At 44.2% G+C, this 144,179-nt stretch overlaps 1 protein-coding gene across 1 annotated transcript; it reads left to right on the top strand.

Moving 5' to 3' along the window:
* The first annotated feature begins 77,259 nt into the window (after nt 1-77,259).
* LOC106801398 (uncharacterized) lies at nt 77,260-141,712 on the top strand. The gene is made up of 5 exons (XM_087434079.1): nt 77,260-77,316; nt 79,309-79,504; nt 119,695-119,771; nt 128,963-129,042; nt 140,952-141,712. Exons 1-4 carry the CDS (start codon nt 77,260-77,262, stop codon nt 129,023-129,025), a joined length of 393 nt encoding a protein of 130 aa, XP_087290205.1. The 3' UTR covers nt 129,026-129,042; nt 140,952-141,712.
* Nucleotides 141,713-144,179: the final 2,467 nt, after the last annotated feature.

Here is a 144,179-nt window from a genome sequence, read left to right as displayed (position 1 = left end):
AAAAATATTGTTTCCTATGCTTCTTCTGAAATTCTGCTCCATACCAGGGATTTTGAGACAGGTGGTCAGACAACACAATTTGCAAAGTGCTGCACTTTACTATACTTTCTGAATGTGCTTTTGGGACGAGAACTACTCTGTATTTCCAAAGCACTTCAAAATGAGGGTTTGACTGACAGTAATAAAGATTTTTCCCACCTAGATGGACCCAGATCCCCTGGAAGCCTGGAACCCACCCCAAGCTTTGGGAGAGAGTGTGGAGGAGTCCCACTATAGCTGAACAGATGTACAAAAGCCGGGTACCAGCAGAATACCAGACAGACATGGAGGCCAGGTAAGGGAAAGATCTCAGATCTATTTAAGAACAAAACCAAAAGCTTGCTATTTTTCACCATCTACAAAACTGAATGCAGGCAGGGATGTTGGCTACCTTTTAAAATTTTTATTATGATTTCATGTATAATTTAGATCACTGGATGGCTGTAACTCCTGCTAATAAATTGTGTACACCCTGAGCACAATAAAAATCAGCCAGCACAGCAGAATCAGTCTGTTCATTGCTGAACGCCTTGGGGCATGGCAGAGTTAAAGAATGATGGACCATAACTAGCCACAAAGGTGCGGAAACTCTCAAATTTTCTTTCAATAGGATACATTTTTGAACACACTTTTTTTTGACATAACCCTCCTATTCTAAAAAGCTCAGAGTGTAACACACACACACACACACACTCCCTTCATTTGTTGATGGCCACAAGTGAACACAGGGTCGACATATGAACAGACGGAGAATGAAGGGGAAAGAAGTGGAAAGAATAAGTAGTAGTAAATTACTTTGTAAGACTCATCATTTTGAACCCATTCATTCAATATTCTATTTAACAGTCTGTACTGTACATTTATTAAAATCTGAGCCATTTGGTAGCTACTTGAGTCTATCACGGCCTCTATCCTCAAGGTACCATGGTCTCCTGGAGGAGTGGGGTGGGGGTAGGAGGAAAAAGACAGACATACACAATTTTAACATATTAACTTAATGAAGGAAATGCCTCCCCGGAATATATCTCCCTGGAATTTATCTGTTATCAATAAAGAAGAAATCCAGGCCTTGGAAAATGGGATAAAATTCTCCCTGTTTTGGGAATGCCCACTGAATCAGTGTCAGACACACCTCACCGCAAGTGCAACCTCTGAATAGTTATCCCAGACTCACAGGCAGGGAAGGGAAGCCCTGGGAGGCTACAAACGTTCCCAAGGTTACAGTGAGGGAGGTGGCCCAATCAGGACCTATGTTTGTCAGACCCTAGAGCAGTGGTCTTACCACCTTGCCACCTTATTTTCATGGTTGAGAAGGTAATAAAGAGAGGAAAGGAAAACTCATACATGAAGAAAATTTGACATAGAAAGTAACACCTGTAATGATTACTGCTGGGTTTTTAGAAATTCAGTTCTGTAGTGTTGGATAGAGTTTGGTAATTTCCTAGATGAATAGATGGCCTGGGAAAGGCCAGATGGGTGATTTCCTCTTATCAGGCCTGGAAGAGACCCATGTCATGAGATTCCACCACAGCCTTTTCATCTAATAATGCTTAGTTTATCAAAAGGGGACTCTGGTATTATGTAAGATGCTGGACTCTGGGATGAGATTTTGTTAAGGTCCTTAAATCCGGAAAGACAGGTGAAATCAAGGGACTTAGACATTACACACCACTGCCCAGGTGCCAAATGGTCATAGAATACATGAGTGTGTTGCTTTTCCCTGGCTGATGGGTCTAGCCTCCCTCTCTCAACATCACAGTGTGTTGGAGCTGGAGTCAAATCTGGCGGTGTGTCTGTCTGTCTAAAGTTTATGTAAGTGGTAGGAATCCAAGGATGTGTGAATCAGTTACACTACAGCAACTAAAAAGGCTCTCAAATCTCAATGTTTATGATAACAAAGGTTTATTTCTCACTCCTATGCCCGACATGGGTCAGCTGGCACTCTGATCCATATCTCCATGCTGAAACCAGGCTGATTTAGTAGCTTCTCCCTGGAACATTTCCTGTCATGGAGACAGAGGGAAAAGCAAGATGGCAAACCATGTTCTTAGTGTCGCTTCTGCCCACTTTGCATTGGCCAAGTGAGCCAGTACCTCCTCCAGAGTTCAACAGGGCAGGCTCTTATAATCCTCTCACAGGGAGGAGAATCAGAATATTTGGTGATCAGTAAATCCAGTCTACTACAATGAGTAAAGAGTTCTGAGCATCAAATTTGGGATCTAAATTCAGGAGTCAAGTGCAATGGATAAGAGTAAGGCCAGAATTGGAAGAGAAGACCAGTGAGGCTAGAATCCACCAGAACTGGAGGAGCACAGTGTTTTGGAGTAAGGGTGGGGTCAAGGGTGATTGCCATGGACACCCTGGGTGGTTTGTGTCCACTGACCGGTGACTGGCTGGGACACGGATGAGCTGGCTGGTTTAAAGGTTCACAAATCTGCAGCCTTGGGGAACAGAAAACATTCGAGTCCATCAGAGAAGTGTGAGCTATCCATTTTGTATCTGCTAGGATCTGTGCTGTCCTCTCATTGTCTTGTCTTCAGCTTTCCAGACACTGATCACTCTGGGGAAACTGAGGCAGCATGTTACACCAGTGAAGTGTTCTAGAACCCATGTCTACAGCCTTAGAGGATCTTTTTTAGAGCCCTGAATGCTTTTTTCTTAAAATAGGTGACTTATATTGGACAAAAGCCTTCCAACTCGCTTTAAAGGATTTTTGATAAAAAGATGGTACAATTAGGAGAGGCTTGCAGATAATTACTTGTCTGGAATAAATAATGATTTACAATAAGCAATAGTCAAGATTGTTAAATTAGCTTTGTTTGTTTTTCCATTACCTGGACCAGTATCAAGCTAAACTCTGCTACAAAGAAGAAAAGGCAAATGATTGGCCCAAAGAGGAAGTCAGATCAGGAAAAAGAACACAGGATCCATTTCTACCCCTTTTAGACCTTGAGAAAAAGTATGAAGTGAGTTTAGTTCAGCACTCTCTTCAGTGTGTATCTCACTAGTTTGGGATTTTACCTCCTAGGAGGCACCCAGGGCCCTCTTGCATCCCACTGTAGCACTCTACCCAGGTTTGCCTCTCAAGGCGGGGTCTCAGTCTCCAAAATTCTCTCTTTTCCCCACTGTCAAAATTACCCCTCAATTCCCTTGGTTGGGGCCCTTGGTTGGGGACTTTGTTTAAGAGCAGTACCTGAGGAATCTGTGGATAGACTAATTCAGACTAAAGTGTAAGAGACTGGTAACCAGTCACTATGTTAACCTTTCCTAGGAATATTTGCATTTCAAAGCTTCCCAGGGACAATGCTTCGACTAAGCAAATACTGCCATAATAGTGGAAGATGAGGCAATGTGGTTTGGGGGGTGGGGTGGGAGGAACTCTTTTGTTAAGGGGCCTTTTCTGGATTATTCCCAGTCCTTTCCAAACAACTTGTAGTTATTACACCCTCCAGTATTTGTTAGTACCCAGCTTGACACACAATTTAAGCAGCCCAGAAGCTGATGGCTTGTGGGCTATTTTCAGCAAGATAGTGTCAATTTCAAGTGCCTGTGCCTACATGGCCAAGAAAAAACTAGTAATTATAACACCATAAATGTCAGGCTTCATGATGATAAATCATAAACTCCTAGGCACTTTCACATGGATTAACATGGTTAATACTCAAAAAGTCTATGATGGAGGCAGGGCAGGTAAGTTATCCCCCATGTTCTGGATGTGGAAACTGAGATTTGGAGACATTACTTGACTCATCTACAGTCACACGGCTAGTTCATCTTCCCATAGCTATTCCAGCACTTTTCCTTTGTGTTGTGCTGCTCCTTCAGCCTCCAGCACTGCCTGGACTGCGAGTGCTTGGAGTTTGGATCAGGCAGGACAAAAGTGCAAGATGGTGGGGGCGACATCGTCAGTCAAAGTCCCGATGTTTGGCCCCACCTAGGACACGGCCACTGTTCTGCTGGAGGGCATCACCTCAGAGTGGGGGGTGGGGGCGGGGGTGTTTCTATATTGGTATTCTGCATCTGTGTGGGTATTGATTTCTTTCTCAAAGGGTTTCATCTGCCTTCTATCTAATTATGTTACTTATCTTCATCCCAGTCCTTTGAGGATTTTTATCCCTGTTCTATAGAGGTGTAGGTTTCCAGGGTTACCAGAAATCCATAGATTGAACCCTGTCTCAGGCTTTCTTACGAAGGTCCTTATCAGCGGAAATCTTACTTTTCATCATCTTTATTTTCTGGATGCTCTATCTCACACAACTTTTTTAGTTCTGCTTGCAGTTAATCTGTTAAGAATAATCCCTGAGAAGCTGCTCTGTGCAGAAGAGGATGCAAAATAAATTATAGATACCGTGTCCTCAATGACAGTTAAAAAAACCCAAACCCTACAACAAGGCCAATGTTATGGGGTGGAAACTGCTCTGCTCTTGGAATCAGCAGATCTGGGGTGGGTCTTGGTTTATCAATAACTAACGGTGTGGTCCTGACCTAGTCATGTAATTGCTCCCGTCTGAGTCTCAGTTGCATCATCCGTGAGATGGGGAAATAATAACTGCCACATTGGTTTGTAAGGATTTGATGAGGTGATTCTGACAGACAGGGCCTCTCAGACTTTAACCCAGACCCAGTTGCATAGGAATCACCTGTGGGAAATGCAGGTTAAAAATGCAGATTCCAATTCACTAAGTGTGAGTTGGGGCCTGATATGCTGATTTCTACCAAACTCTCAAATGATGGAACCAAGGTTGAGAGCCACTGTCGAAAGAAATGTTGGAGCAGCACGTGGTGACAGCCACCAAAGAGTGCCTGGACGTGGAGGGGAGGGGAAATCAGAGCAGCATTTATAAAACTTCCCCAATTCATTTTGATATTTGAGACCTACCACAAAGTGTTTAAAAGCAACATTTATTTGTTTATTTCTCTTATCACAGAAGTAATGAGTGGTATTTGTGGACACAAGGTTAATTCACATCTCAACACTTTTCTTCTCTGACATTCAGACTGATTTATAGTCAGGGGCTAAAGGTTTGAAAATATCCCAGCATCCTACCACACAGGCAGCTAAATTAAACTCAATACCCAGGACCTGCGTGATTAGAATAATGAACTATTCCAATCTACCTCGAAGACCCGTCAGTGGGGGAGTATTGTAGGAGCAGGAGGAAGCCAAATTTGGGAATCAGAAACTGTATTGCAAAAATAAGGAGTCCCAACAACTGTTTTTTTTTTTTTTTAAAGATTTTTTTTTATTTATTTATTTTCCCCCAAAGCCCCAGCAGATAGTTGTCTGTCATAGCTGCACATCCTTCTAGTTGCCGTATGTGGGACGCGGCCCCAGCATGGCCAGAGGAGCGGTGCGTCGGTGCGCACCCGGGATCCGAACCCGGGCCGCCGGCAGCACAGTGCGCGCACTTAACCCCCAAGCCACGGGGCCGGCCCCCACCAACTGTTTACATATCAGATAAATTGTTGCTTGGGATGGTGAGAAATTTTCTGTTTCAATTTGCCTTCAAGTTTGATGGACTTTTGACCCAGTGAAAAACTTTCTCTTTTCTCATTTGGAGAAAGTGGGCAAAGTCTTGCTATAGTCAACATGATGTTTCTCTGTATTCCCATGTCCAAACTCTCCATCCCACCCCCAGGTACGGGACAATCTCCAGAAGGGTTGAAGATCAACCATACTGCTAACCCAAGACTTTGTCATTTTCAGAATGATGAGCTAAAACTGTGCACTGCTTTATGGTTTAAAAAGCACTTTCACATACATTATCTTATTTGATGCTTATGATTATCCTTTAAGCTAAATAATGTTATCTCCATTTTCAATTCTGGAGAATTTGTGTGATGGATTCGAGGTCATACTGAAAGTGGCCGAGCTGGAAGGCGAAACGACCTTTTGACCACTTATTTATTGCTCTTTCCAAAATAATATATCTGTCTTTGTTCTAGAACAGTATCTTTTCTTTTTTTTTTTTTTTTTAAAGATTTTATTTATTTATTTTTTTCCCCCCAAAGCCCCAGTAGATAGTTGTGTGTCATAGCTGCACATCCTTCTAGTTGCTGTATGTGGGACGCGGCCTCAGCATGGCCAGAGAAGCAGCGCGTCGGTGCGAGCCCGGGATCCGAACCCGGGTTGCCAGCAGTGGAGCGCGCTCACTTAACCACCAAGCCACGGGGCCGGCCTAGAACAGTATCTTTTCAATCCTGGATTCACATTAGAATCTTTTAAAAAATACTGATGCTCAGATCCTATCCCAGATCAATTAAACCAGAATCTTTGGGATGGAGCCAACATCCATCTGCATTTAAAAAAAAAATTCTGAGAATGATTCTATTGTGCATCCAGAGGTGAGAAACCACTGCTCTGAAGGAAGGTTTTTGGACTGCTAGGAAATTTTTTTTTTTTTTTTTTGTCAAAGGGGAGGTATCTGTCTATGCAGGACTAGATATTGTCACAGTACTTGGTTCTTTGTATGTGTAATTTCTAACACCTAGTTCAACCCAGGCAGAGTAGGGAAAAGGAAGAGTAGAGAAGAGGAACCGAAGTTCCTGAGCCCCTACTAGAGGTCAGGTGCCCTGCTGGTCATTTAACTGCCCTACGCCTCAGTGACTTTGGTATCACTACCTAATTTTATAGATGAAGGCTACAACATACCAAAGTCAAGTAACTCATTCAAAATCACACTGCTTGTAAGTATCAAGGCTGGCATTTGAACCTACATTTGCCAGGGCCAAAGCCCAGGGTATTCCACCATGCCAGTGGTTCTAAGCCCTGGTTGAGAGTCTGATTACCAGGACTGGAGTAAGGGCACGACATTGGTATGTTTCAGAAGTCTCCTAGGTGATCCTCATGTGTAGTCAAGGTTGAGAGTCACCATCCCACACTATTCTGCTTTTTGAAAGTGCTTAGAATACATTTGTTGAACTTGAGAGGTACTGGGAAGGACTTCCTTAGGCATGTAGACATATGCATCCACGCACACACATCAACCTACACATATCTCTCGCCACCCTACCATCCAAAATGATAAGGGACAAAGACTTTCATTCCACAGGCAACACTTAGACAGGAAATCCAGTCACTTTAAGTTCACAAGTTAAGTCTTTCCTGAGAATCTGTGTCTGAGGGCCTGGGTATTTAAAGGGTGGCTGGGCAGAGGGAGGTGGCACAGAGGGGGTAGGAGAAGGTGTAGAAAGATGAGTTAGGGGGTCACAAAGACAAACTTGGATATCTTTGCAGTTTTACCTGGTGTCAGTCTGCACTAGGAAGCAGCCAACTCTTGGCAAGCAGATGTGATCACTTAGACCAGACTGTATAGAAAATGGCCTTGTGACTGGGAGATCATTAAGAGGTGTAGAAAACACCTTATTAACTCCCTGGATCCTGGCATGATCTTTGGGAGAATGGATTCATATTTTGAAGGATATATAACAGATTTTTCCCCCTTGGATTGTGTCCTGGCTCCACAAATCTTCAGTAGGTCCCATGTGCACACGCCACACTGTCTGGGTTTCATGCAAGACAGAGATGCATTTTTCTCTTAGATAAAAGTGATTCTTAGGCACCACCAATGCTTCCAAAAGCCATATCCAAGTCATCATTGTTGTTCAAGATTCCAATTAAGTGCTTCAGAATTACTCCTTAGAGAGAGAGAGAGACAGGGAGAGACTTGCATCTCCCCATTAGTATTCCTACCATGTTAGAAGAAAACGCAATATAACTTTTACATCAATGTTTGAAATTTGTCCAAATGAAGAATTCTTAGTCAATTCCATTCAGTTCGTTGCTCTCAACCTTAGTTGAACCTGAGACTTCAGCCTCTAATATCAGACTATTATCTGAGGCTAACAGCTCAGTGACATCAACCTTAAGAACTGAAACCTTAAGATCCAGATTAGATTGGGTCCAAATTAATTTGTTTTTGGCCAAAAATTATATGCTGCCTCAACGGAAGGAAAATCATTGCTTTAGTTAAACATTTTGGGTCTCCTAAGCCAACATTTTAGAAAGGCCCCCTAACCTCTGTTAATAACCTTTGAATTTAATTCAAGAAGTATTAATTGAAAGAATACTTAATTGGAAGATTCAAAATGGAGTAAAGTAAAGCCCTGTTCACTTGTTCATCAAACATTAATCAAGCTGTTATTATGTGCCAGGTATTGGCCTAAGCATGGGGATATGAAGATAAGTAAGCTCCTGCCTCCATCCTCGCGGCTTCTAATCCAGTGGGGAGATGGACAGTACTTCCTCAGCATCCCCCTGCAAAGTAGGAGCGGTATTTTCACATCTGCTGTACACATCAGGAGAAAGAGAAGGAAGGCGGTTGGCATGGGCTGTCTCCTTTGTCGGCTCTCCACTGCTCCTCCCTCATGCAGACCTGAGCCACATGAGGAATCAGACCTTAATAAACCCAGCATGTTGGTGCCTCCTGGACATTTAGAGGGTTTAGCTGCAGTACTTTTTGGAGCTCTTGAAGGTAGTGATAATACTTGCCAGCTTCCTCTATGCCAGCTTCCTCTATGGGATTAGTTCTTTTTTTTTTTTTTTTTCAAGCAGCAGTTTGGTTTTTTTTGTTTTTTTTGTTTTTGTGAGGAAGATCAGCCCTGAGCTAACATCCGTGCTAATCCTCCTCTTTTGCTGAGGAAGACCAGCTCTGAGCTAACATCTATTGCCAATCCTCCTCCTTTTTTTTTGCCCCCAAAGCCCCAGTAGCTAGTTGTATGTCATAGTTGCACATCCTTCTAGTTGCTGTATGTGGGACGCGGCCTCAGCATGGCCGGAGAAGCGGTGCGTCGGTGCGCGCCGGGGATCCGAACCCCGGCCGCCAGTAGCGGAGCGCGTGCACTTAACCGCTAAGCCACGGGGCCGGCCCACGATTAGTTCATTTTTTAACTAGGAAGAGGAAGATGCTCACTCTGATTTAGTGACCCCTTGGTTGGTCTCTTAAAGCCAGAGACCTCTTTCTGGATCCTAAACCGTACAGGGACTGGATGGGTAATTTCACCTAGAAAAGGAAAACACATCATAGCAAGAAGAAATCTACCATTTCTCCATTTTCCCATTATTATAGTGTAACTCACTTAATTGGGGCAAGAATGTTGGATGTTGACCTTCCACCTAACAAGATGTAGAGTAGGACTCCATCAGGCCAAGGGGAGGGTAAAGTAGGAAGTATCTGGAGTCTGGGCATTAGCCAGATCACTAGGTAGGGGCGAGCCAAAAACCCATGATAGTGGGAAATCAGTGGACAGGAACAGTCAGAAGTCAGGTGTCTCAAAAGTTGAGGCAGGGGCCAGGGAGTGAGTGGGTAATTCTAGTCAGAAATAGGCTATAAGTGAGAAGCTGGGGAACTGCAAAGGGTCAAGCGGCTACTAGCTGCCAGGGTCAGAGTCAGGCTAGTTCTCAGAGGTGAGGAATCTTTGCAACTGTCTTGGCAGGAGTAACATCAGCATTTGAGTGCGAGTTTGCCCATAGATGGGAGCTGAGAGATGAGAAGGGAATGCAGCTGGTTAGGGCAGAAGAAAATAGAGGCTGTAGATTGTTAAGAAGCTGTTTCTACTCATCAAAGCAGAGTAAATTCCTCCAAATATACTCTTCAGCTTATTGTTGCATTTATTTTAGTATACTGTTTTTTTCTTTTCATTTGTTACCTCCCCAGCAGACTTTGAGGTTTCCAGGGAAAGGACTGCGAGCTTGCTCACGCAGATTTGGCACACGGTAGATGTTGCTCACTTTACCTGACTCCTAATCAAGGATTCTTTACTGTCTCCTTGAGGTTTCCACATGGATGCTCAAACACATAGAAATGACATCTCTAAAAATTATCAAGGTTCTTTTTGCCACCATTGTCTCTGACACAAGGGTCACACTGGCTTGCAAATCAGTGGCATAATGTGAGAGACCTGGCTTATGTGTTCTGCCAAAATATCCTAATGAAATAATATTCAGTGAGAATGGCTGCAGGATTGGCCCTATGCCTACGGTGCTAACCTCAGTGAAAGTACTTGAGTATCTGTCACCGTCAATCCAGCTGATTAAGTAAAACCATCCCCAAAGATGCAGTGCTTCTCATCTCAGTGTTATGAGCTGCTCTCTGGTAGCTCCTGGTATTCTGCTTTCAAGTCTCTTATTTGGATTTTTTTTCTGGGCTGACAGTCTTCTAATGAGGTATGGCATTTATTTTTTTCTAATTCCCCAAACACTGTGATACAGTTAAGGCAATGTTATTTGCTGCTCTGTCTTATAGTTTTTGTAAAGAAGGAAAAAAAAGGGAGGGAGAGTAGAAAAAAGGAAAAGATCAGGGGGTGCATCGAGGGAGAAAAGAAAAGAAAGAAAAAAATAGAAAGAAGGGTGAGGGAAAATAAGGAAGAAAAATAATACGAATCTTCTTGACAGTTTGAGTTTTGCCTTATTCAGAAAGCTGTTTAAATCCTTCAGAGTTTCTCTTTCAAGCCAGTCCCCTGTCAGAACTTGAAACAACGTCTTTTCTGTCTGGGATACAAGTGGTGGGAAACTTAAAAGATACAAAGATGCCTATCTAGATACTGTTCCTGTTTAGGTTCTGTCTGTTTATGTGATGTGATATGTGTGTGTGTGTGTGTGTGGGTGTGTCCCTTAGTAGGGCTATGGTAACCACTTTTGAGTTTGAAAACCAAAGATGAATTTTCTGTTTTTTCCCCAGAACACAGGCTCTGCTTGTAGTTTGTTTTTTCACTGTGTGATGGCTTATTGGGATGGCTGAGAGGACAGTAATTCAGTTATTTATTTTCAGTCCATCGATGAGCCAGGGGGAAAGGGGAGGGAGATGATTCACTTTCTTATTTCTATGATTGCTTTGTAGATTTTGAAGAGAGAAAAAATTGCCTTTCCTCCTTCTGTCCTGCTGAACTTCCTGGGTCCTGGTTCTCCTCCTCTTTCCTGTGTCAGCCTATTGCTGGCCAACCTTTGTTTCCAATTCTATGCCCTGTTCCGCTCTGGATTATGTCTGCCCCCACCCCATGAGCAGCCCCATGTGGGGCGGCATTCTTTTTCGTCCATTCTGCAGGCACCCACCAGGGAGGTCCTTCTAGTCTCCTTTCCACTCCTTTAGTGATGTTCCTGATAAAAGACGAAATAAAAAGCCAAGGCACAAAGTCCTAGGAAGAAAGAGAAGCAAAATGCTCAACGGGCGAATCTGTAGTTGTCAGGGCTTTAGCGTGTGTGTGTGTGTGTGTGTTGGGGGAGGATATGATGGGAGAGAACGAGGAGCAGGCAGTGCTTGGACATTCCTGATGGTTATTTTTCCTGTTTTAATTCTGCCTCCCCACCCCCACCCAGAGTGGCCCTCGAACCTTCCTCCCTACCTACCCTTCCAACATTCCCTTCCCTGGCTCCAGAATAAAGGTGAGGTAAGGAGAGGAGTCAAATACCATGTCACACGGGAAACTCTTCAGTGAATGTGTAGGTGACAGAAGGGGATCATCGAAGTGAGCAACACGGAGAGGAAGAGAAAGGAGTATTGTGATGGACTCGGAGTGTAAGCATTAGACACACCTGGACTTGAATCCCAGTGTTAGCACATGGTAGCCTTGTAATCACTTACCTTCTCTTGTTTCAGCTTTCACATCTATAAATGGGAATAAATTAGACATGTGTTAAGAGCATTCAGAGTGCTGTATATTTAGTAAAAGCTCAATAAATGTAGGTATTATTAGCATGGAATACCTGGAGGGCAAGAGCTTTGAAAGAGTAGTTTTTATTTGAAGCTGCCTGAGCAATGACTTGGAAGCAGAATGAAGAACACTAGCCCCAGATGCCCCCCTACTCTTGTGCCGATTCTGTGGACAAACATGGGGAATGGCGAACGGGTTGCCTCCATTTGAGAGGACTTCAAGGAGGTCGAGGAGAGGGGCAGGTGAACACTTGTCAAGGATTCTATTTTTAAAAAATCATGCCCTACGTCTCAGCTTCAACTAGATGACCCTCAGGGTCCTTTAAAAACAAATTTTAAACAACGCACACGATACAAAATCCAAAATGTAAAGAGGATTTAAGTACAGTGAAAGTAAGTCCTCTTCCCACCACATCCCAGTCTCCCAGTTTCTCTCCCCAGATGCAACCACTACAACCAGTTTCTTATATATTTACATATATTTTAAATGTTCTAGTCTATGAAACCCCTTTTCAGAATATCCCATTCTCCTTTAAGTCTGCACTAAAAACTAACTTTACATATTCCCTTGTATACTATTTAAGAACTTCCACAGCTGTCACAGTTGGTCCGGTTATGACTCTGCCAGCTGCTCACAAATATGGTGCACTGTGCTTGGGGAACATCCAACAGGAGAACATGGAGTAGACAGGAATGTACGGGACGGGAAGGTGGGGCCCGGCAGCTGCGCAGAGAGCCCTGCTCACGCCTTGCCAGCCCTGCCCACCTGCTCTCCCACCAGCGACATTTACTTTCTGCTCTTGGATCCCCTCCGTCCCTGTGGCCCAGACCAGAGTGAAGCAAGATAATGCTAAATTACACTAATACGGTTTGATTAGGAGAGGGGCATACATGCTCAGGGGTCGGTGGACAGAGGAATGGAAGGGATGTTTCCTTCTGTTTAAGAGCTTGGACTAAAGGTCTGTAGGGCCAGGAGGAAAAGCTTAGCCAGAAAGAAAAGGAAAGGCAGGGGACAGAGCGTCACCCACTTTGGTTACTGAGAAACTGTAAATGTAAATGATTTTTCCTCTCCTGTTGCTTCAAAACTACCTAATCTTATCTACTTGCCAAAGGCGGCTTCCTCCCTTCTGCCGTTCCACGTGACGCTCTCCCGTCCAGCATCACAGCATTTGTTGATTGATTCTGCTGAGAAGCTCTCACAGGGCTGCTCAGCCCCAGTTTTTACAACATGGTCTGGTTTCACTAATTTTATAAGGTCAACTCATTAGAAGCAAGTTGGGAGGCCCCAGAACAGACAAATAAATAGTCTGCTAAGCCATCCATTTAAAATGACAGTAGTAAAAATGTTAATAAACATCAATATTTGCACCATGGTTTATGATCGCTTTTAACAAGCAATTCTGCTGTGATCTTTGAATGATTTTCTTTAATAGATGACTCCCCTGTTGTCAGATTTGATCTTGACTCAATGCGATTATGCTACCCCACCGCACGTGTGCTTGAGTTAAAAAGCCTCTTGGTCGAATTCTGCAACTGAACTCAAGAGTTAGACTTCTAACAGGTTTTTATGGTCGTCACCTCTCTGCATGTTTTGGGGTGGAGGTGTTGCTGATCTAAATCATAGAATTAAAACCCACTTAGATGAATAACTGATTCGGGCCCTCCAAAATCCATTTCAGGGCAGAATTATCTGGGTTGGGTCTCTGGGCAACTACTGAGTAATTACCTAATTTACTTTCAACTTTCTTTTTTGCTCTGTGGACATTGATTTTTAGGTCTCCAAAAGTTCTTAAAAACAGATTGGATTGGGTAATCAAAAGGTTTTATTCCCTCTTTGAGACTCAGTTTCCTCATCTGTAAAATGGAGGTGATAATAATTCCTACTTCCCAAAGTTATATACAAATAGACATATATGTTTATGTATGTGTATATATGTATGTATATGTATGTGTATATGTATATGTATGTGTATAAGTGTCTTATTTAAATAAGATACTGTATGCTAAGTGCCTAGCATAGTGGTGCCTGGTGTGTTAGCTATCATTATAATTGCTATGCAGTGGCTCCTTCTAAGATTTTCCCAAAGTTCCTCACTCAGATGCATAAAAACTGTAAGCTTAGTTTGGTGTTTCCCTATTTTGACATATCTTTTGGTTAGTTTTACAGGTACCTGCAGATCCCATAGGCAGCAATTAATCAGATTGTGTCTACCACCAAATGATATTACACCATGAGGTTCTTTTTTTTTTTTTTCCAGTTCTTTTTTACTCATCTAGTGTCATTGACATGAATCTTTTATAGTAAGGGCTTAGATGGGGGAAGGGAGTGTTCTGTTTATTAATAGGTTAACTTAAAATTAACTGTGAAGCCTCTTTTGTCCAGATCTTGTTGAAAATCTTTCCAAATGAACAAGTCCATTCTTCTGCCCTCAGACGGTTCCTTGAACATAGAAGTTCATCTTTCTGTGGTTGGTGGAAGCTCTTGGGGTATCTGAACAGTGGCTTTTATCAGACAGGCCTGAAAATATAAAAGCTGAAGGGAAGGTGTTGGCAACCTTTGACTTGCCACAGTTGGCACCAAGACTAAATTTTCATTGGGTTTACTAGAACTGTCTCTTATACAGTTTTGTATTGTAGGCACTCAATAAACGTTTGTTAAATAAATGGTAATTGTATCTTTGCTCCCCAACATCCTCAGCCCCTTCTACCACTTCAAGTCTCTTCCATCTTTTCCCAAAAATACTTCAAATAGCTTACGAGGACTCCTAAAGCACAAAGAATGTAGGAGACATTACTTAAGGATAAATTAGTCTCAACCACTCCTTCCCTTTCCCCCTGCTGTGAGGCCAAGTTTGTGCTGTGAAGGGCCTGGTTCTGCAGCCACTGCTGATTGGACAAGGACCCGGGGAGTAGAGTCGGCAAAGTATTGGCTGGACAGTTAATCAGATTCTCTCTTCCTGGAGAGAGACAGTTCTCAGTGTTAGTGTGATGATATTTCTTTCCAGAAACTCCTCTTTTTGGTTTAGTTAGTTAGAGGGCATTCCATTCTTTTTTTTGCTGAGAAAGATTCACCCTGAGCTAAATTCTATTGCCAATCTTCCTCTTTTTTTTTCTTGCTCCCCAAAGGCCCAGTACATAGTTGTATATTCTAGTTGTAGGTCCTTCTAGTTCTTCTATGTGAGCCCCGACCACCAGATGAGTGGTGTGGTTCCACGCCTAGGAACCAAACATGGGCCACCAAAGTGGAGCGTGCTGAACTTTAACCACTAGGCCATCAGGGCTGGTTCTAGTTCTGTTTTTCCAACAAAACAATTCCTGACTAAAGCTGGGCCACAGATTTGGCTCTAAGCTTTCCACAGGGTGTTCACAGTCTGGAAATGCCGAGTAAGCTTATTTTTATACATTATGTCCATTATATATTCAAATAATATGCTTAACCTCCAGACATCTTTGCAAGTGAAATACCTCTAAATTTTAAACAGAGTCCAACTGTTAATCTGAAAAAAGTATGATAAATATACAAGAGAGTGGCCAAAAAAAAGTTTCTAAACAGTGGGATTAATAATCTGATATTCTGTGGTGCATTTATTTTGCACACAGATCCATGTTAGTCAGCATATTTTCTGAAAAAGTAACTAATGTATTGTTTAAAAATAAGTTTATCCTACGTTTCCAGACTTTTCAGATGCCCTGTGGTAGCCAGTGCAAACAAGAAAACTTCATCATTGTGTAGTTGAGAGTCTCATAAGGTAAAACAGAATATAACCACTCAAGTAGTTATATTCTACTGTAAGACAGAAACTTATTCTAAATATCCTCATAAAATCTCACTGTTTAACATAGTGAACAGCATCCTCAACTACATCATTAAAATAGCACTAACAAATTTTATAGTACTATTTCTTGTAATATCTTCCAATACAGGCAGATGATGTTATCCTCAAGCGCAATTCAGAAAAATGCATTTTGAGGGCAAGGGGGACAGTGGGCACCAATCACCCTTTGTTGGCCTTGCTTCAGTCCAACTTGCCATCCTTTAGTCTCAAGAAATGTTTATTGAGCACCTACTATGCATGCTGTGCTAATTGCTAGGAAAGCATATGTGAAAGAGATAGTGTCCCGGCCTCATGGAGTTTATAGTCTGGCAGGGATTAGAGACACTAACCAAGAGATTACAAATGACAAATGAAAAGCACCTAGTAGGTGCCAGGCCTTCTCTTGGACACTTTACGGCCATTCTCCCTAAGTAGATCTTATCATGCCCATTTTAGGGTACTGGTACTCAGAGAAGTTAGGTCATACAGATTTTGGATCTGAATTCAAATTTGCCTGATTCGATAGTCTAGAATCCTATGCTATCCAATATGGCAGCCACTAGCCATGTGTGGTTATTTATATTTAAATTTAAAGTAATACGTATTAGATAAAATTTAACAATTTAGTTCCTCAGTCATGCTAGCCACATTTCAAGTGCTCAGTAGCCATATGTGGCTGGTGACTATTCTTGGACAGTGCAGATATAGGACATTTCCATCATCACAGAAAGTTCTACTGGTCAACACTAGTTAGACTCTCAAAAAGGGAGATTGACTCAAACTCAACTTCAATATCCTATGCCCAGAATAGATTTCCAAAACCCACAAGTCACCCTAATCAGCATTATTTCTTTGCTCTGAGCCATCAGGAGAGAAGCTTCTGAATAGGGACCTACCTTGGCACACTCTTCAAACGTTGCTCACCATGGATGTAGACCTTTGGAGGCAGACCAGAGGTTTTGTTTGTATGGAAAATGCAGACAGTTAAATGAGATGATGAATCACAGCGCTCAGTGTAAAGCCTAGCACAGAGCAGAACCTCAAAAATGCTAACATAATATTAAAGAGTGTGGAACGTGGGGTTACAAGGGCTGGATTTGAGGCCCAGTTTGCTACTTTCTAACCACATGGCCTGTACAAATCAATTTCGCTGAACCCCAGTTTCCTTAATTATAACGTGGAGATAATACCTGACCTTCCTATCTCGGAGGATTGTGGTGAAGACCATGAGCTAATAGATTTGAAAGCACTCTGTTAAGTAAAGTCTTTGTAAAGCAAGGTATTATTTCTGCCCTCCTTTGTGCCTTGGAAAAAAATGATTAAAATAGTAAATTCCCAGTCTTATCTTGTTTGCCTGTGATTTGCCTCTTTATCCTGAAAATGGAGGACAGAAAAGATATGGTCTATCGAGGACCAGATTACTCAGGTTTTACTGCAGTACAAAGAGGAAAGAAAGAATTAGAGAACAGTGTGAGCCAGAATAAATCTTTGCAAATTCCCTAATGGTCAGGGCCAGGGCTGCGGAGATTGCGGAGGTGGGTGTGGAGCAGATGCTCTCCTGGGTCTTGCGTCAGTGAGTCCAGATAGACCGCAGGGCAGGGCTCCAAGTGGACGCCAATACCCCTGTGACTGCCCAAGGGTCTGCACACAAGTCCTAGAGAGCAATGAGCCTCTTTCGGTCTCCATCTTCTCCTACATAGAGTTGTCTCCTGAGAACCCCAGGAGACAGCAGACTGCCAGGCATGCAGGAGAAACAATCCACCTTAAATCTAGCTGTTTCCATTTAGGATGAAAATCAACAGTCATACCAAAGAGGCTCAGGTTAATCATCACTTTAAGAGGAAGTTTTAGCCCACTTTTGAAAAGGCTTGTTAGGGCAATTCCTTTTCCCCCACATCTGCAACTCACATTTGTAACCCCAAAGTCAAGCTCCTCCCCTGAAAGCCACTTCCCTCCAGTCATGCCCCTAAGTCACCCAGGTCATCATTTCTGTGTTGTCCATACTTCCTCACGGCTTCCCAGCTCTGGTGTGGGTCACCTCTCACTCTGCTCTCTACCTGGGCCCCTGGGGTACAATCCTCCTGATAGGGTGCTGCCTCTCATCAGGGGAGGGGTGCGAGTGGACAATTTACACACTCCCTCTACTGTCCAAACCCTTTCCTTTCCACGACATCATCACCCAAGAGTCAATATGTGGGTGTATCAGACTTTACCAAAGAGCTGGTATAACTAAAGGGAATTATAATAAATGGGGGGTGAGGGGAAAGGGTCTTAAAGAAAAACCTTCAAATGATGGACATCGAAGTCAATGGAAAAGCAAGAACAAAGCCCACTCCTTCACAGAGTCACCCTCAGGAGCACACCCCAATTCCTAGCCAGGATCTCCATCCTCAAGTAGAGCACATCCTCTTAGAGAACACATTCTTCTTCAAAGCTCTGAAGTGCCCAAAACCATGACCCTTTAGGGAAACCCTGCTCCCTACCCTTAGAAGTTTTTCTGGCCCTAAGATCTGTTTCCCCGCTCCCAGAGCAAGCCAGGAACACAGAAATACCATCAATACATGTCGCAAAGTCAGAGTTGTACAGTTTGGTCTCAAATTCAACAGAATCATTCAGGATGGGCTTTAATTGCCTCCCTTCAATGTCTCCTAGCTGAGATGAGGCGCACACGGACTCCTCAGCCTTCAGGGTGATCCTATGTATAACTATTAGTGCACTTGTACACACTCCCACACTAACAACACACACACTCACACGTACACAATACAATCTAAGGCCATATTGAGGAAATGAAACATATTTCTAGTTGCAACATGTCCACGATGGAGGTAGAACCTAATATTATTATGAAGAATTTTGTCAAAGTTCCTTTGCCTGTGCCTTCTTGGAATAGAAAAACCAGACCATTATGGCCATCTACCTTGTAAAGGCCACGACTGGGCTACTCAGAATACCCTGCCAAAACTTGAAAATTAAAGTTATTTGTTCAATTTCTACTTTGGGGGGTGTGTTAGTTTGCTAGGACTGCAATAACAAAGCACTGTAGGCTGAGTGGCTTAAACAACAGAAATTTGTTTTCTCACAATTCTGGAGGCTGGAAGTCTGAGATCAAGGCATCAGCAGAGTTGGTTTCTTCTGAGGCCTCTCTCCTTGGCTTCTAGACATCTGTCACCTCCCTCTGTCTGCATGTCATTTTCCCTCTGTGTATATCTGTGTCCTAATCTTTTCTTATAAGGACACCAGCCCTATTGAATCAGGGCCCATGTTGACCTCATTTTAACTTACCTACCTCTTTAAAGACCCTATCTCCAAATACGGTCACATTCTGAGGCACTGGTGGTTAGGACTTCAACATATGAATTCTGGGGGTGGGGGGTACAAGTCAGCTCATAAGAGGGGACTAGATTAAATTCTTGGGCTGGGTAGTTTTCAGCGTGTTCTTCTGAAATCTTTGTACCCTGAAGAGAGGCAGCAGGAGACCCTGTTGTCCTCGTCTTAGTGACCCCCAGGGGCACAGAAGGATTGGAAAGGGGGCAGAATTGGAAAGGAGGTGTCTACACAAACAACTACTTCATTCTCCACAATGCTGAAGCACTAACTCTGTTCTCACCAGCAACAGATCGCTGAATGCTCATTCTCCAAGAATGTCAGAAGATTCCCCCTGACCTCTAACATCAATTTAAATTTGGGTAATGAGTTTTTCCTCACTCCCCTTTTTTTGCTGAAACAATGCTCTGCGTACTATGACTCCTTAAAAATGTCTTGAATAGAAGGTATTGTGATAAGGCTTTGGAATGAAACGGACCTGAATTGGGGCAGAAGCTCCACCCCCTCACTAACTGTATGACTGTGTGCCATTCACTCTGAGTCTTCCACAAGCGTTTACTAAGCACAAACTGTATGTATGCCTGGCGTTGTGCTAAACTTGAGAGACCCAAAGAGGAATGAGATCCAATTCCTCCCTCCAGGAGTCTAGTAGAGGCTGACACAAAAGTAAACAAATAATTACCACACAGCATATAATAGGCTATAACAGCGTTAACCGGCAGGCTGATGGGAGAGTTCAGAGGCCCAGGGGAGGGGAGGTCAGGGAAACATTCTTGGAGGGGTGGTAATGACTGAGCGAGTGAATCCCACAGGATAAAGAGAAGGTAACCTGAGGGAGGGAGCTAGGGCTGGTTAGGGAGGAGAGTGTTCCAGGTGGAGGTGAAGTAACCACCCCTAACATGGGGCTTAGGAACACCTAACTCACAGGGCTGTTGTGAGAATTAATGGTGAAAGGGTTTATGTTTGAAGTGTCTAGCCCAGCCCATAATAGGTGCTGACCAAATGTAGTTCAGGAGGCCCATCCCGCCCTCTCAACCCTGGTATTCTCTCCCCAGGTTTCCTCTTTGGAGGAATACTGAGCTCTGGACTTTGCAAGCCCCCGCATGGTCAGTGTGAGTTTAGGGTCTGGCAAAGATCATACTTTCTCCACTATGTCAAAACCACTTATATTTTGTGCATCTTGATTCCAGAGGTTGCAAGGGGATTCGGCTACCTTCTCAAATTTTCCCCATAGTGCGTGGAATATCGGGGAGTCCAGGAATGCAAATAGAAGCACAATGGAAAGGTTTGAGTGTGCTGGTGCGTGCACTGAATTATTCTCTGCATGATAATTTCTATCACTGTAATTAGACTCTGTAATTAAAAATCACTAATGTTTCATGACAGCCTGCAATTGGATTAGGGGCACAAAGGAAAAGGTTGGAGTGTGCTGGTATGGGTGGTGACGCCACACACAGAAATGTCTGTGCTGGGAAATGGTGTCATCCTTCAGGGCCGTTCACTAATCAAAAGTCTTCTCATTTATATACAGAAATAATGAGGCAAAGGAACAGCTTTAGAAAAATAAAAAAGACAGAGAAGATAAGCAAAAAACGACAGATCACTTAGAAAGCCATAGTAATGTACCTGCCGGCTGTCCTTTTCTAGGAAGATTTTTATCTCAGTCTGCATTGTCATAAATTACTTAGCAAAGCTGGAGTCAAAATTGGTTGTCAGTTTCTTCCACCTCCATTTGACCCCTGGGTAAACAAGCAGCCTCACTGGGTTTCCTCATACTTTTAGCTGTGTAACAGCACCCAAGGAACCAGGATTTCTGTTTCCAATTGACCATGACTGGGGGCTCACAGATCAGTGATGGCAGGGAATCAAAAGTAGGTTCTTGGCCCTGCCATGAGGGATTCTCCACGCTTCCAGCGGCGGGGCCACCTGCTGGGTTAAGCCAACCCTGTCCTTGGTATCCCAGACACGTGCCAAGCTACCAGAAGGAGGGGAACCTTGGAGAAATCTAGTTCCATTCTCACCCTCATAAGGAAGGGATTTTTCCTCTAGCCTCTGAGAAGATCTGCGTCCTGTGAAAGTAAATTAGGTAGAAAATTACTTTTTGACAAACTTGGCTGAAGCTGTGAAAGTCGTTCTGCTTAAGTTTGAAAAGTGATTGGAATTGAAGGTTTTTTTTTAAAAAAATGATTCTGTCTCTCTTCTTTCCTTTTTGAAAAACAGATTGCCCCAGGGGAAAGAATAGGAATTCAAGTAGACTGTACTTTTCTAGTTTGTCTGATTCTGAGGGGGAGTTCTTATCTTCATTTGCATGTCAATACCTAGGGCTTTCTTGGATTTTCTAGCCATTCTGGATTAGTATGTAGAATTTTCTATTATTTCTCATTGCAAATGTATCATGTTTAGGGATTAAACAGGATTTCCTGCTAGTCCTGGGGGAATACAACCATCATATTTAAGTGGTTGCCTCTATGATTGTTTTTGTTATCTATTGCTGGGTAACAAAGCACCCCAAAACTAATTGTCTTAAAACAACAATGATTGATTATTTTGCTCAGTTCTGTGGGTTTACTGGGCAATTGCCCAGCCCCACTTGGTGCTGTCTGGGGTCACTCATGCAGCTGCATTCAGCTGGCAGATAGACTGGGCTAGAAGGTCCGTGGAGGCCCCTCTCACATGTCTGGGGTCTGGGCGCTGACTGTCAGCTAGGGAACGTCTGTTCTCGTCCATGTCTCTCCACATGGGTCTCATCCTGCAGGGCCTCTGCACCTCTAGCAGGATAGCTGGGACTTCTTTACAGCATGGCTGCTGGGTTCCAAGAGCGTGAACTCAGAGTGGCAAACCTCTGTAGGGGAGCAGAATTTGCTACTCCAAAATGTGTCTCTTTCACTTGATTGTTTTTAGAAATAAAAGACTCAGGAAGATACTTTGACCTCCCCCCTAACTGCCTAAAAGAATTTAAGATAGAAGGCCTGTTCCAGGAAGGAGCTAATGCTACAGATAATCATAGTATAACATGAACTAGGTGTGGTAGACAGGGAGGAAGTCGCAAGACCCGTTTGATCAAAGTCTTCTCCATGTCTCACTGTCTCTGCAAGGCATGGCAAACATTTATTTACCAAACATTTGTTTTTCCATCTCCATGTGAATTGCCTTCCTCCCCTTTGAAGTCCCAAACCACTTCCCCCAACATCCTCCTTTGTCTTTAGCTGAAGACGGTATTTAAGGTGGTGGCTTTGGCCATTTTGGTGAGTTACTCATTTTTCCTGGTTTTTTCCCATGTGTACATGTTATTAAACTTGTTTGATTTTCTCCTTTTATTATGTCTCAGGTCAATTTAACTCTTAGACCAGCCAGAAGAACCTAGAAGGAATATTTCTTCCTCCCCTACACCTCTTACATACTTAAGGGATAGACCCAGAAGTATCATTTCCACCATGTTCTGTTGGTCAAAGCAAGTGACAAAGGCAGCCCAGATTCAAGGGAAAGGAAAATGACCCCACTTCTTGGTGGGAGAAGCAGCATGTATAATCAGGGTGGGAGGAATTATGTGTAGCCATCTTTGGGGACATCTACAATGTCCCACAATGGTAAAATGAAGCCCAAACTGATGCTGAAAAACTTATTCCAGGAAATGGAGGACTGTCAGTATTGCTGATGAGCCTTGGATAAACTAATGATAATTAATAATGATAAAAAGTATAGCTGCTATTCATTAAGCACCTCCTTAATGTGTGCTGAGAATGGTGTTAAGTGCATTATCTCTATCTTCTAGAAAACAACTCTGAAAGGGTAGTATGGTTATATCCATCTTATATTTTAGGAAACTGAGGCTTAGAGACTCTGGAACATAGGGGTTCCCCGCAGCAAGCTGTGAAAGATGCTGAATGGGGCTCGCTGCTTCTCTTTGCCACCTCTGCTTCCCCCAAGCACCCCAGCTCTCCAGAGTGCCCCACCTTGGCACTTTGTCAGCCTGGGCCACACCAGTCAGACCCCCTGCTTCCTTTCCCCATCTAAAGGTCTCTTATGTTTAGACTCTTCCTAAACCTGTTTTCTGTTCAGTGACAAAAGGTGCTACAGGGTTTTTAGTTTAACTTATTCCATCAAATATGTTATTCCTTTAAGTTGTCAGCCTTGACTCACTGAATTAAAATTTTGTCTTAAGAAGGCACTTAGCCCAGAAAAGTCAAGAGGATTTTGAAGAATTTAGAAGGGAACCTGCTAGATAGCTATTAAGGCTTATTATAAAGCTATATTAATTTTAAAATGTGGTATCAATGCCAAAGAAGACAAGTGAGACAGAACAAAGAGCTCAAGATCAGCTCCACCCATATAGATGAACAATTATACCAACAGGGTAGAGGATGACTCAATGGAGAAGGAATGCATTCTTCAAAGAATGGATCTGGACAACCAGCCATTCATATGGAAAAGTAGAAAATTAGATCCCTACTTCACACCACACACAAAAATAAATTCCAGGTGGATTAAAGGCCTACATGTAAACAGGAGAAGAAAATCTGTGACTATTTTTAGGGCCTGAGTATAGGGAAGGATTTCTTAAATAAGACACTAAAGTTCAAACCATATTGCAGAAAATGGTTAATTCAAAACTGACAAACTGACAACTTCTGTGCAGTTGAAGATGCATGTACCCTATAACCCAGCCATTTGGTTATGGTTTGATCTGAGGACTCTCTCATACATAAGCAAGAGGAGGAATGCACAAGGTTGTTCACTGAAGCATTGGTTATAATACAAAAAATTAGGAACAGCGTAATTGTTCCTCAGTAGGGGAGTAGAAAAATAAACTGGCTTATTCATATAATGTAATAATATTTAGCAGTTAAAATGAATAAACTAGATTTATATGTAGCAAACTGAATAAATCTCAAAATCATGGTGAATGAAAAAAGCAAGTGCAGAAGATATGTACAGAATGAGGCCTCTTATGAAATGTGTTAAATCTGGGTAGGGGTAGCATGTGCTTTTATTAAATTACTTATATATTTTTTCCTTATGTTTTAGAGCGTTAATGCTTTTAGAACTCCTAAAGAATGATAGCAAGGCTGTAAGGTCCAGGTCAATATGAAATACACAATTTGAAGGATGTAGATTACCTTTGAAGTTGCAGCTTGTGAAGTGCCTAGTGGCCTGTCAGTCTTCCATCCCAGTACCATTTCCTTCAGCCCTCGTCCAGCCGAGGCTCCAGCCTCTCTCCTGCTTTCCCCTGACCTGCTTTCCCAAGCTGCCCTTGGGGACACCTTCTGCAAGCAGAAAACGTGTTGAGCCCTGCTTGTCTCTTACCACAGATCCCAGCTACCCAAGATCATTCCTATTTTTCTTTTCATCTTTAAACATTTGAAAACCAGAGATGAATGGTGATGATGATGTAGAAGGAGAAGAGGTCCAGAAGGCTTTGCTCCTTGAAAAAGCTTTTTGTTTTTCAAGACTATGTCATCTACCTTATTTCAGTGGCTTTTCACATCAAACTCGTAGACAGAGCAGACGTTTTTATTCTCATGTTACTGATAAAGAAACTGAGTTATTGAAGAGCTAAGGCAGCAAAATAATTAGTGAGATGGCTGAAACTAGAGCCTGGTCTGAAGTCCCAGCTTAACGCTCTTTCCAATAGGATAAACTGAACATGATGTGAGGTAATATAATACTATGGGTCCCTGTGATATTGTGATTTATAATAAGAAATATATATTTGGTCTTCACTCTCGTTTCTGGCACAGAGCTCCTAAAACTCTTGGAATTTCCTAAGTGATAAGAGCACTGGGAGCACGTTTTGTTCTAATATTTGATCTTTGACCCTGGTTCCTGACACAGGGCTCCTGAAATCCTGTAATTTCCTGGATGATAGAAGTGTCTTTTGTTCTGGATGGGCTCCTGGATGTCTCCTGGATGGGGACCGGTTGCCAGAAAGACCAAGCCATGATTAGAAGCTTGGAATTTTCAGCCCTGCCCCCCATTCTCTTGTGATGGGAGAGGGGTTCAAAATGGAGTTAATGATTGATCATGTCCACGTGATGAAGCCTCCATAAAAATCTCAAAATGATGGGGTCCGGAGAGCTTCCAGGAGGAGAACACATCCACACGGGGAGCGTGATGTACTCCAACTCCATGGGGACAGAGGCTCCTGCACTTGGGACCCTCTCAGACCTCGCCCTAAGTATCTCTTTATCTGGTTGTTCACCTGTATCCTTTATCATATTCTTTAATAAACTGGTAAATGTAAGTGTTTTCCTGAGTTCTGTGAGCCACTCTAGTAAATTAATCAAACCCAAGGAGGGGGTTGTTGCAACCTCTGATTTATAGCCTGTTGGTCAGAAGCACAGGAGATAACCTGGGCTTGAGACTGGTGTCTGAAGTGTGTGTGTGTGGGAGTCTTGTGGGACTGAGCCTTTACTCTCCACGTAGATAGTGTCAGAATTGAGTTAAACTGTAGGACACATAGCTAATGTCATGGAAAATTGTTTGGTGTGGGGAAAACCACCCCTACATTTGGTAACCAGGGGGTCAGAAGTGAAGTGTTCTGCGTAAAAGTAAAGGAGAGATACACAGGAGGAAGAACTGTGTCGGTTCTTCCAATACAGTCCCCAAGGGAACAATCGGAGGGGTCCATCACTGCAGTGGGGTGAATAGTGTCCCCCAAAAAGATATGTTCAGGTCCTAACTCCCAGTATGTGTGAATGTGACCTTATTTGGAAATAGGGTCTTTGCAGATATAATCAAATTAAGTTGATGTCATGCTGGATTAGGGCGGGCCCTCAATCCAATGGCTGGTGTCCTTATAAAAAGAGAAGAGAGACAGGCACACACACAGGAAAGAAGGGCATGTGAAGACAGAGGCAGAGATTGGAGTGATACATCTATAGCCAAGGAACACCAAACATTGCTGGGAGCTGCCAGAAGCTGGGAGAGAGGCATGGTCGGGGGAGTGGAAAGGGCAGTGTTCTTCAGAGGCTCTTGAAGAATCAATCGACTCTACTAATACCTTGATTTTGGACTTCTGGCCTCTTGAACTGTGAGAGAATAAATTTATGTTGTTTTGAGCCACTCAATTGGTGGTCATTTGTTTTGGTTGCCTTAGGAAACTAACACAATCACCAGGCTTGGCGTGATCCCAGTGGAGGTCCCAATGCCTCAGCTGAGAACTGAAGGGCTGATAGAGGGATGGTGTTGGGAATGTGTTCAGCCACAAATAACAGAAAACCCATCCAAAGTGGCTTAAACAAATAGAGTTTGTTTGTTTTCATATAACAAGAGGTTCAGAGATAAGCAGTCCGGGGGTTGTATAGTTGCTTAATGCCATAGGGGACTCAGACTCTGCCCGTATTTCCACTCTGCCATCTCTAGCTTCTTGGCACCTTTTGACCTCACTCTTGTTGCTTCATAATTGCAAGATGGCTACTGAGCCACTCAGCCACATATCTGCATTTCACACAGAAAGAAGAGGGAGGAAAAAGGGAGAGTCTTTTCCAAAAATCACCAGCAGACTTCTACTTATATTTCAATGGCCAGAACTGGCTTACATTTCATATGGCCATCCCAGCTGCAACGAAGGGAAGTAGGTATTTGTACTTTAGCTTTCCAGCCTCTATAATAGAAGGACACAAATAAGAGGAAGTTGATAATTAGTGTTGAACAAGCTGTTCTACAATACCTTTAATACATTATTGTTTTAGACCAAGTTTTAAGTCTAGCAGCATATAATAAGAAAACCAAAATAAGAGTAGTTTAAACACATAAGAGTCTGGATGTAGCGCTGATATGGAGGGTCTGCAATCATCAAGGGAGCAGATTCCTTCTACTTTTCTTTTCCTTCATCCTCAGTGTTAACTTCCATTCTCACCGTGGACTCATAATCCAAAAAGGCTACTGAAGTTCTAGACATCACAGTTTTATTCCAGAAAGCAGGGAGGATAAAAGGGGAAGGCAATATAGCATACTCCATTGAAGGACAAGAAGCATTGTTCTTCTTTTGAGGAATCTTGCAATCAATATCTTTCATTAGGGCCAGCCCCGTGGCTTAGCGGTTAAGTGCACGCGCTCTGCTACTGGCGGCCCGGTTTCGGATCCTGGGCGCGCACGAACGCACTGCTTCTCTGGCCATGCTGAGGCCGTGTCCCACATACAGCAACTAGAAGGACGTGCAGCTATGACATACAACTATCTACTGGGGCTTTGGGGGAAAAGAAAATAAATAAATAAAATTATAAAAAAAAAATCTTTCATTATATCTCGTTGACCAGTATTAGAGAGAAGAGAAGGTGAAAGAATGTTGCTTTTATTGAATAAAAACAGAACTGTCTCAGTAAGGGAGAAGATAGATAGATACTGGGTAGGCAATAAACAGCTTCTGCCTCATAGGGCAAATAAGTTTCATCTCAAGTGGTAATTTTGACTTATTTGTAGTGATTTCCAAGAACACTGTGTTAAAAAAGATTCTGAGTCAGTGACCTGGGCTCAGTGGGTAGAGGGCAATGGTTGATTATGGTTCTTAATCATGGTCATGAGAATTGGGGGGAAATGATATGTATACGTATGCCTGGAATTTGCTATTCCTGGGTATATGGGACTTAAGAAAAATAAAGAACACGTCCCCTTACATCCCTTCCCTTCCCTTTGTAGTTCCTGTGCCTAAGCTCAATTCCTGATGTCTTGCTGGTTACGTGTGTAACAACTGGTTGTTGAATCTGTTCCTATTACCTTGGGAAGAGTGGGAGAAGCTCATTTGCTGGTGACAGGGGTGACTACGGGAAGATGTATTTGTTTGCTAGAGCTGCCATAACAAAGTACCATAGACTGGGTAACATAATAGAAGAAATCTATTTTCTCGTGATTCTGTAGGCTGGAAGTCCAAGATCAAGCTGTCAGCAGGCTTGGTTGCTGCTGAGGGCTGTGAGGGAAGGATCTGTTCCAGACTCCTCTCCTTGCCTTGTCCATGGCCATCTTTTCCCTGTGTCCTCACATGGCCTTCCCTCTGTCTGGGCCTGTGTGTCCAAATCTTCCTCTTCTTACAAGGACACCAGTCATGTTGGATTAGGGCCCATTCTAGTGACCTCATTTTAACTTATTTAGCTCTTTAAAAGCCCTATCTCCAAATTCTGAGGTATTGGGGATTAGGACTTCAACATATGAATTCTGGGGTCAGGGAGGAGGTGGGGAGGAGCTGTCCCAGATGTTTTTTCCCCTCTGACTGAACCCTGTTCTATCTGATATCAGAGACCATGCTGTTTGCATTGCAAAATAGGGATGCCTGGAGTGGCCACTCTGTGTGTTCGGGGAATGCAATAGGTACCAGTCGGGGGAGGGTGGTACTCACCTCACAATAATTTCCTTAGTGGCTGAAGCTGTGGCTGTAGCTTTGCTATCCTCCCTCATTCTCACTATTTTTTAATTTGCTTTTTAAATAAACAGACCTTGCCATACTAATTGTGGGAATATCATAAGTACATGACTCAGGCTAGGTCACTTATAACATACTATTCCCTTGTCCTCAGAGATTGATCCATGTATAGTCATGTAGCTCAAGCTAAGCCAACCAAAACCCTTCCCTGGAATTTTTCAACTACATCTGGGAGAGAGAAGTTCTCCTTTCTTTAGGATCATTAAGCCAGAAGGCTATAAGCCCAGAGCAGTTTGTGCCATGTTCCTTGCATGTGGAGAAATTCCACTTGCAATAAAATGAATGAAGCCAAAATGCAGAAAGGAGCAGAGACAGATTGTAGAGACAGAGTCCCCAGAGCATTTGAGTCCTTGAATGAAGCCATCCCTAAGACCAGCCCCATCCTTACTCCTTCCATGACTATATAAGCCAATACATCCCCTAGCTTAGGAGGTAGAGTTGAGCATCTGTCACTGACAATCAAAGAATCCAGATAATTCTGCAATAGATGCAATATAAACACTTTCAGCAAACTTTCTATCTAATCAATGGGATAACTAATCACAGACCAAAAACCTTTCATTTCTAGATTTGTTTCTTGAGGACCCTTTTCAATTTATGGTTCCCCAATTTTTAGCAGGCTTGTTTAGAGCAGTAGCTAGCCTATAGCTATGAGCTGGCGGTTCTCAGAGGAAAATATCACACCTTTCATTTGAGAAGATGTTTTATGGAAAATGGGATAGTATTAATATTAATTCACACAGGAAAAATTATTATGTAAGTGCCACTTAAATATTTTTCTTTAAAGTAACTTCATAGCTTTGAACCTTTTTTCTATACAGATGTGGAGTTCCTTTGATGGGCTTCTAACGGTGTCCAACTCACGACTTCCCTTTTTGCTTCCAACTAATGATATTTAAGACACTTGAAAAGTATTTGTTAGAGATGATGGCCAAATTATATTTTAGATGAAGCAGTCCATCTAACTTAACACACTCATCTCTCTGCTCCCAACAATATTTATAAGAAAACTTCACATTGTGACAAAATATGCAAATTCCATTCTGGCGAGGAGGTGACATTGCTAATACCAGAGAACAGTGGCCTGACAAGTCTGTTTTCTCACAGGAGATGTGTAGAAGCACTTGCCATTGAGGTTTTGTTTGCCCTTTAAAGTTAATGAATTGCATGATCTAATAATAACTAATTATACCTTCCTTCTGTCATAAAGCTCTTAAAGCATTTCACAATCAATTAGCAGCTCAGGGACACCATTGTTATTGGACATTTTGCAATATGCATGTATTCAGAGTTAATACAGAGTAGACTTTACTCTTAAGCAGCTCAGGGTGGGGCTAGGGTGTGAGCTGAACAAGGGGGATTTGAAGTTTATAAGGAAAGCTTTCAATGTCTCACCAGCTTCCTGGCAAGGTCTCTTGGTCTCTCACTTTTATTTTTCATGTATTGCTTTTCTCATTACTTATGCATTGTCCATTAAATCCAGCGCTGGAGCTGAGGTCTGGTGTTTCTACTTTTCCAAGTTGCATTGCTGCATTGCTGCTCTTGATTAGATAAGCTAAATGTGTGTACCCAACCGAAGCAAAGTCCAATACCGCATAATTATCCAGTAGATTTGGTTGGCACAAGCCAGGAAGCTGGGTGATTTAGGTCAGAATGGATTTTAGGTTAAGGTCATGCTAGAAACCATTCAAGACTTATGGGCCAAATCTAAACATTCGGATGCCACCAACCTCTGACCCAGACCCCTGAAAGGCTGTTGAAGCCCTGTACAATAAACTACTTGCTCATAACAATTGGTGATCCGCAAGATGGTGAAATGATATGGTACAGTTTCCCCAGAACCTTTAGATATAGACACTGCCTGTGACTTTTTTAGTTTACATGGTATGTTTGTTTAAATCAAACACAGGCCAAATGTAAATAGCTCTTTATGGATCCTCCTAAGGAGAGTCTTAAGGTAGCTTGAAAAACCTTCAATAATTTACTTCTATTATCTAGAGGCTCTCAACCTGACTGGAAACTGAGTGATCTGTCTTATTGGGTAGTTTAAATCAGGAAGGGCTCTAGGAGCCTGGGATGCCCTATGAGGTGTCCCAAGCTGGGATGCACTACTTGGCTCTCTTCTCTTAGCCAACTCTTGCCTTCCGGTGACAAAAAAGTCATGTTTTAGCAATCAGTAACAGTGTGGTAGGCTGAGTAATTGCCCCCCTAAAAGATGTTCTTATCTTAATCCACGGAGCCTATGAATATTACCTTATATGGAAAAAAAAAGAATCTTTGCAGATGGGATTAAATTAAGGATCTCGAAACAGGGAGATTACGTTGGATTATTTGGGTGGGCACTAAGTGCAATCATTTGTATCCTTGTAAGAGGGAGGCAGAGGGACACTTGACACAGATAAGAAGGCAAGGTGGCCACAGAGCCAGAGATTACAGTGATGCAGCTGCAAGCCAAGGAATGCCAGCTGCCACCAGAAGCCGGAGAGGCAAGGAATGGGTCCTCGCTGAGAGCCTCTGGAGGGAGCACGGCCCTGCCAACACCTTGATTTTGGAATTCTAGCCTTCAGGACTGTGAGAAAATGAATGTCTACTGTTTTAAGCCACCAATTTGTGGTAATTTGTTATAGCAGCCCTAGGAAATGAATACAAACAATGAAGTGAAGTGATAGAAGGGGACAGAGAAGAGGATCCCCAGCCACACCAGGATCTGCTTCACAACAGAAAGTCTAAGGAATGCAACTGTGGTCCAAAACCGCTCCAAAAGACAGTCTGAGACTGATTGTTTGGATCCAATAATTAATTGCTAAAGAAGTTAAACTGAGTTTGAGACTGGTGGTAGAAGTTTTGGGACTTCCAAAACTTGGATTACCCCCGCCCCACTCCCGCGGCAGACCGTACAGTCTCTCAGATCTGCCGTCTTGTGTGTGAGAGAATGTTAGATGCTAATGCTCTGTGAAGGGGTGTATTTATTTGGCTTTCTTTTATCCCAGCTTTGTCTTTATTTAATGGAACTTCATTTTTAAAGTTATTTTCTGTTTCGCTTACCTCTGTTTTTGGCAGGACACTTTTTATAGGATGGATCCTCAAATTGTACAACTGAATTATGAAAATCTTTGTAAACCCAGCATTTTGCTGGTCTTTTCAGGCAGAAAGGGAAGTCTGGCATCCTGGGGACTACGCCTGGTGGGAGTGGACATACTTGCCCCATCAGCCTGGGGTGTCCGTGTTACGGGGTAGCTGGAAGAGTGAGCCTGGAGCTCCGTGGAGAAGGACTCCTTCGCTTTCCCCGGGCTACGTGAGTTTGGATATGAAATAACGCATCCGTTGTGCAGGGGCTCTAACTTCTGACAAGAAGCCCCTGGGGTAGTACTGGGTGTGCTGCTCACTATTAAGGGCTGGAGGAAATTTGGCCAAACGGAACAAAGTGATTCTGAGGACAAAATGGCTCAATCAAGTGAAAAGGGATTTCAGAGCTGACATCAGCCTGACATTAACACGGGGTTCTTATTATTCTCTGCTTTTGAACCTCAGTAGGAGAACTTGCCTACCTTTGATACCATAAGCACGATGCTTCATGTTTAAAGATTAAAGCAGCTTTCTAGCTTGTTAGAAAGAAATCACATGGGAATGGGTTTCACAGCCAGAAGCTGAGCTTTCTCCAAAGGATGTCACTCTGCAGCAAGATTCTCTCTCCCTTACTTGAATATCAAAAAAGCTTGTGATTAATTCTTTCCATTAGGAGCCCCATCTCCCGCTACTGTTATGTTTAGGATTGAAACAATATAGTCTGATTACCATTGTGTCCTGTGCAGTTTAGATTCTAAGTGCAAAATGTGAAATGTAAGAATTTTTTTTTTAACGTCTTGTCACTCCAGATGAGGATATACTTTGACAGTGGGATTAGAAACAACACAACAGTAATTAAAGACTGACGTCTTCCCTGGGACTAAAACACAGCCCACCATGCGAAGACTTTGATTGGCAGTATGTAATTAAAAGTTGCTTTAATTGGTTACTACACATAACCGGCTACAAAAAGGGTGACAGAGAGGAACAATTTCAATATAGGAATTTTTAAAAAGTTAGACACATTTAGAATATGTGTAAAATACCCTATTAAACATTTAAAATTAAATCCGTAGGGTGTACGGAAAGGGTGATACTCCACAGTTTTTGCTTTTTTGTCTACATAAAGCAATAACTTAGTGTACAATGTATTTACAAAAAATTACCAGTTAATGTGTATAAATTTTTAGGGAAAAGGGGAAGTTTTGAGACTACTAGATGATGATATTTGAGAAGATAAATCCCAATATGCCTGGATTTATCCCTTTTGCTAATGTATTTATTTAACATAATTAAAATAATTTAAAATTTTTACTTGGTTTTACTGTATATAAATTATACTTCAATTAAAAATTTTAATTGTTGGTCAACTTGAGTACAATATTTTGGTGGAAGGGGAGGAAGCGTCTAGGAGAGGGGAAAGGTGACAGCACAAAATACTTCTTTCTGCTCCCTCAGCAACATTTAGGGGAAGGCCCATTTATTTGTAAAACCATCTCAGTTGCAAGGTCACTAGGAAGTTACCAAAACGAAGAGAAAAGCTTGTTTTAAAGGTTGAAAAAAATTAAGTGATTGTAATATATGTATTTATGAGTTTAGAATAGTTCCACATAATTTGTTAGTGTGCCTTTTACTGATTTTTGCTGGAAACCCTACCCTTGAGGGTCAAGGCCAAGTCTCTGTGGTTGTCCCTATCCGGCCCACAAGCTGGGAAACAGCAGTGAGGAATCGGAGAGCTAGCATCCACGTCCGGCAGGCCTTCCAGGTCCCAGGAGGCGACCAGTGGTTTCCTTCCAACTGCACTTTCAGTCCAGCTGACCCCATTAGTTATTCACGTAACCAGTCCTGAACTTTCTTCTTTGCTACATTTGGAACTTAAGGAAGAGATAGAATTTACCTGACAGCAAGTAAACAGGCATAGAAACTCCTGATTGGCATTATTAATCTTCCCTAAAGAGAAGCACAGCAGGGCTGTTTAAAATGTCAGGTTGAGAGCATTGGACAAATCTGAACAGCCCAGCAAAAAGAGAAAAATGCTGCTAAATGAGTTCACAGCCAGCCCTCCACATCCCTACCTTCTATTATAAATCACTTTGCCACAAGGAGAGAAGCGAAGACCTTTATTCCCATTGGAGCGACAGGGGCTCTTTGTCGGGGCTTGGATCCAACCGGACTCTCAGATCAGCTGCGGACAATTCAGATTACTGTCCGCAAGGGACTGGGTATCTTTTTCAGCACTAGCAGTAAACTCTATTGTCTCATCCAGCAGCCCAGTAACCCATGGAAAAGGCTGGTACTGCTGGTTGGTGTTGTGGGGGACAAAAGACGTGTAAGCCATAATCCCTACCTCAGAGAGCACTGAATCTGCTTGGGAAGACTACAGTTACATGCAGTGCTTAATTGCCAGGAGAGAAAGAAGGAAGGAAGGAACGAAGGAAGGAAGGAAGCAAGGAAGGAGGGAAGGAAGGAGGGAAGGAGGGAGGGAGGGAGGGAGGGAGGAGAAAGAAAAGAAGAAAGGAATGAAAACGAGGTAATTTTGAAATAAACCCCACTGCTCTCCATGTGATCCCTGTTCATTATTTTTAAATTGAATTAAGATTAATTTGTTAGAGGTTCAATGCTTAATTTTTTTAGACTAATGAATCATTAGCATTTTAATAAACAACATTTAATACTTAGTAACGAGGGTTCAGAACATTACACTATCAATATCTTAATACCTAGTTTGCTTATAATAAAACAAGGAAAAGTATTTTCCTCAAAAAGCAATGCTTTTAACCATATTCTCATCCTTATTGTTTGTAATGGCAGTGAAGGAACAGTCTTGTATCCACAAATCCTTGAGTTTCTGAGGAGAGAAATGAAATAGAGGCTTTCACACTTCTCCACCAACCCTGGAGGAGGGGGCAATAACCCAGTAGAGACTGCATTTAGTTACACAGTATCGCAAGTGAAGACTCACTAAATTCAGTTTCCCCTTAGTATTTCTCTAACTTTGTTGAATGTGAAAGAGGCTGAGCTCCCAGCAGAAAAGGAGGGTAGCCACAGATTGATTTAAAACCATTTTATTAAAATATAATTCCTTAATACATTTTGTTGAAATAAATTCAAATTTACAGAAAAGTGGCAAGAATAGTACAAAGAGCTCCCATATAGCTTTCACTGCATTCCCTAATTCCCTAATGTGGTATTAACATTTTACCACATTTGCTCTGTCATTCTCCCTCTTTCCACATGTATTTATACATATAGGGTTTTTTCTGAACCTTTGAGAATAAGTTGCAGATATGATGGCTCATTACTCCCTAATACTTCAATGTATATGTCATAAAAACAAGGACATTCTCTTACCTAACCACAGTACAGTCATCAAAATCAGGACATGAACACTGACACAATACTACTATCTAGTCCTCAGAGCCCCTTCAAACTTCTCTGACAGTCCCAATAATGTCCTTTATAGTTCCAGGATCCCACCCAGTCTCACATGTTGCATTTAGTTATCATGTATCCTTTAATTGGGAACAGTTCCAGTGGTGTGCTGCTAAACTGGCTCACAGGGAGAAAAAAAAGATCCCTGATTTGTAATGGTTGCCAATTTTTATGGTGTAAATATTCCCATTCTGGCCAATTTCAAGTTACCAACTCGATATCACTATCATTGAACTGCAGAGTTAGGAAGAAATCAATTGATTTTCTTGAGTGGGTCTGAACCAATACCAGCCGGCTCCAATACACCATTGACTTCCTCTGTCTTTCCTTGAATTTCATGACTATTCATGACTATGATATGATTTTTTTTAAGAGTACAGGGCAGTTACTCCGTCCTTCATTTTGGGTTCATCTGATACTTCCTCATGTTTAGATCAGTTTATGTACTTTGGGGTAGGAATGCCATGGAAGCGATGCTGTGTTCTTCTCAGTGCATCAGATCAGGAGGTACATGATGTTGATGTGTCCCATTGCTAGAGATGATAAAAGAGATGTCCCAATCTTTTATCACGTTGTAAGATAATGTCTAACCAGCTTTCTCCACTGTAAAGATAAATAGTAAGCATTTTATAAATTATTTAATAAGTAATTAATAAGCATTTTATGGGGAGACACTTTGAGACTACTTAAATACCCAGTTCCTCCTTAAACTTTTAGCTGCTAGTTTTATGATCCATTGATTATTCTTGCCTGAATCAATTATTCCTATTATGATTGCCAAATGGTGATTGTTTAATTCCATCAATCCCTTACAATTATTAGTTGTCATTCTACTATCAGGTAGATCCTTCCCTTTCCTCTAATTTCTTTATTTATATTAGCGTGGACTCATGGATCCCTATTTTATTCAATGGGTTATAATTTGTTACCGTCATTATTTATTTTGATGCTGAAATATTGCAGATTTGGCCAAGTTGAGCCTCTGCAAGATGGTGCCTATGTTCTTTTGACAGGCTCTCATCATTCTTGGATCAATTCCTTACTTTATGGAACAAAATAAGGTTCTAGGTGCATATTGTACTTTCCCTGCATCAGCTCTGAAATTAGCCACTTTCTGGGGAGCCTTGGTTCCTTGAGCAAAGAATGGTATTTAGCGACCAAGATCTGGGCACTAGATATGTTCATTCTATTGGAGTTTCATTGCTTCCAGGCCTTCTCAGAGCTAGGAAACATATGTATGTACACACACACACACACACGTTGTAGTAGACATGAAAATGTACCACTCAGGTCCCCCTTCAAGGAAAGACTTTGCAGAGAACTGTCCTGCCCAATATCACACCTTTCCTGTGGCAGCCAACCCACATCCAGTGACTGCTCAAGGAAAGGGTATAAAGGCTGGTCATTTTGGTGCAGTGAGGAACAACTCTGGCTCCTCACATGTGCTCCAGAGTGGAGATGGCCAAAGCTCTCTTGGGCCTGCCTTGCAGTTCAACTTGCTTTGCAAGTCTCCTTCTGCCCAATCTGTTTCCTTCCACATGTTTTGATTCCTAATAAATATCCTACACTCCAAACTTCATCTCAGTGTTTGCTTACAGAGAATCCAATCTACAACACACACACACACACACACACACACGCACATCTATTTCTACATTTATAAATATATGAGTTCACACCAATACTTCCAATTACAACCAATCACCATGGGTTTATTCTAGTCTTCCCCTCTCCCATCATCATCAATATATTTACTTATTTTCTCCATCCTTCCATATGTAAGCAATCTCCTGACCGTGCAGTATGTCTCCTCATCCCCAGCCCCACTAGCCCGACCATGCTGGCCTGATCCTTGGCCTTGATCCTGCTGACTTCACTGACTGTGTTAACTGAAACCTCCTCACTGAACAAGGGGAAGGGAAGTCCAACTCATTTTATAAGATAGGGGGTTATAAAACATCATATAAATAATACATTTTATTTGGTTTGAATATACATTTCAACACTATATGATGCTTGTTTCCTTTTTACTGGTGACTAAGGTCTATTAAAAATGAAATTCTGTATTATAGTTTCATCTTCTGTCAAATGGAGGAAGAGTTTTCAGAATCAGCCTCCTGGCTCATGTGATAGAAAAGAAATGTCAAGAGAAGGCCCTAATTACTTTAGGAAGTTGCTCAGTAAAAACAGCAATCATTTCCGGCTGAAATAGAAAAGTCTTTGCAGAGGATATGGGCTTTGCACTGGCTTCTCTAGGATGTATTAGATGTGAATAAATGGATCAGAAGTAGATCAGGCAAAGAGAAAGATAAGACATGGAGTCAAGAAATAGATAGAGTGGGTAAGAACAAGGAATATCAAGGGGAAGTGAGTAGATTAATTTGGCAGAAGAGAAAGATTCATGTAGGGAGAATGAGGAACGTAAACCTGGAGTGTTAGCTTGTGGAGGATCCTGACCATGCTTTGGATTTTATTTTGTAGGCAATGGAGAGCTACTCTTCATCTTTTGAGTATAGTGATAAAGATGATTCTAGCATCAATGGTCAAGATGCACTGGTGGGAGAGAGAGCAGTCAGGCTGTTATTGCAGTGGTTTGAGTTTTGATGATAAAGGCACTGGTGGGGCTGGTGGATCTGTTAGGGTTCAACCAGGAAAGCAGATCCACTATGAGTACCACAGAATAGGAATTTATTGTAGGAATAGACCTTACGCTATTGTGAGAGAAGCTGTGGAAGTAAGGATTTGAAAGAGGGAATTAGAAGGTCTGCGAAAATCACTAACTAGTCCTCCTGAAGCACTGGCATGGGTGGAAAAGTTGGAGCTTCTAGGGGAATCTGGAGGATAGGTATGTCTAGCTTCCAAGATGGGACCGCAAAGGAGAGGTGGTAGAAAAGTCTATGGAAAATTGTCACCTCTATGTAACTACTCTTTCCTTAGGTCTGCAGCAAAGCATCTGCTACTGATCCTGGGTTACTGTTAGGCATCAGGGCCAGCAGTTGGGAAGGAGAGCTAACTGTCGAATAGGGGAGGGCAAGGCCAGGCTGGAACCTACCTGTGCCTCTGCATCTGTCTGTCACCATTTCTAATCACGATGATCTTCAGAGAGTAATTCACTGCTAATTCACTTCACCTTCCAAAACATGCACAAATTCTGTGTGTTACTATAGGCCCTCTGGGAAGCAGAAGCTAAAATGGGATTAGCTATGCAAAAGACTTTTTAAGGGAAATGTCTATGAAGGAAAATGGAGAGAAAGCCAGGGTACGAGGGAGGCTGAAAGAGCCATCAGACCACGGTGCAGGTCTGATCCTGGGTGAAGGAGAGAGGAAGAAAGGAAGGTTGGGTGGATCAGTGCAGCTCTAAGAGAGTTTGCCAAGGCCATCAGGGAGTCCTCAAGCCAAATCAGAGGAATGTCCCATCTCCTAGGTACGAGCCTACCTTAATAACCCTGCCACACTCAGTCATTGGCTAAAAGTGACCCACGGGAAGTGTGGCCTGGGTGCTCATGTGGTGATGGATTTCAGAGTGCAGCAGCTGGGGCCAGTCAACTGTACTCTCTGCATTTGGAAATCTGAATATAACAGGTATTTGGAAATCATTCTCACAGCCATCACATTCTTCTCTTGGTCAAGTCTTACCTGGAACCATATAGGGAAGTGGATTAAATTACAGGTTAACCAAATTGGCACAGTACTAACTGCCATAGTTGGTAACAGTGGGGACGAGCAGAGGTCTTGGAAAATGCCTCATGAAGGTAGAAAATGAGAGGAATTGGTGACTGGATGGATCAAGGGGAAAAATAGATGAATGGGATAAAAATATGTCTTGTCTAGGCTGTTAGGTATCTTCTAGAGAAAGAGAGAAGGAAGTTGGAAGTGAGAGCTGTTCTGGAGGAATGCTGACAAATCCAATTTCAGATGTGTTAAATCTGAGGTCCTGGAAGGATATGCAAGTGGAGCTTTTTAACAAGCAGCTGGAAATATTAGACTAGCTCTTGGGTGAAAGCTCAGGGAGAAAGAAGTGATGGCCGCGCAGGCAGAAGGATTTGTGAAAGGCATGAGAATAGGTGGATTCTGAGAGACTGCAGAAAGAGAAGAGGATTTAATTCAGGTTTATATCCACATCTAGGGGAACTTAAAGAAGAAAGGAATAGATGGGTCATTCAGAGATAGAAAGAGCTCTGAGAACCATGATCACAGAGTGCCACCAAGGCCAGAGGAGGAAGTAGGGTCTCAAGGAGGAAAACATCAGCAATATCAATGCTCCAGAGAGGCCAAGAGATTGAGGACACACCACAGCTGACATTAGATTTGGGATTTGAAGGTCGTTTGTGTTTTTGCATGGTGTAATTTCCAATGAGAGGTAGATGTGAAAGCAGATGTCTGGGCATTAAGAAATGAGTGGCAGGTTAAACAAAGTGAAGAGTGCACGTGTAGGCTAGTGGAGCTGTTTGACCAGCATCCACAAGTGAAAGGTTTTCAAGCGGAGGCAGATTTGAGCAGAATTATACTCTGCTCTGTGAGGAGGAGGAACTAGCGGAAAAAGGAGAGACTGACAATATTAAAAGAACAAAATTCTAGAAGAGCCTGGAAGAATCAAGAGCTCAGGGGAAGGAGTGGTTAGTGTCAGAAAGAAGAAACATGTATTCTTTTCACAAATACACATCCCCATGCCCTGCCCCCAGCAGAGGAAATTCTTCTATAGAGGGCCTGCACATTATCCTCACACTGATTAGCACCATGCATTTTTACTACTAACAATACCTCATCAGCCAATCATATATTCACAAACTAAAAATATAAGTCACTTGGCTCTTTACACAGCGTTTCCTTATTAAAACTAACTGCATGGAGCAATTAATAAAGAGAAATATCTTGCAACTCACTAGAGAAAGATCATCCGTAGATGTCAGAGTTCTGGTATTTTATTCCTACATTAAATTTAAGGACATGAGGGTTTATTAAACTGGCTTTTTATTTGGAGATTTGTGGAGTTAGCATATTCTGAATGTCTTCAGCAAGATAATTTAGGTAAGAAAGTTTGTGCATATCTTTCTGCGCAGGAGACAATATTCCAATGAAGTATTTTACAGAGTGCAGAAGACAGTCATTAATAACACAACATCCTCAACAGTCATGCACATTTCTTTTTTATAACAAGCATCTTGTTTGGTAATGGCAGGACAGCAGAGTGAATATCCTGCCACATTGAAATTCATGAAGTACAATCCATTTTATGAAATGCACATATAAAGACTTTCTGCTCTACTCTTTCTAAATTGCCGTCTCTATCCTTATGACTTAGGGATTTGGGAAATACTCTCCTGGTAATAATACTTCAAAATGCATCTCCTCTGCAGTATACCCATTATGTCGATTGAACTACATAAGAAATTCTTAAAATATAGCCTGCCTTCTCTATATAAGGATAATTATCTGTGGAGGCTGCCATGCTTACAAGGAGTAGGGGGAAAGGACTAATGGCTCCAGTGGAGGATTATCCTGGGACTCAGCATCTTTGTAAGAGCAGCTAGGAGTACATGCTGTCAAAATACATCAGGCAAATCAAAAGATTAGAATCCCTCTCCTTTGGTAAGATGAAAGGGAAAAATGAATAAAGAGCATACTCTGCCTTGCTATGGTTCAATTCCTTTCTCTAGGCTGTTCTGCCAAGCCTTACTTATTGAGACTAACCGGGGAGAAGAAATGTTTGACTTATGGAATGTTTTCAAAGAAATGCAATTTTAATACTCCTAAATACAAATGGTAACTCAAACCAGGTACAAATTTTGCCAGGTGGGTGTTCTGGGAGGGCCGGTTTCATGACGAGAGCTTTTGAAATTTTGCAATTGGCGTAGTGACTATGTGTGCAGTAAGTTGATACTTCTAAAGTGCTGTCTTTAAGCACATTTTTTACTTTTCAATCTTCAATATTCTTCTTGCAACTTTGTTTACCCTAGCAAGTAACCTTTCAGAAATAAACTTCAGTCATGTCTCTGTTTCACAAATTCAAATTTAGTGGAACCTCGATTAAGGAGGATTTATTTGTGTATGTGTATGTTTGTATGTGTGTTTTAAGCTGTTTTATTATTTATTTATTTATTTATTCTTTTGAGGAAGATCAGCACTGAGCTAACACCCCTGCCAATCCTCCTCTTTTTGCTGAGGAAGACCGGCCCTGTGCTAACATCTATTGCCAATCCTCCTCCTTTTTTTTCCCTTTTTCTCCCCAAAGCCCCAGTAGATAGTTGTATGTCATAGTTGCACATCCTTCTAGTTGCTGTATGTGGGATGCCACCTCAGCATGGCCGGACAAGTGGTGTTTTTGGTGCCCGCCTGGGATCCGAACCCGTGCCGCCAGTAGCAGAGCTTGTGCACTTAACCGCTGAGCCACGGGGCCGGCCCCTTAAGCTGTTTTATTTTTAACCCAGGAAGGAGAAAAAGATATAAGTTATAAGCCACAATGTGATATAGGTTCCGAGGATGGGGATAAAGGTGTAGTCTCAAGGGAAGTGAATTGATATTTTTTGAATATATACCACGTTCCAGACACTGAATTAGGTGATTTTGTATTAGAAGCTAGGATTTCTAAATCCCAGTCCAGGAGTTCTTGTAATCTAATCTTCTAATCATCTAATTCTTGTGATACCAAAATATGCTCCCTTGAAAGACACAAAGAGGCATGGGACTAGCCCTTAGGATAGAAGAGTAATCAGAGGCCACTTAGGTAGCAGCCTCAACTAGCTGAAAGAAAGTGGATGACCTAGAACGAAGCCAAAAATAATCAGCCCCCCTCGAAACAAAAACAGCCAAAAACTCGGAAGCAATATCAAACACTGAGCAGATAAAACAGATGGCCTCAATTCAGCAAACTTAAACTCATGCACTTTTCTTATAATAGAGCTTCATGACTCTTCACTCAGAATTGATTTCCTCTTATATTGGACACAGCTTTAACTAGCTTGAATGACTGGATTCTTAGCCAGCTGGAGATCGAAAGCAGCCTGTTCCATTAGGGTGCTGGTAGTGGCAGCTGTCAGAGCTAACAGAAGGAGGAGACATAGTCTGCTACTACAGACTAGCAGACGTCCAAACTCCATGCCTGCCAGTCCAGAGTCTCTGATGTAGAGGATAAAGTGCTTCAATAATCCTCAATTATATTTCTATACCATAGCACAGAGAAATATGACTCTGAGAAGACAAGCAAAGATTAATTTATGTCCAATGGACTTGTGTTAAGGTGGGAGAAATATCTAAAATATCAAAATATTTTGGAGTAGAGTTTCCACTGTATTTAAGTTTTATCGACAAGGCATATTTTGTTTGTGGCAGAGCCAGAAAAACACTGTTTTCTTTTCCTTTCATTTCATTCATTCTTCTCCTCAATCATTTGCTTGTTCGTTATTTTTATCCATCCAACAAAATTTGATGTGGCTGAGGTGTTACTCTATTAAGACAGTGAGGAAATACTATAGTTTCAGATGGCCTGATTTCCAATTGATCTTAAATCATTTATACAGATCTAGCAATTCTCAGGATCCAAATGAAATCTGGGGAAATTTTTTTCTGATGGAATGGAAATGAAGAACTTTGGAGTGTCCTTGAGAGTTGAACCACAACCCAAGGCAGTTCCTTTGAGGAAAGTATGTGAGTGAGTGAATGCTCCTTGTCATTAATATAGGTCTTGTGCATATAAATAGAGAAAATCCATTGAGGCAATGTTATATTATTCAAAAGAATAAATATCTGAATATATTATTATATATTCAAAAGAATAAAAGGAACAGGGAAGAAACAAAGAAGAAAGAAAAGGAAGAAAGATTAAAACAGGAGGTTGAGGCCCCCACTCAGAGCAATGCAAGTATTTATCAATCTACTTCTCAACTCAGGATAAAATAAACTCTTCAAATGCATCCAAATAATGCATCAACCCAAGAGGTGCGGAAGACCAGCCTGAATTATGTCCTAGGGCAGAAGTTTACTTTTGCTTGAAACCTCTCTCTGCAAGTTCGGTTCCATATACACATTCAGTTCTGTTCAGCTAATTTATCGGACATTTACTGTCTTACAATATGGCAGGCCTACTCAATCTATGCAATCTATTAAAACTTCTCCTTACTAATTAGTCCCGAAAATCTTTGGAGATAAGCATACACACACGCACACTTGCCCACATATTCATTACTTTTAAATAACATTAATTCAGTGTACCATTTCCTTCTGATCCTTCTTTTCCTAAACAATTGGAAACCAGAAAAATCAAGTGTTACACAAACAGCCAAGAGCAATCATAGCAAAACTAGTTCAACAAAATTGTGAAATTGGCTAATCTGACCTTTGCCATCATGAGGTGCCCTTTCTGTAACATCATTTAGTCTCCACATTTACTGAGCGCTTACTATCATTCAGACACTAGAAAACCTGTTCTCAGACAGTATTTTGGTATTATTTATTTATTTCTTCATGAGTGAATATATATATTCTTTTACATGCCAGGCTAGGTGCTGGTGTTTCTTCAATAAACCAGACAGATATATTTACAGTCCCATGTGTGTAAGTCAATGTGCTGCCTTCCCCAGGATACCTGCTTTTAAATTTTCTCAGATTGCAGAATAAAAGGCTTTGAACTATAGGGGAGAAAAAAAATCTATTCCTTTACCCTCTTCTATTATGTAACTGGGGCCTGCAGATTAAACTGACAAAAGATGGATTAATAGGAGGAAAGGCATACACATTTTGTTTGATGTACATATTTTAATTTTTACATGGACGGAGAACTCCACAAAAAAGAAATGAATACATAAGACGTGTCAAAGACCTGGGGGCTTATGTACCATTTAACAAAAGGTAATACATTTGAAGAGAAGTGACAAGACAAAGGAAAAGGAGTTTGGTCTTCTGGGGGCAGTAAATTGAGGGAAGGTAAATATATGGGGAAACTACTGGAAGATAGGGATTACCTTAGTAAGGTTTGTACAGACCCATTTTGGTGCTGACTTTCTGTCTCCAGTGTTAAGCGTGGTTCTCCTCCTGGTACAGGAGAGAATAGTGGGAACCCCTTCACAAAGGGAAATTTCTTATCTGGTTTGAGGCAGGTGGGGGAGGGCAAAGAGCTCTTCCTGTGTTAGCTGCTTCTTAACTGCCGTCAGCTCAAAATAATCTTTATGCCAATGTGGCATATTCTGGGAGGGCATATTCTGATCTCCTTCAGTACTTTATTAAAGAATTCTTGGACAGCAGGGACTATAGCTAGGGGTGGAGGTATTAGGGGCGTGGATACTGTAGTGATGGGCCTACTTCCCCGTCTGGATGAAGGAGTCAGGAAGATGGAGGTTTTAGGGGGCTTTGTTCCTGGAAGAAGGCCATCTGCAGAGCACACCCTCCAGGTGAGCCTTTTGTCATGATTGCATCTAGGCCAGCGAGCTTGCCTTCTTCTTTTAATCAGGCTTCAATGTGGCCTTCCCTTCATTGAACTCCCTGGTTCCAGGCCAATGCTACGCTCTTCCCTGTTCCCACCTTCCTTTCCATCTCACACCCTGTCTTGACATGAGTACAGCCATGTTTGGCCGCTCCATTGACCTACAGCCACCAGCACAAACAGAAATACCAAGCTGCTTTCTGTGTGGTGGGAACTGGCCCTTCCCCCACAGAGAGAGTTGCAAGTTGTAACATTTCAAGGCTCTTGGAGCGCCGTAGCACGGGATAGACTGGCCATCTGTGCCGGGCTAGGACGATAACCAAAGAGAACAATGCACGTACACAACTACTGGGCTGGGACGTTAGCCAGGGGGCTCAGTGCACATACGCCACTGATAACCATTTTGTGCATGGAAACACTAAATGCTTGCTCTGCAAACTCTGTAATTGCTTACTCTGAAAATCACTGATGGTATAAAAACTGCTAGAAACTGAGACCGGGTGAGAGTTCCACCTGTGGAAGGGACACCTTGCCCAGGACGTGTGATCCTTGCCCAGCCGCGTCGATTGACAGGGCTCTCCCGGCAGTGGGGCGTGGATGTTGTGAGTAACTGATTTGATGTGAAGTAATTGATTTGATATGAAGTAATTGATTTGATGTGTTCTCTTTTCGGTCAACCTGGTGTTTCTCTTTCCGGTTGATTTGTGTCATTTCTCTTCAGCTGATGTGGGTGTTTTCCCTTTCCAGTCGGGCTGATGTTTTTTTTCCCTCTTAATATTTGACCTATTTGGATCTGTTTGCAGACTGTTGCCTTTACTATCCTCTATATAATAAAATATACCTTCGGTCCATTTGTTTGGAGTGGAAAGTGTCTTTTACGTCTCCGATCGAATCCCCGAACCTCTCTTAACACACCCCCACCCCCTGACCTGGTGGAGCTGATTTCTCTGGACTGTGAGCTTTCCTGATTACTGGTGTAGGTGAAGTGAGGGCCTCGGAGACGTCGAATCTGCACCCCTTAGTCTATAACTCAGTGATCTTGGGCAAGTTACCTAATTTTCTAAACCTCAGTTTCTTCAGCTATAAAACGGGGCTAGTAACATCTGCTCCAAATGTCTCTGCGAGAATTATATGTGTGTGAAACTTTCAAATAATAACAACGAATGTTTTTTGAGCACTTGTGGGATGCCAGGCACATTTCTAAATACCTGACATATATTTAGCTCAGTAAATCATTAAAAACAACTGTACAGAGTAGAAACTATTATTATCATTCTCCTTTTATAGAGGAGGCAAGCCGGGGGAGGAGGGGAGGCAGAGACACCTGAGGTCAATGGTTTTTTAGGTGCTAGAGCTGAGTTTGCGATCTAGTCTCTGGAGCTCTGGTTTCTAACCACCATATTACTGGCAGCCGGCACAGGTTAATTTTCTCTCTGTTCTCTGAGCATTCTCTAATGCTTGCCAACTGGCTGCGGCCTCCCTCACAGTCAGCAGTTTTCTCTAACGACCCCTGCTGGACACCAACGTGAAAGCACCAGTAGTTCCTCAGGCCAGCTGAGGGCTTGCTTTAATTAAAGCTCGTGGCTCTGGCAGAGGCAACCTGGCAGGAATCAGCTCCTCAGGGATCCCCCTCTCTCTGCCCCAGTGAACCACCACAACAATGGCCAGTCCTGCTCACAGGTCTAACCATCTGCAGAAAGGCCCTGAGTCTCTGGAAAGCAAAAACTGAAGTGCACCATGGCACTCAGACCCTTCTCTTCCAATTTGACCCAATCTGCAGATTAGTCACTTAACACACTCCCAGTCTCACAAACCTGGTGAGACTGGTTTGATGAGTGATTTCCAGGCTCTGGGTGTGTTATGTCTCCTGATAACTGTTCCCAGGTATTTGAAGGCCTGTGGAGTGGTAGAGCGAGAAAAAACTTGCTCTTTATAGCCCAACGAGAAGAAACTACTGGAGGCAAATTTCATCTCAATATAAAGAAGACTTTAAAAAAAAAAAAAAAGAAAATTAAGCTTGTTTCCATCTGATATAAGAATTTTTTTTTATTTTCAAGTACATGAGGGAGGCTTTTTGGTTTGAACTTGATCTGGCCTGAGTTTTATTTGAACGAAAGGCTGATTACGGCCTGTCAAACATACATTATACATTTGCTGTGAACATTACCCTAAAGTAAAAAGAAAAAAAAGATACTTTTTTATGTGCTAGACAGATTTTTATTTATTTATGTTTCTTTTTTTAAATTTATTATTTTTTAAATTTTATTGCAGACACATTGGTTTACAACAGTATATAAATTTCAGGTGTACATCATTATACTTCTATTTCTGCATAGATTACATCATGTTCACCACCCAAATGCTAATTACAGTCCATCACCACACACACGTGCCTAATCATCCCTTTCGCCCTCCTCCCTCCCCGCTTCCCCTCTGGTAACCACCAGTCCAATCTCTGTCTCTATGTGTTTATTTGTTGTTTTTATCTTCTACTTATGAGTGAGATCATATGGTATTTGACCTTCTCCCTCTGACTTATTTCACTTAGCATAATACCCTCAATGTCCATCCATGTTGTCACAAGTGGCTGGATTTCATCATTTTTTATGGCTGAGTAGTATTCCATTGTGTATATATACATCTTCTTTATCCATTCGTCCCTTGATGGGCACTTAGGTTGCTTCCAAGTCTTGGCTATTGTGAATAATGCTGCAATGAACACAGGGGTGCAAGTATCTTTATTCACTGATGTTTTCATGTACTTTGGATAAATACCCAGCAGTGGAATAGCTGGATCATATGGTAGTTCTATCCTTAATTTTTTGAGGAATCTCCATACTGTTTTCCATAGTGGCTGCACCAGTTTGCACTCCCACCAGCAGTGTATGAGAGTTCACCTCTCTCCACATCCTCTCCAGCACTTGTTCTTTCAAAAGGGTACTCTTTTGAAGATAAGAATTAATGTCTCTCTACCTATGAGCCCAGGATCATGTTGACCCACTGTGTACATGCAGATCTGTAACAAACATCTCCTTGAACCCTTAAAGGAATGTACCCCTGTCATGCTTGATGTATGTATCTTTGTTTTGAAATGGTATATAACTGTGAGATTGTTCTTCTCCAGAGCATTGTCTTCCCCTGTGAAGGCTGTGACTCTCGGGCTATAGTCCCCAGTTTGGCTGGAATAAAACTCTCTTCTTTTCTCTACTATAGAACGATTATCAATTATTTGCATGGACCCATCTGTACAATGGGTCACTCTCAGAAGGATGAGTTCTCTGTGAAACTGTTCAGGCCCAAGGAGGACTCCTTGTCAAGGACATTGGAATGTCAAAATTAGCAGTAAAAGCTATGTGGATTTTGAAATCAGACTGAGTTTGAGTCCCAGCAATGCTACTTACTAACAGTAGGCATCGGACAAGTCACTTAATCTTGCTGAGTTTCATCAAGTATGAATTGGAGGAAGGGCTGGGGAGAGGGTTAAGTGATGTGACATATGTACACCTTGATTGGCTCCCACATTTAGAGGGCACTCAACAAATGGTGTTGATTTATTTAACTGACAGTTGTAAAGGCCTTATTATGTGTCAGACACCATTGCAAGTGCTTTGCAAATATTAACCCATTAATTCTCATGACAGTCTTATGAGGTAGTACTGTTATTGCCTCTGGGTGGAATATTGGATGCAGTGATTTCTAGAGCCCTTTCCAACTCTGAGATTTGATGACCAGACTCCTGTGACAGCAATGTTAATATCAGATCCGGCCGGGCAGCCCTTGGTGAACAGAAGAGATGCTTGGTGGACTGTTTGATTATGTTAGCTATCAGCTTTCCTGAACCTAAGGGTCAAACATTTAGATGAATGCACCCCTCAAGTCTCATACAGCTCAGGGCCCGTGAAAATACCTGCTAATCATCATTGTCTCCTTTACAAACATGTCCATTAACAAATTCTTCCATTATACTTGAAAGCATGCTCTGGCTGCCTGAAAAATGCTCTCCTCTTCTCCCTCCTCCTCCTCCTCCTCTTCCCTCTCTTCCTTCTCCTTCTTCTCGTAATTAACTGCTATCGTGTATTTATACTTTTCTATGCCCAGATCCTTGTTAAACTATACATATGTGTGTGTATACATACACATACATACATACATATATCTGAGCAGGAGAGTGACAGGATCCAGTTATGTTTCGGTAAATTATTAAATATAGGTCCAGCCTGATCTCGTTTAGGCCCTTGCTTATTTACATAGCTACTTTAACATATCTGAGATCTGTTCCTGTCCGCGAGATCCCTCACTCCCTGTCTGCGGGCCCCGGCTCCAGCTAAGTAAATAGCAGAACTGAGGTTGCCCATGACAACAACTTCTCATTATTTAAAAGGAAAAAAAAGTGCTTATAACGAAAGGTGATAAAAACAAGATTGAGGTAAAAGACAAGGCGACCAGAAGATGGAAAATGAACATGGCATCTGAAGAACCAAATAAGGCCGTGAGAGACCAGGTCAGTGCAAGCTGGTAATTATGTGTTAAGACCGATGCAATGTATCTGCGTTTCTCATAAGCTAACATTTTGCATGAGAGATTTTCTATGAGTAAATGCGTGACTTTTTTTTTGTTCTTAGAGATTTTTTTTTTTCAATCGCAGAAACTCATAGCTTAGAGGGAAGGAGGGAACAAAGGGAGAGTTATTCCTTCATTTATTCATATAATTATTCAATAATCATGTGTTAAATTTTTATTATGGCAAGTTTGGAGTTTCCTAATATGAGAAGCATTTGGAAACTATTAAACAAACCAATTGATAAAAGGGTAAAGAAATGGGCTTTGCTAAAAGGCTAAAGAAAGTTGGTCATGTGCTCAAGGAAAAAAAATTGAAAATCAGTCAATACCTTTAATTATATGAGGGGTTATCGTAAACAATAGTGGTCAATTATTTTTCTTTGCCAGGCAGAAAAAATAAGAAGAAATAGATTTCACCTACAACAAGAAGAGTTTGGAGGCTATAAAGGAACCTCATTATAGAATTATTGAGTCCACGTGACTGGGCTGTCTTAGCAAAGGGCATGGCCTAGGTGTGGTTGAAAGATCAGGAGCTCCGTGCTACTTTCTGTTGATCTCCATTAACCTCCACACCCACACATGCTCGATCTCAGTCCCAGCAAGACAGATTATTGGAGCTCTCACTGCCAACTGCCAAATCAGCACTGCTGGACAGTCTCTGCTGGAGTCTAGATTTGACTCCCAACAGCACATTTCCCACAGCCTGCTGGGGCAGTGGACAGAGCGGCCAGCTCACGACGAGGGACCTGGCTTACAGGTCCTGCTCCACATCTTGCTTTCCTTCTTTTGATCCCAGTTTTCTCATCTGTAAAATGAGCCAGTTGGTCTTAATGCTAATAGATCTCAAATTTCTGTGTAGATGAGAATCTACAATTATTATTATTATTTTTGGTGGGAGGGTGCTTGTTTAAAATCTAGATTTCTGCCCCCTTCCCCACATAAATTTTTATTTAGTTAGTCTGGAGTGCGGCATCAAACCCAAGATTCTGCTTATTAAGTGTTTGATGTGAGTGATCCTGGGCTAGAGTATGAGTTTGCTAGGGCTGCCATGACAAATATCACAGACTGGGTGGCTTCAACAACAGACGTTTATTTTCTCACGGCTCTGCAGGGTACCGGTCCAAGGTCAAGGCTGGCAGGTTTGGTTTCTCCTGAGACTTCTCCTTGGTGTGTAGATGGCGGTCTTCTTGCTGTGTCCTCCCAAGGCCTTTCCTCTGTGTGCACGGCCCTGGTGTCTCTTTGTGTGTCCTAGTCTCCTATTCTTAGAAGGACACCAGACCCTAATGAACTCATTTTAACTTAATCGCCTCTTTAAAGACCATATCTCTAAATGCGGTCACATTCTGAGGTACGAGAGGTTAGGGCTTCAACATCTGATTTTGGCAGGGGACACAATTCAGCTCCTAACAGCCAGATAATATCTGAAATTCTATGACCAGTGAAAGCTAGATCATCCCTCTTCCCAGGCTCAGCCTCCTTTCTGCGTCTTCTTATAGAACTACTGTGGGACAGCTCAACTCCTGTTTTTATAGTCTCTCCACTTCTCTAGCCAAAGTTCCCTACCCAATTCCAGTGACATCTGGCCTTAATCTCCTCGCCCTAATTGGTATCACCACCCTACCTAAGGAGCCGGCCACCTTCCACTCCCCCACCTCCTACACTGGTTTCAGATTTGTTATTGCCTTATTTATTTATCTGTTTCCTTATTTCCTTTTTCCCCTGGTGGACTGTAAATTCCATAGATCAGATGACCTATATAGAATGTTATGTTCTCAGCACCATACACAGTGCCTGGCATACAGTAGGCATTCATGAAATATTGATGCAGGAATAAGTGACTGAATAAGTGAGATGAGTTCAGAAAACCTTTAAGGTCCTTTCCAACACTCAAATTCAATCACCTTTTCCCTCTTTATTCTTCCACTGGGAAGGTGTTTAAGAGACTTTTTCTCAGACAGAGGGAATAAATAAAATATGCGGAATACTGAACCACAATGATATCTACTGGAGGCCTGAGAGAGGTGAAAATTATGCTCACTTGTCATCTTACCAATGTCTTAATCATCAATGTCTTAATACTGCCCTGGAACACAAGTCCTTGGACTGTACTACCCAGAGATAAGTTAGGGACAGAGGGAGGTGGTTAATTGGTCGAGAACAAATGTCACGTACCACCCATGATGACTAAAGTCCTGCAGATGAGTTTGCATAGGCCCGTAACTGGGTGTGGGTGTGGTCATCGGTCTTCTTGCAGATAGCCCAAAACTCTTACTTATAAACTTTGGGCCTGAGACATTTGCTAGGACAACATAAGCAGTTAAGCTTTTCAACTTATGTAATTCTCTTAGGTTGATCGAAAGATGCTGGAATGTGTCAGTAAGAGCAACAATAATAATGCAATAAAACTAATGATAATAAATGAAAAAATAAAAATATCAATAATAGTTTAAATAGAGAGTCTGAGGTACACAGGTGAATTATAATCTCTGATGGGTTGGATCTACATACATGAAGCTAGGTCATATCTTAAGGCTGCAGAAGGCAATATTTTTAGATAGCTCTCATGTATATCTTCATTGAACACCTCAACCCCAGGCTGAGTTGATTACTTTTTTCTTATATTTATTAAATTTGAGAGCAAATATTTGTTTCTATGTCTGTTCCCTCCACTATACCAGTGGTTCCTTGAGAGCAATGATCACATTTTATTTATTTCTGTATATCCTGCACCTGCTACATGGCCCTCAAAAATTGTTTATTGAATGAATGACTAACAAGGAGATTTAAATATTGTTGACTAGTGGATTGCCAAAATGTTTTATGGCAAATTAGACTGAGACTCATTAATTCTGCCATGATCATTCTAATATCTCCTGCTCTCAGTGAGGAGTTTTATAAACTGCTTTTTAGTCTAAGGCCAAAATTTCTTAGAATAGGAAATGCCAAGCATGTTTGGGGGAATAAAGAAGCCGGAGAAGGATGCCTGCATGTCCATCTCTGGGAATGAAAAATGATTTTCAAATTATCCCAAGTCAGACATAATCAGGAAAGTAAATATATTGAAGAGGAGTCAAATACCTGTAACACAATGCAAAGCATTAAAAAAAATCGTCTCCTACTGCAGATTATACACGTTGTTGCTCCAGTCAATAGTGTACCTAATAGTAAATTGACTCTAATTATTAATACAATAGTCCATTCACCAAGAAATCAGTTTATAATAAAGAGTTATTTAGTTTCCAAGCTCCTGGGGCTATAGCCAAGCACCTGCCAAAGAAGCAGTCATGGGGGATCATTACTAATTATCTGTCCAATTCTTCCCCTCTCCCTTAGGAACAGCAACAATATACGCTTCTCATCTAATGAGAGCAGGAAGGATCCACTCGTGCCCACCTCACTACTTCCGGGTCCTGACAGAGACATGGTCCTGGATTGGCACCGAGGACCATTCAGCAGGTAACACAGCTCCTTAAGAAGGCTTCAGAGCTGTGCAGAAATTTGTGCCAGAGGAGGAGACCCACAGAACTTTTCTGCACAGGAGAAATTGTTCCTCTTTTCCTCAGTCATTTTCCCTTCTCCTGGCTCCCCCCCACCCCCCAGGAAAATTCTCAGGAAAACTTTCCCTCAGCACTACCATCTTCTTGAGCTAATCTTTCTCATTGCGCTCCCAACCAAACGGTCCTTTTTTTTTGGAAATAGCTTCTTGGGGAGATGGTGAAAGGGCTGTGAAGCATCCTTAAGTTGAACAAAGTTTTTTTTTTAAATTGTGTTAGAATACACATCAAATTTACCATTTTAACCATTTTAAAGTTTACAACTTAATGGCATTTAGTACATTTACGATGTTGTGCAACCATCACCACTATCTAATTCCAGGACATTTTCATCGCCCCAAAAGGAAACCCCATATCCATTAAGCAATCGCTCCCCATTCCCTCTGATCTCCGCCCCTGGCAACCACTAATCTGCTTGTTTTCTTTATGGATTTGACTATTCTGAATATTTCATATTCAGTCTGTAGTCTTTTGTGACTTCTTTTAGTTAGCTAGGTTCATTCACTTTGTAGCATGTATCAGTACTTCATGCTTTTTTTATGACGGAGTAATATTCCATTGTGTGGATAAGCCACATTTAGCTCATTTGTTAATAAACATTTGAGGTGTTTCTATCAACCAAACTTTTTTAAGGGTATCTCCTATGCATTATCTCCACTTAATCTAATAGGTTCCGTCATCTGCCCCAAAAAGAATAAAAACCAGTAATGATGACAGACAATGATTATGCAGAGCTTGCCCTATTCCAGGCATTGTGCACAGTGGTTTACAAGCATAACCCCATTTATTCCTCATGGGGCAAGAGCTTGTGCAGGTTGGTCTTACACCAGGCAGCCCAGCAGAGAGGCCAGGGCCTGAAATCCAGTCCAGACTCCGCTAGCTATGTCAGTCCTGAGGGAGAAGCACTGGGCTCCAGTGTTCCTAAAAGCAGTCAACAGCACTTTGAGGTAAATATTATCATTATTCCCAATCTATACTTAAGGAAAGTGAGAATTAGAGAGTTTCAATAATTTATTCAAGATTATACATCTAACAAAGAGGAAGAAACCAGACCTTGAACCCAGATCCAGCTGTATCCATATCCTCAGTCACTACCCTATTCTAGGATAACATTGGGGAGGACATCCGTGGCCTCCTTTTTTCTTCCAAGACTTTCTTTTACCGTAATGCAAAGTAAAAAGATGTTTTACACCATGACCCGGTACATAATGCACGTATACAACAAAAAAATGTTTCATAAAACTACCCTTAACCCTAGTAACTGAAATGCACTTTTCCATTGTATTTCATTAAAAAAAAAAAATGCTAGTAAAGCTCTACTAAATTGATTTCTAATAGGCTGTCACCCACGGTTTAAAAACCACGGCTGAAATCTGACCATCTATTTTTTTCAGTCTTTATTTTACGCCACCTTTTTGTGACATTTGGCACTGGTGAATGAACCTCTACTTCTTGAAACTCAGCGTGTTTTCAGACCACTCTCTCTTGGGCTCCAGAACACTGTTTCCAGCTCTCTTCCTACGTCTTAACCTAAATGTCTTATATGTGCTTTAAAATTAGGGGCTCAAAGCTGAACTCATTGTGCCTGCCTCCTCCTCCATCCTTTTAAAACTGCTGTTTCTCCACTGCTCCCTATCTCAGATAATGCCTTCTCTAACTTTCCACTCTCTCAAGATATGTAAAGAACTCTTACAACCAAAAGCTAGAACAGACTCTTCAGAAAAGAATGTATACAAATGTACAAGCACATGAAAAGATGCTCAACATTGTTAGTCATCAAATAAACAAAATATAAAACCACCATAAAATACCATTACACACCCACAAGAGTGTCTAAATTTAAAAGGACCAACAATGTGAGCATTGGCAAGAATATGGAGCAACATATATTGTTAGCGGGAATGTAAAACAGTACAACCACTTTGGAAAACCGTTTGGCAGTTTCTTGTAAAGTTAAGTCTACATTTATCATGTGCTCTAGCAATTCCTAGCTGTTTCTCCCATGAGAAATAAAAACACATTCCACACAAAGGCTTGTCCATAAATGTTCATAACAACTTTATTCGTAACAGCTCTGAATTGAAACCAACTCAAACATCCATCAACAGGTGACTGAATAGACAAAATATGGTACGTCCGCACAATAGAATACTACTTAGCTAAACAAAGGCCCAAAGTACTGATACAGACAACAACCTGGATGGATTTCAAAAATATTATGCTGAGTGAAAGAAGCCAGACAAAAAAGGAGTACATGTTGTATGATTTTATTTATAAGAATTCTAGAAAAGGAAAAACAAATTTACGGTGACAGAAAGCATATCAGTGGCTATCTGGGTTGGGCCGGTTGGGGGATTTATTTACTGACTGCTGAGGGCATAAGAGAACTTTTCGGATGATGGAAACATTCTATACCTTGGTTGTGGTTACACGGGTGTATACATTTGTGAAAACTAATCACACAGTATACTTAAAATAGATACATTTTTATTTTTTGTAAAGTATATCTTTATAAAGTTAATTTAACCAGCTAACTGGAATTTACAAAATATGTTCAACCTCTTTCTCCTCTTCCTTTCTGTCACCTCCTACAATTAATCAATTATTCAATTCTCTTGACTTGATTTCAAAAATTTCTCTCAGATGAGTCTCTCCTCTCTTGCTCTCCATTGTCTAGTCTTAGTTCAGGTCCTCGGTATCTCTCCTCTGCACCAGTGTGAGTGTCTCCTGTCTTTCCCCACTCCCACTCCCTGAGCTCAACTCCAGGCAAGGTTTTCTTTCTCACCACTCCTAATCATGTTCTGTCATTCCTTTGATGAAATACTTCCATTGGCTGCCTTTTGTCTCTAGGTTGAGATTCAGATTCCATCCTTCCTTCTACAAATATTTGTTGGGAAGAGGCAGGCATTTAGCACACCATGCAGAGCCATCCATGAACTGGTGCCCCTCAAGGCTCATTTTTAGTCACTTGGAACCTTCACATCTCCACACCTTTATACATTCTGTACCTGTCACCTATTTTGCCCTTCCATCTCTCTCTTCCTACTTATTTCTATTTCTTAGAGATTTCCTCATCTGTGAAGCTTTTCGCCACTTACCCAGGCACACATAGGTGCCTCAAAACCTTTTACTTAACTCTAACACAACATTGCCTGGTTATCACTTCATTGTATCTGTGAAGTCTGTTCCTTTCCCACGCTGTGTATGATTTGATGTTACAGACACGGCCAGAGTCATACCTGTGCCTCTAGTAACCAATATGATGGTGCTTAATAAATGTTTATTGAATTGAAAGAACCAGACACAAACATTGGCCATATTTCTATTGATGATAAAGTTAGCAACATAAATTCCTCTGTTAGAATTAGTTTTCTCCTCTCCTGTCCTCTCATAATCTTTTATCAATGCCTCTCTTGTATCACTTATTAGTCCCCACTAGATTGTGAACTTTAAAAAATTTTAGAAATACTTTAAACATCTGGAAAAATATAGAGAATAATAAAGCAAACTCCCAGGTACCCATTCTTGTTAAATTTTTGCTTTATTTGCTTCAGATGTTTTTTAAAAAAAGTAAATATAACATTTATAGATACAGTTGAAGGCTCCTGAGGACCGCTTCCCAATGCCTTTCCCCTTTCTGCCTCTCAAAGGCAATCACTCTAAGTTTGGTGTTTATCATTTATTTGCGTATTTTTATATCATGTATGTATGAATTCATAAACAATGCATAGTGTTGTTTTATGTATTTTAAAACTTTATACAAATAATATAATTCTGCATATATTATTCTGCAAGTTGTTTTTTGTTTTGGTTCAACGTTATATTTTTAGATTTATCCATGTTGATACAGGTGACTCTAATTTAAATGAATAGGTTAAAGAATATATGCCTGTAGAAATGTTCCACTAGGTGCAATCCAACTCTGTGTAAGCAGAGAACATGTTATATTGTGCCATCATGATTTTTATAATTGGTGGGCCACAATACATGGTGTTCCATCATTAGCCTTCCTTCTTTTGGCTACCGTACAGGAGACCACGCCACAAGACAGTACAGATATCTCTGAAAAGACAATACCTTAAAAATCAGGACTGGAAAACATCTTTCATAAGCTTTCAAACCATAGAGATGGACTAAATATACAAATTTAAAATTTAACAAGGACAAATGTAAGGTGCTTCATTTGAGTAAAAAAAGAAAATCCAATGGCACAAATATAGGATGGGGAGACTTGGCTTAGAAGCAGAACATGAACAGAAAACGGAGTGGTTTAGTTGACAAGTAAGCAAGGCTGTGAAAGGAAGCTCCAGTGGAGAACCACTGAGGTGGAGCCTGGAACGAGGCAGTTTGGTGATCGAGTGAGCTCTTTGGGCTGCTTGGACTACACCTGGTAGAGCCTTCAGTTTTTGAACGTGGAGCTTGTTCAGGAGAAAGAAATGAGAAAAGTTGAAGGAAAAGGTGATGTTCCACTTTAAGAAAAAAGGTTGAGGCCCAGGGAGTATTTTGATGTTTGATTTCCGTGGTGGGAAGGGAGCTCTGTATGGAACCCAGGGAGGACTGGACCAATCCTCCTCCTCTTCCTGAATTCCTACCTCAGCACCACCACCCACCCTGTCTCACAGCTGGAAACCTGGGAGGGGCCTCAACTCTCCCTCCTTTTCCTCCTACCTGTCTGGAGGTCTTCAAGTCCTGTCAGATCTACGTTCTGACCTTCATCTTACCTAACCACTCAGCGGCCTTTAATATTTAGAACCGGTGCTCCTACATGAAACACTATCTTCTGTTGGTTTTGTGTGTTGCCTGTTTTCCTAAATTTCCTCATTCTTCTAAGAGTGTTAGAGGCACAATCAGAATATTTTCCCAGCAAGTCTACCTCAGGCATTTTTTACACCCGTCTTCTTCTAAGCCATGTGGTGGAATTCCTAAAGACATATCAAAACCCTTTTCTCTTTTAATGCCATCTACTCTCCTGGCTTTGAGGATTTCATTCACATCTTAAACTTCCGTGACTAACTGGTGACTCCCAAGTTTATGTCCCCAGCCCTGGCGTCTCTGAGTCACATGGTCAGTTAGTCATCTCGACTAGGGTATCTCAAAGACACTGCAAACTTCCCATGGCTGAGGCCGAACCATGACATTTGTTCCTCTTGTAGGGCCCCCAAGTCACTAAATGGCACCACATCTACCCAGTTCCAAAAGCTAGATGCCTAGGCGTGATCCTTAACACCTTCTCTCTCACGCTTATATCCATTCCATCTTCAGTCCTGTCCCATTTACCTTAAGAATCTGTTTTTTCCTATCCAACTTTATGGCCACCATCCCAAGCCAAGGTGCTGTCAGATCTTGGCTGGACCATTACAACCGTCTCCTCACTGGTCTTCCTACATACTATCTGACAACTTCCCCACCCCTTCTCTTCTCTACATGGCTGTTAGGGCATCTTTCCAAATGGTGTATCTGATACGAACCTGATCTTAGAGCCTCTTGAAGGCATCTGTTTTTTTTAGGATAAGGATCAAAGTCTTAATCAGGCCCTGAGGCACTGCCTGGTCTGGCCCTGCCCAGCTCTCAGCTCCTCTCACCAGGCTTCCTCTGCTCTCTATCTCTCAGTCTGTCCTGCATCCCAGCCCTTGCTTGGAAATCTCTTCCTTAGCTTCCTAACTCCTAACTCCTCAGTCTAAGTCAGGTTCCTGTATTATTCACTCTTAAAGAACTTTATTTCTCTCCTGAGTCTATTGATCCCTATGCAGTATTACATATTCACTAGTGATTGATTTGATTGATGTTAATGTCTGGCTCTCCAGTAGACTCTAAACTTCATGCAGGCTTGGACCACGCATGTCTGTATTTGCTTTTCCTTGTATCTGGACCTTGCTCACAGCAAGTCCTTCAATAAATATTTGTTAAAGAGTGAATGGACCCCTGGGAAATGGATGAAAAAATAGATCTATAGGATGATGCAAGCCTAGCCTCCTAGCCTCTAAGTCTTGGGTCAGAGAATCATTTACTTTGAATGAACAAGATTCAAGGACACTATAAATTGCAGAGGCATGTGCCCTGTCAGGCCAGGAAACATATTCCTCCCCAAAGGCTAGGACTTGGCAATTCCCGATACCCATACCATGTGTCAGAAGCCAGCTGGCTGCTCGCACTTTTGAAAAACATGGTGATACATTAACCCTGAAAGGCAAAGTCCAAGGGCATGACTTTGCTGTAGGGGCTGTCTGCCTGACTGCAGCTTTAACAGTCTGTTCTCCAAATGTACACTGATGTCAGGGGGAGTTCCTTGTGCTCAGCGTGTTGGACTCAGCCTCCACGGTGCAACGGGGAGAGAAGGATTTCACCTGAAGACATTTTACCTGCTACCTGTTCAGGGCTTAAAGTGAAATTTAGCCTTTATAACGTTTTTAAATTTTTTTCGGCCCTGATGTAATTTAACCTTCATTTGCTGTTACATTTGTATTTCCTCCTATTGTACAAAGTATTAAATAAAAATCTGAATGTGGAGCTGGGCTGGGGGAGGGGAGCAGAATCAAGTTCTTTTGAGTCTTTTGCCAAAGTTCCAAATGACCAGAGTGAAAGGTGCAGGGAGAAAGGTTTTGTCACTTTAGGAAACAATAGAGGCTGCAAGATCCAGTGTTTTATGTCTTTTTTATTATTAAAAATCTTTTTCAACCTTAAAAGTAAGACGTGTTAGTCATAGGATCCCAGAAAATCCTCACCAAATGACTAATCAGAGCATCATATTCTCTTACAAGAAACGTGCTGTTAATGGAAAAGATTTCCTGCCGAGTGTTCATAAAAAGTGTCATATGATGGGCTGGCCTGGTGGTGTAGTGGTTAAGTTTGCACACTCTGCTTTGGCGGCCCCAGGTTCCCAGGTCCCAGGTGGGGACCTACACACCACTCATCAAGCCATGCTGTGGCAAGCATCCCACATATAAAGTAGATGAAGATGGGCACGGATGTTAACCCAGGGCCAGTCTTCCTCACCAAAAAAAAAAGTATCATATGAAACCTGAAGTTTCATATGGGGTTCTTTAAAATACGATGTAGCAAGATGTCAGAAATATTTGCAAAGGACTTGGAATTAATTTCTTCCCCCTCAGTGTTCTCAAAGTGCCTTAGACACACCTCGGTGTGGTGCTTCTCAGGACATTATCGTAAGTTGGCTGCGTGTCTCTTTGCTGAGATTTGAGCCCCTGAAGCTGGAGTGCATTTTTCAGCTATTTGTGATAGGCCCAGCTTCTGTCAGAGTGCCTGGCACATGGTAGGTACAAAACGAACGGACATTGGAATCAGAGAACTCTGTGCTCCAATCCTACTCTGATATTTTCATACTCTAGGACCTCGGCAGATACCTAACTTCCTCAAGCCCCATTATTCTGTAAAATGGGGAGTCACATCTTCTCAAAGGGCAGCCATGAGAATGAAATAAGATGTGTCCTGCATGCAGTAGGTACTTAATAAATGTTATTATCAAGGACTTAAGAGCTAGGATGCTGGGCTCTGGCTTTTGCTAGCTGTGTGATCTTGGGCAAGTCCCGTAACCTCTCTGAGCCTTGGCTTCTCATTTGTAAAATGAGAATAATAATATCTACTCATCAGAGCTGGGGTGAGGAACATATTTTAGACTGTTGGACTTAATCGACCAAAAACAAACAAAGTCTAGTGACTAATACAGGATTGCCAATCTTTTATTTTTCCAAGTAGAAATGTTCCAAAAAATAACCTCTCATCTACCCTCACCATAAAAGAAAGAGTATTTTAACACCAAAAAAGTAGGGAGAATTAATTCCTTTAAATGAACATATCTTTAAAGAAAAAGGCTGTCCAATGTCTTTATTTTAGACTGGTGAAAACTTTAGTCTTGCTCCAGCACTAGTCCATGTCCACCCTTTGGAAACTATTAATTATGAAAATTAAATGAGATGATGTGTATGAATAGCTCAGCATAGAGCCAGACACACAGGAAACACTAAATAAATATTAACTGCTGGTGTTTAATATTATTTTCATCGTCATCATAAATTAAAATACTTAACTATTCCATTAAAAAGTTTGATAAATGAATGAACTAAATGCCTGTTATGTTTGTAGTCAGTGAAGCTAAAGAAGGGAAAGAGGCAATGACAGGAGTGGCTGACCAGAGGCTTTGGGATAAGAATATTATTGGCAAACACTCACCGTGGGCTCACACTTCAGGTGCACCTCCAGGTATTTTACAGGTTTGATCTCATTTGTGCTTCATAAAAACCCCGTTTGTACAGATAAGACAACTGAGGCCCGGAGAGGTTATGGGACTTGCTCCAGGTCTCCCATGAGGAAGTGGTGAGGCTGGGGCTCCAACCCAGTCAGACTCCATCACCGTGATCTTCTGCCTCCTTCTAATAAAGATAAGATATATGATGAATTCCAACATAAGTGAATATATTGTATAAATAGAGAGAAGAAGTAAAAGACAACTGATGGGAAGAGCAACGGACCGTGTTATTGAACTAGATATGAGGCAGCAAAGAAGAGCACTAGAAGGTGGGCCCACGGTCTCATAAGCATATCCAGTTATATATATATATGTTATATGAATATATCCATATAACAGTCATGCTCTAGAAATGTGTCAGATACCATTTTAAGTATAGTTGAAAAATTTGCTCTATCAAGGGCTTGGCACATCACCTTTATTTTCTGCTGGGCTTCTCCACTGGGTTTTCTAAAGTGTGACAGACAGGCAGATAGTGATGGTTGCATGGGTGAGGGATGAGAGTGAGGGGGAAGAATGTCCATTTGGCCCTGAGTCTTGTTAAGCATTTTAAATGCATGGTATTGCCGACGGCAAGAGGAAAGTGCTGGGAGGCACCATGTTCCAGCTGGAGTAGGGACAAGAGGCCAGGCGGACAGGGGTAGCCTCTTTGTCACTAAATTACCTGCGTAGAACGCAGGTTAATCAATCAATCTCCCCACGAGGCAGCCGCTGCTTCATTGCTCTGCACCAGCAACATGTAGGGGCCAGAAGCCAGCTCTGGAGGTGGAGCTATGCAGAATATAATGAAACAAGAGGTCACATTTTCCCAGAGCCTCCCTGCCAACATGTGGCCAGCACCCAGCTGAAATTGGCAGTAGTGGCCACCCAAAGCCCCCTCCAGCCAAAGCAGAGTAACTGGCTTCTTGGAGATGGTTCAGTCACAGCCATGCACTGGATCATTCCCAAGCTGTCGCTCCACAGCAGGGACCCACAGAGGACTGGGCCAAGGACGTGGCAGGGGCTGCCAAGATGAGTTGCTCTTTTGAAGAGCAGAGACCTCTCTGCTGGGATGAGGTTAAGCCTCCAAGGTTCACAGGATGCGAAATCACACAGGCTTTCCAGCATCTCATTATTAATCTTGTTTCCTGTTAACCCAAACAAACTCTTTAGCCTTGACTCCCATGCTACTCAGCACAAAAATCATATTCTCTTTAAAGTTCAAATTGATAGCATTTTCTGTGTTCCAGGCACTGCTCTAAGCACTGTATGTGGATTATCTACTCATAACCACCCTTAGCAGAAAATGACAGGAAAGCATAGAGGGGTGAAGAAACTCACCAAGGGGCACACAGCAAGTGTACTTAGAGCCCAGGATGACTCCAAAGTCTAAGAGTTTTAACGACATATCAGCACCTCTCTCCCATGAGGGTTGTGAAAAGAATTATTATTTAAGCGTACATGTCTCTGTTTTCTTCCCACACAGATTATAAGCTCCTTGAAGGAAGGGAACATTTCTTTCCAAGGTGTTTCCACAATGTCTCATCAGCTTGGATTGCTATAAGAAATACCACGGACTGGGTGGTTTAAACAACAGGCATTTATTTCTCATAGTTCTGGAGGCTGGAAGTTCGAGATCAGGGTGCCAACACCGTCAGGTTCTAGGTAGAACCCTCCCTGGTTATATACTCACATGGTCTCCCTTGGTGAGTACATGCAGAGAGAGATCTCTTCCTCTTCATATAAGGGCACTAATTCCATCCATGAGGGCTCCATCCTCATGACCTAATCACCTCCCAAAGGCCCCACCTCCTAATACCATCACATTGAGCGTTAGGATTTCTACATATGAATTGGGGAGGGGACACAAACATTTAGTCCGTAACACATAGTACTCATTCATGCATTTGGGAAACATTTATTGAGCATCTATCATGTGCTAGGGACTGTGCTTAGCATTTGCCAATACAAAGACACAAAATCGTTAGGGCTGTTCTTTGGGAGCTAATAGTCCTGTGAGGGTAATACCTGGGAAGTGGATGAGTTATTACAAAATAACCAAGTCGACCTGGCATGACATACGCCACTCTAGCAGATCTTAGCAGTTCTTTATAAACTATTAATATATTTTATTTTAGATGCAATGAACAAGAGTGTTATTCTCAGATAAAATACTTATATTTGTGCAATGGTAGATGTGGCATAGTCAGAAATATGTATATATTTGGTCTTTGTCCCCGGTCCTGACACAGAACTCCGAAATCCTTTGGAATTTCCTGAGTAATAGGGGTGCTGGGAATGTTTTTTGTTCTAACGAGGTACTCTTGGTGGGCCCCAAGATAGCTTCAGGATGAGGGCACGTTGCCAGAAAGACCAAATCTTGATTAGAAGCCTGGAAATTTAAGCCCCACCCTCCAAATTCCAGGGAGAAGAGAGGGGCTGGAGATTGAGTTAATAATCACTCATGCCTACGTGATGAAACCTCCATAAAACCCCCTAAACAACAGGGTTTGGAGAGCTTCTGATTTGGCAGACACATTAAGGTACGAGGAGGGTGGCGCACTCAGAGAGGGTGTGGAGGCCCCATGCACCACCCCTCCTACTTCCTTGTCCTGTGCATCTCTTCCATTTGGCTGTTCCTGAGTTCTATGCTTTATAATAAACCAATAATAGTAAGTAAAGTGTCTTTGTGAGTTCTGTGAGTCTTTCTGGCTAATTACCAAACCTGAGGAGGGGGTTGAGGGAACTCCCGATTTATAGCCTGTCAGTCAGGAGTCCAGGTGCCTTGGGACTTGTGATTGGCATCTGAAGTAACCGCAGTCTTGTGGAACTGAGCCCTTTAACCTGTGGGATCTGATGCTAACTCCAGGTAGTTAGTGTCAGAATTGAATTGAACTGTAGGACATCCAGTTGGTGCCCGAAGAATCAGAGAATTAATCGTCGGTGTTGGGAAACGCTCCTGTGGCATTCTTGAGAGAGCAACATCAATTTGTCCATCATTAAGCATGGACATCCAAGAATACAAACATCTTCTGTCAAAAGTGTGTAGCTGACTCAAAAGTGCATACAATTTCATTTTATGAATTGTGTTAAGATCAGAATAAGAGATGGGTGTTGAAACATTTTATGTTAAGTTCCTGTGAAGATTATTATAAAGGCCTCCCTACTCATCTCCCTGCTTCCACTCTTGTCCCATTCCAATCTCTCCGCACCGAGGATGGCTCATTTTAAAACAATAAATCAGACCATGTCACTTACCTGCTAAAAGCCCATCAATGACTTGCCACTGTTTTTAGCTTAAAAGCCAGATTCCTTACCATGGGCTGCAGTGACCTGCATGCTCTAGCTCCTAGCTCTTCAAACTCATATGATGATAACGATGATTGATAGGTAGCATTTATTGAGCATCCACTAAGCACTCTACATGCTCTCATTTGATTGTTGTGACAGCCCTAGCTCTCCTCCTCTCTAATTTGCACAGCAGCCACACTCTGATCCTTTCTGTCCCAAATACTCGCAGAGCCCTTTCCTACCTCTGGACCTTTGTCTGCATTTGTTGTCCTCTGGGCCCAGGATGTTCTTGCTCCAGCTCTTCTGGGGGCTGGCTCGTGTGCATCCATCAGGTGTCAGTGCAAACATCACCTCTTTGGAGAGGCTGTTCTTGAGCACCCGACGTAAGCAACTCCCTCCAGTTGTGATACTCTTTGCAGCTGACGAGAACTCGTCAGAGCCTGTCATGGTCATGTTTATTTCTTTTCTCCTGTTTGTCTGTTTTCCTTCCTAGAATGTTTTGTAAGCTCTGTATGGCAGTTTGCTCGCCAGTCTAGCTCACTACTCTATCACTAGCGCCTGTGTGTGCAAGGATCAGAGGAGGTGCTCAATATGTATTTGGTGAATGAATTGATAAATGTATCTTAAAAACATTAAGTAATGAATGTTTAAAAAAATCTCTGTACATTTCTTTGTAAGTAGTGACCACCTAACCGTGTCAATAAACAGGCCTGGCAAATTAAGGCCTGGTTTTGATAAGATCTCTAGATGGGTGTGCATTTGTTGCCTGAGTGATCACATGACAAGCAGGTCAGGTGAACCCTGGGGAAATACCTAAGTGTTTCAGATGTAACTGGATGACCAGGTGCGTACTATCATGCAGTTAAGAGCAGAGAGCTGAGGGAAAGAGTGACCAACTGTCTGGGCCATCAGAAAGGCAGCAGGCGTGTGCTTTTCCGATGGGGAGCGGGTTTTTGTGGGCTGGACCTTGGGGTGGATGGGGCGAGGATGGAGAGGTGATGAGTGGTGGGAGATGAGGTTGAAGTTTACACCACAAACAATGAAGAAAGATGCTGAAAGATGTTAAAGAGGACAGATTTTGTGCTGGAAGCCATGGCCGGCCGTGGAAGTGGGAAAGAGCTTAGGAAATCAGAGTGGTGAGATTAATGCCACACAGAAGAGGGGACAGGGATTGGAGGAAGTAGAGACTGCGGGCAAGACATGAGGCCCTCCCTCCACCAAGGTGGTGCAGTAAGAATGAAGAGGATGCTGTGCACTGAGTTAATGCTCGATATGTTTGCTCAGTAGATAGCAGATAGTCAAAATATGCACGTGGAAATATATAACACACTATATGTACTGGGTAAAGGAAATTTGGGTGGTGTTCCTTAAACCCCAGTGTGATTGTTAATGCACAGACAAGCATTACATGAAGTCCTTAAACGAAGGACTGTGTATGCGATTTGTAGGTAAGTCACAGGGTTAAGAACCAGAAGGGCCTTCAGCGTGGACCTGTGTCCTTATTCTTCATTGCCCCTTGTGTGGCCTTGCCCCCTTCTTCACATTCCCTGACTGTGCCACACACTCGCTCACTTCTAGAGTTTTGCTCTTGCTGGTCTCTCAGCTCTCTGTTTCTCTCTCCCATCCCCGCCTGGTGAAATCCTACTCATTTTTCTTGCCCAAGATACGTAGCCATGTCTCATGGCTTAACTTTGTTCAGATAAAATGAATTGCTCTGCTATATGCTCCTGTGTCATTCGCATTGAGGTCTCTTATGTAAGTACGTATTGGGGTGAAATTGTGTGGTGATTAAGCGGGCAGACTCTAAAGCCAGACTGCCTGGGTTTGCTCTGGACTAGCCACAGAAGCTACCGGACCACTCTGTGCTTTAGTTTCCTCATCTGTAAAATGAAGATAATAGTATCTCTAATAATATTATCCATCTCATAGGGTCGTTGGAAGGATCTGATGAGCTAATACACGTGAAATGCAAGAACAACCCCTGGCACAAAGTAAGGCATTAAGTAGGTTAGCTATTTTCCTGTTTGACTGTGGGTTTCTGAGGGTAGAGGGTGTAGGTCTTTTTCATCTCTGTAACCCCAGAGCCTGGTCCAGTGCCTGGCCACTGTGGTCCTCAGAGTGTGCTGCTGAATGAATGGATTGCACAGACAAGGAAACTGAGGCTCAGAGCAGTTAAGAGACGTAACCATGGCCCCACTAGAGCATGCACCCAGGCCACTCGTGAGCCCCAGGCCAGTGCTCTTAGGTTGGCCATTACATCGGTCACCCCTGAATGTGGAGTAAGCTATTCTGTCTTTGTGCCTTTAGTAAGGAAGACTCAGTGTGTTTAAACTCACTTCTCAGGTTGCCTTTTATGACATCTGTGAGAGTGACATTTACAGTTACAGGACATAAAAAAATGAATGTAAGTGTAAACTTCGGAAATTACTGTGATTCAGGGAATGATAGGTGTTATTTTTTCACAAGTTTTATGTAATGTGAATGCATGCTATGAAATAATCTGAAGAAAAGTTGTAAATAAACCTGAAGAGTACTTATTTCTAAGATAGGACATGATGGCAGTGTATGCCTTATCTTTCAAATATTTGCAAAATGTGTGCTATTTCTAACAGTTTAAATGTGAGATATTTTCTTACAATATTTATTGGCCTAAGACATTGTGAAACAGGGGCATAATCATGTGTTGGGGCCCTGAATTAGAACCCCAATTTCCCAAGCGTGTGTGCTAGGGAGAGGCAGGAGGGCAAGGAAGGGTCCAAAAATCTTTGCACAGCACTCTTTTTTTCTCTACCTGCAGGTATCCACCCTGCCCTGATTCTGGGTCCTGTTTTGATTTGAGGGAGAGTTTAAAGATCCTAGATCCCCTGCCAGTTAGCTCTGTGGCTTGGCCCCTCTGAACTGGGTCCTAATTGTAGTTAAGGGAACCAACTTGCTAAATGCTTGTTGATTGCCCTCTCTATGTCAGGCTCTTACATGCTTTACCTCATTTAATCCTCATAAAATTTCACCTGTGGTGAAACAGATGCCCAGAGAGGTTAAGTGACTTGATCAAGTCACCCTACGTTGTAAATGGGGGAACCAGGATTCAAAACCTGGCGCAAGGTGGAAACAACCCAAATGTCCGTCAACTGGTGAATGGATAAACAAAATGTGATATATGCATACAACAGAGTATTATTCAGCCATTAAAAGGAATGAAGTACTGATGTACTCACACATGCTATGTGTTAGTCAGGGTTCTCCAGAGAAACAGAGCCAAAAGGATATATATTTATATATATATTATTTGTAAGTATAAAATAGATATAAATATATATTAATATATCATATATTAATATATATATAAAATAAGGAATCAGCTCACAAAATTATGGCTGAGAAATCCTCAAATCTGCAGTCTGCAAGCTGGAGACCCAGCAGAGCCAATGGTATAATTCCAGTCCAAGTCTAAGTCCAAAGGCAGAAAAGACTGATGCCCCAGCTTGAAAAGAGTCAGACAGAATGAGACAGAGACAAAATTCTTCCTTACTCAGCCTTTCTGTTCTGTTCAGGCCCTTCAACGAATTGAACGAGGCCCACCCACACTGGGGAGGGCAATCTGCTTTACTCGGTCTACCCATCCAATGCTAATCTCATCCAGAAACACCCTCACAGACACACCCAGAATAATGTTTAACCAAATATCTGGGCACCCCATGGTCCAGTCAAGTTGACACATAAACTTGACCATGACATACTAAAACATGGATGAACCTCAAAAACATTATACTCAGTGAAAGAAGTCAGACACAAAAGGTTACATGTTGCATGATTCTATTTATATGAAATATCCAAAATAGGCAAATTCATAGAAACAGAAAGCATATTAGTGGTTGCCAGGGACTGGTGGGGAGGGGAGAATGGGAGTGACTGCTTAATGGGTATGGGGTTTTTGTTTGGGGTGATGAAAATGTTCTGGAACTAGGTAATAGTGATTGTTGACAGCACTGTGAATGTACCTAATGCTACTGAATTGTATACTTTAAATTGATTAAAATGGTAAATTTTATGTTATATGTATTTTGCTACAATAATAATAATAATAATAATAATAATAATAATAATAATGATAAGCCCCTGGTGCATAGCTCTTTGAAGACCTTGTTCTCACACAGAACAGGATGTGCTTCTGCCTTGTTCCTGATTCTCAGTCCCTACCTTGTAACTGGATCTTTCTGTAGAGGAACTGCTCGGTCCTCCAGTTCCTCTGCTGCAGGGGCTGCTTCCTTTTTAAGACCACCCCCGCCCCCACTTCTCTTCCTTTCCCACAAAGGCTGGATGGGAGATTTGTCCTATGGTGGGAACCTATGACGTCACTCATGCCAACTTCTGCTTGCTTGTAGCTGTTGGCTGTCTGCTCCCTCTTCTCTCTATGGCTCCCCTTGATACAAGCTGCTTGTCTAAACTCTCATCTTCAGCCTGTCATTGTAGGGGCTGGACTTCCGTGGCGTGGTGTTGGGCCAGCTGGGGCTTGTCCCATCTCAGAGAGCTGGTCAGACTGACCTGTGTCAAGTGCTTTCAGTGTCCTCCTCCTCACTCACCTGCAGTCCTTCCCCCCAGTAGACACTTCCTACTTTCCTACCCCACTCCCGACTTACCTGTCCTGCACTTCTGACTCCTGGTACCTGTCAAAGTGTTCCCAAAGTGACAGTTAATCCTCTGCAGAAATTGAATGAAGACTACTCATTCTGGCCTTTCTTGCCCTTCCCCAGTGGAGCGCATCTTCCCAGAAAACATGTGGGCATTGCCCATACCACCTCTAATTAATCTTCCTGATGTGTCCATCTAGGAGAGCTGGTGTAGCAGGGAAGAAGCCACATAATCTAAAATAGAGAACTGAAATGATAGGAATTTTGAGTACAGAAGGAAAGAAGAAATCATTATAAGCTCAAAGGGACATGGTTGGAGATGCTTGGGGTCTTCCAGCATCGCTAAGATCATATGATGCAGGTAGCCATGCCTTCCATCCTTGTCCCCCATCCCAAGGCCCTTGTCCTTTCCTGTGGGTGCTTAATGCTGCTGAACCCTTCTTCCTGCCAGCATGATTCACATACCACCCCTCAGCAGCCTTCAGACACCGGGAGACAGGGCACAACCTGCTCATTCTCTGAATAAGCAGCCATACTTCATTTGCCGTGAATTTTCCCAAAGTCCCTGCCTGAAAAGGATGATGTCATTGGACATGTAAAGGGAAAAAAGAGCCCTTTTCATCTTCCAGCTACAAAGGAAGCAGGCTGCCTCTAGGAGAGATGGTGTAACAGGGAAGAAGCCCTGAGTGAGGCCGGGCTTGCCTGTGCAGGGCAGGCTGGATAGAATGACTCAGAACCCCATCAGACTTCCCTGGGGGGGAAGAGAAGGACAGAGCTGGGAAATAGGCTCAGTGCCTTGGCTTGAAAAAATCAATCTCTTACTGATTGAGAGAATCAAGCAGTGTCCATCTCTCAATCCTACCAAGTACTGCAGTAGATACAAAGAGGAATAAGACAAGTCCCTGCCTTCAGGGAGGATTTTGCCTAATGGGGGGAGTCAGGGGAGGCAAGACACAGGCTCCATGCCAGGCACACATTCAGTGAGCAGCGGTGTGATAAATGGGGATTCAGAGGACCGGGGAGCACTGGGGTCTGAGAAAGCTTCTTGGAGACGGGGGAACTTGAGCCAAACCTTGAGGAACGGGGGGGATTTGAAATGTGGAGAGGAGAGGCATTCTAGGTGGAAGCCCCTTGTGACCCAGTCTGGGGACAGTGAGTAGAAGAGCCTGGCTGAAGCAGAGGACAGAAGTGGCAGAGAAAAGACTGGAAAGGAAGGTGCAGGGAAATGTGGTGAAGGCTTGACTAGTTGTGCGGCTTAAGATGACGCTATGCCTAGTTTTCTCATCCCCCAAACGGCCATGGTAAGACCCTGCAGTGCTGTTCACAAAATTAATGAGATACTTGGTAGGAGAGCCCTAACCCAGCACTGGGCATGTCGAAGCCCTATGTCTAGAGAGCCCAAGCTCTCTAGAGCTGGAATTTGAAAGTCCTGGCAGAGAGGGAATCATGAAGGACGTGAAGGGGGCTTGTGGAAGGTTAATCCAGGCCTGTTCTGACGGAGGCTGGCAAGGACCAGAAGCTCTAATGGATACACTGATGTCCTGGATGCCAGGCAAGTTACTGGAATGGGAAGCCTTTCAGTGATCTCTCAGACCCTGCTTGAGGCAATCAGATCATGTCTGAAATCTTTTCCCGAAAGCTCTCTAGAGCTCTTAGGCAGAAGAGGCTGCCAATCCCTAGTCCCCGGGGTGGAAACAGAATGTGTGGGGTAGAATGTGAGAGACTCGGCACTCCCTTATCAATCATCATTGCCAGACATTTTTCACTCCAGCTAAAATTTAGTAGGTATATTAAAATGCATCCAGGCACAATAAAACCTCATTTGAGGTTTAAAATATAGCTTGTCAGATGAGTATTTAGTGGTGTATTTTAATATGCATAAGTACAAACCAGAATTTAATGTGTAGGCTAAAGTACACATTAGCAATTTCATAAGTGATCTAAAATTGCAGTGTACATGAGCAACTTGAGGGGAGGGAGGGGTCAGACGGAGAGAGGGACACGAATACCATAAAACTTCGGGATCTTTTTTGTCTATTCCCCTAAGTAGGGCCTTGAATTCTCAGGTGAATTTATAATGCAGTTTCCTCTTACTTACTTATTATTTTATGTTATGTTTTGTTGAGATAGAATTCATATAACACAAAATTAACCCTTTTACAGAGAATAATTCAGCGGCATTTAGTACATTCGCAGGGCTGTGCAACCATCACCACTATCAAGTTCCATAATATTTCCATCACCCCAAAAGGAAACGATGCATCTGTGAAGCAGTCACTCCTGACTTCCCCCTCCCTCCAGCCCCTGGCAACCACTAATCTGCTGTCTCCATGGATTTACCTATTCTGCATCTGTCTCTCTCTTTTTCTATTTTTTAAATTTATTTATTTTTTCACTTTTGTTTCTTTCCTTTGATTCACATAAGCTTGTGTGTTTCTCTGGCCCACGGGCAATGCCCGCTGCTTTGGGAGAATTTAGAGATTGCAGTGCTGGAGGCTGTATGTCAAGGTGTTGAAAGTAAAGGAACTACAGGATAGAACCTAGCTTTGCAGAACCAGAATAGCTAAGGCTAGGAGACAGTCCTACCTTTTTGTATTATCGGCCCCTTGGCGGTCTGATAAAGCTCTTGGATCTCTTCTCAGAATAATGATTTGAATAAAATAGAGCATATAGGATTGCAAAGAAAAGAGATTATATTGAGACTCAGTTATAAAATATTAAGGTAATCAGTGATCAAGTAATATATATACTTCTTCTTAACATATTGAATAACAAGATCTAGCTGTGGGTCTAATAACACTGTAATTTTAAAGTTGTGAGAGGTATGAATTATGATTTGAGATATCTGTGACACTATTAATATGATATGAAAATATCTGATTTCTGTTGGTGGCAAAGTCACAGGTAGTGCTAATAACACTTGGTTTGTTCCTTACGTTCATAATTGAAGGGAATGGGAGTGCAAGTTAATGAAAACAAAGATATAATTTTCCCCCACCCAAGTTCATGCACAGACCTTGGTTAAGAACCCTTGCTCTGGGATTGATGGTTTCTAACCTATTTTCAGCCATGGATCCCTTTGAGAATCTAACAAAAGCTGTCTGTAGACCATCTCACCAAAAAAATGCATTCATCTATAGACGTAAAAATTATATCATGTTTGTGGACCCCCAACGCCCATCCATGGAGCATTTCCAAGTCCAATGACCCCAGGTTAGGAACTCCATTTCTAGATATACCAGCAGTCAAGGGCACTGTACCGTTTAGCATTCTTTGGCTATAAAGAACAGAAACTAACTCTGGAAGCAGGCAGTTTTAGAGGGCCTTTGTAGCAGAAGCTTCTGGACAGTCTTATCTGCATCTCATGTCTGGAATGAGTAAGCTCCATCTGTGGCCAGGCTTTCCACCTTCCATCATTGTTCCAGTGTCTGTGCAGCCTAGCTTGGATCAGGCACCCAGCCCTTCACTAGGGAAAAGTTGGGCACCTTGATGAAATACCTCAGCAGACTGTATCTAATGAGGAAGAATAATTTCTCAGAAGAAATTTGAGAGGCTATTACCAAAAAAAAAAAGAAGAAAGAAAGAAAGAAAAAAATGGTGTGCACATGAGGCAGGCAAAAGAGAAAATAAAATTTACTTAAGAAAAGTGGTGATGAGTACTGAGTTTTTTATCATTATAAGACATACTTTCTAGGAACATTTTAATGTTTCTGAAATCAGGATATGGCTCTCAATATATGTACATTGAAAACAGCTCTCCTCTCCTCCCCACCCTCAGAAGAGCAAATTGTTGTTAAATCAGTGTTGCATCCTTCAGTTGAGGAGTCTTAGAACCAAGGAACTGTGGCCTGACAGAGTCAATCAAAGCCACACAAGCCAGAGTCCTTGAAGCTTCAGGAGGCGCTTCCACACCTACGTTTTTCATGCCATTTTTTTAAACCTCTGCACTTCTAAAGCATTCTTACTTTGCCTAATTTGGCTCTTATTTCACATCAGATGTTTAACACACTACTAAAAGCTGAGATGAAATTCAACTCCATTAAGCAGCTGTTCACTGAACAGTAGCTACTAGTCAAGCTCTCCTCTAGGCACTGTGAGGGTTACAAAAGGAGAGTAAGACAGAGCTGCCTGCTCTCCAAGATCTTACAGCTTAGGTGTAGAGACTGCACACACACAGGAACCAGGCACAATACTCACCTGGAGTGCTAACCTAAGTGCTGCAGCTGTGGGGAGTCAGGAGTTCGGAGAGCAGAGTGCGGGTTCAGTGGTGAAGAAAGAACCTGGGGCATCCCTGTCCTGTGTCTGACCTGTGAGGGGACAAGACTCCCAGGACTCCCCTCTCTGAAAGCAACAAGGCACTGAGATGTTTCACTCCTGTCCTGGTCATTATCCAAGAGATATAGAAGCCTTGGGTGAGGAGGACCGTGTGCCCAATGGGCTCCTCACTGAGTCAACACCCATTCATCTCTCAGGTCTCTGCTTTAAGGTCACTTCCAGAAAGCTCTTCCCAGACTTCTCAATTAAAAACTAGGTCCCTTTATTAAACTTTCAAATAGTACCTTGTTCTTTTTCTTCAAAACAATTAACATAATTTGTAATTATATTTTTATTTTTCTCTCCATTGGTCTGTGAGCTTCTCTAGGGAGGGAAAGGACTGTATCTTTTTTGCCTCTGTATCCACAAAACTCAATACATTGCCTGCACAAACTGTGCGCTCAGTAAACATGCGTGGACTGATTGAAGAGTTAGGTTCAGGCTAGAAACCATATCATATGCTTTCCGCTAATCATCAAGCTCAGTTGGGGACAAGGTCACTGTTGATAGGAAACATCTTTTGATGTTAAAAATGTGCCAGCCAAAACGGACAGCTGGTATATGAGTCACTGATGAAGATCTTGAGGATTAGAGATCTGAGAGTTAAGGTAATTAAGAAGTGTGGCTTTTTGGTTTGGAATTTAAAACCTGTAGTGGACCCTTTACAACGCACGGAATAAAGGTGGAGCTCCCCTGCTCTGTTCCCCCCGCGCGGACTGTCCCGCCTTTAATGGGACTCTGGGGAGTTGTAGTGCCAGTGTGGTCTTATTTCCCCAAGCAAAAGAAAAAGACCTTGAAAGGAGTTAGATGAGCAGGAAGACAGGCAGGTTAATGAAGCTCTTATTTCTGCTGAAATAGAAACTTAACATTTGCCAGCAGGGAGAAAGTTGTGAAGAAATTAAGTTGAAAGAATCCATTGGCCTGCGAGTTCGCCTTGGTTGCTGGTAGCGGGGGTGGAGGAGGGATTCCTCCTCATCCTTTAGCTGAAGACTTAAACTTCATGTTAAAACCAGAGGCAGTGAGCATGAAGATCTTGGTTGAACTTTTCATGAGTGCTCCAGTGCCTTTGTACAAATGAAAGCAGAGATCTTAAAACTTTTCGTTATATGGGATTTTATAGCTTTATGAAAATGGACAAGACTACCTTTGAGTAGGTAAATTTTGTTCCAAGTCTTTGTTTAAAAGTCTTTGTTTCTCACTGTCTACCAGTGAGGAAAGACATTTTTATTATAATACTTAACTCTTACGCAGTAGTCTTCTCTGAGGAATTCAAATTCCAGCTGAGTGTGTGAAATGAGTAGGCTAGCTTCTGGTGGAAATGTAAGTGTATGGGACTTAAAACTACACTACTTTTCAAATACAAGGAAGTTGGATTATTTTCCCCTCTCAGTTTACAGAAGATAAATTTCACCCCTTTCCTTGTTCTACAAGAGTCTTTCCATAATGCCAGGTTTCTGGGAATTCATATCAGATTTAACATCAACTAACCCAATTGAGCACTCTTGGAGGGAAGCATTGCCAAAGGGGTTAATTGTTTGACCTCTGTATTCAGCTAGGCCTCGGGTGAATTATTTAAATGTTCTAGATCTCAGTTCCCCCTTTGTAGAACGAGGATTAAAAACAACATCTCCTCTTAGGGTTAAGTAGCTCCTCTATGATGGAACAGTGTTTGTGACCTAAGAAGGATTCACTCTGTCACAAGCACACACATACATGCACGTGTATACACACACACATACTTGGTCATTGACCAGATCTCAAGCCAGGCCTTCGTTCCCAACCGACATCTCCAGAGCCATGGCCATGTCCCTCCTGACCCATGGCTGCAGAGCCGGTCCTGGGAGCGAAGCCTCTTTAGTCCCATGTTCTAACCATGGAGCTAATGTGACTGCCACGTAGGCGAGAGGAAGAAAAGGAAACAGAGGCTGAGTCAATGTGACTAAAACAATGGCAGCAACTGTTGACTGAGTGACAGTCTGCTGAGTCTGAGAAGACTTAGTAGAGATTGCCCAGGTCTTTGAGATTGTAAAGTGGTAATTCCCGAGGCTTTCAGATTGCCCAGACCAGTAACATTACAAAAACATTTAGGAGGGAAACTGAGGTTGCCAACTTTTTGTTTTGCCAAAAAATGACCAAAAACAAAACCCCCAAACTATCACAAGTATAATATCCACTGATACAAAAAAAGAATACATTACTCTGTCTAATAAGCTCTCATTTTGCCCCAGACTGGCAAAAGCCTCCCCATGGACCTGCGGCCATCAGTAGACAAGCCTGAGACCTCTGCTGTAGAGACTACGCAGCCAGGCACAGACAGGGCAGAGGGAACAGGTTTATGAACATACACTGCTGACCTCTGCTCTTGGCAGCTGCAGCCAGGCCACGAACCCAATTTCAGTTTTGAGGGTTCCTACTTCTGCAAACACTCTGAGGCATGCAGACTTCACCATTCTAGACCTCCTCACTCTGGCTTCATTGCTTATATAATTTATCCCTCAAGATGGACACAGCGCCGCACAGCACAACCCGGCACATCTCTGATGCACAAGGTAGTGTGCATCATTTATCCTGAGTGTGAGTCCTTGTCCCCTTCACAGCATCACACAGGGACCCAGCACGGCGTGTCTTTCACAAACCTGTATTCACCATGCTGAGTATGCTCTTTGTCTTTTCTCTACCGTTCCTGCAAAGCTAAGGTCATATGGACCGAGTTGGAAGAATGACAAGGTCTATATTATTCATTCATTCATTCAATAAATATTTATTGAAAGCTGATTATGCACCAACCTCTATGCCAGGTGACAAGGACGTAGTAGTAGGCAAACAATCAAACTCCCTTCTGTTATGCAGGAAGAACATGGGAGAAACAAATGAACAGATAAATATGTAATTATAAAATGTGATAAGAACAGTGACAAATAAAGAGTGTCATGAGAGAGTGTAACAGATGGAGTGGTTAAGAAAAGCTTCGCTGAGAAATCGACATTTAAGCTAAGGCCTGAGAGATAACGTAGTGGATATTCATTGTTTTTGTCATCTTCGATCCACTTTCTCTTCTTCTGCTAACGAGACCCTGATGACTATCTTTGGGGGCTTTCATTCAAGGAGCCCTGTTCTTCTCGTGCTGGGGTTGGGCGTGTGGCCATGTGAGGTGAAGCTGACTTTCTTTCAGGGCTTCGAATCTTGAGTGGAGTAATGCAAGGACAGAAAAAACTGGAGTGGGGAGAGTGTGCTGTGTGAGGGGTAGAGCTGAACCAATACTCTGGAGGGGCGAGCTGCACCGGACCTCGTGGGGCCAGATTAAGAGTTTGAATTTTATCCTAAATACAAAGGAAAGCTGTAAAGATATTTTGAGCGTGAGGGGAATGCTTTTAGTAGCAACAAATATCACAAAGGAAAAACAGAACAATTCAATGAACAGTGTAAAGAACTGTGAATTGGTCACCCCGGTTCTTCTCTGAGCAAGCTCCAGGACCCTAGGAATGTGTTAGGCTCCTATTATCTCTCTTCCCCATTTCCTCCTCTATAAAATGAGGCGGTAGATTAACTTATCTCTAACTTCCCTTCCTTCTCTGACGTTTCATGATCTACGGTGAAACCTTGTCAAATTGGACAAGGCGTCCATCATTAAGAAGTTCACAAAAAAGTGGGAGAGAGAAACACAGCCGACCTCTATGACACCTGTTGTGTTCCAAGGAGTTATCATGTTTAAGTGGCTTACAAGTTGATTTTGCCAACTTATGGTCATGTTGGCTGCCCAACGATTTCAAACAGTACGAGGCTCAGTAGCCATTCATTGAAGAACTTTGAAACTAGGCATTACTTAAAGTGTAATTCTTTTTTTTTTTTTTAATTTTATTTATTTATTTTTTCCCCCAAAGCCCCAGTGGATAGTTGTACGTCGTAGTTGCACATCCTTCTAGTTGCTGTATGTGGGACGCGGCCTCAGCATGGCCCGACAAGCGGTGCGTCGGTGCGAGCCCGGGATCCGAACCCAGGCCGCCAGCAGCGGAGCACACGCACTTAACCACTAAGCCATGGGGCCGGCCCGTTAAAGTGTAATTCTTTGCAAAACTGAAACATAGTGACATCAACTGAATGCTTCATGACAGAAAACAGTAGTGTGAGTCCTGACTCTTGGGTGAAGTTCACCAAGATCTTGTAACTGTTGAAACGCCTGTGTGTGCTGTGTGTGTCAGTTATCTACTGTATGACAACTGGATAACAAACCACCCCACCACTTAGTGGCTTAAAACAACAACCATTTTATTTCTCACGGTTCTCAGGTTGCCTGGGCTCATTCATGTGGCTGTAATCAGCTGGTGGGTTGGCTGAGGGCTGGTGCAGCTGAGATGGCAAGCCTCTCTGTGCCTGGGGTCTTTCATTTTCAAGGAGGCTGGATCAGGTTTCTTCACTTTCTTCACAGCATTCCAAGAGAGCAAGGAACAAGGCACAAGTGCTCATGGAACGTCCATGCTTTTGCCATGTTAGCTGATGTCCCAAAGGATGTCACATGACCAAGCCTGAGGTCAGTGTGGGAGACAACTCCACCAAGGGCCTGGATACTGAGGTATGATTCATTAGAGGCCATTAGCGTAACAATGTGTGAACTGTCCCTCTTAGACATGCATTGCAAGACATGCAACTTTAACTTATACATTTTAGTGCTTTCACATATTTACAATATACATGTTATTACTAGCATAAGGAAGCATTTGGGGTCACCTTATTAAGGGACTGGATCCTACATCAAATGGCTCTGCTTGCCTCACAAAATTATTCATTAATTTTTAGAAGTGGCCTTGGGAAGTTATGTACATAATATTTAGAGGAAAATAGCATTTACAATTATAATGAATTAAAGCAATTCACACCGCGGTACCACTGCCCCCATCTGGAACTTGAGGCTTGCGAATTTCATATTTAGCAGCATCCATGTACCCCCAGTCCTTCTGCCCTGGTATGCACGTGCCTGTCTCATCCACTAGGTCTCAGACTCCTTTGAGGGTAGCAATCTTACCTCACCCATGTTTGTGTCCCTCACTCTTCTAGCATCTACAACACTCAGTAGATGCTCCCTAAGTGCTTGTTAAATAAACTAATCAATAGCTGCCTTTTATTAAACGTCTATATGTTCCAGTGACTTCATTTGCAGACTGGATCAATTCCCTCTCAATGCCAGAGATAAGTATTATTCTCTACGGTCTACAATTGAGGGGACTGAGGAGCAGAAGGCCCAAGGTGGACAGGCTGGGATTCCAGCCCAGTCCCATCTGATGCCACTTCACTGTACTCACTGCCGCTTTATGTGCAGAGCAGGAAGGAGACTATTTGTCAGAAGTGAAAAGATGGCCTCAAGGTGTAAAGAGAGGGGCAAGAAGAAAACAGAAAGAGGCAGTAGACTGCAGGGGCCTTCAAACTGTTCACTGCCTTTGCAATAAAATAAACACTTGTTAACGAAGAGATTGGGCACTGAAACCCAGGTGGAAAACCTGCAGGAGAGCCAGTTCTACAGCTCTTAAAAAAAATCAAGACCAGTTAATTCTTGGGGTTGGGCAGAGGAGGGACTGGAGAGGTCTTGCTCCCAGGGCTGGCCCTATTGGGCAGGTGACAATACCACACATACAAGGGTATTAAGGGTGTCCTGGGGAGAAACGTAGCCATTATTTTACATTTGCCTGTAGTTTTTATTACCTACTGGACCAGTAATAATACTAACAACAGCTACCATTTAGATACTACAGTACACATGGCGTGGGGTAGGGGGGCTGTGCAAAGTGCTTTACACCCAGTGCATGATCTCAATGAATCTTCACAACAACCTTATGAAGTAGATTTTATTATTCTTAATTTATAGATGAGGTAACTGTGCCCAGGGAGATTAGCTTTCCCGGGATTTCCCAGCTTTTAAGTGGTAGATCTAAAACCTGTCTATTTGACTCAAAGCCCTGAATAACATTTAGCTGTGGGCCGTTTGCGTCTTTGTTGCTGGTCTGAGGTGGGGAATTGTGAATCCCGTGTTTTCATGCAAAGAAAGCTGCGCACGCATGTGTATGTGTGTGTGGGACATACAAAAAACAAGTCCAGGTCAGGATACCTGTCCACTTGAAGTTTAAAAGCCTACTTGGGTGGAGAGTGGCAAAAATCTCTCTCTACTCATTCATTCACTCTTTCGCTCCCTCAAGAAGTATTCATTGCGCACTTCGATATTCCAGGCAGGGCGCTTAACCCAGCCCTAGGAGAGAGAATGGTGAACACCAGAGACGTGGTGTTTGCTCCCCTGATGTCCGATTTGACTATCTCCTGGGCGAGGCATTCAGAGAAGCAGGAAATGTATCAACGCGGGGGATGACTTCTGCACCGGCTGCGCGGGAGCGGGAGGAAGGGCGCTGAGCGGCTGGGTGGTCAGGGCAGCCTCCCCGGGGGCAGCAGCGGGTCCGGGGCTGGCCCGCGGAACCGGCTCGGAAGCTAGCGTGGGGGCCGGGCTGGCCGGGGGGAGGCGGAGAAGGGGGTGGCCAGCCAGTTAGGGTTAGGGCGAGAGGATGCGGCTTCCCGGCGGCAGAGGGCGCCTGGCGCTGCGGTCCCGCTCGCCGGAGCCGCCCGCGCGGGCGCCGAGAGGAGAGGAGAGGCGAGGCGAGGCGAGGCGAGGCGAGGCGGGGAGCGCGAGCGGCGGCGGCGGCGGCGGCGGCCACTGCCACGTATTCCCGGCGGTGGCGGCGGCGCGGGAGGCGCTGAGCGGCGCGGGCGCCCGCGGGCAGGTGGGCAGGGAGCGGTGCGGCTGGCGGGCGCGGGGACCCGGCAGCGGGCACCGGGCGGGGGCGCCGGCGGCGGGACAGCGCGGTTCCCGCCACGCCGGCTCCGCCTCCGCCTCCGCGCCGGGCTGACGGCCGAGGCCCGGGCGCCGAGCGGGTCCCGAGCGCAACTCGTGCCGGCGGGCGGGGGCCGAGGGGACGCGCGTCTGCCTGCCCGTCGCGGCTCCGGACACGGAATGCCCGCCGCTGCGGGGCCCGGGCCGCGGCCGAGAAAAGTTGGGGCGGACCGCGAGCCCGCGTGGGCCGGGCGGGAAGTGCAGGTGCCGGGCGGACTCCGGGGGTCGGAGAGGGACGCGGTGAGAGGGGGTCCCGGGCTGGAGGCGGGGCGGCCCGGAGGGCCCCGTTTGGGAAGGCGGGAGACGCGGGGACTCTGCGGGCGGGAGGAAGGGGTGCGCTCAGGAGCTTGGGCGGGAGTGGGCAAGTGTCCGGCCGGGGGCCCTGCGGGTGAGGAGGGAGGGAGGAGGGGAGGCTCGACCCCCCGGGGGGGGGGCAATCCCTGGGGGCCGGGGGACCAGAAACGAGCCAGCGGCGGGGTAGAGCGATGGGGAGTGGGCTTTGCCTTCTGCCTGTCTCTTTCGGGGCAGACCCCAAGAGAGGGGTCAGGCTCAGAGTTGGGGACACCTTTGTCGACTGAAGACCCTATAGGGAGTTCCTGTAAGGGGTGGGGGAGGGAGCTGAGCGTTGCTTCCTCTACCGCTTGGGTCAAGTACCGCCCCTCCCCATCTGCCGGATTCGCCTCCCAGACTGCAGTGCTTTTGTCCTGGGGAAGTTGAGGAGGGACCCCTGAGTGGATGGGATGTTTAGGGATTCCAAGGTGAGTAGGATTGGATTGCATGAAATCATAACTGTCGCTGGGAGCTGTCTGAAAACATAACTCTGACCTCCTCCCACACCCACCCACCCCATTTCCTCTCCAGTCTGACAACGTCTGGATTCCCTTGGTTGGGCTAGCAGGTCCCCAGAGCCCAGCAGCACATCTGCTCACAGGGTCGTGGGTATAAGACGTGGCCCTTTATTCTCTGGCTGAGGTTGGTTATTTCAGAAACAAGTGGTTCTGGAGATGCTGGATGCTTCATTAGAACAACCTGTGTGGTGTCCCTCGACAATGGAGATGACTCATGTTGGCTTTTTTTTTTCTTCAAATAAACTTTGTATTCAAGACACGAGTATGCCAGGTCATTTGCAGCAGTGATAGAGCTGGAGATGCACACTGTGGGCCTCCTGAGCCCTAGTTCTAGTCCTAGATACATTAGAAGGAGAAGGGATGGGTTACTCACCCTCTCTGGACCTCAGTTTCCTTATCTGTGAAATGGGGTATAAAGAGAGCTAGATAATCTGAGGGAGGCACGAGTATGTTTCTGAGGGAGACTGAAATCTTTTTCCTTGTGAGACTAGATCAGCTACGCAAAATCAACCTCAGCCTGTTCTTATAAAGAAATTAGGATCCATTTAAAAGAAAACAGATAAGAAGCAAGAAAGATTGCAAAAAGCAAAACAAAACGAAAAACTAGTGATCATTGGCACTAGATTTACAATATGAATACTGTTCTCATGCAGGCAATTAGTGTACATGGCTGGCCAGCTATCTTTACTATAAAATTGTTAAGTGGGCTTAAAAAAGATTATGTATATCTCATCTGTGGACCTGAATTTTTTCTTTTGTTTTAAACTTCAAGCGTGGAGTGATGCTCAGTTGAATTGGTCTTGGTGCAGCCTTACTTGAAGACCATCCCCAGGAGCTCTCATTGCCATAGCACGATAGATATCCTTCTGTCTTACTGAAGCTGGGATCCTTGTACCACCACACTTCTGTCATCTTTTCCATTCTGGCTTGAGACGTGGTGAGCTGATTCCTGTTGCATCTGGCATTTCTGAACTTCCCAGGTTTCTTTTCAAGTGAGAGTAATTAATAGGCAAACAATGCATTAGATGCAGCACATTAAACATAGCTGGAGGTAATAATGTATCCACCACACCCCTATTCCCCAGACGCCCTGGGCAGCCTCTCACTAGAACTCCCAGGTCACCTGCTGGCCATCCCGTTTTGGATGTTGAAGGTCATCTAAGACTTGAAATGTTATGGCTGGGTCAAACAGCATATTAATGATCAAGCCATGATGCTTGAAGGAGAGGATTTTTTTATGTTTTATCATAACTGAATGCTCCTGTCCTTCTGTTCTCTTCCATTAGTAGGTTTCAAAATCCATGTTGGGTTTGACCACATCCTTTTCAGTAATCCTTTGTCATTTTCTTGGAAGCTGTAGTTAGTGGTTATCTCTGAGTTTGAGGTAGTGGTTAAATTATATCCTCTCCAACAAGTCAAGGCTTGACTAATTATGTTCAATCTTTAAAATGGCTGTAATATATAGACTTGTGTGTGTGTATGTGTGAGGGCTATTAAATTAATAGAAATCTTGATGCTAATAATAGTTACCTTTGAGCCCCTGCCGTCTGTCAGGCTCTGTGAGGTGAGAAAGCTCAGAAGGGGCACAACTCTGTAAGTGTTACGGCTGGCTTGCACAAGTTACTGGGCTTTGAAACCAATTATCTTTTTTGATTAGTAGAAAAAGAATTCTTAGCTATCCTACAGGGTTGTGATATTAAATGAGATAATGTATGTGAAAAGCAACATGTACACTATAAAGTGCCCTCCAACTCAGGACAGTGTTTTAACATAAGCGCTGGGAGCCACTGCAAGCTTGTAAGTCCGTGAGTCTTGGTGTCTGTGGGCCTGGAGGTACCTGGGCCCATCACCTGCCCGCTCTGAGTCTGGTTTCTGCATATGTCAAATCAGGATAATGTTATCTGCTTTATATTGAGTGAGTTATATCCGTGAATTGCAGTGGGTGCTCAGTAAAGGTTGGTGTCGACCCCTCTCTCTCCCCTCTTGCCTGCAGGCGCTCAGAATAATGGGATTAAGTCTTCCAGTAGGAATTGTTCTCAAGGGAAAAAGGCTTTTAAAGTACATTTTTGTACTTATGAATAATTCTTCGGGCTTTTGCCTTTCCGCTCCAGCCTCCGACACACACAGTGAATATTCCAGGCCCTGCGATCACCTAAAAGGAGGGAATTGAACAAAACCAGAAGCTGGAAGGGACAAGTCTTGGATAGGAAGTTGAAGATGGATGTAGCTAGTTTCCCTTTGTCCATTTTGTGCCCTTCTCTCCTTTTTTATTCATTTTGTTGGACAGGGTAAAGATACTGAGTCTGGGGGGTTTCTAGCTGGAAGGAGGTGTTGAAAGAACTATAGTGTAAGATGGGAGGGCAGGGCAGATGTGGGCTGGCAGGGAGATGGAGGAGTTGAATCTGACAGTAAAAGCTGGAAGTTTGGTGTGGGGGAAATCGCTGTTTGATGTAGGATTTGGCTAAATATGGGGCCAATTTCCATCTAGTCCTATAAGGTTCTCTTGTGGGGCTTTGAAGTTTTTGTGCTCCAGGCAGATTTGACTGGTCGTGGTGGCATCATAAATGAGTTTCCATAGTAAGTTGTATGCTGTAAAGGAAATTAAATTCCAAGAGGGTGTTTGTTGTGACTGATGCCAGAATTTCTCTGAGAATTTTATTAAGATTCAGTCAGTCTATTAAAGTACTCCTTAGTTCTCTGAAGATATTAATTAAGAAATAGTTTTAAAAAAATAGAAGTGTCTCCTTTGTGAGCTTTTGAAATGTAATCTTCCTAAATCTTTGAAACAAATGAAGTCCAAAAAATCATAAAGCTATATATTTTAAAAGCATTTCCTCCCCAAAGTAATGTTTTCCTGCTCCCTCCTCTCACATTATTTTGATAATGAGTTAATTTTGGTTTCTTTCACATTTTGGTAGCTTAATTTTTGTGTTTATTAACCTTCATTTTTAGATCTCGAATGTGCCTTCTTTTCCCTTGGGTTGATTCTCATTCATTGATTATGAAGGGGTAGTACAGTGAGGTGGTGAAGAGCAGACTCAGGAGCCAGGTTGGGGACAGGTAGAGTCGTGATCGTTTTGGGGGAGCTAGGCTCTCTGCAACTTGGATTTAATCCTCACGGCCGTTCTGGAGGTCGACCGTGTTATCCCCAACGCACTGATGAAGAAGTGGGCACACGACACGTGTGCATCCACATAGCCAGCAGGTGGTTAGTCTGAGTGTCCGCCGTGATTTGTGCAACTCCAAAACCTGTGCAGGCAGAGGCCTTGCACGGCCTGCCAGGAAAGGGGTGGGGCAGTGGGTGAGTTCACGATGGTGGGCAGCCCCTCGAGGAGTTGAGACCACCCTCCCTTGAAGGGTACAGTCTCAGTGGGGAGCCAGGCCATACACGAGTGAACTGGAGTTAGCAAGGGGAGATGGTTGGTCCTGGTGGCTAGTGTCTGCATGTCCCCGTCATAGGATGCACCATTGCCACATCAGGAATCTGCCGGTCTCACGCCCTCTTCCCTTGTCAGTTCCAGACTCCGTAATAAACTTGTTTGGGCTTCCGTTCTCCAGACTGCATAATACCCATGTCCTTCAGTTGGTTTGTTCATGCTTGGCTCAGGCCACTTGATGGGGTTCCGACTTTATTTGGGCTGTGTCCTCATTGTAAGGAGGCCAACGGTTACTCTCTTTGGACTGCCTGCTTCCTGGTATCTGCAGTCACAAGTCGTCTCTGCGGTGAGTCACTGCAGAAAACTCAGCTCCCCCACTTTCTGCCTGATGGTCACCCCTTTCCTTTCAAGATGTGACCTCTTTTCCTTGTCCTAAGGGCGCCTCTCAATAGCCCCCTAGCTGTGGACTGTTAAAGTGCCCAGTGAGGTTGGTGCCCTATCAGGGTACCTGTTTTAGTGGGAGGGGAGCATTTTCCCCAGGGATGTTAGCTGTCATGCCTGCCTCTTGAACATTATGCTCTAAGCAAAGCCTCACTGTTGTTTTTCTTTTTGCTTCCTGTTTTGCTGCATGTGTGTGTTTGTTTTAATTATCACTGGGAAGCAAAAATGATATTTATCAAATGTTTGAATCTACAGAAGTGCTACTGCTGGCAAGCAGAAAGAATAAATATATGTTTAGTCGGGATACCATTGACTTATTGCTCCCTTTTCCACATTGTTGCTGTTTTGTTGGCAGCACCATCTGATTTGTATAATGGTTCAGTTTGGATTTCAGCAGTGAGTGTGAAAAGATGCCTGGGCTGTTTGCCGACGTGGAGGGACTTGAATGAGTGGGCTTCGGGGCTGCCAGTCTTGGCTCTCCCTGCCATCCCTGGAGCCTGGCACACGGTGCCTCTGTTGGGAATGTGGAGTTTGGCCAGGCCATTTCTTTGGGTTCACCTGGGAGTAGCTCTGCTGGTGACAGCAGGTGGCCTCCCCTCTGCTGAGGGAAAGGGGACTCTCTCTCAATCCTGGGAGAGTGAGAGGGAGGAGAGTCTCAGAACAGTGAGTTTGGGAACGGGCCGGTTCAGGGTAGGACAGGTCTGCAGCTTCCACAGAGCTGTTAAAAAAGTTTTTCTCGCGTCGCACATTTCCCTTCTTTCCTCTTGATCCCGATCCAGTCTGTCTTCAGTGGCTTAGAAACTGAACTTTATCAGTCACTCTTGGCTGGAGTGTGGCACCAGAACTTGTTCAGATTGGTGCTGCGGTCTCACACCAGAACAAGAATCCATTTTTGACGGTGGTGGTGTTGCTTTTTAATCAGTTCAGTTGCTTTTTTCCTTGCACCCCACCCTCCCACTCAAACTGTGTAGAAGTACATAGCAGAAAATGCGAAGGCCCCCTTCACCAAGCACCCCTCCCTCATGCTCCACCTCCCTGCTGGGTCCTCAGAAAGAACCAGTTTGAGCAGTGTTGATGCGTATCCTGAAACTGTCCATTGGCCTGTATAGACACAAATACATTGTTTTTTTTGGTAAGCGTAAGTCTAATTGCATCATACATATTGTTTCACTATTTTCTCTTTTAACATAATATATCTTGTAGATCTTGTCATGCATGTAGCTCTTCTTCTTTTAATTTGTCTACTACATTTTATAGTATAGATATATCATAATTTATCTACCAGTCCCTTATAGATAGACAAACTAACACATCAGTTTTGCTATTGTATCTTCATACATACATATTGTTATGTGCATATGCATGTGTTTCTCTAGGAGTGAAATTGGTGTGTCAAAGGCTCTACACATTTAAACTGTTACAGCAGTGTGCCCCCAGGGCTGTCCTGGTTTAAACTACCAGTAGTGGATGAGGCTGCCCATTTCCCCACGGGCTGGAAAGAAATGGATAGTGTTTAGTAGGCATTTCATCCATTACTGGTGAGGCTCTGAGACTTGTCATTTGGCTTCTGGATCTTAGCGGGCGGGCCTGCTGTATCCATGGAGGCTAAGGGAGCTGAGCCTCAACGACCAAGGCTCTGCTCAGGGTGGTGTGAGCGTCCTCCCACCAGGGGTAGCAACGTGGCACTGGAAGCAAGCGCTCCTGGTTTCACATTCTCTCCACTTTCCCCAGAGGCTGGATACTGTAATAGAACACTTTAATTTTGGTGTAACCTGCCAGAGTATTTCTGAACCTCTCCCCTGAGGAAGGAAGCGTGTGTAAGTAGCACATTGAGACTAGTCTGTTCTGCATTGCCAAGGCAGGGATTTGAGACAGGGGAGCCGAACTGGGAGAACATTTAAAGATTGCATCCCGGAAAATCAGACCCTCTTGCTTCTGGAATAGCCTCCGTGAAGGTGGTAAAGCGAGATTCTGTGCGAGGTAGGTCTTTTCTTCCAGCGGTGTGGTGATTGGTCCTTGTCTCTCCTGGGTTGTTGTGGGAATGTTGTGACTGTTTGTGCCTTAGCAGGGTGCGTTGGGGAGAAGCCATGGTTTCTTAGAAGGTGTTCCAGGAGCCTAAACTGCTAGAGGAGGCGTCTGGAGGCCCTCACAAATAGGCTCACCCTGGGCCATCCCTGCAGACTGAGCTGCCCAGTGGGTTTTGGGAAGCTCTGGCTTACTGGACAACATTGTCCTTTAATGGCTGCTCAAAGGGGGCCAGAGAGAAGGAGTGATGGAGGAGGCAGCCTGGGGTGGTGAAGAGACTCTAGGGTCAGGCCAGGCTGGGTTCTGGCTCCCACTCAGCCCCTCATGGCTGTGGGACTTAAGCAAAGTTATTTTATCTCCGTGAGCCTCAGTTTCCTCATCTGTAAACCAGGAATAATATTAGTACCTACCTGACAGGGTTGTGAGGATTAAGAGAGTAATGTTTGAAGCTCTCAGCACATTACCTAGTAAGGATCAGTCATTGTAAGTAACTATGGCTCTTAGTTGTGTTCTCCTTTCCTTAATAAATGTGTTTAAATGCATGAATGCAGGTTACATTTGCTAAACATAAAAATGCACATAATCTAGTAATGTGTTAAAGAGAGGAGGCTAGGAAATTGGTAGCTACTAGAGGCAGGTTCAGATCAGTTGGGGTTCCGGGGGTAAAGCAGGGGTGAAGGGGGAAGTCTGGTGGGGAGCCTCCTGGGGGAAGGAGAGCAAATCTGATGTTCTCTCCTTACACCAGACTCCTGCTGTGAAACATCAAGTCTCCCAATGCAGAGGCCTTTCCCTTTCCTAGATACCTGTCTCTTTCTTGTTTCTGTCTCTACCTGTCTCTAGATACCTGTTCTTGAGGAGGTGGAGCGAGACCCTGCGAGGTGAAGGGCCTGCCCACGCCACAGCTGGCCGGTACAGAGCGGAGATGGGGTCCAGGTCTCCTTGCCCTGGGGGGTTGAGGCTCTTTCCCCTCTTCTCCACACTGCCACCAGCTGTCCGTTTCCAGATGCAGGAAAAGAGAGCTACACGGTGTTAGGTGCTTTGCAAACATCTGCCATTTGCTCCTTCTGCCCTTGTGAGATGAGGTCACTGAGGTCCAGAGACACAAAGTCAGCTATAGCCCAAGGCGAGGCAGCGCTGGGACTCGGACTCTGGTCAGCCTGGCTCCAAAGCTCCTGCTTTTACCTTCTACCTGGTTACGTTCCTAAAAGTGCTGGCCCCAGGTTGATGTCTGTGCTGGTTTCATACCCCGATCACCTGTAACTGCACCACTCAGAGAGTGATGTCCACGTGTGTGTGTGTGTGCATGTGTGTTCGTGTATGACAGCAAGTTCATTTGAAGTCCCTAATTTGTTTGCTGATGGTTCACCAAACTGGAGGTCTGAGACCTGCAGGTTGAGCGTGGAGAAGGCTGCACCCAAGATCTGCAAAGCAGCCCAGGTCGCTCAGGTGCAGATGGGGAAAAGGAAACCGTGCTCTTGGGAGCTGAGCTTGGTGGGTGAGCTTGTCGCCTGTGGGCCTGGGAGGAGCAGGGCCACCCAGCAAGGATGCAGGCAGGACCTGGGCAGACTGCATGGTCTGCAGAGCGCCAGAGGCAGAGGCCTGTGACGTAAGTCCAGATAATATGTGTGAAAATTAACTATGCAAACGAGATAATAGTGGCCTGAGGTACGAGAGAGATTTCATAGTATGTGGAAAGTGCCAAATGTACTGCCCTAAGTGTAAGTCGGCAGAACAGAGAATTCACCTTGGCTCCAGAGGTCTGAGCAGGCTTCTCAGAAGCAGCGCAGATTACAACAGGCCTCGCCTGCCCCTTGGAGAGTGGGCAGATTTGGCTTCTAATCCATCCTTCAGTTTGCAGGTGAGGACTCTGAGACCCAGGGTGAGCTACCTGGTTCAGGGTTAAGGCCCTAGTCGGGGGAGAGCCTGTCCTTCCTGTCTCTCCACCCACAGATGTGGTTAGTGATTACTGCACGTAGCAGCTGTCCTGAGGGCTAGCATGGCACTTAGCACTTGGAGGAGCTCAGTATTATTGATTAAGTGAATGAACAAGGTCCCAGTTCTTATGTCTCTGAACAAGGTTAGAACATTAGCTTCTCAATTTTGCCCTCAGTAGGACGGGTATAGCACCCCGGCCTCCCTTCTAAGCTCATCTTCATTCACTCACAGTTCTTTCAGCAAATATTTATTGAGTGCCTACTGGGTGCCAGACACAGTTCTATGCTTTGGGCATTTTGCACTGAACAAAAGAAGCTGAAATCCTGTTCTTCTGGAGTTTATTTTGTAGTGAGGGGCAACAGACAATAAATGATTACAATTCATGGTATGTGTATTGGTATCCTTGGACTGCTGTAACGAAGGACCGACCACAAAGTGGATGGCTTAAGCAACAGAAATGTATTCTCCCAAGGTCTGGAGGCTCTGAGGGAGGCTCTGTCCCGTGCTTCTTTCCTGGCTTCTGGTGGTTGCAGGCAGTCCTTGGTGTTCTTGTGGCAGCACAGCTCTGCTCTCTGCCTCTGCCATCACACAGCCTCCTCCCTGTGCTATGTCTCTTGTTTTCTTGTAAGGACACCAGTCATTGGATTAGGGCGCCCTCTACTCCAGTGCGTCCTCATCTTAACTAATTATATCTGCAAAGGCCCTGTCTCCAAATGAGGTCACATTCTGAGGTTCCAGGTGGACATGGATTTTTGGGGGACACTGTTCAACTCAGAGCAGTATGTGAGGTAAAGATGATTGCTGAGAAGCAAGGGGAGCACCAGGGGCAGAGGGGGTGGTGGTGAGGTGCTGACAGGTGGTAAGGCAGGCCTTGCTGGGAAGGTAGTGTTTGAGCTTGGATCTGGAGGAGGGGCCAGGAAGAGCTGATGTGTGGAGGGAGAGCAACCCAGGCAGAGGGGACAGTGAGTGCAGAGGCCTTGAGGTGGGCGGGTACACCTGCTGGGATGGCAGGTGTGTGTGTGTGTGTGTGTGTGTGTGTGTGTGTGAGAGAGAGAGAGATCACAAGGACCCGAGGTCCGAGAGCTATGTGAGAGAATCAAGGATCAAGTAGGTCCCTGCCAGTCTTTGTGGGGAGTTGGGCCTTTTGCTCTAGTGAGATGGGAGCTGTTATGGTGGTGGTGAGCATAGATGGCCGTGAGCACCAATGAAAGCAGGGTAGGCATGGACCAGTTCATCTAGGATTTTTTGCAAGTTCAGATGGCCATTGCTGCGCTCTGTGCGTGTGCCTAGATATTTTGCAGCAACTGTTACTCTGCAGTTTCTCCTTTAAATGTTAGTGCTCTGTTGACCCTTGATCCACCGCCCTTTCCTGTCTGTTCTCTCTCCTTCAGGAAGCCTTTTCACCCACCCACCTCCCCACACTTAAACCACAAGCATGAGGAAGAGAGAGTAGACAGACAAGGCTGGGGGTGGCTGGGACCACCAGGGAACTCAGTGTGTGTGGCAGCCCTGCTGTTAGCTCTTCTCCTCCCCTAAGCCCTGGGCCTGCCTGCTGAACACTACGCCCATGGGTAAGGTGTTTATCCCCCAGCAGATTTAGAAAATGCTGAGGTCAGTGTGTGAGCTCAGTGTATTCAGCAACTCGGATCCTTCCATGGATAAAGTCGCTATGCTGTGAAAAGAGTCGAGTCAGCTCCCTTGGGCAGGGAGCTGCATTTGGTCTTGAAAGTACAGGGCGGGGAGGGATGTCCAAAAGTACCTGTGGAGAGACCCAGTGAACTGTTGTGGGGTCAGTGTACACGGCCCCGGGGCCCTCTCCAGCATCCGCTTTGTAGCTGGCCTCCAAAGTTCTGCACATTTGTTGTTCTTACTGCTGTGAAAACACTTAGGCCTGCGATCTGAGTGTCAGTCATTGAAAAGAGGAAGGAGCTCCAGTTGGTGCTGTGCTCTCAGCAGGGCTGGCCTGATGGTCTGAGGCCTGGGCCAGTTCGGTTTGCACAGTTGCTGGGGGAATCATAACTTCGGATTCCTTGGCGTCAGAGCTGAAGGGAAATCTCCTTATCTGGCTGACATTTAATTTCCTCTTTGGGCCGCAAAAGGAAAGGGCCTGGCACGTTTGTGATTAGGGCTCCAGAGCAGTGGGCTGTGGGTGGCCTCCTTCAGGCCCTCTTCCCTGCCTCCACCTGCCGGGGCGCCCCGGAGCAGCCCGTGCAGGGAGGTTATCTGGGAGCCGCTGGGCCGTCACCCCTCTGGGGAGCACCGCTTTAGAAGATAATGACGTGTCAGCGGAGATGGAAATAGAATTCCCCTGCGCCAGGAGCAGCTGCTCTGCTGTGGGATTTCAGGAGCTGCCTTTGGGCACCACTCGCTTATTCTCCCCACCCCCAAACAAAACACACACTCTTACAAAATGAAAGTTGTGAAGACTATTCCCAGCTAGAAAATGAGCATTAAAAATGTGTTGTGTGAGATTGTAATTCCTTCCCCGGAGTTATTTCTGGGGCTGCTTCCCCAGCACATCAAAAGCGCTTCCTGAGAGGAGCTGCCTTTTAAATCGCGCAGCCTCTCGGCCAGATGCTACAGGAAGTTTTGACTCAGGTAGCATCCCCAGGAGTCTATGGAGTCTGGCCTTGTTTCCGCATTATATCAGAGGCAGAGAGGCCTTGCTCAAGAGTGGGAGCCAAGTGTTCCCCTAAAAGAGCCTCCTTGTCCTGTGCCCAGGGTGCCTTTGTCGCTTAGTAAATAAATAGTTCTTGATGGGCAGGATCTCCTGGATGCAGGCTCTGACCATTTTTGCTGGGCTCCGAGCAGGCAGCATGCTGTGAGTTAGCTCAGAGCCCTGAGGGCTCAGTCTTCTGGCCCCATAGTGTGTGTGGCTTTGGGGAAGTCACTTGCCTCCCTGGGCTTCAGTTATCTCGTCTTTAACCCGGGAGTTGGAGGAAATGGTTGGAACGCATGTCTCCCTTTGCACAGGTCCTGGGATGATCTACCTGCAGCAGTTCCCCTGGTCGCAGTGGGGGCTCCTTGAGGGCAGCGAGAACATGAGCTCTTTGTCCAGGCGAGCCTGATACATGCAAAGCTCCCCCATGGCCTTCGTCCTGCCTGGCCAGACCCCCAGAGTGCTTACTTTCTGGGTGAACTTTGATGGAGAAAGGAGGAACAGGTGGCGAGGGATTTGCACTTAATCTCCAGCCTGGCTCTGGAGGCAGGTGTCTGCAGTTGTTCAATGTGAGCGCCTTGGTCCTGTCTCAAGTTTCACGTGGCTTTTTATCCTTGCCTTGAACAAAGTCCCTTTGTTTCTGGATGTTATGAGAATTGTTTTTGGAGTTACTAGTAAAGCAGAAAAGAATGGATCAAAAATGGACTACAAATGACGAGAATGGACTACAAATTTATATATATATTACATTCCAAAATAAGAATTTTATTTCAGTGAACATCTCTGGATTTTGGTATTACAGATTTTTTTATCGTTATATTTTTCTGCATTTTCTACATTGAGCATTATTGTCTTTGTAATAAAACTATTAAAATTACTATAGATAATAAATAGCTATTTATAGGATTTAATATTTGCCAGGTGCTGTAAGAACTTGTCGTTACAATCTTATTTAATCCTCACTATGAACCTGTGAGATAGCTTTTTTTTAAATACAATGTTAACCTAATTTTTTTATTGTGGTAAAGTACACATCCCGTAAAATTTACATTTTTAGGTATATAGTTCTGTGGCATTAAGTACATTCATTGTGAGATCCCTTTTTTTAACCTCTTATTTTATAAATGAGGAAGCTGAGACAGAAAAACAAAGTGACTTGTCTAAGGTCACAGTAATTAGTTGCACAGACAGGATTTGAACCCAGGTTACTGAGACTCAGCCATCTGGGATCTCTGGTTTGTGGCCGTCGGGGTCCATGATTACTTAACCCCGCCCCGTGCTCCCCACTTGATTGCAGAAAGCCAGCTCGCTGGTGTATGTCTCTCCTCGGAAGGTTGTAGGGTTGAGTTTTGTGTACTTGTCAGGAGGTAGGTGATCAGCCAGCTCAGGGTACGTGTGGCTGACATAGGTGCTGCCTGTTGATAGCCACCAGGGTTGACGATTTGTGTCCTGTTTTTCTTTGTTAAGAAGGCTTAAGTGTGTGAGTTGCTGTGTTGGGAAGCGTTGTGTGTTAGAATTCTGTCTCTAGAAGGTGCTCAGCAATGGGGTGCAGTAGAAAGAGCAGTGGCCTCTGGCTCAGATACCTGGCTTCGTCAGGTTTGGGTGCACCATGCTGGGTGATTTTACAGAAAGGGCGTTGAACTTGGAGTTAGAAAGTCTGTGCTTTAGTCCAGATTTTACCATGTGGTAGACATGCTTTGGTCTCAAGTTCCTCATTTCTAAGTGGGTGATAAAAGTGCTTGTTCTCCTTGCCTTCCACGATGGTAGATGATTGCATGTCATGGGGGAAAGTGCTAAGTAAACTAAAGGGCTGTCAAATAAATTCCTATGACAGGAATTTTGAGTGTCCAGTGGTCAGGGGAGGAGTATCTGGGCTGACCCTAGAGACTTGAGGAGGATGGATTTGGACGAGTAGCAGGTTTATTCTATTTTGTTTGCTTTTGTTTTCGCCATCAGCTTGCTTCCTTTACCATTGCTTAGTTGGTGAAGTGTAGTGATCTGTTGTCTACCTCGTATCATAGATTGGAATGCTCTGGGATTTACTGGAATGTGTCTCTGCCAATGTCCTTGGATCACCCTCCCCGAGACTCATGTCTCCCTGGTGAAATTAATGGTGGTGCAGGAGACCATTACGTAGTTATGTAGTAGTTGAAACTATGCAGGAACTTACCTTGGTCTTGTCTGTCTTCCTTGCTTTTACAGCAAATATCAGCCTGTCAGTTTCTGTTCTCTGATCTTGAGCAGCCAAGCATGTGAGTGGGCTGGGATCTAGAGGACTCACTGGTGAGGGGAGGAGCTCACCTTCGCATGGTGGATGCAGTGCTTGCTCCTCGTTGACCAAGACACTCTGCACTGTGCAAGACACTGTAGAATATCAAGGTAAAGAAGACAGAGTCTGAGCTCTCAAGGAACCTATCATTTCCTGAGGAAGATACAAATACTCAGGAAACAATTATGAGGGTGAGGGAGGGGTAGCTTGAAAAGTGACTGTCATGAGAGGCCTTTAGTTTAAATGAATGAAAATACATCGTTGGGGCCAGTCAGAGGTGATGAATTGTTGGTGTGACTTCTGTGACTCTTTGCTTTTTTTTTCTTTTTTTTGAGGAAGACTGGCTCTGAGCTAACATCCATTGCCAATCCTCCTCTTTTTGCTGAGGAAGATTAGCCCTGAGTGAACATCTGTGCCCATCTTCCTCTATTTTGTATGTGGGATGCCACCACATAATGGCTTGATGAGTTGGTACATTGGTCTGCGCCCGGCACCTGAACCTGCGAACCCCGGGCCGTGGAAGTAGAGCGCGTGAACTTAACCACTACGCCACTGGGCCGGCCCCTCTTTGCTTTTTTAACAACTGTTGGAATCAGCTGTTTTAAAGCTAGGGTTTCTATCTAGCTATGCCCAAGATAATTTTTTGAGTCCTCCCCGTTTCTGTGCATGTTTCATCTGACAGGCAAGCCAGGGGTTCTGTGCAGGGGCCTGCTGAAATCAGCGGCCCTGTCTCACCGTCGGCTTGTTTTTGGCTTTGAGAATGGTACTCGAAGGCTAAGTAGGTCACGGGTATCTATTTTGAACTGAATATGGCTGGGATGCATGGACATTTAATTTCCGGATCAACTCCTGTTGGACTTGTTTGCCCAGGAGGTTGGCAGCAAGCGCTCTCTGGTTGGTCGTGTGGTATATTTATAAAGTATGAAGAGTCTGGAGGTAACCAGACTCCACTTCTCTCTTCCTGTGGGGGGCCAGCAGTGGAGAGGTTTCAGAAAGCTTTAGGAAGCAGGGGAAGTGTAGTTTTTCCACACCGCTTCCTTGAATTTTCTGCAAATTGTTGATCTTTACTAACTTCATGAGACTTTTTCTTTCAAGGAATTGAATTTAATTTTGACCTAGTGTTAGTTGGTTCTGCTTTATGTTAGTAATAGCTTCCAGTTGCCGACTCACTCCGTGTTGAGCCTTTTATGTACATTTTCTCATTTAATCCTCACAGCAACCTTGGGTATTATTGTTTCCATTTTACAGGTGAAGAAACTGAGAAGGAAAGTGGTGTAGTAATTTGCCCACAGATCAAGTGTGTAAGGAGCAGGGCCAGAGATTCGAACCCAGGTCCTTCTGACCAGAATCTGGCCTTTTATACCACACCACACTGGTCTTAGGAGCCCTGGGAATAGGAAGATGTCCCCGGCTGGGAGTGGGGAGCATGGTGGCAGCTCCTGGGCCTGTTTTGAGGCCAGGTGTGACCTTCCTCTCAGTAGAGGCCAGCTGTGGGTGTTGGTGATTCAGGCCCCCAACTCAACGGGGCTTCTGTGTGGAGCTGGAGTGATGTTTTAGGCGATCGCTCTGATGTGACTGAACCACAGAATTCTCAGTTTTTACTCTTTGTTGCCTTTCTCCTGTTTCACAAGTTTTCTCTAGGTGTTCTTGCCCAAGACTGTGGGTGAGCACAGTGAGATGGTGAGATCCACAAGATAATGTAGGTGCTGACAATCTTAACCACCTCCTCTGTGTGCACTGGCTGTTGACCCAAATATTCCTTCATCTTCAGTACTCCGTGCTTTCCCTACACTTTTGAAGAGTGCAAGTTTAACCCCTCAATAGTTTTCCAAGGAGTAAAAGTTCCTTACAGTTTTTTCCACCTAAGCTACTTACTGAGTCCGCAGTAATGTTGCTGCTCATGGTCATTTATATTTGCTGATGTGTCGGAGTTTTCAGGCACTTTGCACAGGCAGCATCTCACCCCGTACTCCCAGCGAGCCATCGTCTCCCTAGTTTTACTGTGATGTCTTAGGGGACATCACAGACCTGAGACTCTTAGGTAGCATACCACATAGCTTTTTCTGAAAGTTTCATAAAAAACATCAGAGGAGGTGTTTGTTTAAAATCAGCTGTATTCTGAAAGTGCAAGAACGCCCTTTTCCAATGCTGTTTCCGCTGGCTTGTGCTCAGGGGGTGTGCGGTCAGGAGGGCCCTGACCCATCCTAGTTTCCCTCCCAGCCGTTTCCTGGCTTTCTCTTTAACCTCTCTGAGTCTGTATCCTTTAATTGGGGGTAGTAATAATATCTAAAAGAGCTGTGGGAAGATGTCCATGAGACAATGTACATAAAATCACCCAGGACTCGATGAATGGGTTATTACTTTCTGTGTTTATTTTAAACCAGCGTGACTTGGAGGAGTCGCGGATCTCAGCTACAGAAGCAGAGGCCTGAGAAAGGCCCCCTCCTGAAGAGCCTTAGTAACTGACCTCTCCTGTAAAGCCCCTCCAAAACAAGAGGGAGAGGATGAAGTATAAATAACCCTAAAGAACCCATATTTGAGCTAGAATCTTTCGCATTCTTTTCAGTTTTGGGGTGGGGTAGCTGATATTTGCTTCGTTTGCTGGGAACCAGAGTTCTGGGAAGTCGATGACAACCACATGGCCACTCTCAAGTGCCCAGGCCCAGTATTTTGAAAAATTAAGAAATGCCAAAATGGGATTTTAGAAAGGAGGTATTTTTTTTTTTTGATGAGGAAGATTGTCGCTGAGCTAACATCTGTGCCAGTCTTCCTCTATTTTGTATGTGGGACACCGCCATAGCTTGGCTTGATGAGTGATGTGTAGGTCCGTGCCTTGGATCTGAACTGGCGAACCCTGGGCCGCCAAAGTGCAACGCACAAACTTAACTACTACGCTACAGGGCTGGCCCCTAAATGGTGGTATTTTAAATGTGCACGCATACAATGACTAGACAATTATCTTGAGATGACTTGAAAAGTCTGAATTTGAGGCCTTCTGGCCTCCCCTCTCAGAAGGCCAACTTAAGCATCCAGCAGATTTGGTCTTAGATTTTTGACTTCCTAATGGGAGACCTTATCTCCTTCCCTTCTTCCCTCCCTCCCTCTTTTTTGTAAGTTTGAGTCTAGACACGTATAGAGCAAGTTCCAGAGGAACCAGGAAAGGGACCAGTGATTTTCAATCTTTGAGGATTCCAATTTTGTGTGTGTTTGCTGTGTGATCTGGAGCAATTCACTTTACTTCTGGTCTCAAGGAACTTACAGTCTCGTCAGGGTGATAGACCTCGAGTTGTGACAGTCCTAATATTGCTGTGGGCACAGACAGGATGCTTTTCTTCAGGGCTTGAGTCGTGGCATGGTGGTACCTAAATCTTAATGCATTAGAAATTAAAAATTTGGGAGCTGTGATTTTTCCTACTAAAAGAATTGCAAATAAGATTAAAACCTGGACTTTCCAGCATGAGCTGCTGTCTCCTTGGGCACCCAGACTTCAGTAACCCCACCTGGCACAGTGGGTTACAGTAACCTGTTTACCTGTCCATCTGCCCAGCTTGACGGTGAGGTCTGCAGGGGCAGGAACTTGGCCTAAGCCCTGATGTGGCTTAGTCATGTACATATTGTACTTGTGTGTGGAACACAACTGACACCTACATAGAAGATTTGAAGGAGTTGAGATCACTTAATGTGGTAGAAAGAAGATTGTCATGTTGACTGCCCCCATTTGTTATGCAGAATTGCCTCTCAACCACCAGGGGACGTTGAGAACTGTGTAGGACCAGGGAGGCTGAAAGTCCTCCCTCCCGCAGGCCTGTCCCACAAACCACGCTTGTCTCTCGTCCCCACCCCGTGCCCATAGTGTCTCTGTTGAGGACCATGGAACCAGGTACCAGGCAGGTGCTTTGTAACAAGCCCAAGGGGTGAGTAGTATTATCTGTTATTTTGTAGGCCAAGATCTGGAGAATTCACACAGCCAACATGCAGGAGAGTCAGTCAGCATTTGTTTTTTGTTTTTCTTTTTTTGTGTGGTAACATTAGTTTATAACATTGTATAAATTTCAGGTGTACATCATTATACTTCTATTTCTGCATGTATTACATCATGTTCTCATGTTCACCACCCAAATACTAATTACAATCCATCACCACAGGCATGTGCCTAATTATCCCTTTTGTCCCCCTCCCTCCCCTCTTCCCCTCTGGTAACCACCAATCCAATCTCTGTCTCTATGTGTTTGTTTGTTGTTGTTGTTATCTACTACTTAACGAGTGAGATCATCCGGTATTTGACCTTCTCCCTCTGACTTATTTCACTTAGCATAATACCCTCAATGTCCATCCATGTTGTCACAAGTGGCTGGATTTCATCGTTTCTTATGGCTGAGTAATATTCCATTGTGTATATATACATCTTCTTTATCCATTCGTCCCTTGAGGGGCACTTAGGTTACTTCCAAGTCTTGGCTATTGTGAATAATGCTGCAGTGAACACAGGGGTGCATGTATCTTTATGCATGGGTGTTTTTATTTCTTTGGATAAATACCCAGCAGTGGAATAGCTGGATCATATGGTAGTTCTATCCTTAATTTTTTGAGGAATCTCCATACTGTTTTCCATAGTGGCTGCACCAGTTTGCACTCCCACCAGCAGTGTATTCAAGTTCCCTTCTCTCCACATCCTCTCCAACACTTGCTGTTTCTCAGTCAGCATTTGAATGCAGGTCTGCAGATTCCAGATCCCAGGCCCTTAACTAATCTGATACACTGCCACCTCTGCCCTGAGGACATATCCAGCCATACAAATTTAATTAATCTGACAGCCCAAGAAACTTAAATTAGATCTAAGGAAGAACTTCCTGACATGTTTTGTTTTATTTGATTTTTTTAATTAGAACTAAAATGGGGCATTCTAGAGCAAGGGTTCTTAAGCTGCCATCCACAGTCCATGGTCACAGAATCAGTTTAGTGAGTTAACATATTTTAAAAAGAAAAAATACAGAATAAAAAATATCAATGCATCACACATGGTAAGGCTTAGTGTGTGTGTGCGCGCGCGTGTGTGTGCACGTGTATCCATATCCTGGATCATGATGGAAATACATTTCTGACTGAGAGTCCTGATCAAAATGTCCTAGAAATAGAGGGATTATCGTTTAGATCAATGTAGCTTAGACTGTGAAGTCCTTGGGAGCAGAGATCTGTTTTCTCTTCCTTTTTATGTTCCCTCCATCCTTAACCCAGTTGAGTACATACATAGTTGGTTGGTAGGTCTGGCTGGGAGAACTTTCTATAGTTCTCCCTTCCTACTGGAAGAGGTCAGAACACACCCTGCATGTCCTCACGAGGAAATGAGAGTGGTGGTCTTTCTCTTGCTTGGTGAATGAGGAAAGCAAAGAGATGCTGAGTGTGTGATAGTTAAGAGCCTGGGCTCTGAAGTCTGAGGAACCTGGGTTTGAATTCTGTGTGTGCAGCGTCCTAGTTGTGTAGCTTCCGTAAACCTACTAAGCTCCACTTTCTCCACCTTTAAGCTGGGTGTAATGCGGGCGCCTACTTTAGAGGTATCATGAGGAATCAATGAGATAACGCGAGTTAATGCCTTTAGCTGAGTGCCTGGCGTCTGATAAGCGGTCAGGAAGCGTTATCTGCTGCTCTTGTTTTTATGATCAGTATTAAGAGAGATTGAGTGACTCATGCCAGGTCCACTGCAGGAGGCCCCTTCTTGAGCTCCAGTTCTGCGATGGTTGTAGATCTTGAACTGAGCTGGAAGCCCAAACCTGTGGTTTGGTTGCACGGTGAAAGGAAGTGGATGTTGCAGTGGAGCAGGTGTCTGTGTATTCTGGAAGATGTTCTGATTTTGTAGTTTAGAGAAAACAAAGCTTCTTCCATATACAGTGAGATGGACTATCATTGCGGAGTCTGAGAATATAAATGGCATTTCTTAGAAAAGCCAGGGATTTTTAATTTTATCAAAAAGCAACAGTTTCAATTTAGTGTTATGTCTTTTTTACCACAATTAAAAAAAAACTGTTTCCTGAAACTGAAGATAGCCATGTGTATGATTAAACTGGTGATTTTGTGTCCATCACAGTGATGTTTTTAGTCGAAGTTGTAGTAAATACTGATTTCTGAAGTCACCGACTGGCCCTAGTAGCACTACTGTCCACTTAGAATTAACCACATGAAAATAAATATGTGACATATTGAAGGTGCAAGACAACGGACAGAATCCCAAAGGGACTTGGTTTTGACCTTAGCCCCTAATTTTTCAAGTCTGAGTCTGTTCAGTTCTGTTGTCTAGGCCAGAGGGTCTTGAGCTTTCTCTCTCCCCAAAGTTAAAATAGTTTTGTTCTTTATGTCCCTAAGTGCTAATTGTTTTTGTGTCTTGGGCGGGAAAGGTGGTAGACACTAAAAATTATCCAATGAGGGAAAGTTTCTGGTTTATACCTTGGTTGGAAATGTGGCTTTCTCCCTTGTTTGGAAGCAGCGAAGTTTTGGGACAGACAAGTATCATGGTTACGAGCACAGACTTTAAGCTAGACCTAGGTTTCTGTCCTGCCTGTGCTGGTGTTTTCTTTTCCTTTTATTTATTTTTTTTCAAGCTCTATTGAGGTATAATTAACAAATGAAAATTATATATATTTAAGGTGTACAATGTGATGATTTGGTATATGTATACACTGTGAAAAGATTACCACAATCAAGTTAATTAACACTTCCATTATCTCACATAGTTGTCATGTTTTTTTTTGTGTGGTGAGAGCACTTAAGATCTACTGTCTTAGCAAATTTCAGGCATACAATACAGTGTTATTAACTATAGTCACCCATGCTGTACATTAGCTCCCCAGAACTTACTCATTTAATAACTAACTGAAAGTTTGTGCTCTTTGACTGTCATCTCCCCATTTCCCCCACCCCCTAGCCCTTGGCAACCAGTATTCTACTTTCTACTTCTGTGAATTCAACTTTTTTAGATTATACATATAAGTGAGATCACACAGTATTTGTCTTTCTGTGTCTGGCTTATTTTACTTAGCAAAATGCTCTCAAGATTCATTCATGTTGTCTCAAATCTGCCTGTGCTTCTAATAAGCTATGTGACTTTGGGCAAGTAGCTTAACCTCTTTGCACCCCATCTGTGAAATGGGCTAATAATTGTACTACTACGTTATAGGTTGTTGAGGATTAAATGGGATAATATATGCAAAGCCCTCAATGTGCTATCTGCTCATAAACTCTTCAGCACATGGGCGCTATCATCATCATCATCATCATTAATATTATTAGTGGAGGGCCTTCCAGGAGACCAGGATTATAGACCCAGCTTTGCCATTGTTAACATTTGGCCCTGGATATGTTGCTGAACCTCTCAGAACCTCAGTATTCTTTTCTCTAGAACAAGGAAGTGGCCCAGATGCTTCAGATTCCTTCTAGCTCAAATGCTCGCCTTACGTGCTGGTGTTCACTTTCTTCTCAGGCCCAGGTGATGCTGGCTACCAGGAGGGTGGAATCCCACTTTCCGTTAAGGACTGGTAGCCCTCTGCTAGATGTTGGTACGGGTAACCTTTGTTTTTCTTTTTTTGTGTGTGAGGAAGATTCACTCTGAGCTAACATCTGTGCCCCTCTTCCTCTATTTTATATGTGGGTCACCATCACAGCCTGGCTCAACGAGTGGTGTAGGTCCGTACCTGGGATCTGAACCCACAAACCTGGGCCACCGAAGCAGAGCACACCAGAATTCACCACTGTGCCACGGGGCTGGCCCCTAACCTTTGTTTTTCTTTCCTTGATTTTATATTGTTAGTGTATCTCCTTTCCCTAGCCTCTGCCAAATGACTCTAGATGCTTTTATATATTTTTTCTGGTGTATTCAGACCATAGGCACACCTGGTGGGCTGGAATTAAGTCTCTGCTTGGCAGAGCCTCCCATATAGGGGATGTCACAAATAACGGTGAACCCATCACTTTGCCCTTGGTTTCAAAATCATATCTGTATTTGTTCCTATCATGTTTCCCAGTCCAAGCACCGAGGGCTGCCTGTGTCTGCGACTGGCCAGGGAAAGCCACTCACAAGAAAGGAATTGCTTTTTTGATTCATAATAAGCTACCTTCTCGCTTTGTTTCTTTCCAGGCCTTTGGTTTTAGTTTGAACTTTGAAGGGCTTACTAGGACTAATCTCAGTGTAATTTTATATTTTGCACGTGCATCTTTGCAAAAAGTGGAGCTCTAGAGTTAATCTGTGGCCTACCGCTGGTATTTCAGGTTTATCTGCTTGTTCTCTGGGACAGGCATGCACAATGAATTAATTGAGCTGTTTTCAGCCCACTTCCTGCCTAATTGAACACCTGCCCAGTGAATGCTGCCAGCGAGCCTGCCTGGTACCTGATTTGCTAGTTGTCCCTGTCATGTTGGTGTCTTGCTTGTATCAGAAGAGTCAGTCTTGTCATTTGTAGTCAGTTTACTGTGTCCTTCAGAGAACTATTCTTTGCTTAATTTAAAGGTGCCGATCTGTCCTCTTTTGGTACAGTCCTTCTGCATTCCTATCCTGTCACTGTCCTCCCAGTTAAAGTCATTGGTGATTGTCAGCCTCACAAAAGCTGCTGAAAGACCAGATGCAGGGAGAGGTGTGTGGGCCCTGGGTTGGTTCTCATGCTCTCTTTTGGCACCAGACTAAGTTTCTAGTGGTCATTCTTGAAGTAGTGCTCATGGTTTAGAGCTGATTAGAAATATTCTTCTAAGGGATGGGACATAAGATTTTTTTTTATTCAGACTTTATTGTTTATAGTCGTTTTAGATTCACAGCCATTTTGAGCAGAAAGTACAGAGATATCGCATATTCCCCCTGCCCCCACCCCAGCCTCCCTCATTATCAACATCGCCCACCAGAGTGATACATTTGTTATAATTGATGAACCTACATTGACACATCATAATCACCCAGAGTCCACAGTTTACCTTAGGGTTCACTCTTGGTGTTGTACATTTTATAGGTTTGGACAAATGCGTAATGACATGTATCCATCATTATAGTATCATACAGTATCATGCTGCCCCCAAAATCCTCTGTTCTCTGCCTATTTATCCCTCTCACCCCCAACCCCTGGCAGCCACTGATCTTTTTACTGTCTCCATAGTTTTGCCTTTTCTACAGTGTCATACAGTTGGAATCATATAATATGTAGCCTTTTCAGATTGGCTTAATTTAGTAATATGCATTTGAGTTTCCTCCATGTCTTTTCCTGGCTTGATAGCTCATTTCTTTTTAGCGCTGAATACTATTCTGTTGTCTGGATGTACCACAGTTTATTTATCCATTCACCTACTGAAGAACATCTTGGTTGCTTCCAATATTTGGTAATTATGAATAAAGCTACTGTAAATATCCATATATAGGTTTTTGTGTGGACATAAATTTTCAACTCCTTTGGGTTAATACCAAGGAGCGTGATTGATGGATCATATGGTAAGAATATGTTTAGTTTTGTAAGAAACGGCCAAACTGTCTCCTGTGTTCCAGTGCCAAACTATTTTGCATTCCCACCAGCAGTGAACGAGAGTTCCTGTTGCTGCACATCCTCAGCATTTGATGTTGTCTGTGTTCCAGATTTTGGCCATTCTAACAGGTGTATAGTAGTATCTCATTGTTTTAATTTGCATTTCCTTCATGACATAGGATGTGGCAAGATTTTTTTTTTTTTTGTGAGGAAGATTGGCCCTGAGCTAACATCTGCCAATCCTCCTCTTGTTGCTGAGGAAGACTGGCCCTGGGCTAACATCCATGCCCATCTTCCTCGACTTTATATGGGATGCCGCCACAGCATGGCTTGATAAGTGGTGCACCGGTGCGCACCTGGGATCCGAACCGGTGAACCCCAGACTACTGCAGCGGAGCGCGCGCGCTTAACCGCTTGCGCCACCAGGCCGGCCCCTGGCAAGATTGTTTTTTAAAGAGTGCTGGCGTTTTTGACACTAGGGGCTTATGTCTTTCCAAAGAGAACAGTGGTTTTACTGAAAATGAGAAGCAGAGCAGAGAATCCAGTCTTCCCTGATAACAGAAAGCCTTCCTGGTTCCTGGCTGTGCTGGGTCCTCTTAGCTGTTTCCTTTGGTTCAGAAATCTCACAGCCAGCCATGTGGTTCTTAGTGGAGCCGCGGCTTTGGTGTGATTTTGTTGTTAAAAATATTGTGGAGACACAGCAACCCTTGTTGGTTATTTGGTAGAATTTCGTATCTTAATTAGTCTCTTCCTAGTGTTCTTGGCCTTTTAAAAAAAAGTATATTGTTTGGGTTCCTTCTGCCCAGATTTGAACTTATTCAAAAATGGGGTGAGACTAGAAAAATATTTTTTTTAATTTGATCTCACTGTGGTTTTGCATTTTGCTTTCAGTTTTCTTTTGGCTTTTCTTTGTAGAATTTCATATTTTTAAAACATTTTAAAGTGTTCCTCTAAAAGTTAAACATAGAATTATCATAGGACCCAGCCATTCCATCCTAAGTATGTATGTGAAAGAATTGAAAGCAGGAACTCAAATCTTTGTATACAAATGTTCATAGCAGCACTGTTCACAAGACCCAAATGGAAACAACCCAAATGTCCATCAGCGGATGAATGGATAGACCAGATGTTTATCCATTTGGCATATCCATACAATGGAATATTATTCAGCCATAAAAAGGAATGGAGTACAGATATATGCTACAATGTGGATAAACCTCAGAAACATTATACTATAAGTGAAAGAAGCCAAACACAAATGGCCACATATTGTATGATTCCATTTATATGAAATATCCAGAGTAGGTAAATCCAGAGACAGGAAGCAAATGGGTGGTTGCCAGGGGCTGCAGGGAGGGGAGCGTGGGGATTGACCACTTAGTGGTATGAGTTTTCTTTTGGGGTGATGGAAATGTCTTTGAACTAGATAGAGGTGGTAGTTACAAAACATTGTGAATGTCCTAAATGCCACTGAATTGAACACTTTAAAATGGTTAATTTATGTTTTGTGAATTTCACCTATATTAAAAAAAATTTTGAAGGGGCAGACATATGTGTTCTTGCCAAGGGTGGCTTTTCCAGTGACACCACACAAGAGTTGCTCTCCAGTGAGGCACTTCAGTGTGGGCAGGAGCCAGGAGCATGCAGTCCGCCAGACGGGGCTGGGACCTGGCCTCGCCACTTGGCGCCGCCCTTGGGAAGTTAGCCTGGCGAGTTGCCTGTTCCCTCTGCTGTAAAGAGGGCTTAAAAGTAGGCCTTACCTTATGGGAGTGACGTGAGAATCAGCTGCAGTAATGGACAGACAGTGCTTGGCGCGCTGTTAGTGCTTAATAAATATTACCCTTTATTTCTAGTCTGAGGAAGGAGAGAATGGAGTGGACTCAGAGAGAGAACGAAACGCCGGAACTAGAGAAAAGGGGGTTGATTTCAGCTATTTAGGTTTAGGTTAGACTTTTGAGAAAAGGATCAAGAACTCCTGTTTTCTAGCTTCCTTTTAGAAGTCACCATAACCAGGTACAGCCAGTGCAGCTAGTGCAAGCCGACTTCTACCAGCTAAAACAGAGTATTTGTAAAGCACTTAGAACGGGGCCTGGCAGGTAGTGAGGGCTCTGGAAGTCTTTGATTAAATTAAAGAAGAAGAAAAGCCCCACGTGAATTGTGGCAGTCTTAAGAAGACAGCGGTGGGGTATGTGCCCCTGCCCGCTTCCCCTCCCCGCCCCCTGCTTCCTCACACTTGAGTGGGCTCACCCTGAGCGCTGAGCACGCTCTGAGCTGTGCCTGCATCCTCTACTAGCTCTCCAGTCTTTGCAGGAAATTGAGCTACTGGGTTCCTCTTTGTAGACTTGGTTTTGTGTTTCTGATTCCTGCTTTCTTCCCCAAAGGAGGGGACTTCAGTCGTCACCTGGGCCCGGATGAACCCTCCAGTTGAGGAGAGGACTAAGACGACCAGGGCCTAAGGGGGCTCCCATCACTCAGCTGTGAGGGGGCAGAGGTGAGATGGGGAGGCAGGGAAGCTCGTCTGACTTTCATGGATGAAGTAATACAGTTTTTATTTCTTAGCACAAAATTCTGGCGTGGAGATCTCTAATTTTAGGATATTACTTGGATGTAAGTGGGTACGTTTCTCTCTCTCTCTCCTAATTCTGTTTGCACTAAACATCTTTACTGCACAATTAGCACCGTATTATGTACTGGCTGTTGTTTACCATTGTTGCTTCACAATTTAGTGCCCAAGTATTGTCAGCTGTGGTGTAGAAAGAAGAAAGATCGCTGGACTTGGGGTCTGAAGGGCAGTGGCTTAGCAGTTGTAGGTACAGGATTTCCACTTATTATTATTATTTAATCTGCCTGCCCCGTCCTTCTTTCAGAACTCGCACTCCCCTTCTTCTGGGGAGCTGCTGCTCTTGGGGCCTGCCAGGTGTGCTTCCTGATCGGGGCCCTGTGCCATAGGTGGACCTTTGAATTTTTTTAAGTAAAGGGGAGGAATTTATTATGAGGCCCTGGGTGTCTTATAGACTCCAAGGTAGTAATTGGAGCCATGTAATAAGATGTTAAAATGGGGCTTTTTCTCTCTTTTTTCTAAAGAGCCACCAGTACGTGGATATTCTATACCAAAGTGAATGTGAGACATCCTCCTGTGTGGAAATTAGAAAGGAAAAGCATAGAACTGGTTTTACCCCTTTTGGACCCCTCAGCCTTAAAGATATTAAGGGGGGGATGTCAGACTATGGAGAGGGGTGAGGATTTGATAGAGAGATGATGTCTTTGGAGAAGATGCTGTCTGTCCTGTTGTTCCCATCATCCTACCACCCAGCATAGGGCTGGGGAGAGTAGAGAGGCATAGCCGACATCATTTCAAGCCCATCTTGTGGAAGTTTTGAACTTGAGGCCCAAGAACCTTTTCCTCTGAGGTGATGAAGCTGGAGAAATGGGGGTCTGGACCTCTGGCGGCCCTGATTCCTATCTGGAGGAGTAAGCTGGCCTGCCGTGGGGTAGATAGAAGCTGCAGGCAGAGAGAAACAGGGAATGTGTTCATCTGGGAGTCCCCAGCTGCCTGACTCTTCTTTATAGGGAAGTTTCTTTTTTGCTTAGGCCAATGGGAGTTGTTTTGTTTTGTCACTTATAACCAGGGGTCCTCAGTAATAGATATTGTGACCTTCAGCGACGCACTGAACTTCTCTTAGTCTCATTTTTTCCCGTGTATAAAACAGGGTAACAATAGTCGCCTCAGTTACTGAGATGATCAAATGAAATAATGGACCTGAAAGCTTCGGGGTGGGGGGGGACTGTAATGTAGGAGATAGGGAGGCTCTACAATTTTTGGAATTATTTTATTAACTACCTGACACTAATGATTTGATCGTTCTGAACTCTGTTGGTTTCTTAGTTTAAGTTAAACATTCTTTCAGAAACAAGTGATGTCATTAGTACATTCCATTTTTTAAATCAGAGTTAAAATAAGCTTGATCTGACCTGTGTATTTGTAGGGAATGAATGAATGAGTCTTGATAAATTATGGCCTTTTCAAGTCTGAAAAAAGCTTTCTCCGCATGGAGCTCTAATTATGTCTTGGAGAGCATTGAGTACAGATGCCATATCAGATGGGCTGTTCTCTGCGCTTCTGTGCCAGGGAAAATAGTGCTCAAATTTTAGAGTGATTGCACATGTATTTAGCTTTGGAGTTAAGTAGCCTTGGGTTTGAATCCCAGTGTTGCCACTTAGTAAACTATGTTGTTTTTGAGCCTCAATCTTGTCATCTGTTAAATGAGAATAATCCAACCCTTGATTGAGGATTACAGGAGATGATATTCAAGTTCTTAGCTGTGTCTTGTATGTGGCAGGTGCTAAATAAATGCAGCTGTTACTAATAACATTGATAGCTTTAGTAACAGTTGCAACTAAAGGGGGTGAGACTAGAAAATATGAATCTGAATTTGGTGTTTAGTGCCAAAATCAATTAATCAGTATAGAAATCAGTTAATCAACTACTAATGGGTGCCTTGTTTGTGCAAGGGCTGGGGGTGGAGTGGATAAGAAGATATGTAACACCGTTCTTGTCTACTGGGGGAATAAGTCGTGTATGTATAGAAAAAACAAGTAACATACAAGGCAGCTGGGCTTTGGAGGCTGGCAGAGGATTGGAAACAGGGAGGCATCCCAGAGAAGGCCTAGAGCTGATGGAAAAATGCAGCAAGGGAAGTGATATAAAGAATTAAATTTTTAGGGTGACCTTTGGAAGAGGCCAAATGATATATACAAATATGCCTCATTTTTCCTGTTTTATTTTTCCTTTGTCTTCCTGATTCCATCCCAGACCTGCTTAGTGTTTCTGGTCATGATGATGAAGATCCGTCCCCATTGCACATTCCAGAATTTAACATTTTTTTCAGACTTTTCTTTGTGAACAGCTGGCCTTTGGTTGGCCCACACCCTTAAATGACAAGAATTCTCCTAACAGATTCTGTCTCCCCCCTCCCATTTGCTCTGCCTTAGTTTAGGTTTCTGCACTGTAACTGGCTTTTTCAGGAGTTTTATCACATTGAATTGTGGCCGTCTGTTCAGCAGGTGTTTGTTGAGCACCTACTATAGACGGCGGACAGGCAGCATGCTTGGGAGGCCTGGAGAGAAGAAAGATTGATGAGACGGGGTGGTCCCTGCCCCGAGCAGCTCACGTAGTAGGGGAAACAGATGGGCAGAAGGACTCTAGTTAAATGTGATTAGTGCTTTATGTTGGTCGGGTTAGGAAAGACATTTGGCAGGAGCCCCAAATCCCCGAGTCCTCCATCAGCCACTTGCTGCTATGCTTGGTTCACGAAGGCCGTCCGCCTCCCTGAGCAGTCTGGAAACATGTATTCTTTATTAGTAGCTACAGTTCTGATGTGAAATCTCTCTACATGATTCCCTGCTTGGTAAAGTGTTTAAGTAAAAGTACCTTTTGTCACCCCTGCCCAAGCCCAAATCCTCTGCCAAGCAGAAAGTCTAGATGGAAAGAGGAAGTCTAGGGTGAAGAGTCTGATCTCTTCCTCTCCTCCCACAGACTTACACCTCTCCTGCCCTGGGATCTCCATCTCAAAAGGGCACCATCGTCAACCCAGGGCCGGAGAGTACCTTTGACACCTCTGTCTCCCTCACCCCCGTATCTAATTATTCACCAAGTCCTATCAATTTTGTCTCCTCCTGCTTCTCTGCTCCATTGCCATCACCCATGTCCAAGCCCTGTCTCCAACTGTAGGTCAAGACCCAGGTTACTGGGTTCTGAAATCAATTTAGAGGGTCCTTTCCAGTATTAAAAAAAAAAGGAAAAAGAAGTAGATTGGAAAACATTAGAGTGGAGTGCATGCAGTGAGGTTGTGTTTTATTTTTTGAACCTTGTATTTGTGTATAATAAGAGTTTTACGGAAAAAGGTTAACATTGCTAAGGGCTTTACTTACATATATATTGACTTGTTTATCCCCCCATGCGGTAGGTGCCTTTATTATTATCCCTGTTTTACAAGTGAGGACCTGAGGCTCAGGGAAGCTGAGAAACTGGCCCAGGGTCACGGAGAATGCCGGGGTTCCAGCCCAGGCTAGTAGCCTGCCTCTCATAGACTGTGTGTGTGTGTGTGTACGTACTGGGTTGCAGAGTAAAGTGTCTTTCTTATTCTGCAAGTTGTGGAAAAAAAAGTTTCTGTTTGATAGCCATCTGTACTTTCATTCTTACCCCTCTCCCCCCAGATCTCTGAGCTGCAGCCACAGTAACCTTTTACAATGCAAATTGGATGCTAGTTCTCTTCTGCAGCAGGGTCCCATGCTCCTAGGAGAGTGTGCAATCTGTGTGGTCACAAGGCCTCTGCTTTGTGACCTTATCTGGGACCTTATCTCTGCTGGCCTCCTGAGCCTCACAGCTCTTCCTATCTCACAGGCTTTGGACCCCTCTGGGCCTCTGCATACGCTCCATGACCTCTCAGACTCAGTTAGGTCCTTCGTGACCTGCCTCCATGGTACCCTGGACTGCAAGTTCACAGCACTTACTACATCCATAAAGAAATAGTTCCTTGTTCACTTGATGTCTGTCTGGGGGCAGGGGCACATAGATTGGCTCGCGTCCCCAGCCCCCAGGGCAGTGCCTGGCATGTCAATCAATGAGTGCTTACTGGATGTCCCGTTAGCTATGGGTGGCGAAGAAAGGCAGGAGTCTTGTCTTTGGCTGAATTGACTATCTCTATCAAAACATTCCTTACTCTCTTCTTTTCTTCCTGTCTGACCTTTCTAGAAAGCATTTCTTTAATTGGCCATGTTTATTTCTGTAGATGGGTCAAAATCTTTTGAGTGGATTATTGTTTTTTTTTTTGTGGTTATCAATTTTCTTTTTTTTTTTTTTTTTGTGAGGAAGATGAGCCCTGAGCTAACATCCGATGCCAATCCTCCTCTTTTTGCCCAGGAAGATTGGCCCTGGGCTAACATCCATGCCCATCGTCCTCTACTTTATATGGGACGCTGCCACAGCATGGCCTGACAAGCGGTGCGTCGGTGCACGCCCAGGATTTAAACCTGCCAACCCCAGGCTGCTAAAGCAGAGCGCACGTACTTAAGCGCTACACCACTGGGCAGGTGCCTGTGGTTATCCTTTAATCCAGTGGATTCTCAGTGTACTGTTCTAACCAGATGAAGAGCTACCGGCCCACATTTGTTGGGCAAATCCCTTTGGGGATGGGCAGCGTGGTCTAGTAAAAGGGTCTTGAACCCCCATCAAGAGATAGAGGCGCTGGCTGCACCACTTCTTTGCAATTCAGCCATGAGACAGCTTCCTGGTCCATAAAATGGGGGTGATGATAGCATACTCACCTACATCCGGGCTGATCATGACAATCAGGGGAGATAAACTGTGTGTGAAAGGTACATGACATAGCAGTGTTGGCTGTTCAGGAAGGTGGTGGTTTGGTTTTTCCTCCCTTCTGACATGGGTCTCCTTGTGCTTGACAGTGTAGGTTTGTGATGCTTGCTGCTCACTGGGAGAGGCCCTGTAGACCCCGGGGTATCAGGCCCAGCCAAGGTCAAGAGCAGTTCTCTCATCTATAGAGCAGCTATAGCCCTGGGCCAAAGCCATTCAAATTCCTCTCTGTGTTCACATATTGGTGATTTTTAAAACCTTGGTGTTTGACCTTGGGGAGCTTTCTGGCCTAGATTAGTGCGGTGATAACTCTGGATTCCGCTTTGGCCCTGAAATCTTAACTATGGTGATAATTATAGCTTTCGTTTATGGAGCGTCTGCCATATGTCAGATGTGCGCTCAGAGTGTCCGTGATGCATTACCTCATCCCACCAACTTTGTGAAGTAGGTGGTGGACTCCTCATTTTGCAGAAGAGGAAACTGAGGCCCAGTGAGTTGGAGAAACTTGCCAAGGTCTTCCAGTTGGAGTTTTTTATGGCACAACTTTATCATTTTGTTATGATAGTTACAATGATAATGTAACTATCATTATCATAGATAGTTACAACTATCCTATTAATTTTTTTTTAATTAGGAGATAATGACTGTTAGCTCCTTGAGAGCAAGTTTTAATAGTTGACTTTTGTCTCTTCCATATGGTCTGTGTGCTTGATTGGTGTAATCCAACTTTTGCTGGGTGAGATTCTTGCTCAGGAGGTCTGGTTGTCCCGGGCCAGTGTTCTGTTCCCATGGTGGACTCTGCAGGGGTCTCCTTCGCTCTGGAGGTGCTTCCTGCTCCATCTGTTCCCCGCCAGGGGTGGAGTGGGTGCTAACTGGATGGAGTGCACCTTCTGGAAATAGGAGCCGATTTTCTCTCCTCCCGACTTCTTTTTATTTTTAAATCCTTCTAGTTGTTTCCTCTGGGCTGCATCCATTTTCCCTCTTTACTGCTGCAGTTTATTGCTCTTTGCTGGCACCTTTATTTTTATTTTCCAGACTTGCCTGAAATGCATCTTGATTGTTGCATCTGTAGATGTTTAAAGCCTTGTACTTTGTTACTGATGATTTCCCTCATTTTGCAGAATTCCATTTGGTTGCAAGTCTGTTTTGCAAGACCCTGCTTCTTTCCCTTCCGTCATTAAATTTTAATATTCTTCTCTTCCTGCTCTTTTATAGAAATTTGTGTTTTATTTTTTAGATTGTAATAATGGACCTTCAGTACCTTACAGTTTGACTTCCTGTCAGAGTGACTTGTTTTTAGAATCTTCTGTTTACGGAGCAGAGGGCACCTTTATGGTGTCCTTGTTCTTTCTGAAAGGCGAATCTGTCCATGTCATTTTGGTATTCTTCTACCTTAGTTGGCTCTTGTAAGATCAGTTCTGAACACCCCGTCACAGTGTGGGGGACCGCTGGGGTCCCTCTCCCTGCCGCCCCTCCAGCCCCCCCTCACCTGCCATGACTCCCTGCTCCCCACCACACTAGACCAGCAATTCTCAAACTTGTCATTTCAGGATCCCTTTAAAAATCCTTAAAAATTTAGTGAGAGTCCCTGAAGAACTTTCAACTATGTGGATTATATCTAGCAATATTTACTGTATCAGAAGTTGAAGTTGAAAGGTTTAAAAATACTTATTAAATTAGTTTAAATATAGCACTGATAAACCCATTATATGATAATATAAATAACATTTTAAATGAAAAATAACTATTTCCGAAACAAAATCATTTAACGAGAAGAGTGACATTGTTTTACTTGTTTCCAGATCTCCTTAATGTCTGCCTTAATGGAAGACAGCTGGATTCTCATCAATGCTTTTGCATTCATTCTGTTGCAATATGTTGTGTTGGTTGAACTGCATAAAGAAAATACAGCCTTACACAGAAATGTAGTTGGAAAAGGGAGGAATATTTTAATAACCTTTTCAGTTAGTTGTGGATAGTCTTTGAAACTACATCAGAGCTTGACAAGTAGTAGTTTCTTAAAGGTTTGTTGCAGGAGAAAATCTGAAACCATATCGGTGAACTTTTCATACCCTGTTAGATTAAAATCTGTTGGTTTATCTTGCACTTTGAAAGGATCTTTTATGCATCATTTTGTAACATCATGCATCATCTGGAAAATACCACATTTGTTAATGTTACTATCACACTCATCTGTAAAGTCCTTAAGTATTGGGATGCTCTAGGCTCATAGGGACAGATGCACGTTTTCCAAAATTTTAATTTTTGCTTGAAAGCTCAAAAATTTTTTTTTTTTTTAGCAACAGATACCATCAGTTTTCCTTGAAGTAACAAGCTCACTTTATCATTTTTGAGAAAATATCTACCAATACCCAAAACTGAATAACTCTAGTTTTTATGTGTCTGTCATTCCTTCAAGTAAAAATGGTGTTCCAGGAAAAAGCGTGGCTAATTCAGCTTGCAGCTCAGTCAGACCAGTGCTTTTTCCTCCCTACAACCATCATAGTTTGGCTTGCAGCAGATGTGCGTTATGAGTGCTTACTATTTTGTCACATGGGCTATTAAAAAGATGTGTACTCAACGGTCGATAGTTAATAAAATTAATTAATTTTACTGATTTGTCAAGGACAGTCTTAGGTGAAATTGACTTTTTTTCTTTTCTTTTTAAACCCTGAATGTGTGGTGGTGGAGAATACAATGAGTACTAATAGAGTCAGATGCCACTGCCTCAATTCTTGCTAAGGCACCAGTATTTACCCACCATTGCTTTACAGTCGAAGATAGTTTTGACCTTGCAGGACCCTCACAAAGGGTTTTGGACCACACTTTGAAACTTATTGGATAAGACCAAACTGCTCATCAATCATCTGCACCCTCTGATCTCTTGCTTCCCACCTGCTTGGAACACTCATCTGCACCACCTCTCCATGCTGTGTGAGTGTGCGTATATACACGTGTATACGTATGTGTGTGTATATATATATCTATGTGTGTGTGTATCACTTTAGTTAATACTAGTACTAATCATGTGTGCGTGGGTCTCTTCCAGTAGACTGTAGACTGTGAGCCAGGTTTCATGTTTATCTTGGTGGCGGTAGTACCAAGTACTGTGCCTAGTAAGTGTTAACTCATTAAATGTTAGCTATCTTCATCATCATCGTGTCGTTATTGCATGGGCTTAATAAATAATTTTTGGACTAATGACGAGTTTGGGTTAGTATTTTCCCAGGGTTTCCTTAGGAGGTTGGTTCTCCACGATGTCAGTAAATGTTAAGCATGAAAGGGCATCTGTGGTTAACTAGGTTTGGGAATGCTCAAACAGGTTTTTAAAGGAAGAATTTCCTAGATCCTTTATTGTGTTAATGTGCATTGTGAATCTTTAAGGGGATAGAAGGCTACAGAATGTCGTATTTCCCAAATTGAGTAACTTGTGAACCTTCTTTTCTTAGCATATCTCATAGGATTATGTTCCTTGGAATTTTCTATGGGAAATAATCATGTAGCCTGGCTTTTCTATTTTTATAAATGAGGAAATTGACTACCTATGTTCATTCATGCATTAATTATACCTCAGATATTTAATGGGTACCTCTAAGGTTAGATGGACACTGGTAGATTTGAGGATACAATGGCAAGCAAAAAAGACAGACTTGGGAGAAAATGTGAATACACTATTTGTATGGAGTAGGTGGTCAAGTGGGAGATTCAAGTGTTCATCAACTGATCACCCGAAATTACAAGTATTATGTGAATGGTATGTTGGAGGGTATGCAGTGCTAAACCACTGGCTTTTGTTTTTCCATTTTCAAAGCCCTGCCAGATCTGTTTAGATGTTACTCTCAGTACTTTGCCACTGCTGGCATCCGTGTGATCCACACAACTGATGAAGATCAGTAAAGATGTGGGCCATTTGTCCAGCTGTATTATCCGGGAGCACAGCATGTTGGAGATAAGGTCTTTTAAAAAGTGAACCAACTTCCTCTTAGTCCCTGGCACAGAGTAGGTGCTTATATTTATTGATTGGTTGAACAAAGAATGAATCAATGTGCTCAGAAAAATCTGGACTAAATGACAAAGCCCATACAGTGGTCTCATCACCCCAGTGCCCAAACTCGCTGTGCTGTGCAGGGTGGACTGAATAAAAGCACATAACATGCTTTTCATGCTCCTCTGCTCTGACCTGGCCTGTTTTGGAGGGAACCAGTGACTCTTCCCTTCTCCTCCATGCAAAACAAAATAGAAAACAGAAAAACACACCCTATTTTTCTATTTTGACTCAATGCTGCCCACACATTGGGGAATATGTTAATATACTCTTTATATGAATAAATAATCAAAGGACATGATGTTGATACAGTAAGATTGGCCTTGGTCTTCTGCCTGCTTGGACAGGTGATAATAGCAGGAGTGTTTTGCAACAGAATAGCCTTGGAGTCAGGACTTTGGTAAGAAGATTAAGTCAGTGTTTCATTTGATGTTTCATTCGTCAAAGTCACCTACAGAGAAATCAGACGTTTACAGGTTTATTAACCAGTGCTTTTGGTTCTTGGCATGTGACCGACACGACTTTGGGCTGGGTGAGCTCTGGGAATGCATAAAAATCTCCCATTATGTCTCCCCACCCAACGTATGGATAGATAGACAGGAAAACATTTACCAGCTCAGATTACTTCCTTATTTCAAATCCTGAAACTTCTTCAGCCACATCATGTTCCTGCCAGAGTCTGAAAACTAATAGTCTTTAGAGAGGTCTGGGGTTGAGTGGAGTCACTTAGGGAATGACACGCCTCTGGGCTGCTGATTTTCCAGGTGTTGCTCTGAGATTGCATTAAGAAAATTCTCAGGAAGTTTTGGTCCTCTTGATTTCTAATTTTGTGATTGATTTAGAATTGCAGCAATATCATGAGTTGCTAATTTTTTAAAAGGTAATTTTCTTTTCTTTGTAAAAGTAATTCATACTAATTGTAGAAATTTGGAAAAATATCAAAAGGCATAATGCCGAAAATTACCCATAATTCTGGTATTCAGGGCTAATCACTACAAAACATTTTGTTGTATTTTTATGTGCATAATTAAGATTACTGTGTATAAATTTTGATTTCTACTTTTTCTATTTAGCATATGGATATTTTCTCTTGCATTGAGAGCAGTACAGCCTAGGAGCTTGTATTAGTTTCCTGTGGTGGCTGTGACAAATTTCCACAAACTGGGTCGCTTAAAACAACAGAAATCTATTCTCTCACCATTCTGGAGGCCATAAGTCCAAATCAAGATATAGGCAGGCCTGTGCTCCCTCTGGAAGCTCTAGGGGAGAGCCCATTTCTTGCCCCTCCAAGTTTCTGGTGGCTGCTGACATTCATTGGCATGTGGCCCCGTCACTCCAATATCTGTCTCTGTTTTCATGTGGCTTCCTCATTTGTGTGTGTGTGTGTGTGTGTGTGTGTGAGAAGTGTCCCTCTGCCTCTCTTATAAGGGCACTTGTGATGGCATCTAGGGCCCACCCAAATAATTGAGGACATCTCCTCATCTTAAGATTCTTCTCTTAATCACGTCTGCAGAGACCCTTTATCTGTGTGTGGTAACATTTACAGGTTCCAGGATTAGGACCTGATATCTTTGGGCCCATTATTTAGCCTCCCACAGAGTTTAAGAGCGTGGATTTAGGGGCCGGCCCAGTGGCGCAAGAGGTTAAGAGCGTGGATTTAGGAGCCAGTCTGTGTGGGTTGAAATCCCAGTGCCATCTGTTACTAGCAGGATGACCTTGGGCAAGTGTCTTAACTCTTGGTGCCTCCATTGTCTTATTTGTGAAGTGGGCACAATAACAGTACCTACCTCATTGAGTCAGTATAAGGATTAGAAGGGTTCACATATGTAAAACACCTAATAAGCTTAGGATAGTGTCTGGCTCATGTAAGGATCAGCTGTTATTATTGTAGTTGTTATTTTTTGGGGGAATTCTTTGTAAAATGTCATTTTAATGGCTGCATAAAACTTTATGAGTATATCATAATTTATTTAATCATTTCCTTTTGTTAGCTATTAAGTTTATTTCCAGTTTTCTAATCTCGTATATAACACTGTCATGGATACCTTTGAGCATTAAGTTTTGTCTCCATTTCAGATTCATTCCCTAGCATAGAGTTCTGAAAATGGAATTACAATGTCAAAAGGTATGTACGATTTTTAGCCACTTAATAAGAATTTGCCAAATTGCTTTCCAGAAAGACTGTGTCTGTTACACTCCTACCAGTAGTTGAAATGATGGATGTGCCCATTTTATTGTGGCCGTACCATCATCGGGTGTCATCATTTTAAACATTCTCAGGTGTTTTGACATGGTCTGCCCTTTAAGGCTGAGATGTAACATAGCAAAGGGACTCAACATAGTGATTCCTTTAGCAAGGGGTATTCAAGGCCAGAAAACTTCTAATGAGAAATGAAATCCTTGCCTTGTCAAGTCTCCAAGTGCCTTCTCCAGGTTATGAAGCCTGGAAATTTCCTGAGTATTTCCACGGTTACGGGGAGGGGTATTGAGGGAGAGGATATGTTACTAGCAGACAGTGCTAGGTACACAAGGATTTTAATAAAACAGTTTTGTTTCTTTTCTGAAACTTGGACACTGGAACCTTGGACCATTTGATGGGATGAGGGAGGCACACTTGAACAGAACGCAGATCAATTTAATCACCTTACAACTAAAGCCATGTGAGGGACAGGCTGATGGGGTGGGGAGGGCCCATCTCCTGCACTGCCTGCCAGGTAAGGTGGGAGACCAGCCCTGGGAAGGGCTGAGGGAACAGTCTGCAGCTACTCTTTGCACACCTGCCACCTGCTAGCCTCCTTTCCTTTCCTAGGGGTTGTGCGTTGCAGTCTGGTCTTAGCCAGCCCAGGCCTCTGGGCTATAGAGGAAGAGTAGGGGTCCAGAGTGTGTCTGCTCAAACGGTCCTACTTCAGAGGTCATTTGGTCCACTGCTCTTCAGACCATCTGTGGTGAAAGTGATTGGTGTTTTCCCCCCAGTGGTGAATTGATATGAGTGTACAGTGCACCCCATGTGTAACTAGTCACACACAAATTCAACAATACCCAAACCATTTGTAGTGGGCTAAGTGGTAACCCCAAAGATGTGTCTGTGTCCAAATCCCAGGAACCTGTAAATGTTACCTTATTTGGAAAAAGTGTCTTTGTAGACGTGATTAACTTAAGGATTTTGGGATGAGGAGATCATCTTGGATTATCCAGGTGATCTCTAAATGCCATCATAAGTGTCCTTATAAGAGAGCAAGAGGGAGATGTGAAACACGCATACAGAGGAGGAGGCAGTGAAGTGGAGTGATGTGGCTATAAGCCAAGGCATGCTGACAGCCACCAGAGGCTGGGAAAGGCGAGGAAGAGATTCTTTCCTAGAGCTTGTGGAGGGAGTGTGGCCCTGCCTACACCTTGATTTCAGGCTTCTGGCCCCAGAACTGTGCAAGAATAAATTTTTGTTCTTTTTACACCACTTAGTTTGTGGTAATTTGTTATGGCAGCCACAGGAAACTCATATACCAATCTATGTTCTGTTCAACAAGACAGTGCCATTGCTTGGCAGTGTAGCAATATCAGTATGCTATGAACTATGCTAGAAAATAGCAATATGCTATAAAAGCTTCTAGGCTTCTCTTAATTTCTCTACTTATCTTGTTGTGAACCAGCAGCAAAGAGTTGGTGGATGGCACCGCTTTGTAGATTACCCTTTGAGTCCCACTGGTCTAGTTGCCCTACCTTTACCGATGAGGAAACTGGGGCCCAGAGAGGATGTGGTAAGACTGGATTAGAGCACAGGTACCTCTATGGCTTGGAATGGATAGACGTGATGTGGCATCAGCCTCCTGGGGGCCAGGTCTGGGGTGAGTGGACAGGAGAGCTGCCCTTTGGCCTGTTCTGTGGGCCAGCTAGTGTCCCTGTCACTATTCTGTACCCTGCTGAGTGAAAGCTGATGCTCCACTGAGCCCTGGAGCACTGAGCTGCTTAGAAGGCCCAGAAACCAGGGGAAATTTGTAAAGCCTTTGCTGCAGCTAATGAGCCAACAGCAGCAGGCAAAGGACCCTGTCGAGGGTAAAGGTCATAGCTTCCTGTCAATTTAATTTCCAGCTGACTGCTTGAGCCTTTGTAGTTTGGGTCATATTTTCCCTCTGCAGCCCAATTTTAAATTTCTACATTTTCTATATGGTAATTATCTCTTAGAGAATATGGGATTAAACCACAGTCTTCTTGACTCTTATGCTGCTTGAATAAAGTCCATCCAACTTGGCATTCAGGGCCGCCTGAAGAACTTTCTCCTTTCTATCCCTGCCTCTCACCCCTCCCTTTTATACACCTTAGTCTTTAAACTTCACCAAAATCATTGCTCCCCAGTAGAGGGGACTAGAAGAAGTTAGATTCTTGAAGCCCTACAGTAGGTGAGTTTGTGGTTGACCAACTGAAGAACCAATGGAAAAGTATGGCAAGGGGGTAGTGGGCATCAATCTTTGAAGATCTCAGGAAAAAAAATCTTCACATTTACTAAAATAGACTAAAAAGATATCATAAGCAGCTAGTCACCAGCATGACTAGCACGTGTACTAAGTCATCCAGCCCATATGAGCCACCAGACAGCTGTAGCCACATGAGTAAACCAGACACAACCAGAAGGAAAAAACCCCTGGCTGAGCCCAGCACTGATTGTTGACCCACCAAACCAAGAGTAAATAAAATGTTTATTGTTTAAGACAAAAAAAAAAAATAAAAGGCCGGCCTAGTAAATCAAGACTTATCTTTGAGTTGTTACACTTCTTATTTTAGTGATGATAGGCATTGTGGTTACTCAATTATTCCTTGCTTGCTATAGACACTTTTCAGAGTCTCCCACCTTTGTATTTTCAATGACGTTCTTATTTATTTTGTTTTGTTATGAAGAATGCCCATACTTAAGACCCCTTTTCCCTAGTATCTGGGCCTCCATCTTAGTATTTAATACTGCTGGGATTTTATGAATTATTTGTTGGGTCTATTCCCTGGGTCTCACACATCTCTCTCTCTTCTCCTCTCAGATATTATGGGACAGTAGTTCAGAGGCCCGGGTCACTTTCTTTCATCTTTTTTAATTTTTCCCAAGGCTTTGTTTCCAAAGCCTCTATTTCTCACTGTCTACTTTTGTTTCCTTTTCTAGTCCCAACCCTGGATCTCTTATTCTTGGATCAGTGATTTTTGTTGCAAGGAACAGAAGTGCTCCCATGCCAGCTTATGTTAGCAGAGGGTTTGTTATAGGAATCTCAGGAACGCAGGGAACAAAGCTTGACCAGCCTGCTGGGAGCTGGAGTGGGAAGGGCCTTCTAACTCAGGAGTGACACCAACCTGCTCATCTCCTGTCTATCTGTGTGTCTGTCTGTCTGTCTGTTTCTCTGGATCAGGGCTCACCACTGCCTGTCTAAGTGCACATCTTTGTTCTCAAATGAGGGAAGAAGAGAGGGAGGCAGTGTGGCTGACAGTGACAAGTGTCCATCCCCAAGCCAGTCACTTGGGGGAGGGGAGCCGTGTGACTGCCCTCTCAATACCAACTGGGACTAGGGGCGGTATCCAAAAAAGGGGTCTGTGTAAGGGTAGCCACCCTTAAACTTATTATACTTCTTCTTCTGGTTTCTCAACAGGAATAACTGAAGTCACCTTTACTGGAAATCAGTTTGCTGAAACTATTGAAAGAGCCATTCTTGAAGTTGAAGAAAAGGTAAAAGAAAGTAAATTTGTGTCTGCTAACATTCTCTTATAAGAGGATGTTTGGGGAGGGATTGCTGTGCCTGTCATTCTTCACACATGCCCAGGTCGGTATGTCATATTATACCCTTCCTCTCTGCCTGGCCAAGTTCCCATTCATCCCTCCTTCACCTTTATCAAATGCCACCTCCTTGGAAATGAAGGCTTTTGCTTCCACCCTGGCTGGCAGTGATTTCTCCTGCTTTTGAACCCCTATAATACTATCTCCTTCTTACTGACATGTATTCTCGTGGGCTCTATCTTATCATTTGTGCCCCTCCTCTGGCCGTTCCTCTCCCATAGCTGTATCGAGTGTAGGGGCTCCTTCTCTGTGACACCCTCCATCCTAGTGTTTCCACACTTCATTATACATTCATGCACCGCATAACAGCATTTTGGTCAACAACGAACTGCATGTACGATGGTGGTCCCATAAGATTAGTATCATGCAGCCTAGGTATGTAGTAGGCTATACCACGTAGGTTTGTGTAAGTATACTTTACGATGTTCACACAACGACAGAATCACACTGCTGCCATCACAAACCCTGGGGGCTCTGTCTCTTACCGCCCCCCCCCCCCCAGCCCCCAGGGTTCCTTCCAGGTAGGGGAGCCTTGCACTTCCATTGAGAAATGCAATCTGACCCTGGTGTTCCCCCAACCCCCGCCAGGCAGCTTTCTTAAAAGCAGGTATCTTCCTCCAAGAACTTTCAGTCAGTCTTGTACATTTTATTTTTGTTAGGGCTTATTGAAATGCAGGAAAATTAATTAGTTTACATTAATGCTGCACTGTCTCACTCTATGAGTAAGCTGGAAGACACTAACAGAGGTTTGATCAGCCTAATCTAGCTGTATCTAATGATGTTCTTTCCCTCCTTTCTTCTTTAAATAATTGTAAATGGTTCTATCAATCAAGGCGGCACAGTGCAGACCTTTATTGCCATGTGGAATTGTTTAGTTAAATGTGATTTTTTAAAAATGGCTCAACTTTTAATTAAAAAGCAGATTGTCAAATGACATTTTGATTTGTCTTTTGACGTGGGAATTGGAAAACAGACCCATCATGATAGGAAACCAGGTTCTAGTCCAGAAGGAGGCATATTAACTTAGAGTAGGTTTTCAGTGAGTCATTGTTTTCCTAAAATAGGCCACCTTCTCTGGTCTTTTTGTTGAGAGAGAGAGACCTTCCTCTGTGTCTGATACCACCTTAGGTTAACGTATTTTCTAGGGGAGACTGTAACCTGGAATGCCCCAAACAGGGTGTAACTGTCAGGGCTCAGGTCTAGATACCAAGACCCTTCTCCTAGGATTCCTTGAAAACATCAGTATCAAGAAATCAGCAAACCTATTATGATGCTTGTAATTGAAGAAAATATGAGGCTACATACTTCTACATACATACTGCCCCAAAGCTGCGATCTGCCTTACTACTGAGGGTCATCCTAGAAGCAGCCTGCATGTGTTCTGGCTGAGTTTGGCCCCATAAGCTCACGTGCTGCACCCTACCTTGAGCTGGCACGGTGGCAGGACATCTAAGCACCCCCAGAGGAGGGCAGGAAGGGTCACCAGCGAGGCCAGCCCCAGGCGTCCGTCACTCCACACGACTCCTCTGTGCTTTGTAGCACTTTTCATACGTTTTATAGTAGTTAGCAAACTTGGATATCTCAGGGGCACCTCAAGTTTAATGGGTCTGCATTTTGACTCTTGGTCTCTGTCTACCACGGCCCCTTTCCAGACCTCCCTGCTCCCCATCTTATTAAGGTGCACAATTGTTAACTCACTTTTTCAAGCCAGAAACTGGGGAGTTGTCTGTTAACACTTACCTTTGTCTTCCTGCACATCATCAGGTCCTAACAATGCTTCTCCTAAAGTAGATCTTGAATTCATCTACTGCGTTCCCGCATTCATCTCCAAGTCCATGACACCATCATTTGCCTAGGTTACCGCAAAAGACTGTGGACTGGTTGCCCTGCTTCCACTTTCCCTCCATTCTGCTCATGACTTTGGACCCGGGGTGATCTTTAAAATACTTGTGCTATCATTTCACTCCCTTGCTCAAACCTGTCAATAACCTCCTCCTGCACTTGGATGAATCCCATAAGCCCAGTGTGGACCATGGAGAGGACTGCACAGTCTGGGCCCCAGACTTGGCTAGAGATCCCACAGCTTTGTTGACATCATGTTGAAGTAGTGTGTGAGATACTTTTCTCTTTCACTCTTGGCTTCCTTGGCAGATTGCAATGACTTCGATTTTCCACATGCAATAAAGTAACTGTCAGGCTCTCAAAGGTATACTTAGAATGGATATTGTGTTCTAGGAAATGGTACAGGAAGTGATTTGTTCCTCCAGACCCCAGAATATCAACCCCTAGAACACAAAGGTGGACCACTATTTCATTTGGAACCTTCTTAAGTAAACCAATTAAAATTCTAAGAGCCAGCTCTGATGGCCTAGTGGTTAAAGTTCGACGCACTCCACTTCGGCGGCCTGGGTACGCTTCCCAGGCACAGAACCACACCACTCATGTCAGTAGCCATGCTGTGTTGGTGGCTCACACAGAAGAACTAGAAGAACTTAGTATCTATACACAACTGTGTACTGGGGCTTTGGGAGGGAGAAAAAAAAGGAGGAAGATTGGCAACAGATGTTAGTGAAGGGCGAATCGTGCCCTGCAAAAAAAAAAAAAAAAAAAAATTCTAACACCCACGCTAATCCTCAAGCAGTCCCCTTACCAAATATTTTGGTATAAAAATGTGCAACAACATTTTAGCTCAGGAAATCACGAGTGAAACTTGGTTCCAGGCTGGTAGAAGAAAAGACTGACATTCTACAGGCAGGGAGAGAAAGAAACAAACTAAATATTAGTATATAGCTCTCCTTTTTAAGCAGAATTCTGCTATCCTGAAACCTATATGTTTACCTTGGTCTTGAGCTTTACTTTCGTGTGTGTGTTTGTGGAACCAGGTACACAAACACACACCTGAAAAGGGATTCTGTCTTAGTTGAGTGACACTTTCCATTTTCCCCAGCCTTCCGTTCAAGGTAATTCATGGGAATACTGAAATTCCAGCTTAATTTTGGTTTATTGTGGCCTCAAATTAAGACAACTTTTCTATGATCTGAACTTGAAATTTTTTATAGTACTAGTTTGATGAGTCACCTGATGTGTTACAAGCAAAGACTGTAATAGGAATACCAGGCAAGGTGACCTGAATACAGTGTGATGAGCGCCATGGTGGGGTTTGTTACCAGATGTCATGGGAGCACAGAGATGAGCCCCTCACTCACTTGGGGGGCAGAAAAGTCATGAAATGCTTTCAAGAGTATGTGATGCTAGAGATGGGTCTTGAAGGAGGAGTGTGCCAAGTGGAATGAGTGACTGGGAGAAAAGCAATGGAAAAGGGCATTTCAGACAGCTGTGTGGGTGGAGGCTCTGGAGGTCAGCACGGGCATGGCATGCCATGGCCGCTGCAGTGGAAGGCATGAGGTGGAGTTGGGGGCTAAGGGTTGACAGGGGCTGGATCATGCAGTGGAATGCCCCTGTGGAATTTTACTCTGGGGAGTTACTGGATCAGATTTGTCTTTACAGTAGGGATTCTGTAGGCTTGGTCTCTACTTCTAAGGCTTCTCCTGAATGGCAGTGTCCAAATCAGACACACAAGTCCTTCTATCAGTTCCTGTAGGTGTGAGTCTCAAAATTCCATGGACTTCCAAGTTTAAGGTATGACAACAGGCTATCTACTGGTAATCCCAAAGACATTATTAAAAGTTACTCAAATGTGGTTGGTGTTAAATTAGCACCCTGCTGGAGTTTATAGTTGACTCTATTTTGTATTCCATTGGGAGTCCAGCTGCCTCGCCATGCTCGGCAGTGATGAGTTTCAGCCTCCTCCGGAGCATGGACATACACAGGGCGTTGGAGTTCCTGTAGATCTTGGAAATGGCATTCTAACGGTGCAACAGCATTACAAGATGTTGTCACAAATTCAACATGCTGAATTTGTGACAATTTTTAATTGCTTAGGAATCTGGATGTTTAATTATCAATTACTGTTAGCTTGGCTTTCTCATTATTAGTTTAGAATGATTTGGCTAGGTGGTAACCTTGAAGTGTGAAGTGATGCATATTTACACCAGCGATATTTTTTGGCTTAACAGTGACTTTAAAACATGTATGAGGTTGAAATGAGTCATCTATATGCCTTTGCTAAAGAAGATGTATACATGCCCTGCATTTGCTTCTGCAGTGATTCCTCACAATTGTTACCACATTCTTTTTCGCTGGTAAGGAGAAAGTGTATGGGATGGGCACGTTGTAGCATCCTTTGCCTTGCCTCCACAGGTAGTGATTTCAGGATTTAGCAATGTTTGTATTATCTGGGGCTTGAGAAGATGGAAGGTAAGGCAGGGAAACACGGGGTAGGAGGCTGTTGCAGAAATCCTCGTGAATGAGGATGAGGGCCTGACCTAGTGGTAGTGAGGATGGAGAAGGGGGGATATGTTTGAGAGATGTTTAGGATAAGGGACCGTTAGGACTTCGGGAACAACTTGATGTAGGGAATGCAGGAGAGAGGAGGTGCCCAGGAAAACCCCCAGACTTCGGGGTTGGGGAACGTTAGTAAGAGGAACAGGCTTCTATCTTTTTGGCAAATTCTGAACCCCTGGTGGGGGCAGTGGACAAAGAATGATTAACTTTTTAAAAAGATAGAGGAAGGAGGGCTATTTTACAGGCATAACTGTAGGCAAAAGGGCAATTAATTTTGAGTAAGGGGCAGTTTTCTCCGCGGCGAGAGGACGTAAAGCAGGCTGAGATGAGAAGATGGGCATAGGCACGTGTGGGCTTGTTCTGCCACGACGTGCAGAGGGACAGAAGTCTGACTGCTTGACGTGATGTAGGCTGGGAGTGGGCGCCTAGAAGGCCAGGCCACGTTTGCGCTGGGGGCCACTGAAGGCTTTTCAGTTAGAGGACTAAGGTCAGACCTTTGTTTAAGTGAAACCATTCTGTCTGGAGACTGAGGAATCAGGTTGGAGGCAGGAATATGTCTGGTGAGGGTGATGAGGGACCGCAGTGATGGCAGGGAGACCATGCAGGCTGGGGCGCATGTGCCTGTCTGTGCAGCATATATTTCTTTTGGGGGAGGTGGGATACAGAATCTAGAGTCAGTGCGGAAGGGCAATAATCAGACTGTAGTAAGCTATTAGACAGGAGTGGGGTGCGGGTAGCGGGGGAAGGCAGAGTTGAAGGTGACTTGGAAACCCTGCCCTCTTGAGGTGACTGGGTTTGCCTTAGTCAGCAGCAGCCCACAGTGGTCTGCAGGGACGAGCTCACTGCTGACCTGGGGGACTCCGTGGAGCCTCCAGATGGGCTGCTGGCAAAATCAGTAAACCATGTCTTCAGGGCTCGAAAGCCTTCTTGTTCTGTGCCCTTTGCCCAAACCATTCTCATCGACTGTTCAGTTTGGTAAACCAGCTTATGGTTCAACAAAAAAGACAGCATTAAAATTAAAGATCAAATATTTATCACTTTGTTAGTGACAAACTCAACTTCAGCAGCCTGAGTTCATTGTCTGATGGGGTCATTCTCCTTCCCCTACCCCAAAATCCACCCTTTGGAGACTCCAGAGAACATTGACACGCCGCTGTGCAAATATTTGATAGCAGCTTAGTTTACTGCCTGATTTTTGCAGAATATTTGAGTTTTGGCAGAAGTCAAGGCCTGCAGTGAAGCACAAACAATAGGCTCTGAGACATTCGCCAGGGGCTTTGTAGATCCTTTGTGGACTGATTTTCTTGCCTCCTCTGCTCTTCCTCTCGCTCATGCACATCAGCTGCCTGTTCCAGTCACCGGCTTGTTGCCTTGCTATTCCTGCAAACCTCTCTGGCTCGCTCCTGCCTCAGAGCCTTTGTCCTCCCTGGTCCCTGGCTGGCCCCCTCTTCCCCTAGTTGAGAAGGCTTGCTCCCACTTTTCCTCAGACGTCTGCTCTCTAATCAGAGATGTAGTCCCTGGTAATGTGCTCTGTACTACAGGATGTCCCCTACTCTCTGTCACCTTGTGCTGCTTTGTCTGTCTTCATAGCACTTAACTCCTTGACATATTACATACTTAGTTGTTTCTTGTCTGTCTCTCTACTGGAACGTGCCTTCCATCATAGTAGGAACTTTGTTCATTATTGCATCCCACTGCTAAGACAGTGCTGAGCACATCAAGCTCGCCCTGTATTTGGTGAATCAGTGGCTGATCAGATGGACCAGTCAGTTAATCAATCTGTATATTCACAACAGTTAATCAGTGACTGGCATGTGGCAGGTGCTCAGCAAGTGTTTGAATGAATGAATTGGCGAGAGAGTGAATGACCGTGTGTGACTAGCTAGTCCCCAGCACTTAGGTGCTCAGCAAGTGCTTGTTGATTAATGAATGGATGAGAGCATGTGCCTGCCTCTTTCTGAGACTGACCCTGTCGATGAGGTGAGCCCCGGTTTATTTATTTGAGGAAGGCCCAGACGTGCAGTCATGGGTGTGTGTGGTTGCTGTTTGTGTTTGATAATTCAGTCAATACCTCACTTTTTCCCTCTCAGTATGTCTGCCATCAGCCAGGCTCTGCAATTAACTTGCTGTAATTTAGCTTAGAGGTGAATTTTTCATTTTAAAGCTACCATAAACAGCTGGCGCTTGTGATATCTTGGTTGTTAATGAAGTTAACAGAACATGAGGACTGTGTTACGCGTCTATGGGGAAGGGGCTGTTAGCCCACACCTGGCCACGGATGCGTGAGGACAGCCTGATGAGTTTGGCAGTGTTGTGGTTCTCTAGGTCCTGGGGTGCTCCACAGCCTGCCAACGTGGGGGCAGAGCCCGGGTGAGTGTGGGGCCTCTTCCTCGAGGGTTATGTTTTACTCAAACATTTGAAGGAAATTACATTTAAAGACCATTAAAACAAATATGAATATTAGTTGGAGGAGAATTCAACATAGCTTAGTGGTTAAGAGCAGGGCTCTGGAACCAGGCTGTCTGGGTTTGAATCTGTCCCACCTCTTACTTGCTTTGTGGTCCTGGGCAGGTTACACACCTCTCAAAACCTCCTTCTTGCTTCTAAGATGGGAGACTGTGATGTGATAGAGCCTACGGCATGGGGATGTTGTCAGCATTTAGTGAGAGCCAAGGCAGCTTTTATCAGAGTGCCATGCACATCGTAAGTAAATAACAGGGGCTAATGTTATATACAATTACTTGACATTTTAAGATAAAAGAGGAGACAAATGAAATTTTATTCTTGCAGTGGCTCTGCCTCAGACCTGGCCTCCAGGGATGAATGTTACTCACCTCTGCCGTGTTTGAGATGGAAAGGTTAGCAAAGCACTGCCTTAAGAAAACCAACGTATGCAGTTGGCTGATATGCATGTCTTCACCAGTTTTCCCCCAACCTTGCCTTAGTCTTGAGCTGTCATAGAGTTGAGCTGTCATTAACAAGGTGATAGATTAGCGATGCTTACTTTTAGTACCTGCAGTCTTAAAGTACCTAATTGAATAGCACATGAAATTGAAGGAACTTACAGGTTTCGATAAAGAATTGCCATTTAAGGAATGACAATACTTAGAAGAGCTTTGTAATTTTTTCTGAGGGCTTTTACACACATTACTTCCATTTCATTCTTATAACAGCCTATTATTCATCAAGGTAGAGAAGACTATCAGAATGGAAGGAAACTTCAGTAACTCTTGGGTCCATCTCTTTGATCTGATTCTGGAATCCTTTCTGCATAATTTCATTGGTCTCTTGGTTTCTCCTAGAGATAGAGAGCTCCCTACCCCAAAAGCAGTCCAGTCGGGCTCCCTGTAGCGTCTACTCATTGGTTCAGGTTCTGCCTTCTAGAGCACAACTAAACTTATCACTTCTTCAGCGTGCAACTTATATCCTTCTTGATATATAGACCTCGCGACCTAGTGTTTCCACAACTCCTGGGAACATTATTTAGACATTTAATAGCCCTCAGTGGTGGGAGATCTTAGTCCAGTATTTTTCAACTGCAGGTCACAACCCATCAGAAGATTATGAAATATGTTTTAATGGATTGCAACTGGCATTTTTTCTAATGAAATAAAGCAAAATAGAAAATATCAGAGCGTGTTGCACATAGTATGCTAACATATTACCTTGTAAAACTTGGTTTCCATTTGTGTGCTTGCGCTACTGTTAAATATATTTCTGAGCATCATAACCATTTCAAAAGCCATTGTTTTGGACCCTCTTACAGGACTTTCAGGTTAACTTCTTTTCTGTTTAGTCGTCTTCTTTGTCCTTTCCATGGTTGTATTTGCTTCAGGTCAACTAGTTAAAAACGAAGTTGCTGTGCTTGAGTTGCTGATTGTTATGAATTTGACTCTAACTTCTCTGTAAAGGAGGACAGTGGACTGTCTGGGGTTCAATAACAAGATCCATCAAAGGCCCTGCTTCCCTCTCTTTCCTTACCCATCTTCAGTGAGAGGAGTTGGTTGAGCACCTCCAGAGCTTCGTGTAATCATAGGGCAGTTCCTGGAAAGCCAGCGTTTCCTCAAGGCTGGACCAAACTCCTTTGCTACCAGTGCTTGGAAGGAGCATTTGGGGACCAGCCTGCACTCACATGGGCTTCCTTGGTCTCCCAGACAAACAGGAGAGGTGTCGTCTTGTCACATCTTGGCCTAAGAAATGTGACAGTAACTTGAACTGCAAAGGGAGGGACGTTGCTCAGTGGAAAGAGCAGAACTGAGAGTCCAGCAGAGTTTTCAGATCCTGAACTCTGTGTGTGTGTTGGGGGAGGGAAGGTGGATGTGGAAGGAGCGGGTATTCCTTGGACGGGCCACTTGAGCTCTTTGAACCACAGCAGTGTTTCAGATCAGGTCCTGTGCCAAGCACTTTTGTTTTGTAATCTCATGTAATCCTCACATTGTCTTTCTCTCACTTGGTCATACTGGCCTGATAAAACTCCCACCCTGGTTAAATCTAACATCCGCCCCCCCCCCCCCCAATCTCCCGTACCTGCACAGTTGGTGCTACCCTGGCTCACCTCACTTTAAGGTCTGTGACTTCTGACCGCAGGTGGGCCCTGTGCTGCTGGTGGTTACACGATACTTCTCTAATGCATCGTTCCCCCCTCCTGGACAGCTGTTTCACCGCTTCTCTCTCCTCAGACTTCCAGCATCTCCTCCCTCTTCCTGCCTCCTAAGATGATGACCTTCTTCCCATTTCGCTGAGAACCAGCAGCAGTCAGGTGAGGACTTGCACAGACTCCCACTGCCACATCGGGCCCCTGTCCAGAGCCAACCCCGGCTGGTGCTCCAGAACCTGCTCCATCTCTTTCCGGGGGTTGCTTCCATCAGTTCTTTTTCCTTCCTTTTCCTGGGCCATTTTTCCCTATAATACAAACATTCTATAATTGCCTTAAAAAAACAAACAGAACAAAACTGTTGTCCTCATATCTTCTAATTCTGACCCTATTTTTATAATAATATTGATGATGATGATGGTGCTAAAACTTACATAGTACTTAGCATGTACCAGGCATCATTCTCATGTATCAGTTCATTAGGTGTGACTATTATCCCCATTTTTCAAATGAGAAATCTGAGGCACAGAAAGATTTAAGTAACTTGCCCGAGGTCACAGAGCTGATAAATGCAGAGCTGGGATTTAGGCGTAGACGCTTGGCCTCCGAGGCCTGTCTTGAGAAGAGTTGCCCACTCGTGGTCTCCAGTCCCTCTGCTCCCTTCCTCTCTGGGACCTACTCAGATCTTTGCCCCCTCCCCACCTCGCCACCAAAACTGCCCTCTTAAGTCACCAATTGACCAAGTCACACAGTCAGCTCCTTCCTCCCTAGCACACTTTCTGCACTTGCCTTCCAAGACACTGTACTCGTCCTAGTTTTCTTCCTTTCATGTCTTTTTAGTCTTGCTTACTGGTTCCTCTTTAGCTCCCAAGGATCTAAACATTAGACTGCACCAGGGCTCAGTCCTCAGCCTCCTTCTCTGTCTGCTTCGCTCACCACCTTCGTTCCTATGCTGTCTCCAGCCCAGCTCTCTCCCTGAACCACGCCCAGTCATCCACCTGCCTGCTCAGCGTCTCCACGAGAGCTGTCTACTAGCATCTCAAACTTGATGCGTCCCAGTTTCCCATGCCGTCACCCCAACCTCCTTGCATCTTCCCCACATCCTTAAGTGGCACCTCCATTCTTCCACTTGCTCAGGCCACAGAGCCTTTAGTCCATTTTCTTTTTCACACTCCATTTCCAAACTGCTGGTAAATCATGTTGACTCTACCTGTAAGGTGCACTGAGGATCTGACTACTTGTCACCACATCTGCCCCTACCCTGGACCAAGCCACCATGTCTGACCTGAGTAATTCATTGGCATCGTCATGGATTTCTTTGTTTCAGGCCTTGCCCCCCCGCAGTCAGTTGTCCAGCAGTGTTCTTTTTAAATATGAGCAGAGCCCTCCGGTGGCCCCCATCTCACCGTCTACGTGCTCCCACTCTGACCTCACTTCTAAATGCTCCCCTATGCTCTCTAGCCATATTGGCCGCAGTGCTGCTTCTCAGATGTGCTGGGTTCTCAGATGTGCTGGGGTGGGAGGGCACCTTAGGACCTTTGCATGTGCCATGCCCTGCCTGGGAGATCTTCCCAGGAATCTGCACGGTCACTTCCTCACTTCCTTCAAGTCTCTGGTCCAGTGTCACTCTCTCATGAAGCTTTTCTTGATTGATTGCTCTAAATTTGCAGCCTCTGTACCCCATCCCCTCAATTTTCTGTACAGCACATAGCATCATCTGACACATATTCTATTCACTTTTTGGTAGTCTGTCTTCCCACTTTCGCTGTAAACTACCCAAAGGCAGCATTTTGCCTGTCTTATTCACAGCTGTATCCCCAACATGTCCCCTGACATATAGTAGATGCTCAAAAAGTGTTTGACTGATGAGTATTTTTATCCCTGTTTTACATATAGAGTAATTGAGGCTCTGAGAGGTTGCTTGCCCGGGGCCACAGACCCTAGAAGTGCCAGGATGGGCACTGAGACCCTGACATGAACTTAATTGCTCTGTACGCTCCTTTTTCTTGTCCAATAAGGACAGTAATACACAACATGCAGGGTTACTGTGAGGACGAAATGAATCATGCACAGGAAAGCTCTTCGTAAACCCCAGGTGCCAAAGGAATGTTGCTTATCTAATTTTTCGAGAACCCTAGCTTTTTGTGTCTGTGTTATTCAGCAATCCACCCAAAAGTTCTTTTTTGTTCCTGGGTTTTTATTTAGGAATAGCTGATACTGCTGCCTCCAAATGACCTATTTTCTTCTTCCTCTTGCCCTTGGTGAGAGAAGTGTGTGCATGTGTGTTTTGTCCGTAGGCTTCTGTCTGTCTGTGGCTCAGATCTCCCCACTGGCCGTCAGGTCGAGAGCTCCCCCAGCCTCCGTGGCCCGGCAGCAGCAGGGAGTGCTGGAGTGTGCGTGTGGCTGTCATTGTGCCTTCATGTCTCTGTTCCCGGGAAGGCGCTTATGTTATCAGCAGGTGCTTAGCGGGTGTCAGGAGTCCCATCTTGCACAATTCTCCTGGCAGCCTGCCCACCCCCTGCCCCCACTCTCTGCAGCAGACTGGAGTGAAGTGATCACAGGCCCATTATGGCTAAATACCAGGGATATAACCGCTGAGCTGCTGCTCTCAAGCACGCAATTTATGTCTCCCTGAACCCAGGGCAGCTTCCTGGGCTCAGAGCATAGAGCGTGGAGCAGTTCAGCCCTTCTGATGCTTGACGTTATGATAATGACACAGCTACAAGACGGGATGGTTTAGATCCCCCCACATATACCCTTCTTATGTGGCATTTATTCATTTGCGTTTCTGATTTTGGAAGCAGGAGAAAAATTGAGCCATTTTCTTAGGGAGCACCTTAAACTGCTTTTTATAAAGATCAGAGAGCTGTGGCACTTTAGAAAAGGTGATCAGCGTTAAGAACAGGCAAGTGGTCTTTGGCCTCCATCCCTGGGAGTGGTCTTCTGGGGGAGCTGCCACCTGGGCCTGATTTCTGTACTCGCATTCATTGTGCGGGGAGGGGAGGGTACTGTTAACACAGTCCACAGCCACTTAACATTGTCGCCAGGCCAGGTCACGCTGTTCTCGACGGGCACCCCTCCAGCAACCTGTGACATCCTGGGGGCTGTTGAAGCAGCGTGGTGCACGGTGAGAAGTCACCCGGGATGCAGTGCATCTTTAAACCCAGGATGACTGCCCAGCCTGGGGCAGGCATGTGGGGATACTTTCCAGGAATCAGGACAAGCACATCTGGTATAAGGAATAGGCTTTATCTGCTGCAAGAGAGACAAGCCCTGAGGGCCTGTGCTCCCTCTCACACACCCTCCCTGTGTCCTCAGTCTCCCGAGCTGACAGGCAGGAATCAGGCATAGACTCTTGATTTTGCATCCCATCATTCCGCATGCTTCTAGGGGATGGCCTGGCCACCTGCCGGCAGCTGTGTGGAGTAAGAGGAGCAGACAGAGCTGAGTTCCTGCTGACTTGCTGCCTCAGGCCTCCTCTAAGCCTCAGTTCTCTTGCCTGCGAAACGGGATAACGGCTGCAGTGAGGTTTGTGTGTTTGTAGAGGGCGTTAGTGGGGTAGCCTGACAGGCAGGGAGGCTTCAGGAGGTGGCAGCTGCTGTTCTTAGTTGTGGGGTGACTGGGAGGCACTGTGGGGTCATGCAGAGAGGATGGGTGGGCGTTGGAATCACTTCTGAGGTCAAACCTCATTCCCTTCATTCATCAAATACCGAATGAGTGCTGCTTGTGAGTGTTCCGCTGGAGTGGAGACCTTGCTGATAGTCTTCCATCTTGGGCAAGTCACCATGCTTCTCTGCATCTCAGTTTCTTTACGTAAAATGGACGTAAAAAGACCAGTCTTGCGAGATTGTGTTGAGAATGAAATGAGCATTTATAAGTAGTAGCTAGCTAGTTTATTATTTTCTACTATAACTTTTTCTACTCTCCTATAGAATTTTCTATTGTAACTCTATGGTTGGTTATGTAAGATGAGCCACTTGTCCTAAACTATTCCAGCTTTGATATCCAATCCAGCAGATGTTGTTTGAGCACCTGCTATGTGAGTGGCATCATGCCAGCCCAGGGGAATATTATACCAGCAAAACACATTTGCCATCTCCCAGGAGCACATAGTCCAGTAGGACATCAGAGGCGCAGCCAGTTAGACAGTGGCCACTGGTCAGTGCTGCAGTAAAGGCAGAAACCAAGTGCTGAGGAGGGAGCCATTGTTTCTGCCTGGGGAGGCTAGTGAAGGCCGTGCACAGGGATTGACCAAAGAGGAGAGAGACTGCAACAGGCGGATGACAGTGCAAGTGGAGAGGGCATTCCGGCAGAGGTACTGCATTGGCACAGGCACAGAGGTATCAGCATGCAGGGTGAGGGCTCAGGTGTGTTGGTAGCTGTGGGTCACGTGGGGTGTGATGAGGCTGGAGAGATCGATTAGGGCTGGGTTGTGAAGGCTCAGAAGTCCTCACCATTGTGGGTTGAGGGTGTGATGTGGAAAGCATGTAAGAGGGCAGAACTTAATGCTCTTTATTACATGGGGTATGCACAGCACTGTCCAGGAAAAATGTACTGTGAGCTACTCATGGAATGAAAATTTTTCTAGTGGCCACATTAAAACAGTAAAAAGAAAACAGGGGAATTTAATTTTAAAAATATATTTTTATCTAACCCAGTATATCCCAATTTTACCATTTCAACATGTAATCAGTATAAATGAATTTTAATGAGATATTTTACATTCTTTTGGTACTAAGTCTTCAAAATCTGATGTGTATTTACACTACAGTATAGCTCAATAGAGGACACTACAGTTTGGAGCACAGCCACATTTCAAGTGCTAGTAGCCACATGTGGCTAGTAGCTACAGTATTGGGCAGCGCAGATTTAGCAGGTCTGGGATAGTGGGAGTTGGGAGTGATCTGTGTAATCCTGAACCTTCTCTTGATAGCCTGAACCAACTTTCTTCTCCCACCAAACCTGTGAACAAACCTGCCCAACAGCAGATTGGTCACTCTGGTAGTTTTCAGTAGGGAAAAGAGAAAAAACTGGGGGATTCCATCATCTGTGGAATATATGGTGCATCTCCACTGGACCGACCTCCCTGGATAGCAGGTTACAACATGCCATTTATTGAGCATCTGGTATGACCTGTTAACATTGCTAGATACTTCAGATAATACATTCTTTCTAATTTTTTCAATACCTGTATGAAGCAGGTTTTCTTATCCCGTTTTACAGAGGAGGAAAGTCAGGACACTAGAGATTAAGTACCTTGCCCAAGGTCATATAAGTAGACATGGCAGAGCTGAGGCTCAAACCTGGTTTCAAAGTCATGTTCTTACCTCTGCTCATGGCTGTTTCCCTAATATTTAGGGGTCTAACATTGTATGTACATTATGATCTCTAAATTGAAAAAAAAACATATAAAGAACTTAATAAGTGTGTGTGCACATGTATATGGATATACACATATAAAGACTAGAAAGTTATAATCAGAGAAAAATCATCAACTTAAAACAATTCTATCCAAAAGAGTATGTTTCCCCACCCACTTCCTCTCTGCCTCCCTGCTCCCTGCCCACACACACTAGGGACCAGTGGAATGTTCCGGTGCTGACCAGTTGCCATGGGCTCACTTTGGTGGGGGAGGGGGCAGAGCAGGTAGAGTTTCATTAGAATTGGGTGGAACTCAAGCGTTTGTGACGTCTTCTGTTTCCCTGGTTAGGGGAGCTAGAGGCAGTGGGGTGACCAGGTGGCAGTCTCAGTTGTAAGGCTGAAACTCGGCTAGTGGCTTCTCCATCCTGCCTGGGCTGCTTGCTGGGAAGAAGCCAGACTGTGCCTTGTGAGCTTCATCTTTGATTTCCTCTCTGTGAGGGGCTGGTGAGCAATGATGTGGCCCCAAAGTGGGTAAAGGGCCAGGAAGATATGTGAGGCGGGCACAGGAGGATGGTGACTATTCAGGTTACGGGGTCAGACAGATGTGAGTTTGACCTTTGACTCTGCCACTCCCTAATTTTGTGACAGTGGACACACTGTCCTTGGCCTCCTCATTTGTAAAACTGGAGTAATCGTTTTAGCCGGGGCTCTTTTCATTGGAAGATACACAGAGTCACTGGAGCCAGCTCAAGTTAAAAGAGGTGTGTATCCTAAGATAGAGAAATACGTCAATGTAGCGTAAGCACAGACCCCTTTGTAGAGCTGGGCCTTGTGGGGACTGCACTAGAAAGGTAAGAGCGGAGTCCCCTCTCTCGGTCCTTCAGGAGTGCTCCCCTCTGCTCCCCTCCCCTCTCCCCCACCTGGCTTCCTCTGCTGTCTTCTGCGCATGGCATTAGATGGCTTCCCCAGTGCCTACATCTGCGTGATTGTCCAGCCCGTGTCCCTTCATGTTTCTTAGTTTAGATTTCTGAAATAGAGGCTCACTGGCCCAGCTTATCTTTTTGAGGCAGGCCACACATTTCAAAGGTCCTGGCAGAGTCTGGCCTGGCAGGCCACCAGGTCCAGTCAGCTGAGGCCAGGGCAGGTACTGAGGTGGTCCTCAGCCACCCAGAAGGAGGCGGGGCATGGATATTAAGGGTGTAAGAATGTCCCCCCTACAGGCTGGTGTTTCTCTGCTAAGTTTGCTTTTCCACCCTCCAGGATGGTTATTTCATGCCTTCTCATTCCTCAAGCCTGCCTCCCAAGCCCCCAGACTTGAAGCTCAAGTCCTTTCCTGTCTGACTGAGTAAATAGGAACCTCTCATTCCCACCACACAGTACGGACCTGCCTCCTCGTGAACTCATCTTCTCTGTCAAAGGCGGAGCAGCTGTCCTTTTGTGCTCTCAGCTTTCTCCTACACATACCCCGTTTTTCAGCGTCAGGGTTTTCTCCCCTTCTCTGGGACCCCTCAAACATCTAGTGTCTCTCCAGGACCCACATGCTCTTCCAGCAGAATGTCTAGCCAATGCTAGTCAAAGTGTTGGCATGTGAACCATTTATCACAAGTTGTCACAATATTGAGGCATTTGTGCCAGAATGTAAATCAGCTGTGCACTATGTATAGTTTGGTTCAGCTGAAATTTTATTTTCATGGCAAAATTTTCTCGATGAAGGAAGCAATGTGTTCATTTACACTGTGGCACAAGCTCGCTCTCTTCTCAGACAAGTAACAAGTTTGTGGGCCCTGCTCTTAGTAGCCCTAGTCTGAACCCCCACCGCTCACTCCACTGAAATTACTCATGTCAAATCTCCGTGTTACCAAATGCAGTAGATGCTTCCTCATCTTCACTCGAATTGTCTCTCGGGAGCGTTTTGAAGCAGTGCCCTTCTTGACTCTTGGTCCCCAGGACTCCGCTCTGTTTCTCTTCTTCACCTGCCTCTCCTCCCCAGGCTCCTTCGCTTGCCCCTCCCCGCTGCCCTCTGACTGTCGGTGCTACAGGGCTTGGCTGGGCCCTTTTCTCCATCTGCCTTGCCCTTAGTGAGCTCACCTCCTCCAATAGCTGATGACTTCCAAATATAGATCTTCAGCCCAGACCGAGCTCCTGACTCATTTCTTCAGCTGCCTGCCTGATATTTCCATGGCGATGTCTAATAGGCATCCGCACACATGGATAGGTGTGAACAGAGCACTTAATGTTCTTTCTCAAATCCTCCCCACCCCGATTCTCCCCCATCTCATGAGGCAGCATCACCATCCAGCCCAAACCACAGGTCCACCTGTGATTTCCCCCTTTGCCTCACACGCCACGTCCAATCTGTCATTAGGTCTTATCCACTGTACCTCCAAAATAAAACCCGACTCCATCCTCCTCTCCGTCACTTCTGCCCCTCCCCAGGTCTAAGCCACCACCGCTCCTGGCCTGCTCCAAGCGCCTCCTTTTCATTCCTCTGTGTCCCTCTCTCCACGGACGCGCCAGAAGGAGGTTTTTAAAACATGCGCCTCCCTGTGTGAAGCCTGTCAGTGCCTCATGCTGCTCCTGGAATAAAACCCAACTCCCCACCATGGTCTGTGAGCCCCTGGATGACCCGGCCTCTGCCGCCTTCTCCAGGTTCATCTCCTGTCCCTCTCCTGGTTCCTTCCACTCCCTCTGCCTGCTGCTCTTCTGCAGCTTTGTCCTGGTTGGTCCCTTTTCCCTGTCCTCAGTTGTCGTCTCAGAGATGTTTTCCCTGTCCTCAGTTGTCGTCTCAGAGATGTTTTCCCTGTCCTCAGTTGTCGTCTCAGAGATGTTTTCCCTGTCCTCAGTTGTCGTCTCAGAGATGTTTTCCCTGACTCCTCCCCACCTCCATCTTTGAGGGGCTGTGGTTTGAGGCCCATACCACAGGTAAGTGAGAGCGGGGAGGCTGCCCACTGTAGCCTAATGAAGAACCCAGGATTCACACCTGTGTGTTTGTCCTTTAAATCCTGAGCAGACCTGCAGTGTCCCCAGCAACTTGAGGCTTTTTTCCAAGCCTCTGGGAACTTCTGAATGCATCTTACAGTGTTAAGAGCTGGTCACCACGGAGGCTGGTGCCTTTGAGTGTCAACCACACATACGTGCGAGGATGCGGACAGCAGCTAAAGGAGCAGGATGAGAGTCAGGGCCCTCGCTGTTAGCCAGAGCTGCCATGGCCCTTGTTAACTTGGGGCCGCCAGTGCTGCCTGCCTGCGGCCAGTCCTGTAAGGGGCTACAGTGGGCTCCTCCTTTTTTCCACAAGCCTGACAGGCCATTAGCTCCATGGGGAAATGGCTACAAATCAAAGTGCTGCTAATGGCTTGTCTCTTTTTAAACAATTTTGTAAAGCTGTGTCAGAGAGAGAATGGACTGTGGCTCTTAGCTTTGGACAAGGGATGCTGTCCATTGCTCTGTTAGAAGCCATTGATACTATTTACAGACTCAGTGACCATTGGCGAGACGTTTTTCCTCTTGCTCCTTGGTTCCCTCATGTCTAAAATGGAAATAATAAGCCTGCTAGGTCTAAGAAGTTCTGTAGTGTCCGCTAACACGGATGGAGTGCCTTCTCTACGTCAAGCGCTACGTTACCATATTCTGGTCTCATTCTCACCATGGTCCTGCGAGCGGAGCACCACCATCATGGCCACCTCCCGAGGGTAGTTGAGGCTTAGAGAAGCTCGGTCAGCTCTGCCTAGGCTCACAGAGCAGGTACAGTAGTTCTTCCTTTTCCCTGGGAGATACGTTCCAAGACCCCAGTGGATGCCTGAAACCGCGGATAGTACCGGACCCTATATATGCTATGTTTTTTCCTATACGTACATACCTATGATAAAGATTAATTTATAAATTAAGCACAGTAAGAGAGTACCAACAATAACTAATAAGAAAATAGAACAATTATAGCAGTATACTGTAATGAAAGTTACCGAAGATGTTAGCAACTTCAGCATATGATTTTTTTTCTTATTAAGTCAAGAGCTTTCACCTTTTCACTTAAAGGAAGCACTTTACGGCTTCCCTTTGGCATATCTGAATTGGTAGCATGACTCCTCTTCAGCTTTGGGGGTCATAATTAAGTAAAATAAGGGTTACTTGAACACAAGCGCTGAGATACTGGGATGGTTGATTGGATAACCAAGACGACTACTAGGTGACTAATGGCCGGGTAGCGTGTACAGTGTGGACATGCTGGACAAAGGGATGATTCACATTCTAGGCAGGAGGGAGTGGGATGGTGCTAGATTTTATCATGTGACTCAGAACAGCATGCAATTTAAAACTTATGAATTGTTTATTTCTGGAATTTTCCATTTAATGTTTTCAGACTACAGTTGACCGTGGGTCGCAAATCTCAGAAAGTGAAACCAAGGATAAGGGGGGACCACTGTAAGTGGTGGGGAGAGAGGAAGGCGGCTCTGTCTGGGTCATCTAGCCTCTACTGCCTCCCTGCTGGCGGGCAGAGCACCACCTACAGGTGCATTTTCTTTTCAAATCCTCCCAGTCATCCTTTATGGGGGAAGTCGTTCTTATTGTGCAGATGATGACACTGACACGGTGAAGTTAAGTGACTTACCTGAAGCCATTCAGCCAGTAAATGCTGTGTCCTAGCTTTGAACCCAGGTCTGTCTGAAAGTTCTTTGAAAGATTTGAAAAGGAGAATTGGTAAAGCCAGAGGCTCCTACCCCTGTCAGGTCTTAAGAAAGTAACAGTGACTATTTTTAAAAACCTAATGGAAATTGTACATTTGCCCAAATGGGGCTGCCCTGAACTTTAAAATTTGCATTTGGCTGGCATTATCTCATCCCAGTGCAATAATATTCGTCATCTTGCACCATAAGAAACTCTGCCTGAGTGTGGATGGGGTCCATGTGGGATGAGAGGAGTGGTAAGAGATTAGGATCTGTCTGCCAACAGGAAGGTATCATACAAGACCTTTCCTGACTTGGAATTTACATTTCATATTCTGTCACTTAACACAGTCACTTAGGTGTAAATGTCATCTTTCTCATCAGGGTGGTGACAGGCCATCCATTGCTCTGGGACAAAACTGGGCGCACTAAATCTTGTTACAAAAGTCTCCTTGTTAGAGGAATATTGGCATCCACTGGTTCTGCCTCTGAGAGCACCTGACTCCATGCTAGTCTCCCCGGATATTATGAGGGACGTTTATCTTTTTTATTTCTCTGCCTAATATCCAACCCCCATTTCTTCACTGTGTTTAGAAAACACTCCACCTAGTGTAGAGGTTGGAAGGCTAGGCTGTGGGTATACTGGGCCTCGGCTTGGCTGGTCAGATGCACCTGGGAGCTGGTGCCGCACTGGAGAACTCATTCTGGAGACAGTGACAGCAGCTACGTCTAGTTTCCAGGGGCAGTAGCGGTGGCCTCAGTGCCTCCTGCCCCAGTGGCAGGTCCAGGTGATGATACAACCTGTAGCATCCTCCTGGCCCTTGGTATGAGTTGGGCTCCAGTGATGGCTGCACAGCTCTCTTGTCCTGCTCATTTCCTGAGCCTGGTCCTCTGGCTTTTGTGGGGATCCTGTGAGGAGCCAAAGGCCTCTAAATAAACTCCTCAATTTAAATCAGCCAAAGTCTATTTCTGTTGCTTAAAGCTAAGAATCATACTTGTATGGAGCTGTTGCTCTGTAGTTATCCACGGATTTTTAATTCCTTCCCCAGGCCCCTGACAGCACTGCTTTACCACCTGAGCACCTCCACAGGGCGCAGAATTTATGAGAATGCTAGGCTGAGTGGGTGGCAGGACCACAGCCTCAGCCAGTCTCCCTGCATTGTCTGTCTGACCCAGATTCCACTCTGCCTGTAACCTATCCCGCACCCCTAGACTGTGGGTTTGTGAGGACAGAACCCAGTCTTCCACCTCCTCCTCAGCTCCTCGAGCAGTGCCCGACACATAGCAGCTGCTCAGGAAGGTTTGGAGAGTGGGTAAAGGAGCCAATGGAGACAGAGAAGTTGGTGCCTCTGGGCCCTCTTTAGCCCCAGTGAGGCTGACCTGGCCTGTGATCAGACCCCTGGGCTTGGGCAGGAAGGGAGCCACATGCCTGGAATCTGCAGGTTGCCTTTCTCATCAGGGTGGTGACAGGCCATCCACTGCTCTGGGGCAAAACTGGGCACACAAAATCTTCTTACAGAAGTCTCCTTGTTAGGAGAATATTGGTGTACACTGCTCTTCTGTGGTTGCCTGCGATTCGACACTGGAGATTGGCTGGAGAGATTGTGGAACTTAGAACAACAACGTAAGTAGGTAGAGCCTTGGAAGGGAGAAAGTGCCTCCCTCCTCCGAGTGGAGGCAGCATAGTTAGTGCTTTCCAGTCCTTTCCTGTCATGGCACAACAGAAAGTGATTATGTGTATATGGTATCCAGGGCCTTGTCCAGCTGCCTGTGGAGCTGAGGCCCTCTCTCCGCAGCCGGTGACCCGTTCTTCACAGTACACCCATGCAGGTGGGCTGGGACGTGCTGACGGAGGTGGAACCCTGGGGCGTGTCCAGCTGGTCCCCACTGCCCCCTACCTAGAGGGGCTGACCTCTGCTGTGTGACCTCTCTTGTTCTTAACCCCTCATCTTATAAGTTGCAGACATTTTTCCTAGTTGAGCATTTGCCTTGAACTTTGCGATGTCTTTTTCCTTCTACTCCATTTGTTTTTGATCACAGTTCTCTCTACAGGAGGTTCTGCACCTTCACCGGAGGAGTGTGGCCCTTCCTTCAAAACGCTCTCTGGACGCACCCTCCTAGCATCCCCGAGGGAAGATGCGGCAGCTCAAAGGGAAGCCCAAGAAGGAGACGTCCAAGGACAAGAAGGAGCGGAAGCAGGCCATGCAGGAGGCCCGGCAGCAGATCACCACGGTGGTGCTGCCCACGCTGGCTGTCGTCGTGCTCCTGATCGTGGTGTTCGTCTACGTGGCCACACGCCCCACCATCACCGAGTGAGCCCCGCAGCCGTGCGGACTCCCCCAGCAGGGAGCGGAGGTGTGGGAGGGGGCAAGCAAAAGAAAAATGGCTTTCATATTCAGAGATGTTCCTGAGGCTAAGCTCTAAGCAGAGCACCCTGTCTTCTCTGGTCTTTGACTTGATTAAAGTTTCTCCACTTTTCTTGGGAGGGAATAGGGAACGTTTTATCAGTGAACGTGCCATACACCTTATGGTCCACTTCATGTGCCTTTCAGATTTCAAAGCAGTGTGTGTGTTTCTTTTTCTCTCCTAAAATCGATGTGTAGCTCCACGTGGTGAGAGCAGGAATCTCTGGGTCATGAATCAGTTGGAATCAGCGCTCACCCCATCCCCATTGTTTTGAACATGTCTCTTTCCTACACATGTTCACAATTTCCAAAGGGACTTATTTCTTCTCTGTGCTTAATGTGATTTGAAATATGTCGATTCAAAAGTGAAATATTTATTTTTTGAATAAAGGAGATAATAGCCTTAAACTGGATGTTTATCTTGTTTTGCCAGGAGGCAGCCTCACTCTCTGCGGAAACGCAGGAAGGCGCTGTCTGTCTGTGGGGCTCCCTCTCTGGCAGTGTCCCACTTACCTCCATCCCTCTCCCCTGAGGCTTTCTTCACCTCCCCCCTTCCCTCCCTGCTGTGAATCACTTGTAAAATTTTGCTTTTTTGACTGGATCATCTTAAGATTAAGAGAATCTTGAGAGGGGCAGAAAAGGTGTGGTAATTGGTTTGTTTTAGCAAAAGAAGAGATCTAATTGGAATACGACCTCAAGTGCTTTTTACAGAGTTATGTTAGCAAAAAGCAACACAAAATTCGTCCTGGAGGCAAAGGTCAGGTTTGGTTCTGATCCTGGATGAAAGGGTGCAAATTGTTGGCAGTCCAGCAGAGTTTTTGATGCAGATTGGCCATGCTGGAAGGGTTGCTGCATTGTATTCTAAGGGCATTGTTAGCCGAGTCCTGGTTCCCGATGGCGCCACTGCTTTTTGGAAATCAGATCCCTGGTAACTGTTCCTAGTGTGTCTGTCCACCTGTCAGTGCTGATTACAGAGGGATTTGTGGGGAGAGAAGCACTTTTCTAATCTTGTTGGCTGCTCACTGATCGCACAGGCTGTTACAGAAGACTCGGGGCCTCTTGGAGCCTCTCAGGAAGACTGAGCAGCTGTCGAAAGGAAGGGTTCCTGCTGATGCGTAGAGATCCTGGGAAGGGCGGGGCTGACGGAGCTCCGTCACGGGGGAGACACCGCGCCGCCTTACGCTCAGTCAGGTGCCCATGGCTCTGGAAGGAGATTTACTAAAATATTTATCAAATGCAGAGGCTGTTAGCATCAAGTTCCTCTTAGGTTTCTATTTCCTCCCCCTTATTTGGTTCTCTAACAAGATTCAGTGCTTGTTGAGCTGGGAAAGACTGAGGCACTGCCCCAAGGACCAGCTCATTCAGGGGTCGAGGGAGGAGGGGGCTCCTGTGGCCGTTCCTGCTCTTCACAGCGTTCGCCGTGGCTGCTGTTCTTCCCACTCCCGCCCCAAGAGTGGATGTGAGAGGCTGGTGCAAGGACGGCCTGTCCACTGCAGCAGCAAGAGCCCAGGCTGCACGTTTTATAATTGCCTGATCTGTATTAAGTTCCCAGCCTACTAGTCAGAACTGTGGATTACTAAACCCCCTGGAACCTCAGTTTCCCTATCTAAATAACTGGTAGAGTCACTTTTAGGGAAGTGGGCCATCTATTAGAAAACAAGGCTTTTAGAGCAATTCTGGGCTTTTATGCATTTTTGCTGCTGGAACCCCTCTGAGTCCACTTCCTCGTGTGAAAATGGAGGTTACTTTGCCTCATAGGATTGTTAGGAGGATTCAGTCGAAAGAGTATGTTTGTAAATATGCTAGTAAAAAAAAAAGTATATTTGTAAAAATGCTAGTGCCTGGAACGTAGTAGTTGCTCTATAAATAGTATAGTAGCTCAGCATTTTACATGTATTAACTAATTTATTTCTCATACAGCCCTATGAGGTAAGTGCTGTTAGTACTCAATTTTACAGACGAGGAAACTGAGGCAGGCCCAGAAAGTTGTCAATGTCGCACAACTAGTAAGTGGAGGAGCCCAGGTTTGCTTATTATTTATTTATTTATTTTTTGTGAGGAAGATTAGCCCTGAGCTAACATCCGATGCCAGTCCTCCTCTTTTTGCCACAGCATGGCTTGACAAGCCGTGCCTCCGTGCATGCCCGGGATCTGAACCTCCAAACCCAGGCTGCGGAAGTGGAGTGTGCTCACTTAACCACTACGCCATCAGGCCGGCCCCACCAAGTTTGTTGATTTTTATGCTTCTGTTATGGGAAAATTCAAACATACACAAAGATGGAATCATACAGGATACCCCTTGTACCAACTTCAGCAAACCCCAACACACGGCCACTCCTGCTCATCCGTCTCCACTGCCCCCCACACCGAGACACCCTCACGTGCACATGCGATTGGATTCTTTTGCAAAAAAATAGGAGATGGGATTTAAACTCAGGCAGTCTGTCTCTAGAGGTCCGTGCTCTTCATTATTAAGATCTATTACCTCTTAATAAATACTAATTTCCTCCTCTCCACTCTCCTGGTCTAAAGAAACTCTTCCTGTCCAGGTGTGTGGGAACAGCCCTCACTTGGTAACAGTTGCCATGAAGTCTTAAACACCGTCTTTAGACAAACAGGCTGTGAGTTCAGCCTTACCCACTGGGTCTCTAACACCCGGCTCAATCTCTCATCTGTTGCTTGTGGGAGAGGAGCCTCACCCCACAGCAATCGAGAGGAAATATCTGTTCCATGGGCTTTTTATTAAAACATTTTGGCGTTCTTGCTTAGGACATTTTGGATATGGTGTGAGAAGAGCTTGAGCTCTGAGAAGCAAAGACATGTATGCATCCTAACTCAGCCACTTTCTAGCCGAATGACCTCAGTCAGGTCCCAT

Source organism: Ceratotherium simum, chromosome 7, assembly GCF_057802395.1.
Source record: "Ceratotherium simum simum isolate JZ-2026a chromosome 7, ASM5780239v1, whole genome shotgun sequence".
Classification (NCBI taxonomy): domain Eukaryota; kingdom Metazoa; phylum Chordata; class Mammalia; order Perissodactyla; family Rhinocerotidae; genus Ceratotherium; species Ceratotherium simum.
This window is presented reverse-complemented; position numbering and strand designations above follow the sequence as displayed.

Excerpts from the sequence above, each read along its gene's own strand:
- LOC106801398 (XM_087434079.1), top strand. The coding sequence starts at position 77,260 with ATGACCAAGCCTGAGGTCAGTGTGGGAGACAACTCCACCAAGGGCCTG. Across the intron at positions 77,317-79,308 it reads CCAAGGGCCTGGATACTGAG|AGGGCGCCTGGCGCTGCGGT; the intron begins GTATGATTCATT and ends TCCCGGCGGCAG. Across the intron at positions 119,772-128,962 it reads TTCTTGAAGTTGAAGAAAAG|ACTTCCAGCATCTCCTCCCT; the intron begins GTAAAAGAAAGT and ends CTCTCTCCTCAG.